The following is a 144,179-nucleotide window of genomic DNA, read 5'->3' on the forward strand; positions in this document are numbered from 1 at the left end:
GCTAACACTGAATAATTTTGAGGGTGGGGGGTCATGTGCAATCCCAGGGAATTAGAAGCGAGGGGCAAGGGTAGCAAAACAGTGAAGGAGGGAGATGCAAGTGCATGGCGCTGTTTCTGATCTGGCCTCACCTCCCAATAGTCAATAGTTGGCATCATAATGGCGGAAGGCAGTCCATGGGACTTCGTCCTTTCTTAATTGTGTTACCTGGCCCTGGCAGGCAAGTGGCTAGGCATGAAGGTCTCTCCTTGTCAGTCACTCTGTGAGTGAGGGCTCTTTGGTGATGGGGGAGGTAGCAGTAACAGTGGTCACACTTCAAGAGAGCGTATGGGACGCCTGCGTAGCTCAGCCAGTTAAGCATCTGCCTTCGACTCAGGTCATGATCCCAGAGTTCTGAGATCCAGACCCATGTGCCTCTCCCTCTCTCTCTGCCTGCTCCTCCTGCTTGTGCTCTTTCTCTCTCTCTTAAAAAGAAAAAAAAAGACAACAGTGTAGTGGGCTTCTCCAGCTGTGAAGCTGGCCCGGCTGCTGAGATAGGTTGCCCCAACCTGGAGGGACGCAGAAACTGGGCCTGATTCACAATTCAAAATGAAACCCACTTGTGATGAGCACTGCATGTTGTAAGTGATGGATCACTAAATCTACATCAGAAACCAATATTACACTACATGTTAACTCACTGGAATGTAAATAAAAATTTGGAGGAAAAATATGAAATCATCTAAATCTTCTGTCCTTACTCAGAAATATTTGATAACAAAATTTGTTTTGGGCAGAGAACTAGAAAACATCTCAAGAAGGCATCTAATATTTTTTCCTTGACTTTAAACAAGACCATAAATTATTTTATTTTTGAAAATTCTGAAGAGGGGACACCTGGGTGGCTCAGTCCATTTAGCATCTGCCTTCAGCTCAGGTCAGGATCCCAGTGTCCTGGGATCGAACCCCACATCGGGCTCCCCGCTTGGTGCGGAGTCTGCTTCTCCCTCTCCTTCTGCCTCTCCCCCAGATTGTGCTCTCTCTATCTCTCTCTCAAAGAAATAAAACAAAATTGTTTTTTAAATCTTTAAAAAAGAAAAGAAAAGAAAATTCTGTAGCGTATTTCACAACTTCCTTGAGTAGCCCATCTAGTATCTAAAAATAGCATTTTAAGCCTAAACATAATATTTTAAGCCTTAAGCATTAGACTATTCTCTTTAAGCAATTTGAGTCTTAGGTGAATAACCTCCTAGCAAATAAAAATGCTAGCCATTTAAAAAATCTGAAACCTATGATGATTGAGACTAATAAAGAAAAACTGTCTCAAACTTGGCCTGGGTATGATACAATTCACAATCTCCTTTTAAGCAAAAATCAGCATTTCTCATAAAATGTATTATAATCAAATTATGATAAATTCTAATGGAAATAAGTATTCTGGGAAATTAACTTATTTCACTCTCTGCCAATTGTTGGTCAAAGATTTAAGAGCCTTTAAACAAATAGTTTCTTTTTGTATAGTTTAACTCATCACTTTTTTAAAAAATTAAATTTCTCTGGGCGCCGGGTGGCTCAGTTGGTTGAGCACTGCCTTGGGCTTAGGTCATGATCCCGGACTTCCACAATCAAGTCCCACATCGGGCTCCCAGCTCCTTGGGGAGTCTGCTTCTCCCTCTGACCTTCTCCTCTCTCATGCTTTCTCTCACTCTCTCTCAAATAAATAAATAAAATCTTAAAAAAAAAATTAAATGTCTCTAATTTGGGGCACCTGGGTGGCTAAGCGTCTGCCTTTGACTCAGGTCATGCATGATCTCAGGTTGTGGGATTGAGCCCCGGTATCAGGTGCCCTGCTCAGTGGGGAGTCTTGCTTCTCCCTCTCCCTTTGCCGCTCCCCCTGTTTGTGCTCTCTCTCTCTCTCTCTCTGTCAAATAAGTAAATAAAATCTTAAAAAGAAAAATCTATAATTTAAGTGAATCTTTAAGTTGGCCTGTTTTACCATCTCTTCTCTTGTGGCAATTTTGAAATAAATCTTCAATCATACTCATCATTAAATTCTCTGAAAGGGTTTTTTTTAACTATTGAGGTTCAGATATCAAACATACATAATTGTTGTATTACTAGACATGATTAAACTTTTTCCCTCAATGATCCTGATTATGTGTGTGTGTGTGTATTCTACATTTTGTCTCACTCTGGTTAGTACATTATAGTGATGATAATATTAGAAGTGTATGAGGAAAAAAAATTTCTGCTCAAAGACTACAAAGTAAATCAAGCTAGTTCCTTGACATGTCATGCTATTTAATACGGTAACCATTAATTTCATTTATGTGGCAGGAAGGGCCAGGGGAGTGGGAAGAAGAGAGGGAGAGAAGAAGATATTTCATGCAAACTCCTCTCTCCCCACCACTGGGGAACAGCATTGTCTGTAGAGTAAAAACAACACAGGTGCTCACCAGATCATTTTCAAATCAATGAATGAATGACTACCCCTGTGGGACTCTTAGATATTGTACACTATTGCTGGAAGCAAAGAGATGAAGATATCTTCCTATTCTGTGATTCTGTGGTTTCTTTGACTACTTAAAGTTGGCTAGGCTGCAAATTTATTTTAGTCTGAGAAGTAAAATGCTTTCAGTTGAAAGGCAGGGAGAAAATACTCTTCGCTTTAGCTCCCAGGAAGCCTAATAAATATCATGATCATTTGCATGGCTAAGCAACGTAAATTCATCAAAGCTGTGTACGGTAACAGCCCTAACTTGCGCCTGGAAGAAGGACTTGGTGCCAAAATTGATTGCAGCCGATATTAGCTGTCCTGTTTCCAGTTGCGCACAGAAGAATGCAGGCGGCCACCTTTCGGATGTATCTTCTTGCCCTGATGGGGAAAAACTGCTGAAGTCATGAGGCTCCTCCACTCAGAGCCCTCATGTGAGTCATATGAAAGCTCCAGCCTTGCTGACCTCTGGCAAAAAGGGAGCGAAGGAGGACGGGAGAGGCAGAGGGGAGAGGTTCAAGTGCGGGTTTTCTCCTTGAACCTGGAAGATCATGGGTCAAGAGCTGTGTACAAAGACTCTCCAGCCTGGAGGCAGCTGCCATCGCTGTTGGGAGGGAGGCGATGCGCACGGCTGCAGGAGGACAGCGCCTGTGCCCGAGCCCGCGGAGGCTGCGATCGAGGTATCTGTCTCCCAGGAGCATCTTCCTCTGTTGATAAATGGAGGAGTTCAAAGACTCCCTTTCTGAAGCAGGGTCGGATTTTTCTGCGGTGGGTCTAAACCAATAAAAGGAAAATCCTATTAAAGCCACAGAGAATTTATGGCTGTTGTTATCAAATTTGTGGATGTTCTTGTAAACCAACAGGGAAAAACAATCGTGTGCTTCGGGCTGCACAAAACTCAGTTGACTTGAAGTTGAGAAAGTAGTCATTCTCTTGTAATCTCTCAAGTATTAAATTACAGCGCTGAGCCTCAGAAAGCAAGCTGCGGTATTGGTAGGCTATGGATTCAAAATCTTGATGATTAACTTATGGTTATTAGCAATGACACACGAGAAAAATCGTCCCCCCCAAAAAAGATAAATTAAGAGGACATGAGGGGGGAAGAAAGGCTGAGTTAAACAGAGAAAAATTGGAAACCGTCCATCAGAGAGATTTAGGTTAACCGAAGTGTTGAAGACATATTTTTAAGTAAGAAAGAATGCAGAGTTTCTGCACTTGCTATCATCATGGTCTTTTTAAAGGATCTGGCTTTCAGGAAAAGACTTGCTTTTGGCGGGGGTGGGGGGGTGGATGGGGGGTGGTAGGAGGCTTAGAAAACATCTGAAGAGTGACAATCAGACAAATGAAGAAAAAATAGGTTTTGTCAGCCACTGAGTCTTGACTGCATACATTTTATTCCTGTACTTTTCTTTTTCTCCAGCTGACAGACCTAAAAGAAGCATCATGTTCCATGACTTCATTTCACCCCCGGGGACTTCAGGCTGTCCGTGCCCGGAAGTTCAAGAGTAAAAGGCCACGGAGTAACAGTGATTCTTTTCAGGAAGAGGATCTGAGGCAGGGTTTTCAGTGGGTGAGTCAACAGCTGATGCAGATGAAGAATTAATATGTGTTTGTCTAGGGAAGTCGGCCCCCCTCCCCGGGCAGTTACGGAGAGGGTCTTTCCAAGTATAGTCTGGCAGTGTTGTCTAATTTCTCTGGGGGGGGGGAAAGTGAACCTTAAAAAAAAAGTGCTCTTTCTTTCTCTCCCACCTCTCACCCCCACCTCCCCATTCCGCCCAAGCAGAGAAAGAGCCTCCCTTTTGGGGCAGCGTCATCTTACCTGAACTTGGAGAAGCTGGGTGAAGGTTCTTACGCTACAGTTTACAAGGGGATTAGCAGGTGAGTGACTCGTGCTGGGATAGACTCTGCAGATGAGCTCCCGCCCCTCTCCTTGGAAATTATAGAGCTGGGGGGACACAGGGCGGAAGTTGGGGACCCGTGCAAGAGACCATAGTGAACAGGGAGAGACATGATGACTTAAGGAGACTTGTAAGAAAAACAAACTTCTCTTGCCCTCATTAAAAAATTGGAAAAAATTTTTTGTTTATCAGCTTCTCCTCTCTTTTACTCAATTCGAAAAAGAGTCTTTCTATTATGCACCCAAGGAACAAGCACTGCTCTTCCCAAGGGCAGTCTTTCAAGGGTTTTCTTATCTCTCCCTAAAGCACCATGACAGAGGTTTGCAATGGCAACCCTGCGTTCGCTCCGTCCTTGCTTTATCTTCCTAGAGGAAACTGAAGTTGGTGTCTACAAAGTATGATATATGCAGAAAAGGATTAGTTCTGGGGTTTGTACCCTTGCAAAATACACAGAATGGCTGCAGAATAAAAATGATGCTAATCCAGAAGGCACAGGCCCATTTTGGTTAACAAAGTTTGTTAAATATACGTGAAGGATATATGAACTTCATTGCTTTTTTAGTCAAGGTGGGTAAGTCAGAGGTCTGATTTTTTTTTTTTAATTTATGTTACTCCAGTGGAGAAAAATAATGACTCAATAATAGTTAAACATTCATCTTAAAAATGTAATATAAATAGTGCAAGACTATTCATTATTCATTCTAGTAATCAGGTTATTATTTTTACACGTTGAAACAGGATTTTAGGAAAATATCATTTAAAATATATTGTTTAATTGAATTCCATAGATTATTTTAGAAACTAAGAATATAAAATATTTCTTTCAAGAGACTCGCCTGAGTAATAGGATAAAAAATACATTAGAAATAATTGTTTAGGGGCACCTGGGTGGCTCAGTCAGTGAAGCCTCTGCCTTTGGCTCAGGTCATGATCTCAGGGTCCTGGGATCGAGCCTCGAATTGGGCTCTCTGCTCAGCAGGGAGCCTGCTTCTCCCTCTCACTCTCCCTGGCGCTCTCCCTCTTTCTCTCTCTCAAACAAATAAATAAAATCTGAAAAATATAGAAATACTTTTTTAAGTGAGAGAGATATGGGTGCAAGTATATTCATGCAGCAAGATTCATCATAGAAACAGTAAAACCTGGTTACCTCCTTCATGGAGGACAGGCTAAATAATCACCAAGCAGTGAGACAGTGTGCGGCCATCTAAAGTAAGAGGTACATGTACTACTATGAAAAGTGTCCAATATTCTAAAAGACAAAAGCAAGTTACAGAATAATATATACCCTATACTCTCAATTAGAAAAAAAAAAAAACCACTCTGATATACTACGCATGTATAAATGTATCTGCACTTGAGTCCGGAAAAATGCACAAGAGATTGTGAAATGTAGTTACTTCTAGTGGTTGAAACTGTGGTGGAGAAAGAGATTACTCAGATTTTTCCCTTTATTCCTTACCACAAAGGCATTACATTTATCACTTAAAAATAGGTTTTAAAATATCATAGCGATAGATGCCAAATAAATTCAACATCAGTTACTAGTTTGTTTGTTTTTTTAAAAGATTTTATTTATTTATCTGACAGAGAGAGATCACAAGTAGGCAGAGAGGCAGGCAGAGAGAGAGAGGAGGAAGCGAGATCCCCCGCGAGCATACAGCCCGATGCGGGGCTCGATCCCAGGACCCTGAGATCATGACCTGAGCGGAAGGCAGAGGCTTTAACCCACTGAGCCACCCAGGTGCCCCCAGTTACTAATTTTTAAAACTCTGAGCAAAATAGGAATAGAATGATAATTCCTCATTTGATATAGAGTATTTTAAATCATCGATCACATACCTTTTTTGTTAAATGCTAAAGACATTCCCATTAAGTTGGAGAGAGGGTGAGACTGCTCATTATTCTTTACTGTTAAAGATTATCATAAGTATTCTATCCAATGCAATGACAGAAAAAAGAAGACTGAATATAATTTTTGTAGAATACAGAACTGTCTACCTAAAAAACCCAAGGGAATCACCCAAGAAACCAGTAGAAGCAGTAAACAAGAACAGTAAGGTGATCAGTTACCAAATCAAAATACACTTATCAAAATCCATCTTATTTATTAGCAATAACCATTAATAGAAAATATAGGAAGGGAAGTGACTCTTAAAATATCAATAAAAGGGGAACCTGGGTGGCTCAGTGGGTTAAACCTCTGCCTTCGGCTCAGGTCATGGTCTCAGGGTCCTGGGATCGAGCCTCGCATTGGGTTCTCTGCTTGGCAGGGAGCCTGCTTCCCCCTTTCTCTCTGCCTGCCTCTCTGCCTGCTTGTGATCTCTTTATCTGTCAAATAAATAAATAAAATCTTAAAAAAATATATCAACAAAAATATCTTTAGTATCAAAAAATAGGCAAAGATCTAGTAAGGGACATTAGACCTGAGAAAGAGCCAGATAGGCATTCATTCATTCATTCTACATTTATTAAGCACCTACTATGTGCCAGGCACTGTTGCAGCCAACAAATGGTCATTGGAGAACAAAGGAGACCAAATACTCTTATGGAGGGTACATACCGGTCAGGGTAAGATAGGCAATAAACAAATTAATGAAAGACTGAGTCTGTCAAAGAGTGAAAAGTGCTTTGGAAAAAAATAAAACAGTGAAGGGTTAGGGGACCCAGAGTGAGGTGGGAGATGAATATTTTATTTTATTTTTTTAATTATTTATTTGACAGACAGAGATCACAAATAGGCAGAGAGGCAGACAGAAAGAGAGGGGGAAGCAGGCTCCCTGCTGAGCAGAGAGCTGGATGTGGGGCTCGATCTCAAGACCCTGAGATCATGACCTGAGCCGAAGGCAGAGGCTTTAACCCACTGAGCCACCCAGGTGCCCCAAGGGAGATGATTATTTTAAATAGCAGTATGAGAAGGGAACACTTGAAAACAGACTCTGACAAAGATGAGGCATGAGCCATGTACATGAGCAGTGGGAGAGAGCCTCAGGCAGAGGGAATAGCAAGCAACAAATTCCAGAGGCAGGAATAGGCAGGACATTGGAGAGGGGGGTGAAAAGAGATGAGGACAAGGAACAGGTGTAATTGTAGTCTACCAGGTGTATAAGGTCTTATGGATTATTCCAAAGACCATAGTAAGTACAGAATATTTGGGTTAGAAAATTTAATACTACAAAGGTATCAGTGATTCTTTAATTTCAAGTTTTAATATAAATATGTTGAAAAGCTACAATAATAGTGGAGTATAAGAAAAGTGTAGTATAAGAAAAGACAGATCAAAGAAATAAATATTTCTAAAGTCCAGAACAGTCACGGACCCAGTATCAGTGAGATCTAATGTATATATGATCATGGTAATTTGTCAAATCATCGGGGGAAAGAAGACAGTCCAATAATGAAGCTCGGATGATCGTTAGTAACTTGGAAAAGTAAATACACAATATGAATTCCTCGTAAATTAAAGAGATAAATGAAAAAGAAAAGATAAGAACTAAGGGAATAGGTAAAGAAATTCTGTGTAATCTTTGAGCTGGAAAGATCTGTCTACACATCATACTGAAGTCAGAGCCCTTAAGAGAAGAGTGGAAGTGTCCATGGTGCCTCAATTACCCATGTATGTCCTAGGGAGCCCTAGTTCTGAGGTTTCATTGAAACACTTACTATTGTCAAATCTTTGCAGGGAAACCTAAAACAAAATAAAAAATGTGATTCTTTATTACAAGTGCTCTCAGCATCTTTAAAATGTTCATGTATACTATGACTGTCTAAGAAAGATTAAGAAAATTTTTAAAGTATAAAGCATTTTCTAAACATGTTTGACAAAAAAATTGGTTTGGAAGGGGATGGGAAGAATGTCACAGAGGTAAGCTCTGAGTAAAACATTTTGGAAAATACTGAACTTCACAAAAGTTAAAGCTCAAAATTTTATTGACGTGTGAAAGCAGACAAAATAAACTGGCGAAAAGTATATGCAAAAAATATCAATAAAAAATGGGCAAATAGGCAAATCACGAAAGAATAGAGAAGACCAATAAACTTAAGAAAACTCAGGTCCACGATTAGTTAAAGAAATAGAAATTAAAAGGTGATAATCCTTTTCAGGCAAATTAAATAGACATTAAAAAATGAAGATAGATGTATGACCCCCCAAAACACAAACCCCATATTTATGGGGATATGTCAAATGGACACAGGAGCCAACTGAAAGGGCTCCCAAAAGATAAAGCTGGAAAAATTTGAGCAACAAAATAAACTAATATTGGATTATAACCCAGGGTATAAAATAAATATCTATGAGTCTACACTGCTATGAATAAATGACTCAGTAAATTAATAAATGGGAGAGAAGAGAAAATGTCCTGTGCAGAAGAATTTCAAATAATTTATGTAAATCACTGAAGTCAAGTGTGGGTTAGTCATAGCGACATTCTTCCAAAAGTACTGTGGATAGGGAGTGGGGGAAGAATAACCAGTGAAGAAACCTGACAGATACTACCTCATTGATTAAGGTCACTGTCAAAAGCCATGAATTCTGATGAAGGTATGTACGCTTAACCATTTTCATGATAGTTTCCTGTGTCTGTCTCAAATTCTGACATGGTAATACGATGTGATGAAAATGGCACTTTACCTTCTCAAAATCCATAACCCCAATCTAATCATAAGAAAAACATCAGAAATATCCCAGTAGAGAGGTAGCCTCCAAAGTTCTTTACCAGTACTCCTCAAGAACGATCAAGGTCATCAAAACAAGGAAAGTCTGGGAATACGTCACAGCCAAGAGGCACCTAAAGAGACATGACAACTGTATGTAATGTGGCATCTTAGATGGGATCCTGAAACAGAGAAAGGACATTAGGTAAAAACTAAAGAAATCCTGATGGTCATACTGCAATATACAAATGTATCAAAACAACACATTGTATACCGTGGACCTCCAAATGCTGTCTGTTGATTATATCTTAACTTCCAAAAAGACTAAGATAAATTAATTGATTTCATAAATGTATACATATTTATTATGACATCTATTTTAAGAGATAAAAAGAAAACATTTTGAAATCAAGTTGGAAAACCATAGCAAACTTATAACTGCTGTAGAAAAGAAAAAAAGGAATATGTAACAGCAAATTCATTTTTTAAAAAATTTTTTTAAGATTTTATTTTTGTTTAGTGAGATTAAGAGTCACTTATGGTTTGTCTCCCTCCCTATCCCATCTTGTTTCATGGATTCTTCTCGTACCCACTTAAGCCCCCATGTTGCATCACCACTTCCTCATATCAGGGAGATCATATGATAGTTGTCTTTCTCCGCTTGGAGTGGGGTTGGGAGAAGGGGGGTAGGGTTATGGACATTGGGGAGGGTATGTGATTTTGGGTAAATTGGAAGGGGAGGTGAACCATGAGAGACTATGGACTCTGAAAAACAATCTGAGGGGTTTGAAGTGGCGGGGGGGTGGGAGGTTGGGGTACCAGGTGGTGGGTATTATAGAGGGCACAGCTTGCATGGAGCACTGGGTGTGGTGAAAAAATAATGAATACTGTTTTTCTGAAAATAAATAAATTGGAAAAAAATTATTAACATAAAAAAAATTTTATTTTTGTTTATATGACAGAAAGAGAGATCACAAGTAGGCAGAGAGGTGGGCAGAAAGAGAAGGGGAAGCAGGCTCCTCACTAAGCAGAGAGCCCGATGTGGGGCTCGATCCCAGGACCCTGAGATCATGACCCGAGCTGAAGGCAGAGGCCCAACCCACTGAGCCACCCAGGCACCCCACAAATTCATTTTTAAAACTTAAGAATCCTCCACAATCCATCACTCTAGTACAGCAATTGCATAGGCACACAAATTATTTAAAGTCATAAACATGGTATGCTTGCTATTTTGTATTCTATTGTTCATTTTATCATGAATATTTTCTCTTTCTACCTGTCTCTGGACTTAAGCTATTGTCATGAATTCAAAGTATTCTATCCTGTTGATGTACCACACATTTTTATGTTGTTCTAACGTTGGATATTTCCGCTACTTCTACTTTGTTCTATTATAACACAGTTGAGAATATCTTACATGCATTTGGAAATTTAAAAATCATTATTAAATAAGTTTATTGGGAAAAATCCTTGAGTCTGGTACTTTTATGACTTTTCCTGTGTTACTATCATGTTGCACTACCCCCCAAATTTTACCAGTGTACAACGCAACCCACAATAAGAAATACAATTTTACTGCAAAACACTAAAGAATTCTTAATAAACTATAAACTTTAGTTAATAATACTGTATCCATATTGGCTCATTAATTATAACAAATGTATCATACTAATATATTAACAGTAGGATAAACTGGATGAGGGATATATGAGAGCTCTCCGTGTGATCATCTCAATTTTTCTGTAAATCTAAGACTGCTCTAAAAAATGAAAAGACACAGGAAAATAAAATGCCTGCCCAGTGTTGGCAAGAAAGTGCTGGAATGGCTACTCACATGACCAGTCAGCGTTGTAATCACTCTGTGGCATAGTTTGGGAACATGTGTTCAAAACAATAAAAACGTACACGCAGCATACTCTGACTTAACAATTTCAACTCTTCCCTAAGGAAAGAATAGGGGCTGTGTGAAAAGATTGAGCTACAAACATGACTGTGACTGTATTTTTATAATGGCCCAAAGAAACAATTTAAAAGCATTTGGAAGCAGCTAAGCATAAACATACTGTAGTAGTATATTTATATGATGAAATATTATCTCATTACATACCATACTTGACAAGAATGAATAAAAGAAAAATTAGATGGTGGAAAAGCAGGTTACTAATAATATGATGTGAATCCCACTGTATTAAAAATCATATATTTAGGGCCGCCTGGGTGGCTCAGTCCGTTGGGGGTCTGCCTTTGGCTCAGGTCATGATCCTAGGGTCTTGGATTCCAGCCCTACGTCGGGCTCTCGGCTCAGCTGGGAGTCTGCTTCTCCCTCTCCTTCTGTGCTCTCTCTCAAAAACAAAAAAAACAAAAAACAAAAAAAAAATCTTTAAGAAAAACAACGTATTGGGTGTCTGGGTGGCTCAGTGGGTTAAGCCGCTGCCTTCAGCTCAGGTCATGGTCTCAGGGTCCTGGGATCGAGCCCCACATCAGGCTCTCTGCTCAGCAGGGGGCCTGCTTCCCTTCCTCTCTCTCTGCCTGACTCTCTGCCTACTTGTGATCTCTCTCTGTCAAATAAATAAATAAAATCTTAAAAACAAAACAAAGCAACAAAAACAACGTATTTATCCTCGTAGGAAAATCTTGGTTCTCCAAGACTTCACTTACATCAGGGAACAAAATGATGAGTAAGAGGAGAAAGGAAGAGAGAGAGAGAGAGAGCTACTGGGGGGGCTGGCAGATCAGGTGCACCTAGGAGATGGTTGTAAGAATTTGGCTTTCCTTCAGAGTGAAACGTGAAGATAACCATGGGTTTTGAGCAGACAAGTGGTTTGTTCTGACTTTTCCTTAAAAAGGATGCCCTGGGCTCCTCTGTTGAGAGTAGACAGTAGAGGTAGAGACATACAAGTAGCGAAACTGTTAGGAAGTCACTAGAACAATTTAGATGGAAAATAAGGGTAGCTTAAAGTGCACAAAGAGAAATGAAATAAACAAGATACATGGAAATACTATGAGGAGGGATTTGGTGGGGGAGGGGGGGCCAGGGTTCTGTGCTTTTCGGTATTTGCCAAAGTTTCTATAATGAGCCTCTACCACTTTGGTAAAAAGAAAAAAAAAATATTTTGGTGTACTTACATATGGCTTTTTAAGACTGTTTATTTTGAGAACATGGTGGACGCACATGCTGGAATGTATCTGGAAGGAAAGGTACTTTTGTTACGCTGTCCTTAGTACAAACCGTTGCTACCAACTGCTTCGAACCATCTCAACAAATGTGTGCCTTTCCCCTCTCACCCCACCCTACTCTTCTAGGATAAATGGACAACTAGTGGCTCTAAAAGTCATCAGTATGAATGAGGAGGAAGGAGTCCCGTTTACAGCTATTCGGGAAGGTAAGAACCAAGAGATCTGTTTTACAAGTCCTCAGTTTGGTTAAAAAAAAAAAAAAAAGTCCACTGAGCCTATCCCTTCAGCATCTGGCTTTTGATATTTCTAGAAGTAATATTATAATTGCAACTGTATTCTTCCTAATTGTTTTTGGAATATATTTATACTCTCATTTTATTATTTACTCTCGAAGAAATTAAGATTCAAAATGATTAAATTAGTTGCCCAAGACTGGGAACTCAATGTGTATTCACTAAACACCCTCTACATGTTGGGTCCCATGCTAAAGTGCCAAGGCAACGTCTATGGAACCCTGACAGGTCCATGTAGAAGAGAAAAAATAATACAAGCACACAAATTCTCATTAAGTGATTAACCTGGAAATCATAAGTTGTTTAGATAGCATTTGAGAAACTCTTAGGGAACGCATGAATTTTTATTGTTGTCTCTATATGTTCTCTGTACCCTGGGCAGTACAGCAAGTAGGTGAGGCATCTGGTATCAGATGGACTTGGGTTTGAATCCTAAATCTACCAGTTACTATGGTGTGAATGTGGGTAGATTGATTGACCTGTTTTAGACCCCATTTATTGCAGAAAGAGGATAATAGTACCTCTTTTATTGAGTTGTAAGGAGAACATGCATCTGAAAGCCCTTATCACATTTTCAGAGTTCCACAAATAGCGGCTATTGCTATTCCATTCTTGTTCCTTTCCTTTAGGGATGTCTTGTTCACTATCAGGATAACTGAAAATTTATAGTATAAAAATCAAGAAGTGGGCACCTGGGTGGCTCAGTCAGTTAAGCATCTGACTTTTGTCTTCGGCTCGGGTCTTAATCTCAGGGTTGTTTGTTCAAGCCCCATGTTTAAAAAAAAAAAAAATCAAGAAGACAATATAGTGAAAATAAATAATTAAAATACAATTTATTAACCTTTTACATGAGCCATTTGAAATAAAATGATGAGGGGTGCCTGGGTGGCTCAGTGGGCTGAAGCCTCTGCCTTTGGCTCAGTTCATGATCCCAGAGTCCCGGGATCGAGCCCCGCGTCTGGCTGTCTGCTCAGTGGGGAGCCTGCTTCCCCTTCTCTCTGTGCCTGCCTCTCTGCTTACTTGTGATCTCTCTCTGTCAAATAAATAAATGAAATCTTATAAATAAATAAATAAATAAATAAATAAATAAATAAAATGATGATAGGAATGCTATCCATTTTAGCAGAAAAAAAAAATCAAATAAACCATCAAAGCCAGAAATGGCTCTTCCCTTTCATTTTCTCCTCTTTTAACTACTTTATCTTCCCCTCTTTTTGGATCACACACTATTTGCACAACATATTGCTGGGCTTTGTGAAGGATGAGAAGAAAAAGCCCTGATCTTTGTGTCATTTTCAGTTTTAACAGAGCAGATGATTCAAGTTACAAGTGTTGTAATGGAGGTTAAAAAAAGACGTAAACGAAGACGAGAACCAGCGAGTCTCGGTGTGGCTAATGGAGTCAGATTCTGAACTGAACGAGGAAGGATGGGTTATGCAAACAGGCATGGAAAAAGCAATTTAGAAAATGAGTTTATAACTGAATTTGATGCCATTTTCAAAAGTCTTTTAGAGCCCCTGGGAAATACATCATCTTGAATTCGAGTAGAGGGACCAAATGGCTGTCAGGTTAGACAGAAATTCATCCTGGTAGGATCAGGGGCATTCTGGAGGAAAGCAAGATTTTAAGTGTTTAATGTAATAGAAGCTGCATTTACTAATGTACTTATTAGTGGTCCCCATGAAAGTAGGATCAGATTTAGAAAGAGATGTGTGGCTAGGTTGAATGGTATTTCTGAACATAATAGAAATCCCCAGGTCACCAATATAATAGGAGAGCCTCTGGCCCAGCTTCCCTGCATTTTCATGGTGTTGCCTTTGTGCGTTCAGGTTTGCCTATTACTTCGGGCCTGCCTCGCTCAGATTGTACCCACGGCCAAGTTTTTCAGGTTGACATTTGACTCAGCAATGAAAATTTTTTGCCAGTTTTGCTAACAGATGGCTCTCAGCGTGGTTCAGAAAAGCTGGATCTGTATTGTTCTGCATGGTAGATATTTCTTTTATCACATATTTACGGAGGAAGTGCCTCTCCCTCCCAGGTGTTTGCAATTACATTTAGTATTTAACGGTGGACTTCCTGTGTTTGTTTTACGGACTTACCTTACTGAACGCTTTGCTTGTAAAATATGAAAAACCGCAAGAGGATTTTTGACACTTTGGAGGCTGTTAGGCATCCATTTCCCAACAACGAGTGTTTCTTTTTCCATCACAGAAAAAGCTGGGAGCCCTTATTGGAGAAGCTCTCTCCCCTCCAGAAGAGAGGAGGCCTCGTTTGAAAACTTTGGCACTGTCCCATTTTTCCTGTAAAAACTTTAAGGATGTGAGACCAGGGAGACAGGAGGTTAAATGAGAAGGGATGGAAGGCAAAGTAAGAACAGCTGGAGTTCATTAGTTAAAATCCAGGGTCACTAGCTAAAAAGGCAACCGAAAGCCACATGCAGAAAAACTGAACAAGTAATGCAGATTTTTTCTTTTTTTTTTTTTTTTTAAAGAAAAGCCTTGAAGCAGGAATTACTTTTCCTGAACAGTTTGGCTGCTCTGATGGGATATCAGCCAAAGATTTACTGAGTAAGATTTTAATACATGGATGGTCTCTCTCTAAGTAGGATACATATGGTGGTTCATTAATCTGGTCATTTGGAGAACTATTTGATCTTAACGTGCAATATGATGAAATTAGCAAAAGTATAAGCAACACTAAGGGGAATATAACTTAATGCACGTGCCAGATTCTTTTCATGTGTTACCTCTTTCACTCCTTTTAATAACCTTTGGACATAGATGCTACTATTATTCCAATGGATAGCCACAATTCAAACCAAATCTCTCCAGTTCAAAAATCTGTCCACTCTCTATGAATAGCTATGAATATTTATTGAGCACCTACTATGGCTAGGCACTCTATGTCTGCTGGATACACTAAGACACATTCCTTGCCCTCATTCTTTTGCTAATTAAAAAGATTAACTGCCTTCATAACAACCTGAAAAAAATCTTCCATAATTGGCTCTAGGACTATATTTTAATTGTTTATTTTTACAATTAGGAAAAAAAATAAACTGTGTATCATTACCTTATCTTAATAATGTGCATTATTTTAAATATCTTTCAAAAAATTGGAAACTTTTGGTTCAAAGCCAGAACTTTCAGGGCCTTAGCAGCATTTATTTAGGAAATAATCATATAACTAAATTTTTTTGAAGACTAGGCATTTGACATAATCTTTTCTCTCCCACCCCCCCATTGTCCTTTTTTTTTTTAATACTTACATCAACTCTAGGAGGTAAAGCATGTTATTTTTGCTGTGCAGATGAAGGAATGAGCCTCAGAGAGGTTGGATAACTTGTCTGAGGCCTCAGAACCAGTAATCAGAATAGTTAGGTATTAGAATCCATTCTGTTCTCATCCTACTTTATTAGAATAAATCTAGAAATCTATAACTCAAGCACTGCTCTTTTAGCAAAAGTAAAAATAACAGTAAAAATCTGTTTTTATGATACACTTTGTATAAAAGGTGAACAAAATGCAGAAGAAATATTTTAAAGAAAACAATGTTGTAGGTTTGTCAATTCTGACTCTGTCATGTACTTTATAGCCCCAGTAATTGCAGTGTTTAAATTAGAAACAGTCTTAGCTGAGGATCTTTTAAGATCATTCTCTAATAGAAAACATTACAAAGTAATTATTCCCAGTCCATATATGAGAAAACTGAGCCAAAAATAGACCTAGAAACCTCCCCAAGGTCATACAATGAGGTAGAGGATACGATAAGAACGCTGACTTGCCTGTTACTACAAATAGACTGCGGGAGGCCTGGTTGACAAGAAGTCCTCCATCGAATGCAGTCAGATCACATCACAGACATAGCACATTTTCGTATGCATCGTTGTATTTTTATAAAACAAACCAATGTCAGGATGACGATATGGGATCTGATGACAAATGTACAGAAATCAGATAACTACTTATCCCCCATTTATCCTAACATTTAACATTATCTAGATTTCTTTTCTTGGAATGAATAACTTGACTCATTTGCTTGATTTGTGACACCCAGGCCAGAAGAAATGTAACATCAGGAACAACACACTCTTTTTAATTCAAGGCCCAGTGGAGGTTGGGGGTGGAAGTTGCCACCATTTTTAACTGCTACATAAACTCAATTACAACAGTTTGGTCTTCAGTCATTTACAAGCACTGGTTGAGTACCACATGCCAGGTCTATGCTAGCTGCTAGAGATACAAAGACAGGGACAGGGTCCAGACTTTCAAAAGCGTACAGCCAGCCCAGCCATTCACTACGTGCAGCTGTGCCATAGGCCTTCCAGAGCCATCCTTGCTCTTTCTTGTCCTCCTCATCCTTTACATAAACTAAAACAGAACACAGTAGAGTAACATTCAAACATCATGACCCATCGCACTTGGAAAGCATCAGTTTTCCTAAAACCTCACTAAGCCACAGACCCCAGTGAAAGGTAACAAAACCAAAAAATGAAATATTCCCAGATCATTGCAAGATGAAAATAATTTTTAAAAATTATTAAGTAACTAACATATTGGAGAAGCAAATTAAATGCCATTTCATGTTCAACCAGTGGATCCTGCTACATTGGGACATTTAAGAAAAAGAAAGAAATACTTTGCATTTTTAAAATGAGCTGAATAATGCTCTGTTGTGAGCTGAGCTTTGGGATTAAGTTGGTTTCTTCAGATTTTTCTCTTTGGCTTTCTGAGTGTTCTCATTCCAAGTTATTACATGCAGAATTCCTACAACAGTGCCTGGCATGTGGTAAATGCCTGATGAGTTTCACCATTCCCATCATCACCGCCATGATCACCAAAGTATTTTGGAAGCACTCAAAGAAATTCCATTGTGATCCCACTTGTCTGGAGCTTTGGAGACTCCCCAGTTTATCTGTGCATCTTTTCTTTGAAGAAAAGCAAAAATAGGTATACTTAGAACATGTGAATTATAAAGACAATAATCTTACAGAAAGCAGAATGTTTTGATTTTAGGGTCTTTCCCCTTCTCAGTTGGCTTTTGTATCCTTCAGCTTGTTAGTCTGCAGAACACACTATAGCCTAGTGTTTATGAGGCAGCCTTGAAATGAGAAGAAAGATCTTTCCGTCTTGGCATCGAGACCCACACATCTGAGGTTGAAAGCATTTGAGATCCCTTTGGTAGATGGACCTGGTGATAAACCATTACCATGAGATAAATGCTTTAAACACCGTCTACTCTTTCATGTAAATTTCCCATTATTACTCACCCCAAGTCACGGTTTCCATATAAGTATTTTGGTAGTTATGGAGTGTTCAAAAAGCACTCTTAGTCTTGGCCATAACACTCACAACGTTTATAACATAATGAGGAAGACAACGAAAAGAAAGTGTCTCTCACAGAAACACCCTATGCCAACCAGTTATAGGTATAGAAATGATATTAGGTGATTAGGGACACTAAAAAATTCTGTGACATATAAAATTCTACATAGTGACATTAAATTCTACATCCCTAGAGACATAGTGACATATAAAATTCTACATCCCTAGAGATATAGCAATAAGCAAAAAAGGCAGAAATCTCTGCTTCCAGTGGAGTTTATGTTCTTAAGGGTGGAGATAGAATATTAACAAATAAATATATATGGTGTTAGAGGTAATAAGTGGTAAGTGCTATGGGGAAGAATAAAAACAGGGCCCAGGGACAGAGAATCATTAGCGTAGGTCAGGGGTGGGGGAGCTTCTATTTCATTGAGAAGGGTCACGGAAGCCCGGACTTCACATGTGTGTGGTTTGAACAGAGACCTGAAGGAAGCAAGGGAGAAAACATGCAGGGAATGAGATAAGAGGGCTATGGGCAGAGACAAAGACAAGTGCAAGACTCGGGGAGGAATTGTGTTTGGAAGTGTCCAAGGAAGAGCTACGGGGCCCTCGTGCTAGAGCCAAGTGAGCAAGGAATGGAGTGTGAGTTGATGAGGGCAAAAGGAGGTAATGTGGACTCGCCAGGCCACTGTGAGTCCTTTGGATCTTACTCTGAGTGAGATGAGAGACCACTGGACAGTTTGGAAGCAAGAGAGACTTCCAGCTGAGGAGATCTCATTGGCTGGCTACTCTGTGCCCAACAGGCCACAGGAAGGGAGGGAGGATGCAGGGAGAGAAACCAGCTAGAAGGGATGTGCGCTAATTCCGTCAAGATAGGATGATGGCTTGGCCCCGGCTGGTAGCAGAGAAATGGCAAGAAAGGAAGGATTCTGGACATGTTTTGAATATATTGCCAACAGATTTGTTGAATTGGATTAAGCGTGAGAAAAAGAGTTGAGAGAAGTTTAAAAAGGTTTCTGCAAAGAAATTGTGAATTGAAGATAAGACTAATAATATAAATATAAATGCACAATAGAGGAATGGTAAAACTGACACTTTGACCCCCATAAAATAGAGATTACCAAGAAAACTATGTAAAATATTTATACCCACTGTTAGCAGACAGCCTCATCCTAAGGAGATGTTGTTCCTTGAGCTTTTTGGCAAACGATAGGATGAAGCCATCATGGTTAAGAAAACATGCCACCAAGATTTTAAAAATAAACATCACAAGGGACGCCTGAGTGGCTCAGTCAGTTAAGGGTCTGACTCAGTTTTGGCTCCCGTCATGATCTCAGGGTGGTGAGATCGAGCCCCACTTCTGGCTATGCGATCAGCAGGGGGTTGTGCTTGAGGTTCTCTCTCTCTCTCTCCCTCTCCTTCTGTTCCTACCCCCCCAACTCTCTCTCAAATACATAAATAAATCTTTAAAAGAAAAAACCTAGGCATCATGAGTTTTAGTAATATCAAATTTAAGTGAGAATAAAATTATATTGGGGTGCCTGGGTGGCTTAATAGGTTAAAGCCTCTGCCTTCAGCTCAGGTCATGATCACAGGGTACTGGGATTGAGCCCCACATTGGGCTCTCTGCTCAACAGGGAGCCTGCTTCCCCACCTCCGCCTGCCTCTCTGTCTACTTGTGATCTCTGTCAAATAAATAAATAAAATCTTTTTTTAAAAAAGAATAAAATTATATTAAAAATAAAACATCTTAATAATATTCTTAGCAATTATAGCTTTACCATATCCTTTAAAATCTAGTTTGGGTGTGTGCTTTGTAATGCATGCTGTGTGTGTGTGTGTCTGTGTGTCTTTGTACAGGGAGAGAAAATGAACGTAATTCATAAATAAAAATATACACAAAACACAGCATTCTCAACTGATGGTCAGATGTCATTGTTATAAATATGGAAGGTGCTGAAAACTCTAGCAGGAACAAAACATAAACAAAATGTAAAGATATTAATCTGGGAGTGGGGGGTTAGTGCAGTTCAAGGTTAAAGGGGAGGGCAAGAAGCTGATGGCTGGGGTATTAATTCTAATTTGCAACCGTGTGAGGCTTTCCATTTTTCAAGGGTTCCTGGCACAATATCTGATTCCATCCTCTCGTTAACCCCGTGAAGTCAAGTCAGAAAAGGCATCATCTCCTTTTCCGAAGGAGTGAATGGAGACCGGTTGAGATACTCTCCCGAGCTCACTTGGATAGGAAGTGGCAGGACCAGGATTCACATGAGGGCCTCTGGCTCCACAGTCCGTTCTCTGTGAAGACATTTAATAAATATATTTGACAAATTAAGTGCTTACTCTTGGCTGAGGATGGTACTAGGTGATGCGGCGGCGTCCAGAAGAGAGGGAAAGTCACTCGCTCTGTTCCCACACAGCCTTCAGTCTGGGGCCAGGGACATTAAACAGATGCCCGTGAAGCCGTTGACTACATTTACCAAGCAACGTATTTGTAAAAGTGGAATAATAAATTGAGCTCATAAGGATTCGGGGGGCAAAACGTCAAGTTAGAATATTAGTCATCAACGTAGTGTGAGCCGGTATGATGGGCTCCTTGGATGATTCGCGGCTCCCGGCTCAAACTGGTGGTAAGCAAAGAAGGAATTCACTGGCTGATAGTTCTGGTACCTCTGGGCTGGCGGGGCGTAGATGACGTCCCCAGCAATCCATGCCTCTCCGTCCTCAGTTTTTCTCTTAGTTTCAGGCCCAGACAGGCTTTCACCAGCTGTTGGTAATGTGGCCAGAGCAGCCCCTGGTGAAATCCTACAAGCTCAACCTTCCTTTCACAATGGAAAAGAAAGCACCTCTTTCTGGACGGCTCCCCACAAAATACGGTCTTGGGCCTAGTCTCTGAACGAGATCGCTGCGGTGACACACTCAGTCTGGGGTGACGGCGGGGTCAGCCGCACCACGATAGGTGTGGACTGAGTGAGTAGAGGGTTGGTTCCCCGCAGGAAAGCGGAGGTGTCCCCACTAGAAAGGAAAATGGCTCTCAGGAGGGCAAAACAGCAGAGGATCCTTACACCAGGGTAAGATTCCTGAAAGAAGTCATTTGTTCCGGAGTTCGAAGGTAGTACTTGAGTTTGGTTTTGATCTTAAGAACTTCTAGCAAAGAGCTGGTATAGGAGACTCACGACACCAAGCCTGCCGGACAGAACCCAGATTGGAGGGCTTCTACTTCACTTTCCCTTTCCGCTAAGTCTTAAGGACACTGTTTACTCATGCAGAGATGTCCTGAGCTGAGACTCGCCATTTCCTTATTATGCCTTTGCTGGCCTCCACCCTTGTGAAGCTGGGGGAGGTCTTCCTATCCCTGAAACCCCCAATGACAGCCTTTCAGACTCCTTCCCAGCCACTCACCGGCCTTTTGCAGTGACTCCTCCCTTTTAAAGCTGCCTTTAGTGACTTGATAATAATCTGTTAATAAAGATGCACGACGGGTGCCTGGGAGGCTCAGTGGGTTAAAGCCTCTGCCTTCAGCTCAGGTCCTGATCCCAGGATCCTGGGATCGAGCCCCTCATCAGGCTCTCTGCTCAGCAAGGAGCCTGCTTCCCTTCCCCTCTCTCTGCCTGCCTCTCCACCTACTTGTGATCCCTGTCAAATAAATAAATAAAATCTTTAAAAAAAAAAAAAAAAAGATGCAAGAGACAGTCCTCAGACCTCCCCACTCACACTCCCCGGGATTCCCCAATTTTTGGCTCTGTCCTCTTTTCCAGTTTGCATTTTCTCCTTTTCCACAGAGATTTGCAATTCTCCTTCTAAGAAATCCTCTCCACTCTCTATCATCTTTCAACAGTTCTGCATCCCATACTCTTATCCCTGCCTTCCACTAATCACATCCACTGGCCCTGCTGACCCTCTGAGACACTTTGAATTTTAGAGAATGGTCACATGTTGCAGAGTCCTCCTCTAGAAGGCGGAACACTCCATTTCCTGCTCCTTCGATAGCCCTTTATCTCTGGGCCTCCTCTCCTGGAACTCTAAAGTGGAGATAAGATTCCCAGAGGGAAGCATTTGCAAAGTGCTCTGAGTGCTTTGATGAAATTGATTAGATAAATGGAAACTTTTTTTTTTTTTTTTGCAACTGCTTTGGCCTGTAAGAAAAATAAGTTATGTAAATGCAGTGACTTACCATTTGACAAATAACGAAGGTCCTTTGCAATTTCAAATATTATTTCACGAAGGGGTTTTTTTCCCCCAAGCAACAAAAAACCAGAATGGTTGATTTGAAGCGTTTAAAAAATAAATACTGCTTGGTATCTTTAAAGCAGTACTTTCATTATCAATGATTGAATTAACGTTTTGTTTAATTTTTCTAGCTTCTCTCTTGAAGGGTCTGAAACATGCCAATATTGTGCTCCTACATGACATCATCCACACGAGAGAGACTCTGACATTCGTTTTTGAATACATGGTGAGTTGCCCCAGCATTTTATAAAGCGTAAGGGAAAAGCCTGGTGCTCGTATAATGAATCTGTTAATATTTTATGGCGTGATAAAACTTTCATTACAATGTGGAAGGTGTCATGGAAATTTTCATTATTATGATTACTAGGCCCTATTGTTCTTACACTCCTTTGGCCCTGCTTCTTTACCCACTCAATTTGCTGACTTTTTCCCCCACTTGCTGGCAATAATAAATAAGCATGGTGAGTTTGCCTCCTAAAGAAAACTTTTGTGCTTATTTTTTATCTATTTTTAATCACCATCTGAGCAGAACCCCGCATTTTTTTCATTGACAACGAAGACATAAATCGCAAGGTTTTTTTAAAAATTGTATACAAGTTTACTAAATAATAACTCACTTTCATATTTTTGAAAGGAAAAAGAAATTCAGATTATTAGCAGGAAGAAATCCTAAGGCAGGTATACTTGACTTGCCTCCAAGGGGAGTGAAAAACGCCTGTATCTCTGTGTTGACTGGCGGCCATTTAAAATGAGCATCTTTTTGTGATGAGAAACAAGCTTCCTTCCTAGGACAGACATTTAGAAAGACACACTGTGTTTGTCCTTGATGGTGAGGTCTCAGGAAAGCTGGTTATGTATCTTTTGTACCTTATTCTCGAAAATTCTGAAGTTTGTATCTGACAGCCACGTCTGTGGTCTGCGTTAGGACACTGTTTAAGCTTCTAACATCATTCTCTCCAACCTCCCTTGTAGCACACAGACCTGGCCCAGTACATGTCTCAGCACCCAGGAGGGCTTCATCCTCACAATGTCAGGGTGAGTACTTTGAGAGGCAGGACTCCTCCCCAGCTTGCCCTCAGCGGAAGAACTTTGAAACAGACTGTCATCACAGAGTAAAATCCCATGATACTAAATAAGATGACTATCATTGATATTCTAGAGAAACGTTTTAGAAAAAAGTTCCCCCTTGGGGCGCCTGGGTGCCTCAGTCAGTTAAGCATCCAACTCTTGATTTTCGCTCAGGTCATGGTCTCACAGTTGTGGTGATGGAGCCCCCTGTCAGGCTCCAGGGTTCCCTGGGGAGTCTGCTTGAGGGAGATTCTCTCTCTCCGCCTCTGCCCCTCCACATCCCACCCCTGGTCACGTGTGCATTCTCGTGACTCTTTCTCTCAAAATAAGTAAATAAAATCTTAAAAAAGAAAAAAAATGTCCCCCTTTAAGATATAGAGCAATGTCTAGCCATTTTCCAAGCAGCCTAAACTTGTAGGTCATCGCCATCAATGCAAATGTGTCTTCAGAAGTACAGATCAATTAAAAAGAATTGCATTCAAAGGAAAGAAGTGGAACTAAGCCATCATAAAATAAATACATTCTTCATGGCAGACTACTGTGGTCTGTGATAAAGTTTGTGCTGTATTTAGAGCTCCCCATCAGAATCAGCAAACAAAGTACCCCCATTAGCTTGAAATTAGTTACCTGTTTGCCTGTTCTATCCACTCGTGTTATAAATGGGACCAAGTTCCATTTCCCAGTCACTGGAATAGAAATAATAATAAACTCTTAACTCTCAATAATTCTATGTCTGCTGTAAATTTTAGAAACCATTTCATTTCATACTTTTCATTCCCTAAGATTTTTATTGGCATTAATTGGTCCTTGATATAATCTATATGAAATTTCTATATGATATACTCATTCATTTAATTAATATTTATGTTCTTTTATTCATTTATTCATTCAAGAATGATTGAGTACTTGGTATTATATTAAGTTCCGAGGCTTCACTAATGAATAAGTTGTGTTTCTTATTTTCAATAAGCTTAAAGCCCAGGAAGATATATGGACTTAAACAGGTAGTAAGAAGCAAAGTGACAATGGCTACAGCCATGTCAACTAGAAATATGGTGGGAACTCAGAGTAAGGGGACCTAATCCAGTCTTGGAAGCAAGGGGAAAAAGAAGGTTTGAGGGTTGAGGAGAGTGAAAACATTTAAAAATAGCTAGTGGAGATGGGATAGAGCCCTAACTAGGCAAACCAAGAGAGAATGTCCAGTAGTGGGTTGAAGACTCTTGGTGAGAATGGAAACCATTAAATTATCTGCATGATCCTGGGATTTCCTTTTTAATGACAGTGCTGACCAATTCAGATAGAGGAATCAAAAAAGTAGACAGCTGGATTGACTCAGTATTGGGATTTTGCCAGACATGTGAAAGAAAAAGACAGTTGGGCAAGAGATTTGAGCAGATTGTCAAGAGAGAGGTTAAAATGATGGTCAGACTTCTGAGCTGAGTCGAACCTGAAGGAAGGAAGTGAGGCTAAGCAGGTTGCTGGTAGCTAGGGAGAGAGCAGAAGAGTCAAGGAACCAGGGGTATTGATCAAGTTGATGGACACTTGGAGAAAGGATTAACCAAGAAAGAACATTTTCAGGCTTGAGTGAATCTCATCCCTGGCACTGTGCTAAAGGCTTAGAAGGATAAAGAGACATAGAAAACATGATTTCTACCCCCTCAAGGGCCTTACAACCAAAATCAAGAGATGGAAAATAGGCACCGATCCTATGACAGGACATTTGTGAATTGTGAATAACACCAAATAAGAAATGAAACCAAAATAGAAATAAGACCTAGTGTAGATAGATGTCTTCACATTTTAAGAGCTTTTATGAAGCCAAATGTTAAAAGATGCATTGCATTTCAAGAGGCTGGGATAGGGGAAGATGTCAGAGGAGGAAGGTACAGGGCAGAGACGCAGAGGCGCCAAGCAAAGCAGTATGGATGTGTTGAAGGATGAGGATCCCAGAGTTGTGGACCATTAGGGTTGGAGGAACCACAGTGCTTTTCAGGCTTCACGTTCTGACCCGTTTGTGGGTTATGAAATCAATTTGGTGATCAGCAACTAGCATTTTAAAAAATTAAATAGAATAGAGGAGAAGAGAATAGAAAATATTAGAGTACATTACACCTAGTAAGAATAAGCACTATTTTGCGTTTCAGCTCCCGCTGAAGCTGTATTTGTACCTCTGTACGAATACAGGATACATATGTGTTTCTTCTTGTAAGTTGCAGCAGGAAAAAAAAAAAAAAACCACCCCAAACCTTAAAAACACTGGGCTGGTCTAATTTCCTTATTTTGCAGAATTGGAATCTAAAGGTTAAGAAGACAAGTATTTTGCCTAGGGTTATAGGAACAGCTTTTGCCATTGCTAACCGTGATTCTTGCTTAAGATCCTTTTCCACTAGTGCCCATACTGCATCTCTGGTGCTGTTGGCCTGACATAGAGAATTTATTAGTGAGATCAGGGTATATAGGCCTGGAAAAATTGATGGGGTAGGTGGCTGAGAGCCTTATTTTCTAAGATGTGGACTCTATTTCTTAGATGGTAGGGTCGTTAAAGGGACTTAAATTTGAGGGAGAATGACATGATCAGAAGGATATTTATGTAACTGGGGTCCAGGAGCTGACTGATGTGGGCCAGCCCATGGCTTCTCGAACTTCAGTGAGCGACGGATGACCTGGGCATCTGATTCAGGTAGTCAAGGGTGAGGCCTCACATTCCAGATCTCTAGCATAATCTCCTTGATTGACCAGAAGAATTACAGATCTAGTAACAGAAATGGAAGAAGTTGATTTGGAGAGGAGTCCTGTTGTAGACAGGGTGAACTAATCAAGGTGGAAATCTAAGGGGAAATGAGCAGTAGACAGTGCCCAGGAGGAAGCTCTACGCTGGAGATGTAGACTTGGGGGAAACTGGCGCTTGGAGTTTGTAGTTCAAGACAAGAGAGTAGATCACCCAAAGAGCAAATACACCAAGATAAAAGAACTGATGAGAGAACTCTTTCCTTTAGGGGTTAAAGGAGGAACAGGACAACAAGAGACAAAAGGAAGCAGCTTTTCAGACTGTAGAGGATCCAGGAAAGTACACTCTCTTGAAAGTCAAGGCAAGAGACAATTTCAGAGAAGGCATGGATGGTCAAGACGGCCACTAGCTCCAAGAATACGGTTGAAAACCGTACTTGACTGCAATCAGACTTGACCACTTTGTGGCTTTGTGAGGGCTACTCTGCTTAAAAGAGGGACTTATCAGGGGTATATGGTTTTCCAATCAAAGCAAGTGGGGCTGCAGATGAATGTCCCCTAGCATGTATCCCACACAGCAGAGAAAATGCTCACTCTGGCCCAGATAGCACTAGCCTGGTGAAATGATTTTGTTCCCAAGAGCCTCACTGTGTTGAAAACAGGACTCTCATCCCTGGGGGCTGGGAAGCCGCTCTGGAAAGCATCACCCACAACCTGGCTTGACATTGACTGAGAACTAACACCATTGGGTTGGGTTGGGTTGGGTTGTGTTATCAGAGAAGCTTGGGCCAGTGTGAAGGAATGATACAGGTTGCGAAGGATTCAAGAGGGAGGTTAATCAGGGCAGACTTTAAGTTTAAGAAGTGCGGCTATAAAATCCCATACATTAATAATAATACCAGGCGTTACCGTGTAGGAATGCTGACGGACATCCATGCGGAGCCGGGGAGGAAAGGGGTCGGAGAGCGAGGAGGTGGGAGGCGCGGATGACTCATTAGTGAGAGCGGTCTGCACTCCAACATGAAAGGCATTGCAGGCTGGCCCACGCACAAGTTCTGCCTCTGACTCAGCCAGCTGATGCTCCCCTTCCCTGTCATCTTTTAATTTGCTTTTCTCTGGTTTCTCAGAATGGTGTAGAGAAGTTAGGCAGGTCTGAGTTTGAGTTTTGGCCCTGACTGTTTCTTGACATGTTTTTAAAGTTTCCTTGAGCCCTATTTTTCTTATCTGCAAATCGAGGACCAGCTTATCTCCCTCACGGGGTTACTTTGAGGATTCTAAAAGGTGCTAAGTGTGCAATAAATGTTGTTTTCCCTTCCTCCCTTCTGTCTCTGTCCCTTTATTGTCTCGACTCCCTCCTTCCTTGGTGTTCTCACATTGAAAGGCATTATCTGTGAGCACACAAGGTAGCATCTTCTCTTTTTCCTGCATTTTTCATTGGTTCTTCATATTGTCTTTTCCAGAAATATTTGTACTTATAACTGATAGGAAGGTTTAAGTGTTGGTATAGGAATTTCGTATTTTGGTAGCTTCGTGGTTTGATGAATGGGAAAATGGATAGTGTATGTGTGCAAAGCACCAATATGGGAAAGCACTGGGGAAACTCACAGAACCAGTGAGCATTTGAAGTAGGAGTTGAAAGAAAACTTTCACGTCCTTAAATGGCTTTTGAGCCCAAGGTGAGACCTGCATGGAAGTCCATGGCCCCCAGGCTCCTGCTCTGGTCAGACCACACTCCCTTCAGCTTGGCTACAATATCTCCTACTCATTGTTAGGGCAGTACAGGTTCCAGCGTCCCTGAAGTTCCTAATTTCCAGGATGTGATGGAAAAAGTGGATCTAATTGCACAGCTTTGCATCGGCTACTTTGTCTGCCTCTCCAGGATGCTGGAGCCAGGCTTTTCTCTTCTAAATTGTCAGAACATGTTCTCAGTTGGCAGAGGTCTTTGTAAACACTAATGTTGGTGTTTCAATTCTCCATTGCCAGTGGCACTGGAAAAGAGCAAAAGACATTGGGATCCTAAGCATTCTTTTTTGTCCTTCAGCTTCCATACTAGGGAAAACCTAGAGATGTTTTCGGTTTCTATGCCTACTTTACCACATGCAACATTTAAAAATTTGGGCCCACATTGTATTTTTCCCTCTTCTTTCTTCTTTCTATTATTTATTCTTTATTATTTTCAGACTTTTTTTTTTGGTCTAATTTTGGGGGGTCTCTCTTCCCTCTTAATCAAATGGCTGTATTATAGCTTGTTTTTAACTTTGGACTTCAGACTTTAAAAATAGGTTTAAAAAGATAATGGTTCCTTTATTTCCTACTACCCTCTAAAGATATATTTCCCAGTCTGGTCTCCTTGTGTTATGTTTTTAAAAGGGTTTCATATCAGAGAGCTTGGAAAACTCAAGCAGTTGTAAACCTTAGAATATCATTTCCAGGTCAACTTTGATCTTATATGCCAAGTTCATCGGTGGGGGGAAAAAAAATTAAATCTTTCACATCTAAATCAATAACTAGTGTTCCAAAGGAAACTTCAAAGTTTCCCTTTAGATTTTAAGGAAGGCTAATTCCTCCAGTATCAAAGAAATGAGATGTCAGGAAAAGGCAGAATCCCTTTGTTTAGGACGTGGTCTGCTTACTTGACTTTCCTTGTCTCCGCGCCCCCCTCCCCTGAATGTAAAATCTTCATATTTTTTTGTTTCTCAAGAGACACTTTTACTATATTCTTTCAGAGGACTGGTTTTGATTTAGAGGGGAAATCAACACATAGTGGCTCAAATCTGCTTAGATAAGGTGTTCATTCCTTCCAGCTTTTCATGTTTCAACTTTTGCGGGGCCTGGCGTACATCCACCACCAACACGTTCTTCACAGGGACCTGAAACCTCAGAACTTACTCATCAGTCACCTGGGAGAGCTCAAACTGGCTGATTTTGGTAAGTCTCCCCTCCAGTCTCCTTCTGGGCTACGAACAATGATGCTTTTGTGTGCACATGTTTAAAGCATTGATGGGGCCTGGCCCTTGAAAAGTGGAGGCCCATGGAATGTGATGCTTTGGGAGGATGTCAAACTACCCTAGAGGAAGTGTGAGGCAAGAAACAGGGCAAGCTGGGTAGCATCTAGTATTCCATCAAGCTCCAGCCTAACCAGATCCCAAAATTTGGGCTCCTCTAGAGCCCCATGGCCATTTTTTATAGAGAGACGTGTGTAAGCGAACTGTTCCTAGAAAGTTTTCCTACATGTGAGTGGAAAGAAACATTCTGTCAGAATAGATCCAGGCTATCCCATGATGACAGGATAAAGATGTCAACCCCAGATTATAGGACGGACTCCTGCTGGAATAAAGACCCCAGGGCATTTGCTCCTGCACACGTATCAATAGAGCTGTCTTTGTAGGATTACCTGAGGTTTTTGCCCCATCAGAGTGATATGGATTTCCCTGGAGTATCACTGTATCTTTCCATTCTAGCACTTACCACAGTTTATAATTATACACATGTATATTTGTGTGGTGATTTTGTCTCTTCCACTGGACTGTAGGCGTTAGGAAGGCAGCTTGAGTCCATCTTGCTTGTCATCGTCTCTCTAGTGCCAGATACCACAGTAGGTGCTCAGGAAATATTTGTTGAAAAGTTGGAGCTGAGGATCCACTCTTCTTTGCTTGGCAGATATCAAATGGTGGTGCTATAGCTGCAAGACTTTTTTCTGACGTAGTAGCTTTCATCTGGACAAGTAAGCATTTAACAGATCCTCATTTCTCAATTCCCCACAATAGAGAACTCATCTACTGAGGTCTTTCCCCAGCTCTAGATCATGTGATTCTGTGAGATGAGTAGCTAACCGACAAAAGTACTAATAGGGGCTGCTGGGTGGCCCTGTCGGTTAAGTGTCCGACTCTTGATTTTGGCTCAGGTCATTATCTCAGGGTCATGAGATCAAGCCCCATGTTGGGCTCCCTGCTGGGCATGGAACCTGCTTAAAATTCTCTTTCTCCCTCTCTCACTGCCCCTCCCCACCTCTTAAAAAAAAAAAGAAGTACTCTGATATTGTAGAAGAAAATTTAAGAGTGATGTGTCCAAGGTCTTACCAAACTAATTTGGAATATAGCAGTCCCCCCTTGCAATTTACTAAACTGGGGATTTCTGGACTGCAAAAATGGAGGGCTATCGTATTACTTGTGAACTGAGTTCTGTTGCTATGACTGAGACACCAAAGTAGAGGTTGTAAACATGTTAGAAGCTTAATTTCTTGGGACGCCTCTGTTGCTCAATCCGTAGGCGTCTGCCTTCGGCTCAGGTCCTGATCCCAGGGTCCTTGCTCAGCAGGGTGTCTGCTTCTCCCTCTGCCTGCCGCTACCCTCTGCTTGTGCTATTTCTCTCTCTCTCAATCTCACTCTGACAAATAAAATATTTTTTTAAATAAAACTTTTTTAAAAAGCAGCTTAACTTTCTCTCATGTAACAGTCTAACCTAAGTAGTCAGAGCTTGTATGGTGGCCCGTGGAGTCTTGATCCATGTCCCTTCTGTCACGAGGCCCCAACATTTTTAGGGTATTCCCCCGATTACGTATTTAAAGATGGCCGCCACCTCCTTCTCATTAAAGCTTGGAGGAGGAGGGAAAGGGAAGAATCCTTAATCCCTCCAAAGGGGGGTGATCCGAAAGCTCACATATCCGTTCTGTTTATAGCATATAGGGAAGGAGTTGGTCACCTCACTATACTTACCTGCCAGGAAGGCTACATCCGGCTGCAATGTAGGCCAAAATTTGAGAAATTCACTTGATAAGGAGGTCCGCGAGGGTCAAGATAGTTGAGTGACTCTATTAAAAGCACCCAGAGTTTTTGTATTATTTTTTAAATGTTGATTATTCTGCCAGTTATTAACTCCTTGGTTGCATACATTGATTCCTGGCTCTCCAGGAAGTCCTACAACAGTGAGTTCTGTGCTTTTCTTCTTTGGTCAGGTCTCGCTCGGGCAAAGTCCATTCCCAGCCAGACATACTCTTCCGAAGTTGTGACCCTCTGGTACCGGCCTCCTGATGCTTTGCTGGGAGCCACTGAATATTCCTCTGAACTGGACATATGGTAAGAGCTAGTGCCAAGAAAATGAAGAAAATGTGAGTCATTTTACCCATGCGGATTCCTTTATCATCTGCATTGCATTTTAAATAATAATGCTAATAATGACAATCACATTTATATGCAGAAACAGAAAGTGTTTTCAAATATATATCTCATTTACCTTTTACAATCATTTTGTGCGTTTTTATGGTTAAAAAAACTGAGACTCGGGGGGCGCCTGGATGGCTCAGTCATTAAGAGTCTGCCTTTGGCTCAGGTCATGATCCCAGGGTCTTGGGATCGAGTCTCACATCAGGCTCCCTGCTCTGCGGGAACCCTGCTTCTCCTCCCACTCCCCCTGCTTGTGTTCCCTCTCTCGCTGTGTCTCTCTGTCAAGTAAATAAATAAAATCTTTAAAAAAAAAAAACAAAACACCAAAACTGATACTCGGAGAGATCTGGCCCAAGGCATATTCCAAACCCAATGTTCTTTCTACTGTGCCTCTCTTCCTAGCTCTTCTCTTTCCCCCTTGTCCTCAGAGTAACACACACCCAACTCTCCGACCACAGATATACACAAACATGTCTACATCCTAATGCTCACACAAGCTCAGTTCCAGCTTGGAGAAAAAGGCACACAGACTACGATTCAATAAACCCAATTTTAGCACCAACTCTATTTATAATTAGTTACTCGAGATTATGTTATCTTGAAAAGCATGTATCTTCTTTGTGTCTGTGTTTCTCCATTTTTTAAAATGAGGGTAATAAACTCTCCATGAGAGGAGCCATAGTGTAAGTCTAAGAGTCAGATAGATGCACCCAAGTAGAACCACATCACTGGGGAGGTTCTTGGATTAATGGGGTGCTACAGTGAGTGTGGGATCACTCATCGTCCTGAGCAGCAAATGTTATGCTATCAGATCTTATTTCTGGAAATACCTCAGTTATCTGGGGACCACAGTGAAATGTGTGGTGACTTTACAATCATAGCCACCCCCTCCAAAGGTAACAAAACATATGGACACCCTCCAGTTCCTTAGGAGGTCTTATATAAACAAAAGTCCTTGTTTTAAAAAAAATTAATAACGGATTTTTAAAAAATTAAATAGTATTCTAAAAGGCTAAATTAAGCTTTTGGATTTGCCAAAGAATTGAGAAAGGTTGCAGAAATATCCCTCCAGTGGATCTGGAGTCATTGATTTCCCAATACCCTGTACCATTTCTAGAAATATCACCAGCTAGTCAAAATCCTCCCGCAACTGTCAGCCCTCACGGCTCTGCACTGTCACTTCAAAGGCCTATGGCGGGCTCTGTTTTTCTGAGCTTAATGATGACTTCCTAGTCGTGCTTCACAGACAGAGTGAAACTTCTGCTCATCACTTTTAAACTTTATTTTATTATGGAGCATTGAAAGCATTCAAAAAATAGACCCTATAGGGGCACCTGGGTGGCTCAGACGGCTAGGTGTCTGCCTCTTGATCTCAGCTCTGGTCTTGATCTCCCCGTCATGAGTTCCAACCCTGCACTGGGCTCCACACTGGGCATGGAGCCTACTTAAAAATAAAACAAAATACACACATGAAAAAATATATACCATATATATATATATATACACACACACATCAGTGATTCTCAACCAGGGCCAATTTTGCTCCCCAGGGACATTTGGCAATGTCTGGAGACATATTTTATTGTCACAGCTAAAAGGGGTGTGTTGCTGGCATCAAGTGTAGAGGTCTAGGATGTCCCTATGATGCACAGGACATTCCCCTACAACAAAGATTCATCTGGCACCAGATGTTAACAGTGTCAAGACTGAGGAAACTGTTGTAGATTAAGAAGCATGATAAGTGAACTTCATGAACCTACTACCCAGTGTCACAACTGGAACACACTGTCATATTTCCATGGGCTCCTCTCCCAAGAACCTGCCCCTCCACCAGACTGGCTTTGAACCTGAATTTTTTTCTTTCTTTGTTTCTTTTTTTTTTTAGGGAATTTTTTTTTTTGAAGATTTTATTTATTTGAGAGAGAGAGAGAGAATGAGAGAGAGCATGATGGGGAGAAGGTCAGAGGGAGAAGCAGACTCCCCGTGGAGCTGGGAGCCTGATGTGGGACTCCATCCTGGAACCAGGATCATGACCTGAGCTGAAGGCAGTCGTTTAACCAATTGAGCCACCTAGGCACCCCGAACCTGAATTTTTTCTTTTTTTTTTTTTTTTAAGATTTTATTTATTTATTTGACAGACAGAGATCACAAGTAGGCAGAGAGGCAGGCAGACAGAGAGAGAGAGGAGGAAGCAGGCTCCCTGCTGAGCAGAGAGCCTGATGCGGGACTCGATCCCAGGACCCTGAGATCATGACCTGAGCCGAAGGCAGCGGCTTAACCCACTGAGCCACCCAGCTGCCCCTGAATTTTTTTCTTATCGTCATTCCTTGACCCCTTCTAAAAATCATATTTTTACATTTTTTTCATGTGTTCTAAAAATACTGTATTTGAGTTTTTATAAAAATGTAAAAATACTGTATTTGAGTTATATTGTTTTTAGCCTTCTGGGCCTTGCTTTTTTCTACTCAAGATGTTTCTAAGATCATTCATGTTGATGTAGCTATGCTTTATTCCCTGTTGATGGACATTGCAGTTAGTTAGCTTGTTTTTTAATTTTGTTTGCTTTTGTTCTAATGAATATACTCGTACTTGTATTTAAGGATTTCTCTAGAGTACCTACTTAGTGGATTTTCAGTGTCACAGGTTATACGAATGTTCAACTGCCTGAAATAGTGCCAAGTTGCTTTCCAAAGTAGTTGTAACAGTTTACACACCAGCCACGAGTTTCAGCCCCTTATCCATATCTGCAACAACTCTATAATCGAGTGGGTAGAATGGTATCATGTCGTGATCTAAATTCACATTTTCCTAATTACTAATGAGCTTGGACACCTTTTCATGGATTATTTGCCATTTGTGTTTCTCTTTTATGAGGGACGTGTGTCTTTTGCTTATTTTCTTTTGGTCTCTCTGTCTCTGTCTCCCTCCATCTCTCCCTTTCCTTCTTTCTTTCTTTCTTGATTGATTGATTAATATATGTTCTTCCATTCTGAACATGAATCTTTTATCAGTTATGTATGTTGCAAGAAGCCTCCCCAGTTCATGGCTTATGCTTTCATATCCTTATGTTGTCTTTTTGAACAGAAGTTCTTAATTTTAATATTATTGACTTTATCAAGTCTTTTCTTTTATGGTTAGTGTTTTTGTTTCTTGTTTAAAAAAGTGCTTCCCTCCTTGAGGTCAGAATGATATTTTCCAATATGTTCTTTTAAAAGTTGTAAAGTTTTTCCTTTCATTTTAAATCTTTCATATACTGGAAATTGATTTTTGTCCGTGCCAACCAATTGTCTCACCCCAGTTTCTTCGGTGATCTGCCATGCCAAATCTCTCATATATCAAGTTTCCAAAATGCAGACGTCTGTGTCTGGGTTCTCTACTCTATTCTGTTCTACTGGGGGGTCAGTTTCTCTGTCCCTGCCCCAGTGTCTTACTATATTAATTTCTATAGCTTTATAATGGTATTTGATATCTGGTAGGACAAGTGTCCCCACCTATTTCATCTCCTTCCCTCAGGAGGGTCTTGGCTACTTTTTCCCTTTGATTTTTCATATACATTCTATTTGTTTGTTTGTTTGTTTTTAAATATTTTATTTTTGTGTAATCTCTACACCTATCATGGGACTTGAACTCAGAACCCTGAGATCAAGATTTGCATACTCTATCAACTGAGCTAGCTGGGTGTCCCATGATTTTTCATATACATTTTAGATACAGTGTTTCCAGTTTCATGAAAAATCCTAGTGGGATTTTCATTAGAAATTACATTGAAATTATAGAACTCTGAGGATAACCAATACCTTTGTAATATTGTTTTCCCATTTTTAAACACAGCATATCTCTCATCTGTTTGGTTAGTCCTTAATGTCTTTTAGTAGTTTTATGATTTTCTCTCTAAGCTTTTACATGTCTAGAGCAAAAGTCCCTGTAAGTCTATTTCTGCTGTTTATTGTTTCTTTTGGTTCCACATATAGTATCTTTTTTTTTCTATGCGTGTTGTTTTTGACAGTTATATGCTAATTTACCTTGAAATTTCATTTGTGGGATTTTTTTTTTTTTTGAGGCCTTGAATGAGGTGGGCTCCCTCAGGGGAGATTTGCATTTGATTTTGCTATGTGCATTATTTCTCTTTAAGATTTTATTTATTTATTTGACAGATAGAGATCACGAGTAGGCAGAGAGGCAGGCAGAGAGACAAGGAAGCAGGCTTCCTGCTGAGCAGAGAGCCCAGTGTGGGGCTTGATCCCAGGACCCTGGGATCATGACCTGAGCCGAAGGCAGAGGCTAAACCACTGAGCCACCCAGGCGCCCCTATGTGCATTATTTCTAAAGAAATTGATTCTTGGGGATGCCTGAATGGCTCAGTTGGTTAAGCAGCTGCCTTCAGCTCAGGTCATGATCCCAGCATCCTGGGATCGAGCCCCACATCGGGCTCCTTGCTTGGCGGGGAGCCTGCTTCTCCCTCTGCCTCTGCCTGCCTCTCTGCCTGCCATTCTGTCTGCCTGTGCTCGCTCTCTCCCTCTCTCTCTCTGATAAATTTTAAAAAAAAATCTTAAAAAAAAAAAAGAAATTGATTCTTGTATTTTATATAAGTGTTGGTCTGCCTCTCAGATCTTGATTTCCTGATACCATTCCCCGCTAAAAATAACTCAGATATTTTAGAAAATTGGCCAATTCTAAGGCTGGGGCAGGGGAAAGTATAAGGAGAGTCAAGAACACCTTGGTGGGCCAGAACATTTTTTTTTATAAAGTAGTCCAAAAATGATGGGAATATATCAAAAGGACAGGGGAAGCAACTTGAAGAAATGTCCAAATGTCAAAGATGTACAATTTGAGTGCAATTTGACTTATAATCAAAGCAAATAATGTGAGTAATGGGTTATAACCTACTGACTAAAATAGGAATGCATGAGCCCATATTAAGGTTAGCTAGCTAACTGGATAAGAAAGGAAACAACTCCTTCCTGTAGCACTCCAATTAATAACAGAAGAAATGATGGACTTAGAAAACCACTCTTTTGCAGTATAGGAGTCGTTGGCTCAAGTAAGAATTAACAATGCCAAACTAGAAAGTTTGAAGAGGAATAAAAAATTTATATAGTCTCGAAATAATTGCCAAGGAATTATTACAATTTCAACTGTATACAATTACAAAGGGAAAAAATAGTTACTTTATAGTAGAGAAACTTGGCAGATACCACATTTACCAAGTAATTAGAGTTAATATTATCAATAATGGGACTGACTGACACTGGGTGCCTTCTAATATGGGGCACTGAGAAGGATACAATATCACTTATGTGGTTTTCCTGCCCCCCCAAAAAAATCCCAAATATCAGGTAAATTAACTCTGTTTGAGTGACATTCTGCAACATAACTGGCCTGTCCTCTTTTTTGTTTTTTTAAGATTTTATTTATTTATTTGACAGATAAAGATCACAAGTAGGCAGAGAGGCAGGCAGAGCTGGGGGCAGGGGAGCAGGATCCCTGCTCAGCAGAGAGCCCGATGCGGGGTTCGATCGCAGGACTCTCAGATCATGACCTGAGCCGAAGCCAGAGGCTTTAACCACTGAGCCACCCAGGTGCCCCTGGCCTGTCCTCATTTAAAGGGTTGTAGGGGAGGGAAAATTTCCCTATCTCCTCTTAGAGTCTATGGACGAGCCTGCAAACTGACAACAGATTAATGGGGGAAAAGCATATAAATTTTATTTGATGTTCAGTTTTATGTGACATGGGGGAAGGGGCTTTGTAGAGAGAAGAGAAAACTCCCAAAGAAGCAGCTAGGCTTGGAGGCTTTTGTATCATTCTGAAAAAGGATGATAAATTTTTAGGGAAGTGATAAGACAAAAGAAAGAGGTTTCTGGACTCTTCAGTGGCGGTAAATTGTGGGCTGGACATCCTCACAAGGGGAATTTATGTCCTACTTTCAGGCATAGAGGGGGAGGCAGAAAGCTCATCATATGTTTGCTCTTTTTCAATTGCCTTCAGCTCAAAATAGTCTTTATACCAGAGGGGCATATTTTGATACCCTACTGGGTCCAAGTTTTAAAAGGCAAAGAAAGACTGAGGAATTATTCCAGAAGAAAGAAACTAAAGAGATATGCCAACATATGCAATGCAGGGTCCTAGATTGGATCCTGGGGGAAGTGGAACTAAAGAACAGTACTGGGAAAAAAGGTAAAATTTAAATATGGACTGTGGATCATAGAGTAGTAATTGATCAATGTTAAATTTCCCGACTTTGATAATTGTGGTGTTGTTATGTAGGAGAATGCTTTTGTTCTTAGAAAATACAAAGTACATAGGGGTAAAGAATTATGATCTGCAACTTACTTACTGCTTCAGGAAAAAGGAAAAATGAAAGAGGCATAATGTTGGAAATTGGTGAATCAGTTTGAAGAGAGTTCTTTCTACTGTGCTTGCAACTTTTCTTTAAGTTTGAAATTATTTACATATTAAAAGTCATCACCAAAATTGAGAAAAATCTGGTGTTTTGCCAAAGATAGTATAAGAAGCACTGACCTAGTACGTGATTGATGTTTGCAAATATTTCACACACGTTTGAGAAGAATTCAGATTTTTGAGTTGTTGGGTACAGGTTTTTACATATATTGAAAAATTCAAGGTTAATTGTGTTATCCAAATATTCTTTTTTTTTTTTAAGATTTTTATTTATTTTTTTTGACAGACACAGATCACAGGTAGGCAGAGAGGCAGGCAGAGAGAGAGGAAGGGAAGCAGGCTCCCTGTTGAGCAGAGAGCCCGATGTGGGGCTCGATCCCAGGACCCTGGGATCATGACCTGAGCCGAAGGCAGAGGCTTTAACCCACTGAGCCACCCAGGTGTCCCCTATCCAAATCTTCTTTACATCATTTTTGCCTATTTAACTTACCAAACAAAGGTGTGTTCAAATTGATTACTACATTGTTGATTTGTCATATTTCTATTCATTTTTGCTTTATATACTTAAAGCTATTTTCATTAAGTGTCAATAAATTTAAAACTGTTTAAAAATTTTAAACTTTAAAACCTCACGCTTTAAATCTTATTTTTGGAATAATTTTCCTTTCTTTTAGAATATTCTTCAGTGTAGGTCTGTCGGTGGCAAACTCTGTTTTTGTGTCTTAGACTCTCATTGCTGAAAGGTAGACTTGCTGGGGATGTAATTCAAGATTGATGCTTATTTTTTTCTCAGAACTTAGAAGATCTCTTCCCCCTGCTTTGTCTTCTGTTGCTGCTGTTGTAAAATTTGCTTTGATCCTTATTGTCTTACTTTTGCAGGTGATCTCTCATTTTAGCTACATGTTTTAAAGAGGTTTTTTTGTTTGTTTGTTTTTTGGGGGGTTTTTTGGCCTTTATTATTATAGCGTTTTCACTTAAGGTATCTGGTGTGGGTTTCTTTTCACTTACCCTGCTTGGTATATACTGTGCTTCTTCTGGTTATGAATCATGTCTTTAGTTGGTCATTTCCTCTTTGAATGTTGCCTCTATTCCCGTCTCTCTTTCTAGAGCTCCAATGAAAGACTGTCAGACCGTGTTTTCCTATTACCCACAGCTCTTATCCTTTCTTTCATATTTCCTGTCTTCTTAACTTTCTGTGCTGCGTTCTGGGTAATTTCTTCAGCTCGCCTACCAGTTCTTCAAGTCTGCCTTAAGCTACATATCACTTACATGTACAAAATGTTATTTCATTGGTAAGTGTTTCATGAATTTAACCATGAATAATGATAACACAAAATAGAAATCCAATTGTAAGTTAAAATTATTGTTATTACCCTTACTCATTCTATTATTATTATTACTATTTTCCCAGTAAAACTCAAAAAGTAATATAAAAATAGAGCAATAGGCACCTTTCATTGAGTTTACTGTTATTCGTTCACTCTTTACATAATTGTTAAGTATCAGAGTGTGTACACTGCAATTCCTCTTCCCCCATTTTTTTTTTCTTTTCAAAGTGGTAAAAGGGCAAGTGAGTAGGGAGAAGATTTCCAATTGACAAAGGAAGGAAAAGGGGGAAAATCCTATTGTGCTAAGCCACAAAACCCCATAGGGTACAAGCTGAGTGTTTTTTATCTATCTATCTATCTATCTATTGGGGCAATGCAGAGGGAGAGGGAGAAGAGAATTTTGAGTAGACTCCAAGCCCGGATCTCATGACTCTGAGATCATGACCTGAGCTGAAATCAAGAGTCAGACACAACCAACTGAGCCACCCTGGCGCCCCAGGCTGAGTGCATATTAGGAGGCAGTTGACCATGGGGGAACATTAGAGCCTTTGTCTAAAAGAAACTAATGATGCCGTAGAGTGCCAGAGCTTCTCATGACAGTGAGCCCAGGGGACACCAGCATCAGTGGGAGCCCAGAACGAACAGTTAGATTCTGGAAAACACACAAGTAGGACATACTGGTTATTCCTAGCACTTAAAACCAACCTCTCTCTTCTGCATCATCATTTCTTCTTTCTTTCTGCCACCTTTTCAGACCTTAAAAGATTCTATTAGTAACTTCAGGGAGAAAACTCAATGTTTTAGGATAACCACACCATTTTGTTATTGTTTTTACTTTTTTGTGTTGTGTTAAAATACACATAACATAAAATTTATCATTTTAGCCATTTTTTAAAAAAATTATTTACTTATTTATTTTAGAGAGAGAGTATGAGTGAGGAAAGGGGGAAAGGGAGACAGTCCTCAAGCAGACTCCCCACTGAGCTCAAAGCCCAACACAGGGTTCCATCCCATGAGCCTGAAATCATGACTTGAGCCAAAAATCAAGAGTCAGATGCTTAATTAACTGAACCACACACACACACACACACCCACTTTACCCATTTTATTTATTTCTTAAGATTTTATTTATTTATTTGTCAAAGAGAAAGAAAGAGCAAGCACAGGCAGACAAAGTGGCAGGCAGAGGCAGAGGGAGAAGCAGGCTCCCCGCTGAACAAGGAGCCCAATGTGGGACTCAATCCCAGGATGCTGGGATCATGACCTGAGCCAAAGACAGCCACTCAACCCACTGAGCCACCCAGGCATCTCACTTTAATCATTTAAAAATGTACAATCCAATGGCATTAAGTACATTCACATTGTAGTGTAACCATCACTATTATCCATCTCCAAAACTTTTCATCATCCCAAGCTAAAACTCTATACCCATTAAACAAAAACTGCCTCTTACTCTCTTCCCCCAGCCCCTGAGATCCATTATTCCATTTGCTGTCTCCATGAATCTAAGTCTTTTTAGGTACTTCATATACGTACAATCATACAATATTTTTCTTCTGCATCTGGTTTATTTCACTTAGCATAATGTTGTCAAGGTTTATCCACGTTGGGGTAAACTAGGTTTTAAAGAAGGATTTATTTTGGCATACAAGGTGCACTATTCAAAACTGATTTCGGGCGGCTGCTGGTTTTAGGACTATGAAAAGTTGTTCCTGCCTGAGAGATTACAAATTTCCTGCTGCAAACTTCCAAATATAAAGAGTGGCCCAGGGAAAAGCAAATGGAAATGTCATGTCACTGTCATATGTTATGTTGTTCTGAATTAATTTCAAATGAAATACTGATTCATTTCTGCCAAAAACATTTTTGTATGTTCTTTACACCTCTCAAAAACCCAGCTCCTGAGATGGCTGATTTCCCCAGAGACTGCCTAAGGAATTTGAAGAATCTTCTCCTCTCTTACAGAAGAATTTGTTCATGCTCAGAATAGAGAAAAGGTTAGGAAGAAAGCCAGAAAAAGCAGAAAACATATAAGCTGTTTCTTCTAACTTGACTGAAGAGCCACAGTTGGAGCAATAATGACCCAGCGCATCTCTCCTTTCTGGAAGGATTAGCTGGTTGACACCATAGGGTCTTTTTACCCTGCGAAGGAAGCTCCCCTTCATTTACATGGATGGCCCCCAAGGATATTGCCAAAGAGCAGAAGTCCTCTGAGCACCTAAAGATAGGAAGGGTAAGAAGGAGAAATAAAAAGAGCCACAGGGTAAAGATTTAAGCACAAAACAGAGGAGTAAAAGGGAATAGGAGCTGGTTTCCTAATTGGACCTAAATATTCAGAATATTTTAAATGTTTGCTTAAAGCTAGGCTGGGGGTGGACAAAATAGACAATAGCCACTGACTAGTTTACAAACCAAATTTAAAAATACAATAGCTCTGAAGAACAAATGAAAATAATAAGAAGATGAGTTGTATAGTTTTTAAAGAACACTGCTTACACCTAGAAAGCATCTTTTGTTCTTCAAACTCAGAGTGCATGGGTTTACTTTCTTACCAATGCATTGATATTTATGGTACTTATGGATATTCCAGGTACTGAAATACGATTGATTTAGGAATTTTGTTTGTCTTGCAAGTGTCCAAGTAAGCACATGGGCACCCATGCATGCCTGTGCACTCACACACAGATACACAGAAACATACTTTCTCTATATATATGTATATAAATATGAAAAATATAAACAAGCAGCCTTAGACTCTATATTTTTTAGCTGAGAAAGGTTCATGTGTTTTTTAGAGATTTTATTTATTTATTTGACAGAGAGAGATCACAAGTAGGCAGAGAGAGAGAGAGAGGAAGAAGCAGGCTCCCCACCGAGCATAGAGCCCAATGTGGGACTCAGTCCCAGGACACTGAGATCATGACCCGAGCTGAAGGCAGAGGCTTAACCCACTGAGCCACCCAGGCGCCCATCAGAGAAAGGTTTTAATCTACCCTTAGGTGAAACTTAAAAATAAAGACTCAAGAGAATGCCACTAAAGCACCAACCACACAAATGCAAACAAAGAATTTCAACCAAATGTTAGCCTATTATTCTGTACCACAAATACCTTGTACTCCTTGCATAATGGCCTGAATGTCCAGATTTCTCCACTATTTTACCTAATTTTGTACACGGTCCTTAGTGGAGTAAAAGACAAAGGACACTAAGAAGTTGCTAACAAAAGGACTTCCTTCTTGGTCTCCTACAGCCACTAGGATGAAAAAGTAACAAGTTTTTCCCAAGTGATAAAAACAGTTTGAAGAGAGGGAAAAAGTAGACTGCAGGTTTAAACCTGGTCATGACCTTGTTTACAAATACCATCAGGTCTCCTAGTGATTTGTGAGCCCCTGGCATTTCTGGTAGGCGTTAGGGTACTGGATGGAGGGTTGGCTCCAGTCTTAGAAAACCAGCACATTTTGATTTTTATTTCATAGCAGTTAATATACAATTGTATGTATGTTTCACACACAGGCACCTTTTTTTCATTTCAAAATGAAATGGTTTGATACCTTTCAAGCACAGACAGAGAGAGCAACAGGGACAGTGGGTGGCGGCCATTCAGGGGTGTTCACGAAGTCGGTTTCCTAGTTGGCTTATCTCATAATCGACCATTGCTAACAATCAGGATGGTTTTTAACCATTCGACAATTTTCTATTACTTTTATTCTTCTTCATATTATTGTTTAACTCACAAGTTTTATATCTGTTGCTTTAAAGACAAGGGGAAGAAACGAATTTTAAAATACAAGCTAATGAGGAGCTTTAATTCTAAAAATTCCCCTCAAGATACCATTTGCCAGGTTCTTAAGTCATATTTGTCTGATCAGAATTCTTGTAGCACATATCAAGATGTCTCTAATACATGAAAAATAATTTAAAAGTAAATATGGTGGCCACTGTTCCCAAACTGACTTTTAAAAAATTGCCAATAATGTCTTACCTTTTATTTACATTTGTACAAAATTCTAAAAATAAGCCAGAGGGCTATTTTATTTTATTTTTAAGATTTTATTTATTTATTTGACACACAGAGATCACAAGTAGGCAGAGGCAGGCAGAGAGAGAGGGAGGAGGATGCAGGCTCCCCGCTGAGCAGAGAGCCCGATGAGAGGCTCGATCCCAGGGCCCTGGGATCATGACCTGAGCCGAAGGCAGAGGCTTTAACCCACTGAGCCACCCAGGCGCCCCCAGAGGGTTATTTTAAATGCAAACCAAATATGAGGTCATGAAAACAGTTTTTTATCTTTTTTTTTACGGGAAAAGATAAAATGGTATTTCGATGTTCATTTTTTCTCTTTTTTTAAAGATTTTATTTATTTGAGAGAGGGCAAGAGAGCACTCATCCTGAGTTGTGGGGAGAGGCAGAGGAAGAGGGAAAAATAGGCCCCCTGCTGAGCAGGAAGCCCAAAGTGGGGCTCAATCCCAGGACCCTGGGATCATGACCTGAGTCAAAAGCAGGCATTTAACTGGCTGAGCCACCCAGGTGCCCCACAATTTTCTTTTTAATATGAATTCTATCCTCAAACCAGACACAAGTAAAAATTACTCTTAAACTTGTTTACCAAGAAATCTGCTTTCTCCTCCACAAGCAATTTAAAGTAAATTATAGGGGCGCCTGGGTGGCTCAGTCGTTAAGCAATCCCAGGGTCCTGGGATCGAACCCCGTGTCGGGCTCCCCGCTCTGTGGAAAGCCTGCTTCTCCCTCTCCCACTCCCCCTGCTTGTGTTTCCTCTCTCGCTGTCTCTGTCTCTGTCAAATAAATAAATAAAATCTTTTAAAAAATAATAAACTGAATTATATAGCCCGTGTCTGCAACTTAAAGGAAAAAAATGAAAAGTTATCATACGCAATAAATGCATATGAATAATATTAAAGACCAGATTTAAAATGAACTTGATAATAAATTTTTAATACCATGATCATCTCTAATAAAATGTTTTACTTAACTATCCTTCTTTATCATGCCACATAAGAAAATGTCAGGATGATTAAGGGAATTTGCGAAATTATGCATTATAAGTGCGAAGCATTTGGAGTCAAAGGATAGGACCACAAGGATAATCACTGTAATCCATCACCTGGACCATTTTTATCTCTCAAAAGACTTATATGAATAAAAATGTGTATTATTAGCAAAATAAGTCTTACCCCTCACTGTCCCTCAGGAATTACCCTCCAGTTTGACTACACAGGAAATAGATTTTCTATTTCACCCTATTTCATCTATTTTGAGAGGCACACTCTCGGCTAAATCAGGATGTACCTTATAATCAGTAGAGTCTTACCAAGGCCGCCAGCCAGGCTGCAGCTGGGACCACAGCTACCATTGCCACGTGTGAACATCAAATGCCAGCATCAGAAGTTGCAGAATGGGTGCCAGTGACTTGGAAGAAAGTCTTGCAGAAAGGAGAACTTTCTATCGTTTTTTTCCTTCTTTTTTAACTAGGAACCAAACGGTTGTGGAGAGGGAGTGCACGAGGAGGCATGTTTAGTAACATTCTTCAAGCAGGAATCAAAAGTAGGTTAGCTCTGTGTAATGGCAAGGTCAGCCTAGGAGCCCAGCACCGAGGACTCTTAGTTTTCTTATGGATTATTTTAAGAAATGCTTCATCATCAAACTCCTGATATAGAGGATGATCCCATGGATAAACATAGACATCAAAGAGTCTGAGTCAAATGCTGAATGTGAAAAACTTATAGGAGAACCCAAACCAATTTATTTCACTTAAATGTTTCATTTGTGGCATGTGCAAGTATGATATGTGATAAAATCATCTGTCTAATTAAATTCATAATAGCCCTTTCACTAGCTGTAAAAGGAACATTCTGATTGTGTCATGGTTTCACTTGCAGTTTTCCTTCTTAGTCCTTACTTACACTAACAGAGCCCCTTATAACGAGAACATCTTAGATTGCATGCAAGACAGCATTCAATTTGGAGACTCAGTACTTCTAATAAAAAGGATAATGAACTTGAAATGAGCTAAACCGTTTGCTGTCTTTACTGGGTTCCTAAATGCTGGCTCCGTATCATTTTAACTAAGAGCTGCTGGCTGTTCTTACTTTTCTTTTTCTTTTTTTTCCCCCCAAGACTTTTAATAGCATGTAGCCCCTTTTAACTCCCCCCAAATATTTGCTGGGTGGAGAAATACTAGTAGTTCAGTTTCGCATGTATGGTTTCCTTGAACTTGCCTGGCTGACTCTTGTTTCCTTTGCTAGGGGTGCGGGCTGCATCTTTATTGAAATGTTCCAGGGTGAACCTTTGTTTCCTGGGGTTTCCAGCATCCTCGAACAGCTGGAGAAGATCTGGGAGGTAAGAAAAGAATTTTCTCTGATGAAGAAGATAAATACCTACAATTCAAACTTTGAGCCAACTTTGCTTTAGAGACCATGAACTAGTCCATCTGCTTTGAGATTTTATGCCGTGTATTAAGGCTATGGAAACTGTGGGATTTGCCGCAGGTGTAGACACCTTGGCAATGGAGGCGCAGTCAGGAAACCGAGGTTGTCTTATAGCAGCCCCTGAATGCACCTGCTCCCTGTTGCGATTTTCTCAGCCTCCCAGGGCAATTTCTGCCGCTGCTGCTCAAGCACATCCCTGCCTCTCCACCTTCAGCTCTGACTCTATCGGGTATCTGGCCTTGGTCCTTGTCAACTGAAGACGCAACACAAAATTTCCGCAGAACTCTGATAAAGGCTTAACCGTGTTAGTGTGAGAGAAGTATTAATCATGCTCTTCCAAAAGCACGTTCCTAAGGTGTGAAGGTGCTTCTCTGTGTGGTTCCATTTCTTGACTCACTATCCCTACCTCATTTGGAGATTTTATTTATTTATTTATCTGACAGAGAGAGAGAGAACAAACAGGAGGGGCAGCAGGCAGAGGGAGAAGCAGGCTCTCTGCTGAGCTGGGAGCCTAATGCGGGACTCGATCTTGGGACCTTGGGATCATGACCTGAGCCGAAGGCAGAGGCTTTAACCCACTGAGCCCCCCAGGTGCCCCATCCCCACCTCTCTTGTACCATGATGTACTTCATTCTTCCTCTCTTGTAGATGCCCCATACTACAGTCATCTGTATATTTTTCCTTTTTTGATTATTTTTTCCCCTGTGGTAAAATATACATAAAATTTGCCTTCTAACCAATTTTAAGACTATGATTCATTACATACCTTTACCTTGTTGTGCAACCATCACCACCAACCAGTTCCAAAACATTTTCATGACCTAAAGCAGAAGTTCTATACCCACGAAACACTGACTGCCCATCTTCCTTCCTTCCAGACCCTAGATAAGCTCGCGTCCATTTTCTGTCTCTGTGAATTTGCCTATCCGGGTATCTCACATTAGTGGAATCCTATAGGATTTGTCTTCTGTGTCTGGCTTATTTCACTTATATTTTAAAGATTCATCCATGCTGTAGTGTATGTCAAAGTGTTTTAAACGAACCGTTGTTATCCTGGATCCTGCTCCCTTTCAAGTTTGCTTGCTTCCAGCGGGCATCTGGAGTGTTCTCTCTAAGAGCTTCTGATAAGGGGTTTCTTGGGAGATATGGCCAGAGTGGGGTTTTTGTGCATAGGTGAGGAAATTCGGCTTCTCTGGAACTGCTTTGCAGTTGTGAGGCAGAAGAGCACCTGGGTGGCTCAGTCATTAAGCCTCTGCCTTCAGCTCAAGTCATGATCCCAGGGTCCTGGGATCGAGCCCCGTGTCGGGCTTCCTGCTCTATGGAAAGCCTGCTTCTCCCTCTCCCATTCACCCTGCTTGTATTCCCTCTCTCTCTGTATCTCTCTCTCTGTCAAATAAACAAATAAAATCTTAAAAAAAAATTTTTTTTTGAGATGGAGACACAGTTTTATTAACACAACCGTAGTTCCAAGCTCTAAGGACAAAGTGAGAGCCAGTCACGTTCAACGGTGTGTTGTCTCTTACACCACTACAGTTCGAGCATGGTAGAAACTTCAACATTACAGACAAATCCGGAATTACTGTTTCATTAAACATGGACTACACAGATGAAAATAGGAATGCTATTTTGGGTTCCACGATATTGGATGTAGGAATCGCCTTTTGGAAAGCAGTGGGTGCATTCTACTCTCCCAGCCTTGAATCACAGCCATTCTTTACGCGCCTCCAGAGACCTCACTCTTAGAAACGAAGACGTAATGACAAACCCTGAATCTTTATTTTACCATCTTTCTAAAATGCCTCCGTGTGTGTGTGTGTGTGTGTGTGTGTGTGTTTTCATCTGAATAACTCTCACCTCTTCCTGATCAAGTTTTTAGAAATCTGATCCTTGTAATAAGTGTTTTTAGCAAATAATCCCATATGCGTTTCTAAAACCAGAATAAAATAAACTATGCAGACTTTGAATTCATTAATCAAAACGCCTTCGGTTTCCATTCCAACAGAGGCGGAAAACAGCCCTGTGCAGCCCACTGTATTTCAAACATCGCACCCCCTCACTGCCTTTTAAAAGCCTTCAGGGAAGGAATAGATGAACAATTTCTGGTTTTCAGTTTCCCAGACAGTGAAGTGGAGATTTGGTAATTTTCTCAAGTGAAAACGAATTCAACAGCTTTCAAATAGAAACTGAGCATCAAATTTCCAAATAAAGGATATTGGATTTTTATTTAAATGTGGAAAATCTCCAGCTGAAAGTTTTCAGTATAATATTTTAAAATGTTTGGTACCCATTTTGTTGGCTTTTATTAAACATAATACAAAGTAACCAATCATTCTAGGAACTATCACGTTAGAGAAAATATGGATGTGGTCGCTATTTATTTCCTTTGTTGCTTTTTCTTCATTACCTTTGCTTTCTTTTCATTGTGCTTCGCCAACCCCCAGGAGACATATGGGTGCATGTGAAACACTTGTTTCCGTGCACATCTGTGCAAATATAGAAGATAGTGGGTTCAAAACGAAGAATCAGCTTCCCATCCTCTGGCCTTCTCCCACAAAAGAAGAATTAATCCAGTTGGTTTTTCCAAATGGATTCCAGGATTCTTAGTGTTGCCTCAGGCTCAGCGTGGTTGATAGGAAAAGCCTATAATCCTCTCAGTAGGTTTTCAGTTTGTTTAGGGAATGGATCAAAGAAAGATTTTCCTAGGTGGCATGATTTTTTTATTGTATGAGAGAAAAATAACACTTCAGTGTCTTTTGTTTGAGGACGATCTTAGTAGGCACCACCAAATGTACCTCTCAATCAGAGTCCTAGTCAGTAAGCTGGTCGACATTAAGATTCCGGATTCGTCATTGATTATTTTTAGTCATGGTTGGGCAATCGACTTCCTGCCATAACAATTGGGCTGGCATCTATACCCAGCATTTTACAATTGAATTTATTAGATTTTTTTCTATGAGAGATGCTTCTAGAAAGAGTTATGTTGAGATACGCTTCTAAGAAGAGTTACTTTGTATAATGGTGTAGTGAAAGCTACCAGTATTTCCCTAATATTTCACAGCAACAATGTTATTCTAGCTCCCAGAGATAACTGACATTGGGCTTTTATGGTTAGAGGAAAAGAATGGTGAAATGATGCCTACAAAACAACTCACGGGAAAAGCACCATTTCACATCTGAAGTGTTTTGACTTTGTACTCCTAAAGACTTTTATTTCATATTAATTGCAAACTGGAGCTTCCATTTGATAATCCAAAGCATAAGTAAGCTCTTTTCCAAGTGATGTTGTTATTTTTACAGTCCACCAGTTAAAAGCCAAATACCATATTCCAAGCTTCCAGGTCACCAAGAGAACAAGATGAGATGAATTTGGTAGGAAGGATTAGGGTTAGGTTTGGGATCATTTTAAGCTAACGTTCCACTGTGTAAGGGTCCGTAATCTGAATCCTTTTTAATTTGAGCACATTGGGGAATAGCTGAATGTTCATGCTGAGGCATAATTCAGGCTACATTCGTGTGTGTGTGTGTGTGTGTGTGTGTTTATTTCATCTAGTGTAAGGCAGAGGGACAGTCACTCCTGCCTCTTTAGATCCCTGACTCCCAAAATAGCACCCTGTTATATGGTGACCATGCCTTAGAGATTTAGTGATGGGACTATGACTTTAAGCAAGGCTATATGATCTGCCTCAGAATAACAAGTAAGTTAATGGAGACACAGGATCGGGACCTATATTTGGGTCCTTTTGAGAGACAGAACCAGTAGGATGTATAGAGATGCGTAAGAGGAGATTTATTATGGGAATTGGTTCTGGTGATTATGGAGGCTGAGGTCTGCTGTCTGTAAGACAGAGGACCAGTGTAATTCAATCTAAGGGGACAATGGTGTCCAGAGTCTGAAGGCCAAAGAACCAGCAGCTCCCATGTCTGAGAGCAGGAGAAGATGGATGTCCCAGCTCAAAGAGACAAGGAATTTGCCTTTCTTCCACATTTTTGTCCTATCTGGGCCCTCAGTCAATTGAATGATGTCCACCCACACTGGAGAGGACATATTTCTCTACTCAGTCTACCAATTCAAATACTAATCTCTTCCAGAAACACCCCCATAAACACACCCCAAAATAATATTTTACTAGCTATCTGGGCATCCCTCTTCCCAGTCAAGTTGGCACTTAAAGCTAACCATCACAGGACTTTAAGAATACACTTCAGTTTTGTCCATGAAGTTATGAATGTAGGAAACATAGAAGTTTCTTTCATATGTGTTTCAGCTGGCATTATGTGATGTATAAAATGAATTCTTCCCTACTCCTCCCAATCTGTCCTTTATGTCTCTCTCCTCATCTTTCGTTGTCTTTCTTTGACTTTACATAGGTGTTGGGAGTCCCTACAGAGGATACCTGGCCTGGAGTTTCCAAACTACCTAACTACAATCCAGGTAATACCAATTTGAGCTTCTGAGTGCTCTGAAAATTAACAATGTGGGAAGCATTTGCTACACAGACACGGTGCCCTTCTTTTATTGTTAACTCAACAGTGAAGATAGGTAGATGAATTTTTAGATTCATATATTCCCTGCTTATCCTTTTATAAGAAGGACACTGAAATAGTAGTTAGGGTTAGATCAGTTCTCCAACTCTGTACGACATCAGTAGCAAGCTGCATAATAATTTGGAATAACTATCACTGTGGATTCTGCCTTGATTTCCAGATATCCACTGGCTCAAAAGAACTCAAAAGATGGTCTCATTTTTGGGTCCCATGACTCTTACTGACCTTATTTGCTTGGTTATTGAACCTCATAAACTCTAAAAAGAAAGCTGATACAACAGAGGGGAAGTCAAGCCTCATTAGATCTAGGACAGGACAGGTAAGAGGTCTCTAGATTACTGAAGAGTTCATCCATTGTTTCTGGACCTAACACTTGGTCATTCTCATCACCCATTTGATCCTGGATCCTGGGAATGGACTTGGAAGTGTTAGAAGTGTTGCCCATGCGGGAAGTCTTTGAGGAATGGTCCCAAGGCCATGTCAGAGAGGCCAGATTACCCAGCAGTGACTTCAAGGATGTTGAGACAGAAGGAAAGAGATAAGCAGTGAGCTGTAGGATGAAGGACTGACTATATGAGATGCTGAGGAGACAAGTGACAACCACACCAAAGATGGAGTCTTGCTGCAGGTTTAAAGGGGAGGTAGATGTGTACAGATAAGGACCAGATTGGGGTGATTATCACTCAAGTCAGATTTTCTAGCCTTTATATTCTCATCCTGACCCATCACTAAATATGGACTTTCCCCAAACTGTTGTCATGACTAACTTTGGTATGAGATTATCTCATGAGAGCAAGAAGTTATAGGGAGATTAAAAAGGCAGTTAAAGAGGATAACAAAAGAGATAAGAGGCCAAGGATTTTTTTTCTTTCTTCTTTCCTCCAGCATGAAAAACTTTCGACCTTGGCTCAAAGAGCTATACATTGAACTCACCAGGATTATGAAAACCCTACAGCAAGCTTAGGTCATTTCAGCTGCCTTATGAATGTTCATACACATTGCTAAAGGGCCTCAGGGTCATTTACAAATAGTTTACCATTTCTAAATATTTTGTTTGAGTGTAGCCCCTGAGAAAAATGCCACTCTGGCCACAAGGCTTGGAATAGTGTCTTTGCCTTTTGGTCTGAAGCAGAAAAAAGAATAGATTTCTTGCGGTCTCTCTGTAATAGTTCTATCTCCAGTTGCCATGGTCTCTAGGAGGACCTGGTTCTATTTTCCCACCTTGCCTGTCTGTACCTCTCCCTACCCACCCTCCTCTCCAGGTGAAAATAGATCCCCTCAGCTTCCTACCAGGATGCAAGCGGAAGTTTAGGGTCACAGATGGGTTGGAAAAAACAATTTAGATGTTGTCAATACAAATCTGCCTTGGGGAGCATATGCTTTTCCTCCAAACTTCAAACGTTTAGGTTTCAGGTTGGTTCAGGCAAATAAGCAGTGATCCTTAACAGAGAATGCCTTGGTGAGAACAATAATGATAGAAACTTGTTCAAAACATTTCCCTGCCAGATTCTGTGCTAAATAAGATAACTGGGTCCCAATAAAACAGCGAGAAATATGTTGCATTTTTCATTTTGCTGTCATTTCAAAGTAATGTGCAATTTTTTATTTATGAAGAGAATTCTCCAGGCCCAACATCAATAGAGTTCACACTTTGCATTGTTTTTCTAGTAGGGATTCAATTTAATTCAAATAAGTCCAAAAAATTTGAAGACCTACTATCTGCCAGGTGCTGTATTACATGTTGGGTCTGCGCAGATGAATCTGGTACGTTCTTGGAGCGCTGAGACTTGGGTTTGTACACATTCACCACACTCTCCTAACTGGGGGCAGAGGGGTGATCATTCATGAGCCTCGCTTCCATGGATTTGGGGCCAAGCTAAGCTTATGAAAGAAAAGGAGTTGTAATCCTTCCTCAACTGCAGTGAAGATGTCTAACTCTGTATCTGTAAATCTTAAAATTCCAGCATATCTTCAGCAGGGGGGTCAGTACCACTGATAAGTCAATCATAAGGACTATGTTTTAAAAAGGGCCATCATCTGTGTTCTGGGACCATCCCCTTATGTCAGTCGCAAATTCCCTTTGAGCGACTCCTCTTTCACCCCCATCACTGAGCTACCGCTGCTGCTTCCACACTTGAACTCCAGGGGTTAAGAGAAAAGAAGAGGGGATGGTAGCCAGAAAAATATCACAGGGGAGAACAGTTAACGCCATTCTAGATGAGACTTCCATTCCTTTCCTTTTCATTCAGTAGCGGTGAGAATTCCCAAACTTCGAATTGAGCCATATTCTAATTTGAGGGAGTCAAGAGCTCAAAACTTGGGAAAACCATTCAATGTCCATCCAGGCCTACTCTACCCTTTCCCAGACCTTGTCTGTACTATGTCTAGGAGGGGAACACAGTTTCTGTTTGTACGGGCTTAAAAAAACACATGGTGCTGACCCTCCTGGACAGGTTCCTCTGGCCAATTACCTGTTTTCTTGGGGCACTGAGGAGCAGGGTGGTGGTTTTTCTGGCCATCAATTCAGATTCTTGTGCCTGATTAAATCTGGGAAAGGGAAAAGAGGTATACAGTTTTGGACACTAGACTATTTTCTTTCTTTCTTTCTTTCTTTCTTTCTTTCTTTCTTTCTTTCTTTCTTTCTTTCCTTCCTTCCTTCCTTCCTTCCTTCCTTCCTTCCCTCCTTCCTCCCTCCCTCCCCCATTTTAAGCAAGCTGCCTGAGAACTCTGTGTCCTCTACTTCAAAGGGCCAGTTGTCTTATTTTGATGTGGGCAGATTGAGAAGTAGGCTTTGAAAAGTAGGCTTTTTTTTGTTTAATCTTTTCTCCTGGGATAGCTTTCAGAGCAATATATCCAAGTGTCAGTAAGGGGGTTCTGACGAGCACAGATTCCCAGACTCTCAGCAGGATCATTCTCTAACAGAAATATAAAAGTGAAATATTAAAAACCCTGGAACGTGAACTCCATCTGCATGGTAGCCAGTGGCTTGCCTGCTCGCACCATGGGAAAAAAAGATCTTGAAAAAAGAGGGAGGAGAAAAAAAGTGCTTTGAGTACGAGGTTTACAGGTTTAGTAGAGCATAGTAACATCCCCTCAAAGAAGTGGGTGTTGTTCTGTGACCCCCCAAAATGCTCTGCCTTTGACTCAGCCGCCAGAACACTCACCCTCCCCCCCACACAAAACACCCCCTTTTCACATGCTAACTGAGGCGCCTGTGATTGGCTGAACAATAAACTGGTCACACTTGCTAAAGGCCTGCCATCTTTCACACAATTAGCCAAGACACATTAATCAAACTGGAGGTGAACAGGGGCTGCGCTGGCCTCCAGCCGGGGGAGGGGTGGCGGCGTGCGTTTTGGTGATCCTTAATAGGAGTCCATAGGAAGCAATAATAAACTGCAACATTGCTGGAGGGGATTCTACTACCAGAAAGTCTGGAAAGGGTAAAGTCCCAGTTGATGCCCTATCGGGGATGTAGTAGGTTTACGGCAGAGAGGATCCCAGAAGCTTAAAGCAAACTGGATATTGGTCTTGGCTGAAATCTGCTCACAAAAGACACTAGTGTGAATTTAAAGGGTGAATCCATATAGACATTTTACAAAGTTCCCTGGCCCTCTTAGCTTTCTCTCCCCCCCACCCGCACCCCACAAAATGCACTCAGGAGCCCCTCCCCTTTTGAGCCTCAAGCACTTTGAATCCCACTAAAAGCAACAGGAATAACACATATATAAGAAATGGAGAACCATTTAGAATCCATTAAGAGAAAGTATTAATCCTCATGGGATTGGACTTAAACTAAGTATTTGGAGGACATAGACAACAGTTCATTTGGAAAGAAGAAAAAAAAAATTAAGCTAACCTTTCTACTTTCAGTGGTAGAATCTTCCTTCTTTTCTTTTCCAAATTCTCTTTAGATTTTCCAATGGCAATATAAAGCTAATAAGATCATACCTTAGAGACTAGTTTGCTACAGAATCATGTAAGGCTTTTCGGAGTAACAGCTAAATATTTAGACGTTTCTCAGTGCAAGTAAACGGAGCCCTTATTCCTCTGGAGGTTGTCCAGTCACCATCTCATTAGATGCAAAGATTCTGTGGATAAAGAAGAACTTTTTTTTTTTTTTTTTTTTTGGTGCCCACATGATTGCAGCCCAGTTGTGGTTTTTAACGTGTCATTGATTGTCTCATCCAACTCCTTCTGCTCCAATGAAAGGGTCTGCCGTGGCTGTTTGCTTCCTTAAACACGGATTTTGAAAGGGCTCATGCTGGGTGAGCTCCAATCCTAGCATTAATGGACTGCTGGGTTCATTTCACTACACTCAAAAGCACGAAGTTTAAATCCCTCTCAATTCCATTTGAGGCACCAGAAGACTTTATCCTTCTCCACTAATGGTTCCAAGTTTACATCTAGATACTGGGGGTCAAGGACAGGAGAGGATTTAGAAATAACAGTGCATGACACTAGTCAATGCATTTGCCAAATTGGCAATTAGGTCCTGATGTGTGAGCAAAGCATTTCGTTCCTGTCTCTTTGATGCTCCTTCCCATTAAAAAGGGAACAGAGTCCGCAGAGGCCTTCAAACTTTTAAAGAAATATCTGCTGAAAATCATGCCTGATTTGTGACATGAGCTCAGCGGCAGGGAAACATCCGGGATTATTCTGGTTCTTTCAGCCCCAGGAAAGAACGATGCACATGGAAAGATTCTCCACCGGAGGAACTTAGTGGAAATCAAAAGGCGGAAAAGCAGCACTAAAAGCTCTGTGGGGACCCAGAATCAGATGTACTAGAAACCAGAGGCAAACGGCTCCTGGGGACGCCCAGTCATCTTGAGGACGCCTGCTTTTTCAAACTCTGACCACCAGGTGGAAGCAAAAAATAAGAGGCTTGGAATACAGACAGAACATTCTAGCCATCTCCCCTTACGCTTGGAATGTTTTATTTTGGCCTGAAATCCAGTGCGAGAGCTTCTCTTCATCTGACACACTGTGGGACAGATGATGACCGCAATCTAAAATGATGCTTGTCTCTAGTGGGAAGGCAAAGAGCTACCACGCTTTGGGCTCCAAGGTTTGTGAGCCGGGCTTTGCGTGGTTGCAGCGAACACGAGGTAAGGCAGTATCCGCTGGGTCCCATGAGCCGTTAGCCAAGGGGGTTATTCAGTGGGCTCACCGGGGGAAACTACTGCTAAGAGAAGTTTTACTTATGGACATCAGCACCTCAGAAAATGGAAGTCCAAGCCCCACCTTTTACTCCCTGGGGCACTTGAAGAAGTTCCCTAATCTGCAAAATGGGAACAATCCTGTCCTTTTCAAAGTGTTCCACGCACCGGGCACAGAACACACGGTAACTGCTGCTTCTCGGTACTGCCTGCCTGGGGCCGTGCCGCTGAGGAGCGCTGTGTTGGGCACAAGGAAGCAGGTTTTCTCGCAGGTCCCCAGAGGCATTTCCTAGCTTGCAGAGGAGCCGGTCCGCATCCAGACTGGTTCTCTTGCCATCAGCCACGCCGCATCCCTCTGTCCCATTTTGCAGGGTCGTTCTGATAAAGAAATGAAATTACTGGACCTTATCTGCCATGGTTCCTAAGTTCTAGTAGGTGCACACAGTAAGTTAGTTCTCATTGTTTTACTCAGTGAGCAAGTTCCTTCCCTGCTTCGGTGACCTGCCAGGGTTCAGACTCAGTGCAGGTGTGTGAGAATTGAAGTTATACCTTCTTCTTCTTCTTCTTTTTTTTAAGATTTATTGATTTATTTGAGAGAGAGCATGAGAAGAGGCAGGGGGAAAGTCAGATGGAGAGAATCTTCCAGCAGACTCCCTGCTGAATGAGGAACTCCATCTCCCCACCCATGAGATCATGACCTGAGCAGAAACCAGTGGGATGTTTAACCGACTGAAGCACCCAGATGCCCCGTGAAGCTATGCCGGTTTTTAATGTTTAGCTCCCTTGGAATTTTTAACTTCCCTCTAGGTGTTAGGCATACGTCTCTGTGCCAGAACTGACCTCTGTGTTTGCTTGCTTGGGCCTCAACCGTGCCTGAATTCTAAGTCCCTAAGAGCTGACCCTCAGTTTCCAAATCTCTACCCAAGCCAGTGTGGGCACCTGTTAAGGCTCTCTCTTCTGGTGAAGGCTCCATTCTGCACCCCCCACACACATTTAAAATGCTGTGAGAAGCCTGCCCACTATGACATGGGCTGTTCCCTGGCAGAACCCTCAGTGTCTGCAAGATGCCTAATGGGTGGCCAGTAAAAGCTACTGCATCACAGAAGACATCAGTGTTCCTTTGTTGACTTCACCCCAAGCCTCTTACGGTAGAAAGAGTGCGAAGGATGTCTGCCGAGCAACCCTGACCACTTGTAGGGTTTCTAGTAATTTATACGTGCCCTCTAAGTGGCACATAGTCATGAGACTTTCACTGAAATCAGTGACCAGGAGTTAGAAAACGTGCAAGTCTACCCTAATCACGCCCTCTAGTCTCTAATAATCCTCGTTCTGCCCACTTGGCCAAGAAAGTATATGTAAGTTATTAGCCACCTTACTTCCGGATAATAATAACTACTGTTTATTGAGCTCTAGCTCTAGTTGGGCACCTGACCTACATTATTTTACTTTGATTCACACAGCCTTATCGGTTAGGGGCAGTGTTGTCATTCCTACTTCACAGATGAGAGCACCGAGGCTCAGGAAGGTCTGTGTCTGGCCCCGGGTCACCTAGCCAGGAAGGAGGGGGAGCTCAGAATGGCTAGAGCTGTTGCAGTTCAAGGTGATGCGCACAGCTGTATTCCACCGTGCTTTCCAGCTACTGAAGGGCAAATATGATGCTATAGTAATGAAACAAAGCCCTAGAGTGGGGGGCAGCTAAAAATGAACACTCCAAGTTCATTTCCAAATGATTCTGTCCTTCTAACTAGACTTGGTTTTAGAGTCTGTAAGCTTGGCGACATGTTTTTGGAATGCAATGTGAGCGGAGTCCCCATCCTGGGACCCAGGCAGCCCGGGCTTACCAGAGCTACCGTGTGAACCCTGATTGGGCTCATTACCACTGCACTTCTGCAAGGCTGCGGAAAGCCCCCCGGGGAGTTACTATTAACATCTTTATTAACCCGTCCCCCTAATCAGTCAGTGAAATTCATTTAGATACACAGCCTACTTTGATCTTCATTAACAGTTTCTTCTAGTTTCTACATTTATTTTTAGTTTTCTCATCTTTAATTTATTTGGTGGCAGTTATTAGTTTTTATTGAGGAGGACTAGATGATCTTAAAGTAGTTAAGATTAGGAAAAATTGCAAATGAGGAAAAAATGCAGGTAAAAAAAGAATTTTTTTTTTAAGTAAAACCCTGCCCTATTCCTTTTCAGCTAAAGAAAAGGAGCCTTAAGATTCCAAACATCATGGAAATGGCTCTACCTGTAGGCCCCTCCCCCACGTTCATGGCCAGGGTCTTGTCCCACCCATCTCTGTAAGGCATAAAGCAAGACCCACAAGTAGGCTTTCTTGTGGTACGTTTACCTTTTAAGGATAAAGTTTAGCAAATTTATTTCACTTTTATTTTGTATCCAAGCATCAATTTTTCATTCATTTAACAAATATTTATGAATGCTAGGTGCTAGGGACTAGGAGATTAAAAAATAAATAAGACATCGAGGGGCACCTGGGTGGCTCAGAAGTTAAGCAACCAGAGTCTGGGATCGAGCCCCGAGTCGGGCTCCCTGCTCAGCAGGAAGTCTGCTTCTCCCTCTCCCGTTCCCCCTACTTGTGTGTTCCCTCTCTCACTGTGTCTCTCTCTGTCAAATGAATAAATAAAATCTTGAAGACAAATAAATAAATAAGACATTGATACCTGCCCTCAAAGAATGCAGTCTGGAGGGGAAAACTATAAATAATACAACTTGGAAAGTATTATTATAGCAGCATCCCTTGGGGGCCTCTGGGAACACAAGAAAAAAGCCCCCTTATTTTGGGGAATCTAGGGACTGTTTGAGAGAGACAGAGCTGAGTCTCAAATATGACTAAGTGGGCTTTCTCCAGGTGAGCAAGAGAGGAAAGACATTCCAGACAAAGGAACTTGACCCAAAGAAACAAGAAAGCAGACTTATTTGACATTATACCAAGCAGGTAAACTGCTCAAGGAAGCTAGAATGTTAGCTTTGTGGTGGTCCATTGCTGGAGATTAACCTGGAAGTGTAGATGGGGACCAGACTGGGAAGTGCTTTGTAGTCAGCCAAGGATTTGGACTTTGACCAATAAGCAAAGAAAAGGCATTGGATAATTTTTAACAGGGAAATGATATGGCAGGATTTAAATTAAAAATTGCTTGAAATACTATATGTAGAATTAAACTGGCGGTGTATCCGAACCCAAGTCCATCTGCCCGATGCACAACACAGTCAATCTCTACACCAGCAGGTACGCAGCAAGGAGATCAGAAGCAATGTGGCCATGATTGAGATTTTAGAAGGCAAATACTAAGTCTCAGCTAGAGCAGTGGTGACGGAGAAGGAACGGAGGGGGCAGCTCTAAAGAACATGTAGGTAGTAGAGTCAAGGGGAGGTTGTTAGTAATGGGATTTGAGTTGTGAGGGAGAAACCAATGGATCTCCAGTGGGTGACTGGGAGGTCCATTCACTGGCACAGGAAAGAAAGGGGGAAGGAACTGTGGGGAAAGTGGTGAGTAGAGATTGGAACATTTTGCGTTCACAATATCTATAGGACAGCTAAATGAACATATCTAAAAAGCAATCAGAAATACAAGCCCATGATTTTAAGAGTCCAGCGTAAAAATACAAAATTGGAAGTAATCTGATTAAAGAGGTATTTGAAACTCCCGTGTGCATTCAGTAATCCAAGGGAGAGTGAGAAGGGAAAGAAGACGAGGCTAGAACCCTGGGGCCCCAGTCCTGAGGGGTCAGGCAGAGGGAAAGGGGGTGTTTGGGGAATGAGAAGGAAGAGCCAGAGGGGCTGGAGAAGACCAGGAGATGACAGTAATCACAATACCATGAAAACCATATGGCCATAAGCTCGTCGGGGACAGGCAATACCATGTCTGCGTCAGCTCAGTGCTGAGCACACCGAATGACCCTTAAATAGCGGTGGCAGCCATAGGGAAGTGGTAAATGATGTCCCCTGATTCATCATGAAACACCATACACACCAAATGACATGATCAGGCTTTAGCTTGGGGCACCTGGCCAGTTCAGTCTGTAGAGTGCCTGACTCTTGATCTCAAGGTTGTAAGTTCAAGCCCTACGTTGGGTGTAGAGATTACTTCATAAAATCTTAAAAAAAAAAAAAAAAAAAAAGCTGTAGCTCAAACATCATTTGTGGGGGTGGACCGGACGTTAAACATGGTACTCCCCCAACCTCCTGCCCTGGGGAGAGGAGTGAGAGACTTCTGATTATGTTCGTTCCCTTTGCTTTCTCCACCCACCAGGAGCAAGACTTGGCCTCCCCTTTCTTTGCAAAGACTATTACCTTAGCCAGAGGCTGCAGAGGCTGGAATCTTTTCTTAGAATCCACAGGAAGTTTTGAGGCAGGGTTAGAAAAGCGATAAGCTACAAATGGGAGTTGGGGCACCAGGTTCAAATGCCGAGGAGCGTACTTCCTCAGCGCACCAGCTTTCTGCATCCTGTTGATGACAGCTAAAAAGTCGACAGCCTCGGTAAGCACCAGAAGGGCCATGCTTAGGCTCCTTGAGTCAAAGACTACGGGAGTCAGTGGCTGTGAGGGCGTGAGTGTGGTTAAGGCGGGGAGGTGGGGTTAGGAAAAGAGCTACAGATTTTTGCAATCTGGTTTTAAAGTTACTGCTTGAGATAGTGAAATAAGGCTAACAACATTATCAACTATTTAAATGTATGGTATCTCAAGAATGCATTGTATTTGGGAAATTCCAGAGGTGTCGTTCAGTAGGCTGCATTATAAGATAACCTTAGGGACTGTGGTAAGATTATAGAAACCAGAAAATGTTTTACCTTGAGCTAAGACTCATCAGGGTTCTGGTGATGGTTTATCAGTCAACCAGCAAATCTCTGTTGACTTGGATCTGTTGTAAATGAGCTTTCTTATTTCACTTGTGAATTAGGACTTGGGGAAAAAGGTGGTGTTTTAGTATGGGAGCAACATTCTGCCCTCATTTTAATTTTATTCCATTTGGTTCGGAAATTACTATGTTCGGCTTTTTAAGTTTCCTTTTGCAACTTACTTCGCCATACTTCAAATTCCAATTGAATTCAAATGAGAACTCCTTTTAAAAGAAAGGCAGTAGGAGGAGATGGAGAAAAATTTGGTCTATGGATTCACCATCATTTTTGGAAAGAGGAGGGAAATAAGCTACCCAGAGCCCCGTTCTTTTAGCGGCTCCTGAAGCCAGAGAAACAAACACCTCTTGAAACGGTGCTGTGCAAAATGCCTATCTGTCGATCATTCTCTCATTGATCGCTTGTAGTTTAACTACCGGGAAAAATCAATGGGAGAGAGGCAAGGTCATCCAGCATGAGGTTATCTGCATGTGAGCGGGAGAGTAGACCACAGTCACGAACAGCGACCTGACTATGCCCTGGGCCCGTCAACCCCTCCATCTGCTCTAATGTAGCTACAAAACACATGGGGGAAGAGAGTCAGGCACAGTCTGGCAAGACCTGGAACCTCAAGTTCAATGTCGTTACATTGCCTCCTGGGATGACTCGTCCAGGTCACACTTTCATTGCAGCATTTTTGAGGACTGATCTTTCCCTTGTCATGCTTCCTCGTTCCCCTCCTTGGAAACAGAAGTCTGCATCAGACGCTACGTTCTGCCATTTTGATATACATTGATTAGTTATATTTTCACAACTAGCTCACTTGAGGCAACGAGCCTCAGAGAAGGGTGGGGAAGTCACTGATGAGGGGTCGACCCCACCCTTCTTGCACACCAGCCCCTTCTGCCTCACTGGGCGCCACACCAGGAACATCTGGAGATTATGAAGAACAGGAATGACAACCGCAATGACAGCAATGCTGGGCTGTCCACAGGCGCACCGGATCACACTCTGTGGGGTGAAGCCTGGGGTTCCTTTCAGGCCAGAACTTCTCCCAGGTGATGCTAACATGCAGCGTGGCTTGAGAAACACGGAGTTAAACCCTCCTACCTCTCCAGGATAAGAGATGAAGAAAGGGAAAAGGACTAAGATGAACCCTCGTCGAGCCCTCCTCTATTGCCAAGTGCCTCATCTTATCTCATCCTCCCAAGCAACTGGAAAGTTATTCCCATTTTACAGATTTGGAAACTTCTGCGTTACTAAACCAGAGACGTTAATTACCCCCGAATCTCAGAGCTCACAAGCGGCAGAAGGGAGATACACAGCTAAAAAAGGACACCTCGGACCTACACTGAAGACTCAGGAGAAATCAGGTGGGGCATGTAAGAACTAGGGCTCAGAGTGCGTTAGAATTTCCATGGGCCATGAAATGGTGAGTTACTGAAGGAGAAGCATCAGGCAGGAACACCTGAGAGGAGAGAGGAAAATGTGGTCCATCAGACCAGAGAAGAGGCAGAAAGAAAAGAGGCAAAGGGTGAGGGAATACTAACGTTACCCTTAGCGTCCTGATTCTAACACGAACTCAATGGAGCAGGAACTATAATCATCCCTCTTCTGTAGACGGGATGTGAGGCACCGAGGCTTCTGAAGGTCAGACAACAACACCCCCAGGTTACACAGCCGGTGAGGGCCATGCTACGTTCTTAAAACCCAGCTCCAGAGTCCTAACCATGGGCTTTCCGTTGCCCACCATTTCTCAAAGGAAGAAAAAGAAGAGTAGGAATGGTTTTGTTTTGTGCTCAGAGGCAGGCCCTTAACATTCATCATCTGACAAATCCCAATGAATTCAACGAATCACTTTGTCCTTGAGAGATGAATATGACCTCAGCTTGGGTTAAGGGAGCCAGCTGGTGATGGTTAAACCACCTTGCTTGAGGGCGCAGCGAAGCAGCTGCTGCAGTTGCAAACCCGAGGTGCTATCTTTGAGTCCGGACTCAGCCAATTCCAAATCCACGTTCTGCAAGAACAATGCAAAAGTTGGAAAGAGTTTTAAAATACCAAAGGCCCCCAAAACACAGAGCAACGGGCTCTAGGAAGGGAAAAACAAAACACGGGAGAGCACGGAAATGGATTTCATTATGTTGACTGGAAATTGGTTTATGACTGAATGAGAAAATATTTTAATTGTGTTTGGCCAGGAAGGAACCATAAACAGGCAGCAGAAAGTGGTTTGGAAATAAACATTCTAAACAGATACCAGATATTCTTACCTATCTTTACTGGTTATTTAAATTTAGGCGCAATCGTCTAGAGGGAGGATGAAGAAGCTGTATATACAAGCTCTTCCCTTCGTGCCTATGTGGGACTAGGAAACCACCAGCAGAGAGGTTCTCATTTGATTACACCTGACCTTGAAAACTCCGCTAAAATCACTTTCTTTGATCACTCATTTCACACTACAAGTCTTGGCACTATAAATTCTAGTTTTCATTGAACTTACTTTCAAAGTTACAAAATAATGTGTTTTTTATTAAAAAATAAATTTAAGAAAATAAGCCTAGAAGTAAAGGGGTAAGCCCCAGAACCACTATCACTATCAGATGGATAGTCTTCCAGCTCTTTTTTTTTTTAAATGCATATACAGACAGAAATACACCAGTATTATCAAAATCATTTTTTTGCCCAACTTCGATTACGTTCTTGGTTGGATAAACCGGATAAATAATCTATCCTATTCCTATTGGAGCTGGAAGAAGACATCTTTTAAAGACAAAACACATAAATTTCAGGCCCAAGAAAAGTGTAAAGCATACATATTATTTTATTTTATTTTATTTTCATGCATATATTTTAAATGCGGGTTAAAATAATCTTTTCTCGATTTAGAGCAGGAAATAGAGGAATCTGATACGGAACATCATCTTATAACCCTAGAGCTCCCCTTATCACCTTTACATAGAATAAGTGTTCAGTTAGTACTTCTTGAATGAATGAGAAATTGTCCCTTTTTATAATAGTTTTATTTTGGGTTAAATAGTGTCAATACCAAGAATAACAGAAACAGACACATTCACATGCAAACGTTGTAAAGAGTGTGGCAAAGGAAATGACAAATCTTTTCATCATCCATTTTGGATTATTCAAGCCAGAATTCACTTCCATTTTTACTGCACGTGACATAAAATTAGCCCCATTCCTTTCTCACCATGTTGAGCCTTTGAGACAACCCCACCGTTCATCACCCGACTTTTCACACGTGTTGTGTGCACACATGCGTGCTTTGTTCTCTAATGAATTGTGGGCTCTGCAAGGGGAGGGGGGTTTCTGTTGGTTTCTTTCGTAGTCTCCCAGGCGCTTGGTACACACTCGGCGCACAGTAGGTGTTCAATAGATGTGTTTTGACTTGAGTGAATCTCGTGACTGTGTGAGTTTGCTAGGGCTGCCGTGACAAAGGACCACACAGTCTGAGGGGCTTAAGCCACAGAAATTTGTTGTTTCACGGTGCTGGAGGCTAGATAGCTCTGAAGTTGAGGAATTGGCAGGATTGTTCCCTTCTGAGAGGGCCCTGAGGGAAGCATCTGTTTGGGGCCTCTCTCCTTGGCTTGTGGATGGCTGTCTTCTCCTCGTGTTGTTTCTCTCATACATGTCTGTCCCTGTGTTCAAATCTTCCCTTTTTTTAAGAAGACACCAGTCACAGTAGATTAGGGCCCACACCTATGACCTCATCTTAACTAATTACAACTGCAATGACCTATTTCCGTATAAGGTCAGATTCTGAGGTACCTTGATGTATCAGTTTTAGGGGGACACAATTCAACCCATAATAGTGACCTTCCACAGAATCATGAAAACTCAGTGTGTTCACTCTGCCCACCTGAAGCCTGAACTCTCTTTGCTCAAGCTGAGAAGAACGAGCAGAATTTTGATAATATTTTGGCAATAGGACTTTAGGGTTGTTTCTGGTTTCTAACGTGTCTGTGTATGCTTTCCAGAATGGTTCCCACTGCCGAAGCCTCGACGCCTTCAGATTGTCTGGGACAGGTAAGCACCACCTGGGAAAGCCTCTCTTTCAAGCAGGGCCTCAGTCTCCAGACCCTCAGTCCACCAAACACGCAGCCCCTGAGCACCTGATCTCCGGAGGCCTACAGGGCCCGGAAGATGTCTCCGGGAGAGCCAGCCACCTGTGAGTGTGTCCGTTTTTCTCTATGAACCATTTTACTTTCAGTGAGTTCAGTCATTAAAATTGTTTTGTGCCCCTCGACCATGTCCGAGGCCCTGAGAATGAGGGAATGTTGGCCTGCAAGAAAACCTAGTGGGTTTATTATTCTCCGACACAGAGAAACCAAATAACATCATTGAGTGGCTATTGGAGGGGGGAGCCAACTTGATTCATGGAGGTCATGCTTTCCCAGGCCCTCTCCACGCAGTCTCGGCTCAGACCAGGGCAGACTTTTATTACCAGCTTTCAACAAATCCCTAGTTTCTTTTACAAAGTAAAACAGATAATAGAGACATTCCCGGAATAGTTAGCTAACTAAGCTGTGCCAGGCAACCTCAGGGCTAAGAAGAACTCAGTGTTTTCGGACAATGACCAATTACAATAACCAGTATTATTTGATCTGAGAGTAATTAGCCGAGGCTCTGTTCTTTTTGCTTCAGTGAAGAGGCAAAAAGGGCAGTGAGGAAAACGTCAGAGACAGGGGAAACAGCTCAAATGTCAAAGAAAAACACGCTCGCGCAGGTGGGGAGAGGGGAAGAGATCCTAACGGAATGTTTGTATGTCGTTCTTCCCTGAAAATGTGGTAGGGTTTAACCCAACTGAATTTTATTTGATTTTTTTCATGCTTACTGTTCTTGTGCTAAAAAAAAAAAAGCCTCCATGTAGAGTGAATATCAGAGCACAGAGAGGTCAGAACATGGAGCTGCAGGCTACCGAGGACCTCTTGTTGGGAGGGACAGGTCTCCTCAGCAGGGCTCTGCTCATGTCTGAGGGCTCACTGTGTCGCCTGAAACCCCTCCTGGTTTCGGAGACAGGTTCCCCGGAACCAGAACCGCTATTTACCCTTTCATGCAAGACGTGCAAACTTTCTCTTGTCGGCACAGTCAGGCTCCCCACCCCCCCCCCCCCGCTAGGGACGTTTGGATTTTAGCACCACTTTAGGACTTTCTTCCATTTCACTCTTGGTTTCCAAGATAAACGGTGACTCCAAACCTGCTAACCACATTACTACCCTGCGCGGCTGCTGTGGGCACTGCTGCATGGGCTGAAGAAAATGCCAGAGCCCCCTGCTATGGCTACACCAGCCCTTCCTCCTGGGCTGAGCAGGACTTGGATTCCCTGAGTATTCATCCTTCTACCTTCTCTGACCACACACAGGACCCACCACCTCTGCCTCATCTCAGCCCAACCTTTGCTTTATCTCAAGCTTCTGGTTTCTCTTTGCTCACATCTTCAAACCAAGGAGAATGTCTAGGGACGTGCCACCTGATGCAGTGGCCACTAGCCACATGCGGCTCTTTAAATTTAAAGTGATTAAAATTAAATTTTGAACTTAGTTGCTTGGCTGCACTAGTCACATTTCAAGGGTCCAAGAGCCACACGTGAGTAGTGGTTAACATATCAGATGGGGCAGAACTAGCGCATTTGCATCGTCACGGAAGGTTCTGTTGGACATCACTGGTCTAGATGACCCCGCGAGAAAATTCTTGGCTCTGAGAAGGACTTGGGGGTTCAACCAAGGCTAGGTGGAATGTTCGTGATGCATTACTTCATTTATTCCTCGCAAATCAAAGTCCTGGTTCCAAGAGGTGGAAACCGAAGTTCTAAGAAGTGACGCAGCCTGGCCACGGTCACCAGACTAAGGAAGGCAGAGCCCAGACCCATCTGGTACACAGGTCTCTGTGACTTTGTCCACCGAGTCGGGTGGCATGTGTGATGGGTAAAGAGGAGCGAAGGTAGCCGCGGCTTTCCTACAGGATTTCTGCAAGGTGCAGAAGCAGCATGTGCAGACCATGACTACAGCCCAGGGCACCGCCTGGGGTTGGATGGTGACCCTACAGACAAGGGCCTAGGGAAACGCACACCCGCTTGTCAGATTGATTGGAAGATAACAGCTTCTTTGATGTTGTTTCTTCCCAGGGTTGGATATAGTTCTCATTGTGGGTGCCTGCTTCACCACGTCCTGAACTGGCAGCATTAAAAAAAGGACCCCCTTTCCTGGAACAACAACAGAAAGGTCATTATTGGAAAACAACAACAACACGATATTTGAATAATGCCTGCAGCTCAGTTAAGAGCGTTGTGCCAATATTAATTGCTTGCCTTTGATCATTTGACTACAGTTCTGTAGAATGCTAACACTAGGGGAAGCTGGTAAACACGTAACTCTGGGGACGACTCGTGCAATTCTTCTGCAAACCTGGAATTACTTCCAAATAAAAACCAATTGAAAAATTGAAGAAAAAAAAAGTGCCCACTCTATCCCTGCCCTTTTCCTCTCTCTATAGATCCAGGGGAAAACAGCAAAGAACCCAGGTGAGCTGACAATGACCGGCTTGCGCTGTAGATAGATAACACCCCTGCCCTGGAAAGGTGAACGGCGGTAACGGCGGTGGAGAATTTTATACTCAGAGCCGGCCTGGGCTGGGAAATCAAGGTCATTGCCTCGGGCCCTGGAGAACCACCAGATTGTCGATGTGCCCTGTGGTGGCCAGTGGATAGAGCGCCACACACCCACAAAGCCTCATCTTCCTTTTGTTTTATTGTTTGTGTTTCTATTCTGGACTTCCAGAAATAAGTGCGGGTGTCCTCACACCCAGCACTTCCTGCCCGATTGATTTACCATTTTAATCCTTTCTGCAACTTTTACAAGCGAGGTCTGGGACAATTCAGGTCTGCTGGAACCAATTTGTTTTCTGGGACACAGAGACAGGAACTCTCCCAGACTGCTGGTGGAAGTGGAAATTGGTACAACTAGCTCATATTCTTAATCAGAAACTTCAATGTGTTGTAGGGCCCTCAACCCGGGGATTTCATTTCTCAGGACTCATACTTGGGAAATCATTGCGCAGCTGCACAAAGATTTCCCATCAAGGATGTCACAGCATGATTTTAATGGTAGCCTCTCACCCCTCGAACCCAACAAAAAGGACACAACTCAGATAAAGGTCTGGCTATGGGGGCGCCTGGGCGGCTCAGTGGGTTGGAGCCTCTGCCTTCAGCTCAGGTCATGGTCTCAGGGTTCTGGGATCGAGCCCCGTGTCAGGCTCTCTGGTCAGGCTCTCTGCTCAGCAGGAGCCTGCTCCCTCCTCTCTCTCTCTCTGCCTGCTTTGCCTGCTTGTGATCTCTCTCTCTCTCTCTCTGTGTATCAAATAAGTAAAAAGTCCTTTAAAAAAAAAAAGGTCCGGCTATGAAAATTATGGAATGCCCACATAACAGAATGCCAGGCAGCTATTAATATAATATCCTAGAAGGCTATTCAAAGGCCTGGGAAGATGATGGAGATCTTCAAGTGGAAAAAGTAGGTTATAACAGCATGTAGAGTATGATCTCCTTTTCTTTGTAAAACAAAAAAATATACCCACTTAAAAATAAAGGACTAAAGAAGAAAAACTGAACATCAAAACAATAGTGATCATCTTTGAGTAAAAGGGGTTATCTCAGAGTGATGGGATGGTTTTAATTCTCTTTCTCTGCATTTTCTAAGTATTCTACAATAAATATGTATTGTGTTGGGAATGGAACCCTTCTTGGTTCTAGAAATGTTATTAGAAGGAGGGCTTCCTCAGAGGATATTTTTGTCTTTAATAACAGACGCTCATTAATTGGGAAATTAATTTCTAATTAATCCTGGAAAGATGTTCCTGGAAAGATGTTCCTGGCGTGTTTGGTATTTAACATCACAAGCCTAACACATAATATTTTTTCATCTTTTTTTTTTCAAAATTTTATTTAAATTCTAGTTAGTCAGCATATAGTGTAATATTGGTTTCAAGAGTAGAATTTAGTGTTTCATCACTTACATACAACACCCAGTGCCAGTCATAACCAGTGCCCTGCTTAATACCCATCACTCCTCTGTCCCATCCCCCATTCACCTCCCTCCATCAACCCTCAGTTTGTCTTCTACCATTAAGAATCTCTTATGGTTTCTTTCCCTCTAACACATAATATTGATTAACATGTAGCCTATGTGGAAAGGCATTGGTGGGCAAATTAACATTTGTTAATGTCATCTTTCATGCCAATTTTCATTTCCAAAGTAATTATAACGAGTGAAGAATCGCCCTAACAAGAGTTAGAGGAGGTGGCAAATTATAGAAATGTGATGATAAAGGCAGTGGGCTGTAAGAAAGAGTGTAGATGGCAGAAAGAAGCAGAACTATACAAACATGGAAGTCAATTAGCATCTGTGCTCAAAGAAGCAACATTTGTATTCCCAGGGCTCTTGTCTCAGCTCCCAAATGAGAGTGCAATGTGCCAGTCACAAGGTAGAGAGCATCAGGACTCTTGGCCAGAATGGGTGGTCCCACTGTAAGCACTGCTCATAAAGGCTCGTATTCAGGAGGGCACAGACTTGGTTTATACAGGGAAGACCAACATGCACTTGGCCCACAGGAGGAAGGAGCTGAAGAAATGGGTGGTAACCGTCATAGTGTAGGGGCCATGAACCTGGAACAGAATGCGGGCACCACTAAAAACCTTGACCCACTCTGGAAGGGTTGGGTTAGTTGAAAAGGAAAGTCCTAAAAATGAAGCCTTCATATTGCTGATCAGTATCTGCTCGCCTTTCTTTCGTTTGGTGGCGATGGCCAGTTCTTTATATATGAGTCCCCACTACCCATGTAAGAAGTTCCATCAGCCCTTCCTGGCTTCTCCAGCCACCCAACACAACCACAGTCTAAATACAAAGAGTATACATGCCCTGCTAACTCAAGTTCAAAATAGGTCTCCTGGCCTTCCTTATTCAATGAGATTGCAGCTCCTAAGCCCTGCCTACAGAGCAATTCTGTAATGATTCCATTATTATGGGCCAATGGGTAGGAGTATGTGGAGAGAACCAACCATTGATTGGGGTGGGATTGTGGAGGCTGCTGGATGCATCGCTACCCCCCACCATCAACACCTACCCACCCATCCACCCCTTGGAGTTTCATGGAATGGGTTCAGGGCATGATTTTGGCACACATTTCACCCCACCCCCTATAGCGACGATGTGCTAGATAAAATTTTTTTTGCAAGATTTTCCTTGAATGTCCCTCCAGATTGGTACTAGGTAGTGATCTATAACACGTTCCCCACTCCAAAGCCCCCTTCATTGGCCCTGAAAACCTGCATCTGGGGAGGGCACCCTGGAGGGACCAAATGCCTGCTGACCTTTTCTCAGGCCGCAAGCTAATGAGCAGGCCTCCACCCCATGTTCCCTTCTCTTTTAACTAGCCTGGAAATTGGCAAGGACTGGGCATTTGCAAATTTTCCTCCATCTTAAGTCTATGAAGCAATGACTGCCGAGTTTGAAGGTAAAGTTATCTGTTTGTACAAAGAGTTGTATGTCATGGGAATCAGATACCCGAAATTCTCTTAGGTAAATCTTATGCAAATATTAGGCCACTTACATCTCTGGGCCAGGATTTGCAGCTTCACCATGTCATGGCACCCGGGCAAGGAAAGGATATCAGTTCTTTGTCCATTTAAGTTGGTATGCACATTCGACATTAAATAAGCCCATTTATTTTTGCTTAATTGGAAATTTGCATGGCCATGCAACCTAATTCTGAATGTCAGACATCAGTCCTGCAGTTAATTGCCTCCTGCATAGTTTTGGGTCTTGTGGATCAACAAAGACTTACAAACATTATAAGTAAATAGGAAAATTAAGGCTCACAAATCCTGCAGGATCAGCCCCTGCTACCCTCCCAGCTTCATACCTGTCCCCTCTCTCCCTTGGTCCCAGGCCAGTCAACTGGCCTTTCTTCGTCTTCTTAAACTCACTCTTCTCCCCTCATCCCCTGGGTCTCTATTGGGCTCATACATGCCTCTCCCCTGCCCTAATTCCTCAGCTCTCAGCTCAAATGCTTCTTCCTCAGGGAAGCCTTCCCTGACCAGCTCTTCCCAGTCTAAGTCAGATATCTGGGCCTTTTCTGCACAGGTGTTCATGCATCTCTATGATAACTTGCTTAGTGTCTGACTCCTCCCCTAGACTAAGCTGCCAGAAGACAGAGTCTTTCCTGTATCTTCCAGAGCCAGCCACCTACTAGCACATAGTATATGCTCAACTAATAGATTTGCTTGTCTCCAAATTTACAATGCAACACAGGTCCACTTGAGGATTTGTCCTTACTATAATCTGGGCACTTGAAGAGCTATCTCTGGGCATAAAAAGAGTTACCTCTTTCTATGCTCCATTGCAGGGGGAACCAAGAGAGCATCTTAGATAATACCCTGGGGGTTGAGCTCCAGAAACACTGGGAGTAAGTGTGTTTTACACCCAAGATTCACCCTCCAAAATTACCTCTAATCTTCCCTCCCCTCCGGGAAGCTATGCTTGCAGTCCTTGCAATATACCCAACTGGGCTTTTCTGCTTGGGGGGAGGCACCATCCCACAAAGCAGCATCCTTAATTACACATTTCTGCTTCTAAAATTCTACTTCTGGGTCCTTTATGTATATATGCATGGTACCCGGACCCCATGGCGGGGGCAGGGGGTGACGGTGGAGGCTGAATGAGAGAAAGCACACCAAGGATGGGTAAACCTTCCAGTGGGTCGGTCATTTTTCCACGTGCCATCAACTTGGCTGATCTCAGGAAAACGCTACTTGAAATGTTCTCCTAGCCATCTCCTTTTCTCTCCCTTTCTTCTTCCCTACCTTTGTTTTTCAGAAGGGAGGCCTTTAGAGAAACTCTTTTTCTCTTCCACTTTTCCAGGTTGGGCAGGGTTCCAGAAGCTGAGGACCTGGCCTCCCAAATGCTGAGAGGCTTTCCTAGAGACCGCGTCTCGGCCCAGGAGGCCCTGGTTCACGAGTATTTCAGTTCCCTGCCATCTCAGCTGCACCAGCTTCCCGATGGTGAGTGACAGAGCTGCCACGTGCCTCTGTGTGTGTGTGTGTGTGTGTGTGTGTGTGTACACGCACACATGTAAGTCTCAGCGTCTAAATGTTTTCTCCAAGTACTGGGGAATCACAATATTTGCAACCGGAAATGAGCTTAGGGATTGAGTTGCCAGGGAGAGAAGCAACAGGGGACCCAATCTTGCCTGAGTTTTCTACGAGAGTCTCTCAAACTCAAAAGCCCTGGTGGGCTGAGGTGACACAGACCTCCTTGTAATGATCCAAACATTTCACATACACGCTCTTAGAAATTGGATGAGATGAAAGTTGCCACTGACTTGTTTCTTTTCCATAGCATCTGCCAGAAGAAGCAAAACCAAAGTTTGCTGCTACCCGCTTCTCTCCGTAGAGAGTAAGATGATCGGTGACATGGAGATGTCACAAGAGGAGAGCTGGCCTGTCTTGATTGGTAATTTGATGCTGCTGAAGGAAGTGCCCGGTGGGGCGCTGGTGGGGAAGGGTGCTGGAGGAGGGGCACATCCTTCCAGGCCAGACGCCCACAGAGGGAAACACAAGTTACCCTGAAATCTGCCCTGCTGCCCGGGCCTGAAGTCATCCTCTAAATCTGAAATCTGCTGAGGGATCATGTGGCTGGAGCTCTCCTCATGTTTCTCGGAATGTGGCCAGGAAGGGCAAGGCAAAGGATGTGGGCAGTGTGGTCATGGCCCGGCTGTTTTGGGGGAGACCATCTTTAGGTGGGGTTTCTTTGGAAACAATCATCATGCAACTGAAAACAATCTTTAGAAGCCCTAAGCAGGAGGGGGAAAAAGCTAATAAGGAAGGTGTAGGGGCTCGGCCTGGGAAGAGGGACCTGGCGTGGTATGTGGGGTGACAATGAGGACAGAGGACAGAGTTGCTGCCCCAGAGGCGTAGACATTCAGTCTAGCCAAAGCCTCCAGGGTCTGTGAATGTGGCTCCGCTGTATCTAGGACATTGTCCTGCCCCAGCCCAAAGCTCTGAGTTTGGGACTTCTTAAGGCATTTTATTATTAAAATGAGTTACTTCGGATCTCCAAAAATAACCATAATCATACAACGGGGGTTAATGTCTTACTTAACCCTGTAGGAAGAGTGAGTCATCAGGATTTATGAAGTTGCCGTTAAGTGTCAAGAACATATTAAGTGCTATGAAGATTGAGGGAAAAAAGAGGCTTGTCCTTGACCTCAAGGATCCTATGGTGTGGGAGGAAAAGGGGGTGAGGAAGAGGAAACAGGGCACCCTTGTACACATATTAGCACAAATCATATCTAAACAGCTGAAGTCTGTGCATAATCAGCCACAGATGCCGAGAGAATATGTGTGTGCTAAAGGCAGCTCCTTGGGGGAACTAGAATCACGCAAATGAGAGAGTCTGGACTGGAGGTGAATCTGGAGTGGAATTTGGAAGCAGGGGAGGGGCACTGTGTGGCATGTGGTGGAACAGAAAACACTCCAGGCCACCTCCACTACGCACTCCCTTTCCAATACCCAGCTCCCTCTGTACCCCCATCCTCTCGCCTGTTCCCACTCTAAGCCCCCAGATCCCCCTTCAGCTTTCTTCTCTTGGGCCTGGGACTTGGAACTAGCCCTTCAGGCAAAAACACACGTTCAGGAGCGTGCACGTGTGCACACACTCACGCTCTTGCACTCTGCACACTCACGCTCCCTTCTCTCCACTTAATGAAACTTCCGTCATGGGCCCTCCTCCGGCATCTATTTTTCGTTGTACTGAGAACCCCCGGGGCCCTTCAAGGCTCGAGCTTTTACGTGATGGAAAGGGATTAGCCAGAAACAGCCACTGTCCAAACTGGTGTGTTGTTAGAAACTTGGGTTTTGATTCTTCCTGGCCATCTGAAGCAGAGCCACCAACAGACGGGCGCCTGCGTGTGTGTGTGTGTGTGTGTGTGTGTGTGTGTGTGTGAGAGAGAGAGAGAGAGAGAGAGAGAACACGCACGTGCGGGGCTAAGAGAGAGACCCATCTGTATTTCTTCTCTGTTCACCCAGCCACAGAGCCCAAATCTACTTTGACACTTTTAGAAAAATGAAAAGATGGAATCTTGCAGGAGCCTGCCTGTGCTGGGGGGAGCCGAGGAGTGCTCACAGCAGGAGGGAAGTTGACTTTTCTTTATACATATAGGGGTTTTTCCATGCAGAGTTTAAATTATGCCTGATAAAAGGAGTTTCGTGGATGTTTCAGTTCTTTCAAATTCTCCTGGCTTCCTCCCAATTAAATGAGGTTTGTCAAAGCCACGGGGCTCTGCCGCTGCTGCCTCCGCCGACAAGCACTTCCTGCAGCGACATCTCGAGTCCCCGAGGGAGAAGATGAAAGGGCCGGCGCCAAGAGACGGGGAAGGGGGTGGCGGACTGGGTGTGTGCGGGTGTGTGCGTCTGTGTATTTGTGTGTGCCTGCGGGGGCGGGGGCAAAACGGGCTTAGAGACAGACCGACAGGACGTGGGACAAGCAGACAGGGGAAGCAAAGCTATCAGGAAAATCGGAGAGAGAGGCAGGGGAGCCCTGCGGGGGGCCGGATGGCACCTTGCACCTTGACACGGTGGGCTCTGGGCTCTCACCGAGGACCATCTACAGAGGGCCGCACTCCCTTGGCCCAGCGGTGCCGGCCTGCTCTGTCATTGTCTGCGGCAATTAGCCTTTATGAAGAGCCTCCTTTGCAGGGACCCGGAGCCAGCCTGCAGGGACCCAGAATCCCCGTCTCGGTGGTGGGCTGCCCTGGGCGTAAGAATCGCACAAAAATAAGACCTACTCTTGTGCGTGGTTTGTCAAGAGAGTCTCCCTGCCGCAATTATGCAGGAAATTTTGCTCTCTGGTGGTGTTTCAGTATGGAAGCATTTAGGGGCTTCTATCTATATCATTTCATTATTCTGGCTTTATTAGGTTGCAGGAGAACAGAGTTGTCACTTTAAAGTATATTCTGTTTCCCCTTTGATCTGGGAGATGCCAGCTCTTATTGTCTACCCTCTGAAGAAGACAATCTAAGCATGAAACCTGTGGCTGCAAAATACGTGTGGATTGGAGGGCCGGCCTCCTTCCCAGTGGAAGAGTGGCAGAACGTGCAAGAACCCATCCCATCGACCCGTGTCTGTTTCGCCAAAGCTGAGACTTTCCCCGGGTTGTGGCCCTAAGCGCATGGCCAGAGGAAAGCGGGGGTTACTCGCCACGAAAATTCAAAATTCGGGGTTTCCAAGATTGGTTCCCTTTTGGAGCACACTCTCAAGTGGAGAAGCATGACTATTAGAAAGCAAGCATGTGGGAACTTCTGCCAAGCGCTGACATGTTCCCTTACTGACTCTCTTCGAACACCTGAAGAAACATTTGTCAATGGAGAAATTATTGGTCGTCTCTCTCAAAACACACCCAACAGCAAGCTAATTGCTTCCGCAGATGGCCAGGGGGATGGTTTCCACTCTCGGTCACCGGCCCGCAGCCACACTTCTGGTCCTCGTGGCTGAACCGGCAGCGCAGAATGTCAGCTGGGGCAGCAAGGACCTAAAATTAGGTCCTTGGCTGCTCTCTAATCTTAGCTGCAGGTTCAGCTTCTTCGTTTAATTCCCTTTGCCCTCAGCATGAACTTGGGCTCTGGGAAAGGAACACCGTTTAATGATTTGGGGGAGGGGGGAGTAGAAAATTATTAAGCTGCCCTTTCTAGAAACTGGCTCCACTCTGTTCCTGCAAGGAGGCTTCCAAATGTTACCCTTGGAAAGTTAAGACTGATTTTGGAAGCTAGCCAGTTTGAACCATAGACACTGATCCACAAAAGTTTTTTTTTTTTTTTAAATCTGGGGTAGTAAATGCCACGTGATTTAAGGGTCTGGTCCTTAAGCCCTGGTCCTTGATCGTCAGGACATCAAAGGCTGTCTCTCTCTGTGGGTTGGTCCCATTTTGCTTTCCAAATCCCAGACTTGAGTCTCTCCCATTCTTTCCTGGACTAAATCCCCCTTCTCCTTTAAAACAGGTTTCAGCATCTTAGGGGGGAAAAAAAATTCCTAAGACTTGAAAGCTTACAATTGTTTCACAAGTAATTTTGCAAAAACAACTTACCAGAGTCTTTCTTATCATGAAATGCTTTCTTACTGCAGGCATGGAAGGCATGGCAATGACCTCTCCCACATCTCACACTACCCTAGTGTCTATACTCTGGAAGTTCTTCAGCATGCCTTGTCCATATTGCCCCCATTAACATCTGAGTAATTTTTTGGTTTGCTCCAATAAAAGAATTTCAGGCCTTCTTTTAATTATCTCTTTACTATATTTGAAGTTCCCTTGATATCACTTTCCAAAGCTCACTTCTGGAGGCTGAATTCCTTTGACTTTGCTTCCCCCTAATATAGATTCTGTTTCTCTCCCTCTTTAATCCTGTTTGTTTCATTATTCTATTCTGAACCTGCTCCAATTATTTTGCTTATGTCTGAGGCTCTGGATCCACATAGACTCAGATGTCTAGCACAGTGGGAGAATTCTGTTCCAGTTCATTCATTAAATATTGACTAAGGGTCATTAGTATGATATTGAGTGATACAAAAATGAATTAGTCATAGAATCTGTCCTCAAAGAGCTTATAGTCCTTAAGGAAATGAGGCAAGTATATAAAGAGCCACAGTTCAAGTGTGAAGTGCTTTGGGCATCCGAGGGAGGTGAGATTAAATTCAGCTCTGGGGAACCAGATGGCCTCGTGAGTGGGCCTTCAAAGATTATGGGGTCTGGATGGTTAGGGAAGAAGGACATTCAGGGAGAGGAATGTCGTCTTCTTCTTAATACCATCTAACATCATAGTGAGGTTGTCCTCTTTTTAATAATAGTGGCACAATCCTGACTCATATCATGGTTTTTACTCCTTATTGTACAGCTTCTTGAATAATTTAAACTTTTTTTTTTTTAAGTAACCTTTACCCCCAACGTGGGGCTCAAACACACAACCCCAAGACTGATGGTCATGCTTCACAGACTAAGCCAGCCATGTGACCCAATTTAAACATTCTTTACCATATATTAGTGACATTTAGTTTCATTCTTTGTATGCTAATGATTTCAAATCTATCCTGTTCTCGCCTTTATCGTCTAGTCTATTCAAAATTTAACTAGAATATTTTGTCATTCTAGAGGCCAAGTTTCAGGGGATGGGAGGGAAGGGAGATTCTGAGGCAGGCCTCTCTATTCTGCCTTTAGGCCTTTGTAACCTAATTCAGACCACCGTCTCTAACCTTTTAAATCCTCCATTATTCAGTACTTAAGCAGCACAGTAAGAAACAAGAAGTTGAGATGAGTCCTCCATAACACACTTCCTTACCTTAACACACTTCCTTACCTTCCACGAAGATATCCTCAAGGGATTCCAGGACTTTAGAGAAGATCCTGGAAAGTGTTAGAGGGAAAAGTTAGAGACCCTTTGAGTGGGAGAGGATCTCAGAGACTTGCTATTCCATACCTTCGTTATATAGTTTGTGTCCCTGCAACCCCGGGAAGAGTAGTGGCTGCCATTTATGGGGCATCTATGTGATTTACACAAATTCTCATTCCCTTTATAGGCTAACTGGTAAGGCTGGAGTCATTATCTTCACATTACTTATTAGAAAACCAGGACTGAGAGAGGCTATGGAAATTGCTCAGAATCACACAGCTAGTAAGTGGGAGAGCCCAGGTTTGATTTCAAGTCAGACTCCTAAGCCACTCTTTCCACTCCTCATTGCCACTTACTAAGGATCACATGGGAACTTAGTAACAAAACAAGGATTAGAACCAAGTTCTAGACCCCCAGTCTGACCCTTCTACTGTCTTCTGCTCTAGGTTTATAGGGTAATTTCAGGAATCCAACAGAAAACTGGGCAAAGGTATAAAATAGCAATTTACATAAGGAAAACAAAAAAAGTGTACCAACACATGGAATAAAAAGATAGCCTTACCAGTGATTAAATAAATACAAGTAACTGATAAGTAGTTACTTTTCCCCTCAACCTAACAGCTCCCAGTGTTAATGAGATTGTGGTAAAATGATTTTCCACCAATGGTGGTGTAAATGGAGGAAGCTTTGCAAAGCCTTGTGACATGCGTATCAGGGGCCCTAAAAAGGGTCACAACCTTCAACCCTATACTTCGGTTTCTGGAAATTATTCAAAGAAGCAATCGAACAGGAAAAAGAAAAAAGGACCCTAGATGCACAAACATGTTCATTGCAGTGTTGTCTATAATTGTATTTTAAAATTATAAAATAAAAATAAACAATATAAATATTCTTTATTTTGAGCCATAGAGAACCAATTAGATATTATTTTGATTATTTTGAACCATAGAGAAGCAATTAGATAATGTTATATGGACTCAGCATATGGTATTGTGGAACCATTTAGAAGAATTCGTGGGAGTGTGAGGTAGTATGGAAATATTTATGCTATTATGATGTGAGCCAGAAGATAGTAGGATACAGGCATACTATAATCTATCTGTGAAAATGTATTTTGCATATCGACAAAACTGAAAGGTAGCATACAAAAAAAATGCTCTTGCCATTTAGGGGCATTATGGGTAACTTTTTTCTTATTCAAAGGTTTTTTGTTTTTATTTTTGTTTTTGTTTTTAATGTTGATGTCATGTTCCTTCTATTGTTTAGAAGAATGAGGTACAGCAACCCGTACAGGGAGTCCAGGCTCTGACTGAGACTTAAAGGACCTAAGTTTGCTTCTTTTTTTCCCAACGTGGCATGCATTATTGGCCTTCAAAAGCCTCAACCTCTCAGTCTATACAATGGGTTATCGTTAGTTTCCTTTATGCCAGATGGACGGAATGTTTATTTTATACATCTTTGGACTCACTGAATGCAAGGGCTCCCATAAACGTGGTCGTAGGAGGGAGAGGAAGAGAGATATAGGCACCAACTAATTTCAAAAGGAAAGATCACCAGCTTTAATCGGAAACGTGGATAGGCTGGCGTGCCCCCAGCCGGAGTTTTAGGTGCGCTCCATGCTAGTTAGCAACTTCAGCTGAAAGTGGTACCGTGGGATCCTCCAGGCCTTGAAGATACGGAGCCTACACACGCATGCACGCACGCTAAAATTACCACGTAGTCACGAGGCTGTGTGCGCTGCGAATCATTAAATGCACGAAGGAGCCCCAGCTGATGGGTTGACGATCGTAAGGGTAGCGTGGAAACCACGTGACGGGGAAATGACAGGACGTTTGGAAATGATGGTTTCATTTCCCAGCTTTCTTTTCAGCTGGTGCTTTCTCTTTCAGCCATTACAGGCGAGCTAAAGAGGTTTGATTATCTTGTTTCCCGTGAAAGGTTATTTAGCTCCTCAATCCCATTAAGTCACTTTCTGCCCTCCAGTGCACCCAGCCTTCACCAGGTTATCAGCCCAGGAAGAGTAAATGGAGACACCAGGATCAGATTTCTAAGAGAAGGAAAGTTAAAGCAAAGTTTGAAAGGGGTGACAGCCAACAGCCAGGAGCTTAGGAACTCAATTAGACTGAAAGACAACTATCTCATTATCTCGTTCTGAAATGATCTAAATACATAAGAATCTAAAAGTTTTAAATAAACTTGTCCTCTTGACTGTCTAGATGACTGAATTTCCCTTCTCAAAAAAATTTTAAACACCCACTTTCGTATTTATTTATTCTAAGTGCGGAGCAGCTGTGATAATTATGCTGTCAGATTCAGTAAGCTAATGAGGAGTCAGTCGAATGGAAGGTTTTGCATCTGTGAGATTGCTGCGGGAGAAAAGCTCTGCCTTTCCCCTTCTCTCTTTTTCTTTCTTTCTTCCTTTTTTTTTTTTTCTTCTTGTTTTTGTTTCTTTTTCTATGAGTCGGAAGGAGAGTCGGGCCTTCCGGGCCAAACTGGAATCCCTTTGATTAACTAGTTGCTTTCCCAACACTGTTCCACCAGAGAATTTCTCCCTTTTTTTCCCTCTCCCTTTCTCTCTATCTCCCCTACTCCCTCTCCCCACCCCCCACCCCCGTCTCTCGTCCTGTCCCCAGCACCCAAATTCCCTTCTTTCTCTCTTTTCTTTCTTCCCCTTCTCTCTTCTCTTTTTCTCTACCTTCAGTTGCTCCTCCTCCTCCTTCCTCTTCCTCTCCCCTTCTTCACCACGCCCCCCCACACCCTTTTTCCCTCCTTCCCTCTCCCCCTCTCCCTCCTCCCTGGCTTTTGAGGTGCTGCTGCTTTTGAGGGACAAGGAAGCCTGAGGGAAATCTTCCTGCCACTGCCCCCCCAGACAAGAAGACCCCTCTCCCTGAGGGAAATTCCCAAACTGGTTTGTGTTGAGTTGGTCTGAGAGTGGTCTGTGAAGTTTACACACTATTTACTTTAGCTGTTTATTTATGCTATGACATGAGCGAGAAAAAAGTAGAATACAAAATTATGGTGTACCTGTGAAAATGTATTATGCACACCAACAAAACTTGATGCCTCCCCTTTAAAGCCCAGTAAATGTGTAATTCCAAACCCAAGGACTCCAGGCCCCAGACTCCTTGTGGCGTCCAAGGCAGATGTCCAGGTCAAGGAAGGCAGAGATGGCCCTGCTGGTTTGTTTCTTCTCTTCAGGTTTTGGGCAGCCTCCAGCTAACAATATTATGAAGGCATCTTCTGCTTTTGGTGTGCCAAAGCTGGACGCTTCTCTTCCTGTCCTGTTGTGCAATTTGTAGAGCGCTCCCGGTTCATGCAGATTGTGAGCCTTGGAAAAGCAATGCCCAAATGAAAAGAAACCCTCAGTAGGTCTGCAGATGAGCTTTGGTGACAATGTGGCTGGTTTTCCCAGATGGCATCAATGCAGATGGCTTGGAACAAAGGCTACAGTTAACTAAAATATATTGTGTGTCAAGAGCAACCCAAGATATTTTGAATATATTATCTTCTTTAAACTTACAGCAGTCTGCGGGAAGTTCTACTATCCCCATTTTGCAGATGAGCTCCTTAAAATATTAACTTTGGGAGAACTTGACCTATAATTTTAGTGTAGTAAGCACCCAGGAACAACACACACTTAAACACAGGCATCTATAAAAATACAAACTGCCAGCATACTGAGCCTAAATACATAATTCAGAGGGCAAAGGTAGTGTGTTATGTATATGTGTGTGTGTGTGTGTGTATTTCAAAAATGCTTTTTAATTTACAAAAGTTGCACTATAGTGTCTATTTAGATAGATTGCCTAATGTAAATAATGCACCAGGATTTAACATTTTCCAAAACACATCTAGCCCCAGAATAATGCTCAGGGTCTGCCCTCACTGGGACTCAGGTCCAGACTCCTGGGCTTAACATTTAACTCCCTTCACCATCTGGTTCCAACTCATTTTTCCAACTGCATCTACTAGTCTGTCTTGCTCTAACCATGCAAGATGACTTTCCAGTTCCCTCAGACACTTTTCTTCCCCCTTGCCTTTGCTCAAGCCAACCCCCCCTCCCCCGACCCTGCCAGCAATATCCTCCTTGGAATTTCTGGACCATTGAAGGTATAGTCTTCCTTCCCAGCTGAAATGGCACTTGTCCATGCTCTTCTGGTGCTCCATGGAAACACTGGGACAGAGTCTGTCATAAGTCTTTACTTGTACCTCACTTTCAGCCCCTGTTTGTTCGTGTGCATGTTCCCAATCCTATTCCTGTTTTTGGATCCTCAACACCTAGCGTAACACTCTACCAAAGTGCTCGTTTGGTAAATATGTGTTGAACTGAATTGAGTAAGAGGCACTTGACAAGTATTAGTAGATTCAGTAAAGCGAATTATCCATGAGTCAGTATAAATTGTTGCTGGGTAAGTCTGCTTCATGTTATGATGTCTCTTCAGGTGACAAATATCACAACAGACAGAAAAAAACACGACACGAAACGTTCCAAGAAATAATATGTTGGTGCTTTTCTCTTTTCCTCGCTACAGAGGAGTCTTTGTTTACAGTTTCGGGAGTGAGGCTAAAGCCAGAAATGTGTGACCTTTTGGTCTCCTGCCGGAAGGGCCACCACCCAGCGCAGTTCAGCAAATGCTGGTGAAGAGAGGGAGTGACATCACCGACATCCTTTTCAGGTAAGCAGTCCCAGCAGTGAGTCTTCTTACGGACAGAACTGAAAATCCATTACGGCCAGGTGGAGAGGACATGGCTCATAGATTCTGAGCGCCTCTGTTCTGGGTCTGGCCCTTTCTTCCCCCTCTAGGGACAGGTGGCCTCGCCTCTTCAGGCTGCGAAGGGGGGATGGTAATGTGCCTCACCTGTCTCTCTCACTCGCAGAGGCCTATTAAGGTTCCTAAGACAAAACTTAGTACATGTGCAATAAAGTACCACAAGGCATGTTGCCTTCCCTTAACTCTGTAGCTCTCTCCAGCAGCTGATAGGACAAACCAGAGGTCAAGTCCATCCCCGTTTGCTCAAGACGGAGGAGTGTCCTGGGATATGGGACATTCAGGGCTAAAATCGGCACAGCCTGGGGCAAACCAGGACACTTGGTCACCGCAGTGGTGCAGATGACTACCCAGTCTCCCTCAAATACCAGAGAAGGCCTGCTTCAGGGCCTGGCCCCGTTCAGGAGATGGCTTTTGATGCCTGTGAGCATCTAAGTCATCACTGCGCCAAGCTTCTTAGGCTACCCCTGCACAGCTGGTCACAGGGAGTTCTCTCATTCCGGGTGAGTTCGGGGAACAACAAGGACCCAATGGGGAGCCATCCGCAATGTCTTAGACACAGCTACTCTCCTCGGTCAGCCCACGATGACCAGCCTTCCAAGGTAGTCTTAAGGAGGAAGGGTGCTATGGAGAATTTTTCTGAAACTAGCATACCCTAAAAGAAGTTCTGGTTGGCCCCAGAAGCCAGGTAGGACAACCCAAAAAGCCATTGTAAGTATAGACACCCCCAGATATCACAAGAGCACTTCCCAAACTTGGCCTTCCCAGTGGGGAAAGGGGACAGTAATCCAGACAGAGGAATCATGGTGGTTCCCACACACAAAGCCAGCCAGCCAGTGGGCCCTGTAAGTGGCCCAGGCCCTATCCCAAGCCACGAAATTTGACCACCCCTTAGGCAACCACAGCCATGCTTCCTGACAGAACTTTTGAGGCCTTGATGGTAACCAAGGACATGCCCCCCCCCACACCTGCCCCCTTATAACCTCATTTACATGGCAGGATTCAGCTCTTTGACACCTTCCCTTGGAGCTCTCTTTGACTGTTGATATTTCAAGGTGTGTACCTATCAGAGATGTTCATCTTCTGGATTTCCTAAGATCATTTTATTTAGAAATCTGGAGAGGCCCGGGAAGTTTAGAATTTTATAGCTGCTCCTTGGAGCATTGTATGCAATACCCAGGTTTGTATTTTGATAATACGTATTGGAATCACAACAGGCAACACAATAATATGGTATTTCCCAAGCACTGTATTTTCTAAAGAATAGATTTTGCTGGGTAATGATGTCATTTTAAACCATCTAGTTATGAGACTACGATGTGCCTTCACCACATTCCATAAAGGAGGATTTGCCCTTCATAAAATTATCAAAAGGGCGCCTGGGTGTCTCAGTGGGTTAAAGCCTCTGCCTTTGGCTCAGGTTATGATCCCAGGGAGCCCCGAATCAGGCTCTCTGCTCAGCAGGGAACCTGCTTCCCCCTCTCTCTCTGCCTGCCTCTCTGCCTACTTGTGATCTCTGTCTCTCTTTAAATAAATAAAATCTTAAAAAAAAATTATTGAAGACATTGATGGACGTGGCCTCAGTTGGTGGTGTTCCATTAGCATTACTATTACTTCTAGTATTGTTATTACTTTATTTTACTAAGCAATCCAGAGATAGGGCGGTAATACTGTGTCTCTGATCTTCAGTGACTTTCCACAAAGAATTATTACCTGTAGATATAAAGTGGTCCCCATAGAAGGTAAATTAAATGCAGCAAGTCAAACTTGGCACCTGTGCCAGCAACTGAGAAAGGGAGGAGGCAGATTTTGCCTCTGTTGGAGTCACCTCGTGATGTTCCTGGGCCCTTGGTATTAATGTAAGGAGATAAAACCCGTAGGAGAGGAACCACAATAGGGAAAATCTAGAGCAATTAAACTGTTTAATAAATGGCTTGGATCAGCCAAATCTGGGTGTGCTGGAATTAAGCAGACTAAAGGTAATCACATGGACACTTGGGGCCTGTAAATCTTTTCCACTAAATTGAATTTATGTTAAAATATTCACTTTTCAAGAGATTCAAAATGTAAATTGGGATATTAGGACTTGTAACTGACAGCAATGCTTCAAAACTAAAACTCTTATAAGATCCTCAAAATGTCAGCTTCAGGAATGGAAAAAGAAATGTATACTGATGTCCATTATGGAGAAATAGAGGGGAACTAAACTTTACTGGGGACATATTGGGCGCCGGGCACTTTACACATGTTATTTCAAAGCTTGGCATGTTTTGAACAATGGGGATGGTAAGGTACAAATGCAGTTTGTATATGTGGAGATCGCTTTTTATTATTTTTTTAAAGCCCTTTTGGTTCTTATTGCCAGGGACAAGATGTAGTCTCTGTTATAATTTATTATTACCTTTTCCATCTCTCTATATAATCCCATCAATAAATTTGCATTAAATGTTTAGCAGGTTTTCCTTACTCAGTCTGACTCATGTATTTTGATTTTATTTGTTCTTCATTTGCTTTCAGGGCTACAATACTGCTACTTCCGTTTTAATTTGCTCGGCCTTACTAAGAAGCTTCAAATCTAACTGCAGAATGGACCAGGGTTTTCATACCATCACCTGTGACCTGGAATATTGTGAACATGAGGTCTAAGGCCATGGACATGATACTTGAAGAAAAACCGATGAATGATTATTGCTCTTGTCATTTGCCAAAATTGGCCATTGATTGGCTCAGAAATTAGACAACAGCCTGAAATAGTCTGAGAAGAGGATTTCTGAATGATTTCATCTATTTTGTGATTTGAAAGAGAGATCACTGGGCCAGAAGGACCACAGGCCAGATAAAAGGCTAATTGATTAAAAGAATCTGGAGACAGAGCTGGGGCTTAAAAGGGCCTGTCCCTTCTGTGTTCTCTTACAATTTCCCCCAACAAAAGGACTTCTGTAGCAAGGAGAGGATTAGTCTAAAGTTCAGAAAAGTCTCAGGGAAGATGGTTTCTTGGATAAAGTTGTCAACAAAAGGACCTGCTGAAAACTCTTTGTTAAAATTTCCTAGAGGGCGCTTCTAGATTATCAAACTGGATTATCAAACCACATTACTACCCCAGTCCTGCTAGATTTTAGAAGTTTGGATTGAACCCCTGGTTAGATTTCAATTTTTGGCTCTCTCCTGCTGAATCCCAGTTATCAGTGATGATAGCAGAAGCGAGGAGGAACCTAAGCTCTGATTCGATGGTGGAGAGACACTGAATAGATATATCAGAACAAAGAGTTCCAAAGATGTAATTCAAGCCCCGCTGCACCATCAGACACACATGCGCGTGCGCACACACAACCCTCAAATAAAATGAGAGAGCGGTCTCAGCTAACACATGAATCATTTTCCCCAACGACTCCTTCTAAAAGAAGCCAGGGAAACTCAAATTACTCACCTAGGGATCGGATCATCTACTCAGGAAATGTAGTAGCCTAGAAACCAGACATTTCTCTATATCCTTTAGAAGAACAAGGAAGAGCTAATTAAGAAAGAATTAAAAAGTAATACCAACGCACCCAAAGTCTGAGATAGGAAGAGGAAAAATGCATACAAATAGCCCAAAGAAATCTACCTTAGTATTGGATTTTAGTAAGGTGTTTGGCTAAACTTTTTCAAACACACCTGAAAGATGGAACTGTGTGGGCTGGATTATGGAGCAAAGATATGTGTGCAGTGAATGTGCTTTTTCAACCTAGAGAAAAGCCAACTGTGGAAAAGTCTTAAGCCCCATTCTACAAAGATTAATACATATTTGTATTAATCACTTGAATAAAATTAGAGAAAGTACCCAGTTTATTCATACAATTCTTTGAAGTATTAGTTATTTATTACTTCCATTTTATAAAAGAGGAAGCTGAGACTCAAAGAAGTTACATAACTCGTCCAAGATGGTAAATCTGGGTTGAGGTGCAGACCTCTTGTCTGACTGTCTCCAATGTGTATGATCTTTCCAGAAATCATATACCTATCAGATCTGTAGAATACGCAGTTCTTGAAGATGCAGCTGATATTTAACATTGGATCATGATTTGGAAGACTGAGACCTTGTTAAAACCTAACACCTAAAGGCACCTGGGTGGCTCAGTTGGAGCTTGTCTCTCTCCCTCTACCCCTCCCCCTGCTCATGCTGTGTGTCTCTCTCAAATAAATGAATAAAGTCTTTTTAAAATATTTTTAAATTTTATTTTATTTAATTATTTGACAGAGAGAGATCACAAGTAGGAAGAGAAGCAGGAAGAGAGAGAGATGGAAGCAGGCTCCCCAGTGAGCAGAGAGCCCTATGCAGGACTTGATCCCAGGACCCTGAGATCCTGACCCAAACCAAAGGCAGTGGCTTAACCCACTGAGTCACCCAGGCACCCAATAAAATCGTTTTTAAATTAATTTTTTTTTAAAAAAAGCTAATGCGTATGTATTACTCTATACCTATTAGGATGGCCAAGTTCCAGAACACTAACAAAACCAAATGCTGACAGGGATGTGGAGCAACAGGAACTCTCACTCATTGCTGGTAAGAAGGCAAAATGTTACAACCGCATTGGAAGATGGGTTAGCAGTTTCTTACAAAACTAAACATACTCTATCCATATGATCCTGCCATCATGCTCCTTGGTATTTACACAAAGGAATTGAAAACATGTCCGCACAAAAAACACACACACACAGGTGTTTATTCATAATTGCCAAAACTGGAACACAACCACAATGTTCTCCAGTGACAGAGTAGATAAATAAACTGTAATACATCCACACAATAGATTATTCCGGGGGGAAAAAAAAAAGAAAGCTATCAAGCTATGAAAAGACATGAAGGAGACTTAAATAAATATTACTAAGTGAAAGAAGTCAATTGAAATGATTACATATTACATATTAGAGGCACCTGGGGTGGCTTAGTCAGTTAAGCATCTGCCTTCAGCTCAGGTCATGATCTCAGGGTCCTGGAATGAAGCCCCACATCAGGCTCCCTGCTCAGTGGAGAGTCTATTTCTCCCTCTCCTTCTGCCCTTCCAACCACTTGTGCTCTCTCTCTCTCTCTCTCAAATAAAATCTTCAAAAAAAAAAAGAGAGAGAGAGATAAAGGAAAAGAAAAGACAACATACTATACAATTACAACTATATGACATTCTGGAAAAGTCAAAACTATGAATATAGTAAAAACATCACGGGTTAAGGAGTCCAGGATGGCACAGGAGTAGGTGAACTTAATTTTGTTCGGTTCCAGGAATCCAGCTAGATAAGATGTCAAATCATTCTGAACACCTGCCAACAGAACCCTAGATTTGAGAAAAGAATCACTACAATTCTACATAGAAAAGTGACCACTTTCTGGAAGGTAGGATGTGTGGAGAAGTGAATCCAAGGCAATATTTGGGAAGATAGACTATGGGGGGAGGGAGCCTCCATCAGCCAGCTTCCAACAAGTGATAGAGCAGCAGAACACAAAATTGGAACTTACAGAAGTCTGGTCTGATAAGAGACATCACTCAGGTGGCTAAGCAGGAGTGGAGCCCTCCCTGGGACAGTGTGGTCTCAGGACCCTCGGGGTCACAGGAAGACCAAGGGTGCCTGACTGCAGCAGAGCTCCCAAGTATCAGAGCAGGGAAGCCAGTGGCAAAGAGTGAGCCAGGGAGTGACCTCTCAGCTCTGGGTTGCCATAAACCGTGAGCTACTACACAACTGGGCCACTACACTTCAGGCAGGGACCCAACAAGTGGCCCATCCGGGGAAGCGCCCCTTCCTCCCCAGGGAGGAGTGGCATAGTAGTGCACCACAGGGATCTGCTGAGTTTGAAGATTCAAGAATTATAAGAACATATTATAAGAAACTATATGCCAAAAAAAAAATTAGGCAATCTAGAAGAAATGGATGCATTCCTAGAGATGTATAAACTACCAAAACTGAACCAGGAAGAAATAGAAAACCTGAACAGACCCATAGCCAGCAAGGAAATTTAAGCAGTCATCAAAAATCTCCCAACAAACAAGAGCCCAGGGCCAGATGGCTTCCCAGGGGAATTCTACCAAACATTTAAAGAATTAATACCTATTTTTCTGAAACTGTTTCCAAAAAATATAAAAGGAAGGAAAACTTCCAAACTCTTTCTCTGAGGCCAGCATTACCTTGATCTCAAAACCTAAAAAAGACCCCACCAAAAAGGAGAACTAAAGACCAATAGCCGTGAAGAACATGGATGTAAAAATTCTCACCAAGATACTAACCAATAGAATCCAATGGTATAGTAAAAGGATTATTCACCATGACCAACTGGGATTTATTCCTGGCCTCCAAAGTTGGTTCAACATTCACAAATCAATCAATGTGATATATCATGTAAATAAAAGAAAAGACAAGAACAATATGATACTCTCAATAGATGCAGAAAAAAAACTTGAGAAAGTAGAGCATGCTTTCTTGATTAAAACTCTTCAAAATATAGGGATAGAAGAAACATACCTCTATATCATAAAAGACATCTCTGAGAAGCACACAGCAAATATCATTCTCAAAACAAAAAGCTTTTCCTCTAAGGTCAAGAACACTGAAGAGATGTCCACTATCACCACTGCTATTCAACATAGTACTAGAAGTTCCTACCGTCGACAATCAGGCAACAAAAATAAATAAATAGTATTGGAATTGGCAAAGAAGAAGTCAAACTCTCACTCTTTGCAGATGACAGGATACTCTATGTGGAAAACCCAAAAGACTCCACTCTAAAACTCCTAGAACTCATACATGAATTCAGTAAAGTGGCAGGGTATAAAATCAATGCACAGAAATCAATCTGCATTTCTATACACCAACAACAAGAGAGAAGAAAGAGAAATTAAGGAGTCAATCCCATTTACAATTAACCAAAGAGGCAAAGAATCTGTACTCAGAAAACTATAAAGTACTGATGAAAAAATTAAAGAAGACACAAAGAAATGGAAAAATGCTCCATGCTCATGGACTGGAAGTACAAATATTGTGAAAATGTCTATGCTACCTAAAGCAATTTACACATTTAATGCAATCCCTATCAAAATACCATTAACTTTTTTCAAAGAAATGGAACAAATAATCCTAAAATTTATATGGAACTGGAAAAGAGCCTGAAGAGCCAGAGAATATTGGGGAAAAAAAAAAGTTTGTGGCATCACAATTCCAGACTTCAAGCTCTATTACAAACCTGTAATCATCAAGACAGTATGGTACTGACACAATAACAGACACATAGATCAATGAACAGAATAGAGAGCCCAGAAATGGACCCTCAACTCTGTGGTCAAGTAATCTTCAAGAAAGCAGGAAAGAATGCCCAATGGAAAAAAATTAGTATCTTGAACAAATGGTGTTGGGAAAATTGGACACCCACGCAGAAGAATGAAATTGGATTATTTCTTTACATGACACACAAAAATAGACTCATAGTGGATGAAAGACCTCAATGTGAGACAAGAATCCATCAAAATCTTTGAGGGGAACACAGGCAACAACCTCTTCTACCTCAGCCACAGCAACTTCTTTCTAGGAATATCGCCAAAGGCAAGGGAAGCAAGGGCAAAAATGAACTACTGGGACTTCATCAAGATCAAAATCTTTTGCACAGCCAAGGAAACAGTCAACAAAACCAAAAGCCAACTGACAGAATGGGAGAAGATATTCACAAATGACATATCAGATAAAGGGCTAGTATCCAAAATCTATGAAGAACTTATCAAAGTCAACACCCAAAGAATAAATAATCCAATCAAGAAATGGGCTGAAGACATGAACAGACATTTCTGCAAAGAAGACATCCAGATGGCCAACAAACACATGAAAAGTGCTCAACATCCCTCGGCATCAGGGAAATACAAATCAAAACCACAGTGAGACACCGCCTCACACCAGTCAGAATGGCTAAAATTAACAACTCAGGAAATGACAGATGTTGGCAAGGATCAGAGAAAGGGAGCCCTCGTATGCTGTTGGTGGGAATGCAAGCGGTACAGCCACTCTAGGATACAGTATGGAGGTTCCTCAAAAAGTTGAAAAGAGAGCTACCCTACAACCCAGCAATCACACTACTGGGTATTTAAGATACAAATGTGGTGATCCAAAGGGGCACGTGCACTTGAATGTTTATAGCATTGTCCACAGTAGCCAAAGTATGGAAAGAACCTAAATGTCCATCAATACATGAAAGGACAAAGAAGATGTTGTATACATATATACAATGGAATACTATGCAGACATCAAAAAATGAAATCTTGCCATTTGCAATGCAGTGAATGGAATTAGAGAGAATTATGCTAAGCAAAATAAATCCGATAATCAGAGAAAGACAATTATGATGTGATCTCTTTGATATGAGGAACTTGAGAGACAGGGCAGGGAGTCGTGGGGGGTAGAGAGGGAAAAAAATAAAACAAGACGGGATCAGAAGGGAGACAAACTGTAAGAGACTCTTAATCTCATGCAACAAACTGAGGGTTGCTGAGGGGTGGGGGGGTAGGGATAGGGTAGCTGGAGTATGGACACTGGGGAGGGTATGTGCTATGGTGAGTGCCATGAAATGTGTAAGCCTGATGATTCACAGACCTGTACCCCTGGAGCAAATAATGCATTATATGTTAATTTAAAAAAAGAAAAGAAAGGAAAACATTATTCCAGTCTTCCTCCTTGATTTTATAAAAGGAGCATTCCTGGTATTTATGCATATTTTTTCTTCCCATGTTTTTGTTGATTCTTTTGTATAGATATACACCTGACTTTTAAGTACGTAATTTATAATTCATTTGGTGTATTAGTTATTTTAAGGATGCTTACTCAGTCACTAATGCTGCTCACCTAATATTTCTGTCTCCCAAGCTCCATAACTGGAAGGCACTTCCTGGCCATCTGGTGAGTGGATAAGGCTGTCTGATTAGTGCTGGTCAATGAATTATGAGTGGAAGGGATATGTGTCACTTCTGAACCAGACATTCATTTAACTGCCAGTGCAAGACCCTCCAGGTCTCTTTTTTTTCCTTCTGTTACAGTGACGAGCAGTATTCAGGGTGGTCCCAGAACGGGGAGATGTAGAAGAGTCCCCAGATGACATATGATGAATATACAATGGGAAAGAAAAATAAAATTATTTGGGGGTTATTTGTTATTACAGTATAACCTAGCCTAACCTGACTAGTCAGGCATCACATGAAGTACAACAATGTCCAGTTGAAGAAGAAGACATTTCTCCCTGTGTGCTTCCTCTTTTTTCTTTCTTTCTTTTTTTTTTTTTTTTTTTTTTTTAGATTTTATTTATTTATTTGAGAGAGAGATAGAGAGAGCACAGCAGGGGGAAGGGGCAGAAGGAAAGGGAGAGACAGGCTCCCCACTAAGCAGGGAGCCAAATGCTATGGGCTCTGTCCCAGGACCCTGGGATCATGACCTGAGCCAAAGGCAGACGCTTAACTGACTGAGCCACCCAGGCGAAGAAAGCACAATTGTCTTCACATCTTAGTGATCAGACTGTCACATCTCCATTCTTAAATTGCTAGCAAGGGTAATGAGATGACTGCTTTAAAACAGTCAGGAATGACTCCTGATCTGAGGTTAGGATCACCTTTCCTGAGAGACGAATTCCTGAATAGTCATGACTTTCTTATAACTGAGGAAGAAGTGGGAATGATTGTTGAACAGACAAGCAACAATTGATCGTGGGGTCTAAGAATGCAGGGAGCAGGAGGTAGGGGGTGGGGGGTGGCTATTAGCTTTCAAGTCTGGGGCCAGGATAACTTATTACATAATTTATAGTCAGGTAATTAGTTTGAGAGAGAAGGCTAGGAGCTCATTTTGGAGATCTTGAGTTTGAGATACAGACAATTAAATAAATCAGACAATTATAACTGCTGACCTGAGACCAGGAACTTTGAACTGTGGGCATCACCCACATGATGATGTCCTCGAAGTCTCAAAGATGCAATGGCCCAAGAGAACAAATATAAAGAGAAGAAGTGCACGGGTGAAAGAAGAAGCACCAAAGGAGACAAAGCATTAGTAGCTAGATGTTGGTGGTTCGGAGGGATGAAACAAGAAATGAGAATTATTCTGGGTAACAAAAGTTAAGAAGAATGTTCTAAGACTGCATGGCCTACAAAGAAGAATGTCAGGGTGCTATAAACCAAGACAGGCCATAGATCGTGGTACGTACCGGTCATCAGTGACCTATAAGGGAGCTAGGGTTTCTACGGTATGGTGGTCATGGAAAAAATACAGTGGGTTAAAGAGTGAGTGGCAAGAAAGTAGAAGCAGAGATTATCTTTCAGAGACTGTCATGGAAGGATGGAAAAGATGGAGTGCTAGCTAACGTGTCAAAGGGCTGAAGGAAAAAGAAGTTGGAAGCATCCGTGGATAGTCTAGACACATGAGGCATGCTTTTTCCTTGGACTTCTGCCTCACTCCCCCTCTTCTCCCAAACATCCACATAGCCACTTCCCTTGCCTGTGTCAAAACTATGCTCCATTGTTGCCTATCTCCTAGGCAAATGGGGATAATAATAGTATCTGCCTCATAGAGTTACTTGTGAGGCTTAAGTGAGTGAATACACTTTTAAAGTATTTTAAACAGTGCCTGGCAGATAGCAAGCACTATAAACATTAGCTGGAGTAGTACTGGTGGTGGTAGCGATGGTGAACAGAAGTAGTGGTGGTGACCATGGCAGTGGTGGTCACGGCGGTGGTGGTCATGGCGATGGTGATCACGGCGGTGGTGGTCATGGTGATGGTAGTAATGGCAGTAGGAGTCATAGCGAAATGGAAGGAAAAGGCACCATGGAAATTAAAAGTGCCAAGACCATGAGATTCTAGTTAGCAAGGCAAGGCAGGAGTCTAGGAGGGCAAAAAGAAATCAAGTTAAAGAATAAATGAGTTAATTGGGGTTTAGAGAGATGTTGGGAGGTGGGGCAAAGGTGACCATACCTGGTTCTGGTTGGTTGTGACTGTGGTTCACTGTGGTGAGCCTGGCTAGTTAGGGTTGCAGGCACTTTAATAATGAAGCATACTTGGGTTTTATTAGCCCCCTGCTCTGATAAGCATTCAAAAATAAAGATAGGTGTTTTAAAATATAAATTTTTTTCTTTCCAGACAATTCAAGTCCTGCAAACTTGTGTGAAATAATGGCACTGATTTTTCTTTTCTTGTCCTCTGAGATTTTTTTTAATCTTTTTTTTAGTTTTGTGGGCATTTTGTAATTTATTATGTTTAAACAATATTTGAGGAGAGATCTAGGGGATTCGAGGCAGGAAATGCAAAAGGCCAGGCTAATTGTACTAACGGAGCCCACTACAATGGCTGCAAAGGGCCACGCGTTGCTAGAAAAGACAATTCCCCAAAAGGGTGGCTGGGGAAGGCAGATAAAAGACCGAAGTTGGGTCATGTGACAGGTGTCACTTGAGTAACGGTACTGGGCCAGAGATAAAAGCCCACTCCTTTTGGTCACATGACACAGCTTCATTACGCTCCCAGTGGGGGGTTAGAGAGTCTGGATGCCATTTTTACTTATTTATTTATTTGTGTGTTTTTTTCCCTTATTCTGTGATAATGAGAAAATGTTTAAACTCCCATCTCTGTGTTTAAACATTTCTCCCTGCTGACAGCAGCGGGATACCCCTTGATCAACTGTCAGATTGGAAAGTGCAATTTTTCTGGAAAGTAAACAGCATGTTAGCTGGTTGGAAATGATTTTCTGTTTATTGGTAGCTGTTAGTCCAGGAGTGATGGAGCCCTGTGACAGCACTTGTCAAGTGAGGAATAAGAAACAAGTTTGGAAATACCTTTAAGACAGAGTTTTGACAATAGGGCCTTACTACTTTTTGATAGAAATGTACTCTAAAAAAGTGAAGTTAAAATGGGCGAAAAAAAAACTTTCCAAGTGTTAGCAGCTCCTGGAGATCCTTCTGGCAAAACTGACAGAGTCAAAGGCAAACTCATGGAACACCAAGGGTCGTGGCAGGACTAAATCCCACCCCCCTTGCTACCACTGGGGAAACTGAGGCTCAGCCAGACACGCTGGACTCTTCTCACAAATAAGAAGAAAACATAGCAACTTTCAATATAAAAAAGAAATAAAGGTTCTATTAGCTTTTCAAATTCATGTGTGAAAATAAATGGAAAACACTGGTGGGAGCTTTTGAAACATTTGGAACTACATATACTTAACTACCAAGCTTAAGGCCTTGTGGATAATGTGGGTCTTTTTTCTTGTGGAGGGGCCAAAAAAACACCGTCACATTCCCTCACGGATTAAACATATTGTCATCAGGAAAAAAAATGGCTCAGATAGAAGATATGTATATATATATATATATATATATATATAGAGAGAGAGAGAGAGAGAGAGAGAGATCTCAAGCTATACAGAGTAATCAGTCCATATCTACTTGAATTAGGCTAAATCTGAGGCCCTGATTTGTCCCACAATCTACCTCACTTCTTCCTGATAGAAAAGTATTGCCAGGCGCCAACTAGGAGCTTTCACCTAGACACGTCCAACAAATAGGTCAAGTCCTATCAGTGCAATTATCTTCTGCCCCATGTCATACACAAAGCAAACACGTCTTCTCCATTCCCATTTCGGTTCACAGCATCACCATCCACCCAGTTGCCCAATCGCCCTCCTCCCTACCTCCAAAACACCTTCGGATCTGTTTTCTCCTCTCCATCTCCATTGCCAGGGACCTGTGGCTCTCAAAGTAAGGTGCCCGCGTCAGTAGCATCGGCTTCACCAGGGAAATGGTTAGAAATGCAGTTTCATGCCCCACCCTGGATCGTCACAATTGGAAGCTGGGGGCTGGGGCCCAGAAAGTCTGCATTTTAACAAGCCCCATGGGTGATTCTGACACACAAGTTTGAGAACAACCACTCAGGTGGTCTTCTCCAGATCTCGCCCAGTAGCCCCCTAACTGGCCTCTCCGCCACCGACTCTTTCCTCTCTGGAGACCTCTCCACACCAGAGGTTCTCGACTTTGGCTGAATTGGAGTCACCTGGAGAGGTGTTTCTGTTTGTTTGTTTCTTTGTTTGTTTTGTTTTTTGTCTTGTTTTTTGGGGTTTTTTTTTTTTTTAAATACCAATGCCTGGGTCCCAGTGCTGGGAATTCTTGTTTAATCTGGTGTGTAGCATTAGGCATCCAGATTTTTGAAAGCTCCCCGTGTTATTCCAATGTGCGGCCAGGGCTGACGGTCACCGCTCCACATGGAGCTGGGGTTCTCCCATTAAACTGTCACTATTCCTCTGGAGAAATCTCCATCAGTCACGGGACAGTTCTTTTTTTTTTTTTAATTTAATTTAATTTTATTTATTTTTTTTCCCAATTTATTTATTTTCAGAAAAACAGTATTCATTATTTTTTCACCACATCCAGTGCTCCATGCAAGCTGTGCCCTCTATAATACCCACCACCTGGTACCCCAACCTCCCACCCCCCCCACCACTTCAAACCCCTCAGATTGTTTTTCAGAGTCCATAGTCTCTCATGGTTCATCTCCCCTTCCAATTTACCCAAAAGCACATACCCTCCCCAATGTCCATAACCCTACCCCCCTTCTCCCAATCCCCCTCCCCCCAGCAACCCACAGTTTGTTTCGTGAGATTAAGAGTCACTTATGGTTTGTCTCCCTCCCTATCCCATCTTGTTTCATGGATTCTTCTCCTACCCACTTAAGCCCCCATGTTGCATCACCACTTCCTCATATCAGGGAGATCATATGATATTTGTCTTTCTCCGCTTGACTTATTTCGCTAAGCATGATACGCTCTAGTTCCATCCATGTTGTCGCAAATGGCAAGATTTCGTTTCTTTTGATGGCTGCATAGTATTCCATTGTGTATATATACCACATCTTCTTGATCCATTCATCTGTTGATGGACATCTAGGTTCTTTCCATAGTTTGGCTATTGTGGACATTGCTGCTATAAACATTCGGGTGCACGTGCCCCTTTGGATCACTACGTTTGTATCTTTAGGGTAAATTCCCAGTAGTGCTATTGCTGGGTCATAGGGCAGTTCTATTTTCAACATTTTGAGGAACCTCCATGCTGTTTTCCAGAGTGGTTGCACCAGCTTGCATTCCCACCAACAGTGTAGGAGGGTTCAGTCACGGGACAGTTCTTAACAGGACACTTCACTGTCTCTAGCTGGTTCCATCATCCTCCAGTCTCTACACTCAGCCACCCAGAATCTCTCATCACTCCCCAAAGACAGTGTTCTATTCATAGCCCTAGGCTTTTGCACATTCTGTTCCCTCTGCCTGGAACATCCTTCTTTCTTCTGCTTGGTAGGTTTCTAGTTGTCCTCACTGAGCTCAAAAGTCTCCCTCCCTGACTTCTCCAGCCCACAGAAAGTTGCTCTCCCCCTGGGATCCCAGAGTACCCCTTTGCTGTTACATCTGAGTATTCGTCCCATAAGATTGTAATTATGAGTTGACACTTCTTCCTCCCTTACTAAAACTGACTGTAGCAGGAGCAGATCAGAAGAATGCTTCACTTTCCAATTTTATCGTATAGTGTCTTGTGTAGACATTGAGAAGATGTTCAATAAATGATGGTTAAATGCACAAATTGAAAACATCATCAACAACACACTTGCTATCTTTCTTTGAGATCAAATCATAACATCATTCTGCTTTTCATTCCAGAGACAGTAAAGCTCGAATAGCTTGATTTACACATAAGCAGGGCATCAGTCACACCTAGGCTCTGTCACTTGCTGGCCTTCATTTCTTCATCTTTAAGACACGTCAATAATCCTGCTTTGAGGGCGCCTGGTTGGCTCAGATGGTTCAGTGTCTGCCTTTGGCTCTGGTCCTGATCCCAGGGTCCTAGGATCGAGCCCCGCGTTGGGCTCCCTGCTTGGCAGAGAGCCTGCTTCTCCCTCTCCCTCTGCGTGCTGTTCCCCCTGCTTGTGTGCTCTCTCTCCCCACCCCTCTCTCTGTCCAATAAATAAATAAAATCTAAGAAAGTAAAAAATAAAAAAATAATCATACCTGCTTTGCAGAATGAGCACGTGACACCCAGCAGCACGCTTGACACAGAGTAGGCGCTAAATAAATTAGAATTTTTATTATCATAATAAGTAAAACTAACTGAAAACAAAGTTGAACTAAGCAGCCCATGTGTTTATTCATCTGTCTCCACCTTCAGAGCGTGAGCCCCTGAGAGGCAGGAGCTGTCGTATTTATCTGTGTGCTCTCTGGGGCTGGAACACAGTAGGCATTCATTAATTAATTCAGTCACTTTCTCAACTGCATTTATTAAGCTAATGAATAACATAACAGGATTTGGGTGAGAAGGAAGGGGGCTGTATGGGGGAGCACAGGCTCACGTATTTGCCCAACTCACCAAACAGAACCCACGATCTTGGCAGTTGCAAGATATTTACAGATCTTCTATAAAATTGCTTATTTACCGGTGAGGAAATGGAGATACCCAACTAGGAAAGCTATTTTAATTTCAGGATTTATTACAGAATTTCTGGGTTAGGAGTCGATGATGACCAAGTAGGAATTCAAGTCCGCGTTTGTAAAAGTTGGTCCTAACAGTGACTTGCTGAGTGAACAATGACTAGGACAGCACCTGATTTTCTACACAATGAGAGACTGGAAGGTTGAGAAAAATTTCAGGGGAAAAATAAAATCACAGGTGACATCTTTGAGTATTATTGATTCCAGACTATATATAAAATAAATGAAATAAAATAAAATAAAGCATCTCTTACGCAAAATATATTTAAATTTATGTTAGTCTGTCCTTTCAAAAGACAGACAGAAAACACAATTTGGGTCATTTAACAAGTGTTTATTTAAGCAACAACAAAGCAGATAAAAGTGCTAAGCAGATGTAATTGCAGGAATAGGCTTCTTTTTAAAAATCACCTCAATAGATGAGTCCCCCAAATCTGAGTCCTTCCTAAGCAGTCCGAAAGCTACTTCCAGCTTCCAGGGCAATCTAGCGTGAAGTTTCCTGGGTGAGCCAGAGGCACTGGCCTTGGAAGTCAAGAAGGCTGCTCCAGGGGTACAATGGTGACAGCCAGGAGCATTGGTCACGGATGTGTGGCAGGAAAATCCAGGGAGCTCTTTGGGACAAATGTCTCACACCACTCGACCGCGGTGCCCTGATCTGCAGGAAGAATCTCCATTAACACCCACCTCTCCTCTAAACCTTGTGCACAAGCCCAGATATGAAACTTGGGCCCTATATTAGGTTGTTAGGGTTGCCATAACAAAATACCACACATTGGTTGGCTTTATTTATTTTCTCATGGTTCTGGGGACAGGCAGTCCAAGATCAAGTTGTGTGCAGGGCTGATTTCTTCTGAGGCCGCTCCTGTGCTTACCGTGTCCTCACATGGTCATGTGATCTGTGCTCTCATATCCTCTTATTAAAACGATGCTAGGGTCTACCCTCATTTAACTTAATCATCTATTTAAAATCCTTATCTCCAAATATAGTCACATTCTAAAGTATTGGGAATAGGACTTTAATATATATACATTTCGTAGGGGACACAATTCGGCCCATAACAGTTCTCTTAGCTGTAAGACTGGCTGCTGACTTCTCTCATGAAGAATAAAGAGGAAGGAAGGAAGGAAGGAAGGAAAGAAGGAATGGAGGATGAATGATGAATGAATGAATGGATGGACGATGAATGAATGATGGATGAATGAATGATGAATGGATGAATGAATGATGCATGAATGAATGATGGATGGATGAATGAATAATGAATGAATGCTCTAAATCAGCCAGATACTACACTATAAACAATGTTATGTTTTTTTCCTGGCTACTCTGGTTTTCCTTAATGTGGTTATGTATAAAAACACTATTGGAGGGTGGCCCCAGGCGGGAGTGAGGGTCAGCAGGCAGCCCCCAGCCCCAGATAACAGGGCTGCTCTCCAGGAACACGTGTTAGAAAGAGTGCTTGATCAGAGTGTCAACTTATGGGCCGTGTAGAACACTAAGTGGTTTTGTCTGTCACCTCCTCCACCCCCACTGGAATTTGGCCGTAATCTGATGGAAACACTTTGCCTATTTTCAGGAGAATTTTCCATTATCAGTAAAGCTGTTTTTCGTACTTAGGTTATCACCAAAGGCTTTCAGAACAGCAGCACCGCTCTCCCCCTGGGAGGCGTGTATATCTCAAGGGTCGTGGGATGTGGGACCAAAAGCCACTCTGTGCAGAATGTTCTAGTAATTGAGCATTTCCTTCACATTGAATTACAGCCCGTTTCCCCAAAAGTGACTCTGGGCTAGGCGCTCCTCCTGTAGCAATTCTTCATTAGCCCTACTTTATAGCATGGGGGAGGGGGGAGGCAGGGGGAACAGCGGGGGGAGGAGGAGGGGGAAACTTGTGGGGGGCAGCGTGACAGATAAGGGATAAGCAGGCAAGCTGTTTGCAAACTCAAATCCAGCCCACGTGGTCGCAGAGTCCATGCCTGAACTCATGCTGTTCTCATGTTCCTGTGAAGCGGTCCGACTTGACCTTCATAAGCGGCTATGTGCGAAGGGGTTACATGGGCGGGTATGAGAGTCCAAATGCCTGACTTCACAGCGCCGTGCCCAAATAATTTGGGATCAGTCCTTTAATCTCATTGGGCTTCAATTTCCTCACCTGTAAAAATAGGTCCAATAGTAGTAGTTACCTCTAAGGGGGTTATAGTGAGGCTTGAAGGGGCCTGACCCATCAAGGGTATTCAGTAAATGAGGGTTACTAGTATTATTACCTCACCCCAAATAGAATCAAAATTACAGATTGGTTCCCACCTAGGGGTGAAGAAGCATGTGCATTTGTATGTATACCGTGTGTCCACGAAAAACTACAATAACCACTATTTTTTTTTTAAGATTATTTATTTATTTGACAGAGAAAGAGACAGCGAGAGAGGGAACACAAGTAGGGGGAGTCAGAGATGGGGAAGCAGGCTTCCCACCAAGCAGGGAGCCAGATGCGGGGATCGATCCCAGAACCCTGGGACCATGACCTGAGCCAAGGGCAGATGCTTAACGACTGAGCCACCCAGGCGCCCCCATAACCACTATTTATTGAGCACATCTATGTCTATGTTTATGTCTGTCTATGTCTTTATATGTATCACTTGGTGTTTTTTTATATGACCTTATCTATTTCCTGTAGCCATCCTCCAAGGTAGTTAATACTGTGATCATCCTACACAGATGAAGAAAATGAAGCCCAAAGAGGCCGAGGGTCTTGCCTGAGATTGCACAGCTCAAAAATGATGGAGGTGAACTTCGGTTCTAAGACAGTCTCCAGAACCTATGCTTCTGGTCACTAAGATACACAATGTCTCTCTGAAAATAAACTTAAAAAAAAAAAATCCCCAAAGTTGCTACCCTCCACTGTATATAATCTTTTAAAGAAATTGCTTTGAAAGGTGCCAGTTTGTCCCACCAATGCTGCCATTCATGGTTCCTACTCTCTGGCCCTTGGAAGCATCCACAGTCCTCACGAGAAAACTAGGCTTCCTCAATTATATAAGCCTCATCTTTTAATCGAACATGGTATTACTTAACTCAATTATTCACCTTATTCCCCAGACTTTGATCGAAATGAATTTTGGCTGTTGTTAAAAATCAAATTCACCTTTAAAGCATAAATATTTGCCCCCATCTAGACACTCCAAAGAATGCACTTAAGTGTTTAAAAATGAAATGAACCGGAGTGTTTTTAACAGTATTTTTGGAATCAGTGATTCGTCTTCCAAGGAAACTGCTTTGAAGGGGAGACTCATGTGGGATGCATAAGCTCTGGTATGTTTATTTAAAACATACCTTAAATTTCCTCATATACATTCGCAAGTAACTTGCCTAGAAGCCCCAGACACTCGAAGCTGCTAAGGCAGGGGATGTTCGTCAGGTCCCTGAGTCCTTTTCAGTCATGTCTCTCCTGGACTTCTAAACATTTATTCAGTGGGTTATAAACATAAGTGAAAGAGTTTATTGAGGAAAGCCTCCCCCCACCGCCCAAACAGGGGTTCTCCCGCACATACACCTGGGAACCAGGACTCTGTTCTGCGAAGCTGAGCCCTAAGCCAGAAATGGCAGTTGGTAACTAGAGAACGAGAGAGAGTCTTGGGCTGTGAAGGGACAAATGAAAGTATCAGGACAGTTGTTTTCTGTTGGGGGTAGGAAGTCAGCAATTCTCTCATTCATGGGGCTACTCCGAACTTAAATGCCTGTCAGGTGCTAGAAACCAGGTGTGGCCTCCAAGTCGGGCAGTGCTGGGTCACTTCTGACAAAATTTCTCCACATGATTTTCACATGGCGTCCCATGTGAGAGTCAGTCCGATGTCAGACGTGTGGGACGGTCCTTCCACAGCCTTTCTCAGGCGTCAACCCTTGATGAGTCAGTGGTGACCCCAGCCCAGACATCCCACTGCGTTTAGTCATTTTATCAGACCCTACTTCAATCCCTACTTTCAACTTGACTCAAAGCACAGACCTTCTACTTTCTGCACTAATCTAGCTTTGGTTTCCGTAAACTCTTGTCATTTTCGTTTGGCCTACACTGCCGCCTGGTTTCTACAAAGCTTCCTCCCCCAGCCATACTGGGCTTCCCAGAGGCTCACAACCCTGAACTATCCCAGATGAGAAACTTTATACTCGTCCAAGTAAATCCATCTTCCCTCACTTTGGTCTAGCCCCCATTTGTCTTACCAGTTAGATGGTAAAACTCTGATTCAGGTATCGAGCAAAACAGTGTGCCCCCTGCAAAGAGGGCCACATCCTAATCTGGGAATCTGTGACAATATCATATTATAAGGCAAAGAGGAATTAAAGTTATGGGTGGAACTAAGGGTGCTGATTAGCTGACCTTAAAACAGGGAGATGATCCAGGATTATCCAGGTGGACCTAATGTGATCTCAGGGTCTTCACAAGTGTGCAACAGAAGAGCTTAGAGCAACGTGACATACAGCTGGAGGCTGAAGAGGAGGTCAGAGCGCCGTGACCGAGAGCCCGACACACTCTGGCTGGCTCCGAAGACAGAGAAGTGGGCCGTGAGCCAAGGAGAACGGGAAGCTTCTTTGAAGCCGGAAAGAGCAAGGAGCTAGGTTCTTCCCTAAAGCCTCCAAAATGGAATGCCGTTCTGCTGAAACCTTGATTTTAGCGCACTGAGACCCATTTTAGACTTACAAACTACAGAACTTAAGATAACATATTTGTGTTGTCTTGAGCCATTACATTTAGGATCCTGTGATTTGCTACAGCAGCGACAGAAAATGTAGTTAGCTAGGACCTAAATACCCAGAAAATACAGTTCATTGACAGGGCTTCTGCTGATCGCTGCCAAGAGAAAAATCGAAATCTCAAGAAAAGTTTAAAGTAACAATTTACTTTTAAGCAAGATCCTAGATGGGGTTCTCTTGAAACAGACCCTGACGTGGAAAGCTGGGGGCCACTGGGTTCTTAGGAAGAGCTCTCAGGGGGTGGGCCTGGGAAGGGTGAGGACCCAGTGGAGGGAGCCGCTGGCCTCCAGGGCAGCTGGATCTGAGCGCCTAGCAGATCCCACAGGCAACTCTGGAGCTGGGGCAGCCCTTCAGAACTGTCCCAGATGGAGGCAATGGAGCTGAACTTGTGTGTCTGCATTATCCAGTCTGGGAGGGATCATGACCTTGAGCCAGGGCGTTCTTAGTGACTGAGGGCAATGCCCTGCTGACAACACAACTGAGTTCTCCGGTGCTGATCCTCCCAGCGGCTGGGGGACTTGGGAGATCAGCCCCAAGGAAGGGATCTGCGTAGGCACTCTGGATTCAAGGCACACAAGCAGTATTTCCAGGATCTGTGAGATCTGCGATCCATCTACACTCCATCTTGTCTTGATACGATGGAGACATACGATGTCTTGATTTGTTTACTGCTTCTTTCGTGACAGATACTATGAGTCAGGAATTACACTCCTCCTCTCCAGTCCTAGCCAAGTAACCACTATTCGTTGCATTTTACAGATGAGAACACTGAGGCTCAGGAACTCATTCTGGTGAAGCAGCGGGTCCCAGACCACCCAGCTCATCGAGGGGCAGAGCCGGGGCTGGACATCAAAGCCCAGCCCCTTCATCTCCAGCCCACCACGGACCACACGGAGCAAGGACTCAGGAAGCGAATTCACGTTTACAAACAGCGATCTGACACCGCAAAGATTCTTGGCCCTCAGAGAAAGATAAGATTACGTTCTGTAAACGCTGCTTCCTAAATAGGAAAAGGGGCCTGCGACCAAATGATAAGCTGTTAAACAAGGGTCGAAATGAGAAAGGACTTCTGGTGGCCCAGAGGGTTGAACAGATCAAGGTTTGTACTACACCCTATAAATCAAAGTTAATTACATGTTTGTTGCACATTGTACATGGCGCATTGGGTGATCGTTCTGACAGAGGCCTTAGTGTTCTCTTTCCGAATGGAAGCTCCTAGGGGAAAAGCATCAGGTCGGTCTACCTTCCCTCATCCGGCCCCTAGCACCGCATCGACACGGGACAGCACATCATAAACACCATCCAATGACTTTCTTCCCTCGCTGTCGTGAGCCAGACCCCGTCCAAGAGCCGATAAGGCGGTATCAGTCACAACAGCACTCTCCCTGCAGGCTAGATCCAGAAAATTGGGTGCTCTGAAAAACGCCGTAAAAGCGCTCCTCTTTACTAAGAATCCTCGTGTCCCGTGATGGCTGCCATAAGGTCGAGGGCTGGCTGGGGTGTTCCAGCCGCATGGACCCATTAACAACGTCTGGGTCTGTGGTAACATATTTCATATCCTGGAAAGGAGAAGGTGGTCACCGGAGTGCAAAAGCGAAAGCATTTATTATAAATGACACTAGGTGACCCCAGAGTAAACACAGCTGTGCCCCCGTGGTGTCTTGTCAGAGACACTCCCTCAGTAGATTAAAGAAATCCATGTTTTATGGGTCCATTACTTATTCTTTATACATACCATGGAAGGCTGCTTTTCCATCCAACCTTGCTGCCTGCATATAAAGTTTCAGGCCCTGGGGTTGTGGGAAGTGGAGATGATTCGCCAGAACACTGGCACTAGCGTCTTCTAATATTTTTCAAAGGGGGAATGAGCATTGGTTCTTATTCGTTGCTAAATGATTTACACAACGTTCCTGGCTCTGCACAACTTGTAGCCGTCCTACTGATCTCCTAAGGACTCTGCTCACCCACCCCAGACCCCCTCCCCTGCAGCCGGAGTAGGGGGATGAGCATGAGACATCATTTAGGAAGGTGAGGGGGCCCGGTTCTGTCATCTACTCACTGTGGGGACTCGGGGCTGTTCCTTTAAACCACTGAACCTTATTTTTGTCATCCTTTAGTGGTGAGAATGAGCTCTGCTTCTTGGAATCCTGCTAAGCTATACCGATGGTCCCCAAATTGGGCGGCAGCGTGGGAGACTCAGTTGCTGGGAAAAAATTAGAATATATATGAATACCATCATATTTACATGATATTACAATACCATCATATACATGTTAGTAAACAGAAATATTTATTAAATATATACATATTAGATAACACAATTATAGATATCATATATATGTATATGTGTATGTATATATAAAACCTTTGTGGGACTGTTTCTACTTTGATGAACAATGCTAATATGAATATTCATGTATAAGTTTTATGTGGACATGTGTTTCTATTTCTCTTGGGTATACGCTTAAGAGAATTGCTGGCTCATATGGTATTTCTGTGTTTAACACTTTGAGAAACTGTCAGATTGTTTTCCAAAGCAGTGGCACCATTTCTCAGTCCCACCGGCAGTGTACGAGGGGGACCTATTCATTTTAACTCCAGATTCTCATTAACTCCTATAGGAATTCCCCTTTGGATGGAAGGACTGGCTCCCGGCCCTTCCTCCTGAGGGAAGGAGTAGGAAGCGTTTGTTGTGGCTGCCTTTGCTTTCAGCCCTGCTTGGAGGAGTCTTCGGGGATCCAGGCCAACCCCTTTGTTTCAGGCTGATTCAGTCTCTGGGATGGCTGGAATCAAATGTTTATTTTCCTGTTTCTTTGGCGTGTTTTGAGGAGGGAAGTTGTGTGTGATCCTTGGAATGGAATAGCACAATTTTATGGAGTCTGTTGGCGGTGGTTGCCCCAACAAAATGAATAGCTGTAATTCTTAAAATTATTGTACTCTCCTTGGAAGGGTCGGTAAAGTGACCTTCTTGTCCCAGTGCCTTGTCCCGGGGTGGTAAGTGACTCCCAAGGCAGTCTAATCAATTACAGGTGTGTCAGATTAGGGAGCTCTGTCCAGGCTCAGGATGGGAGCTGGGATTGATTAGTAATGTCTGCCCTAGTGACAGGATGGCATCCATGAGGGCACTTAACGCTACTGCTTGCTTTCCCTGATTAAAGCCAGCCATGCTACGGCTGAGACCATGGCCAGGGCCACACAGCTGGTTAATGATAGAGTTGGAGCAAGAATCGGTTCAATGTTTTTTTTCCTCTGCACCATACTGTCCCCAGTTCTGTAAAGGGCCTCATAAATCATCGGTTTAGAGACCGGAATAGGGTGACCAAGTCAGCAGGTCAGTTTCTATCCTGCTATGTTCAGACAATTCCCATCAATGCCTGTGGGAATTACTTCATCAGGGTTAACTAGTTAATGATTATAAAGTCTTGGTAAATGCTAGCTAATAAAGAGGGGGCCATTCCCACCTCCTGAACCCCCATATCTGCAGCTATCATGTGGAACGCCCTTTGAAGTCCACAAACTTCATGCATTTGTACACAGGGAGTGTAGAGGGGGATGGGTTGGGACCAAAGGAAAGAAGTTAAGCTCCTTCTGATTTGAAGGGAATGACTGTGGGTGTGCTTTCCACTTAAACAAAGAGCAAAGGAGCTCCATATTCAGTCCTCAGATCAGTCAAAGCCCAAAGTCATTCTGGGGGAGAAATATGATTTTTCCATAGGTGAGAAATGAATATTGACTGTGAAAGAGAACCATTTCTTACATTCTCAAATCTACTTGAATTTCATTAGAATGTAAAATAGGTCTGAATTTCTCCTTTTCTACTTCAGTAATGAATTAAATTATATACCAGCAAAAAATTGCACTGAAGAACTCAGAGACCTTTTGTAATTAATTCCTTTTCCTTCTTTTTAAGTGTTCTTGTCTGAAAAGAGAAAGAACAGGAAAACAATTTTCTTTTCCTTCTGTCCCTCTACTTTCTTTTTCCTTTTCTCTTCCCATAATCTCTCGAACACCTGTAGTCAATGACCTGAGTTATGTCAGGTCATTCCAGTGAGTGACCCAGTCCCTGTGCCCAAAGAACTCCATCCAGCAGGCTTAAGATCACAAGCTGCCCTACTCTGCAAGAGGGAGGCAGGAGATCAACTACCTCTGGGGAAGGGAAAGGTCAGGAAGGCTCTGGAAGGCAAGCGGGTAGTCAACGGGCATAGAAACAGGAGAAAGGCGATCCATGGTCAGGACGCACAAAGGCACAGAAGGCTTCCAGAACTGCAAAGCTGGTGCTGAAGCATGAGCTGGGTAGGGAGGAGGGTCATCAGAGGAACAGCCAGAAGGGAAGCCGAGAGAAGGGACCTCTCTTTCCAGGCGTCTAGAGGGAGCCTGGCTCCAGACCCCTTCTGTGGAGAGGACCCCTGGGTCTTTTCATCAAACTACTAAAACTAACCCATGAATGCAGGCAGGGATGTTTATATGTTTTATTTATCCATATATTCTTTGAGAGACATTTGGGTTGTTTTCACATTTTAGTTCTTATGAATAATGTTTCTATGAACATTTATATACAAGCTTTTATGTGGCCCTACGTTTCCATTTCTTCAGGGTAGGGACATAGAGGTAGAATTGCTGGGTTATATGCTCACTCTGTTTAACATTTTGAGGAACTGCCAAACGGTTTTTCCAGATCCCTTTTAAAATCTGAGTTTAAAGGTAACTTTAAACCATCAAAACATAGGACATTCCTCTAACAACTGCACACAGGGATCTGTGCTCCTCGAGGATTAGGTGTTTATCATTGCCAAACAGCAAAACCAAAACAATTTAGTAATGAGTTTGATGTCCTTTATTGAAGGGAAAAGAATCCATGGGTTGGGGGAGCACAGCGCCTCACAAGCATCGGGGTGCTCTTCCCAAGGGATTCTGGGAGAAAGCGAGATGCTTGTTACAGGCCACAGAGGCATCGTGGAAATAGGGCATGATTGCGGAGGAGGTCGGGAATTTCCTTATAAGGCTAGCAGGTCCTATTTGCTAGGGTAGGGTAAGCTAGCTGAAGATGAGCTGGAGGCTGTGCTTGGTGTCGGTTTCCTTGACAGGGAAGCGTTCTCTGTAAGAGCAGGCTGATTCGGGGTTAGATTCGTGAGGTGGGCTGAGCCCTGGGCAGGCCTCCTTTCTGAAGATTCCGATATAAAAATGAGCTTTATCTTCATAGTGGCAGGACATCTTTCATTCCTGCAGTTGAAGGTCGGAACTCGGTGGGACTGAGATTAAAGGGATCTCCATCCTCCTGGGGGAAATCCCAGGTCAGTGCCTCAGACTCATGGAGAAGTCATTTCCTTCCTGCCTGGCCGAAATCTTTTCTTGGTTTTATGTAGAGGTACTGGCTTCGATCAACAGACACATCCCTTGGGTCCTCCCTCCCTCTAACATGGGGCCAGTGTCTATGGGATCGGTTAGCTAATTCGGGCTTCCGAATTCCCAAAGCAATACAGGAAAGGAAACACCAAGGGAAACCTTCATCATGAGCAAAAGACCCCGGGCGGTACTCCCTTGATGGCTGGGTCCCCGAAGCCCATGTTGGAGTGGGCAATGGGAAAAAGAAAAGTGTCCTCAAACCAGGCAGCAGCTCTGGAGTGGGAAGGGGGCCTGCAGAGCTGACTGCCCACTGCCCATATGCCCACTGCTCTAGGTCCAGTACCCTCTTTATCCCCATTTTTACCAAGGAGGAAACCAAGAGCTCAGTGAGAGGAAATCAAGGCTGACGCTCCACAGCAGAAGGCAGAACCGAACTGAAGAGAGAGGAGGTCTAAGTCTCCAGACTGGCCTCAGAACTGAGCCACCGCCCCTGCCATCTGGAACACCGCGGCTGGAACGGGCATCCAGTCCACACCACGCGGTGGCCCTCCGGCACCAGCATCTGGCCCTGCCCGGCACAGCGGCTGTCACACTGCTATTTTGGAGTCAATCATATATTTTTAATGACCTGCAAAATCTCCCTGTGAGAAGGGAGGGAAGAGTTGAAATTAGGGCCAAGCAATTTGCATTGCGAATCAAGTTATCCTCCCTCCTGCTCTCCAAGAATATGCAGAAATAAATGCCTCCTAATGAACCCTGGGGGGCTGAGGCTTTGATATGAATTCTGCTGGAGGGGTAAAGAGTTCTAGCCAGACTGAGCCCCAGCGTGAAGCTGAAGCAGGAGGGCCCCAGCAGTCCCATTCAGAGTGAGGGGGGAAGGAAATTGGATTATCTAGCTGGCAGTTGGTGTTTTTCTGTCTCTTAGAACCACAGACAGAGAGCTCCTCACCTTCCGATGGAGGGAATTCGATTTAGCCCTATTTAACCTGCCAGCTCTGCACGCCACGACAGCCTCCCCTCCCCGGCTGCCCTCACCCTTAAGCTCCTTCCATACTCCCTGGGCCTGCAGGGACGGGAAGCTCCAAAGCCTTTGCGTTTTCCAAAACTAAAGATCTTATGAAGATGATGGGTAGAGGGGGCACCTGGTTGGCTCAGTTGGAAGATCTTGATCTTGGGGTTGTGAGTTCAAGCTTCACACTGAGGTTAGAGATTACTAAATAAATAAATAAATAAATAAACTTTTAAAAATTAAGATAGATAGATAGATAGATAGATAGATAGATGATAGAAAATGGATAAGCAACCTTTCTATCTAAAGTCAGGTAGCCTTTTGGTTCTGGCTGCCTCTCAGAAAGCACCAGCCCTCCTCCCCTCCCGCACCACCCCCTCTGGGCCTGTGTTTACTCAACAAAAGGAGGTGTGTGCGAAGGCAAGTGTGTGCTTGTAGGAATGAGCCGTGGGGGCTGGCCAGGGAGGTGAGTGGTGTGGGTCTGAGGGCATGTGGATGTGGTATTTGTGTGGGCTTGAGAGTGTGTGGTCAGGAGAGTTTGTGTGGACTTGTGAAAGAGAGGAGGTGGGGAGACCTGTTCAGAGCCTCCCTCCGGGCATTCAGGGCGATGAGCACAAACCCAGCTTGGACAAAGGGAGCCACAGAGGGTCCTGAGCTCTGCATCGGCTCTGCTTCTCCCTCTCTGCTGCCTCCTTGCCCCAACGCCTTTCCCAGAACTGCAGACACATCTTACCCATAGAGACTCTCATCTTTCCCAGCTCTGCCCAGAGGAGCCTGAAAGCCCCCCACCCCCAACAGCCCCTGGGGGGTGGGGGGGAGGAATAAAACCTTGCACCTCCGCACAAGGGCTCTCCACGGTCAGACAAGTGACTGCATCCTTCAGACAGACTCATCAAAGCCCAAACCATGGATCAGAAAGAATAAACAGATTCTTCCATCCCTTTATCCTTATTTGGGAAAGAGGGAGCGTAAAGGCCCAATCCTAGTGGGCTGCAGTCAACAATTACGTGAGTTATTATCGGGGTGAATGGGTTGGTAACCGCTGGGCACTGGGGGTTCCCATGATTACAAGCAGGATTGGGATAAGATGATTAACCTTTTGAAGATGTTCTGGGGACAGTGAACAGAGGCCTGGGGGTTAGGGTCACACCCAGGGGAATGAATAACTTACCCCAGGGTCTAAGAAGGTCTCTGCTTTCAGGATTTCCTTACTGGGGATGGCACAGTGGGCACAGATTTGGCGAACTTGTCTACTGCAGGATGCCTCGAGGGAAAAAAAAAAAGAGAGGGGAAAGGAACTGTTAGAGATCCAAAAGAAACAGGACAGTCACATTAATCAAATGCAACTGGGAACGTTGAGGAGACCCTGACTTAAATGATGAAGTATTTAAAAATTATGGGCCAATCAGAGAAAATTTGAAGGCCGAATGGCTATTAGATAATACTACGGGCTTATTGTTAATATTTTTAGATAGGATGGTATTGCCGTTACCTAAAAAGAGCAGATCGTCTTTATCTCTTAAAAAATATACAGAGATGGGTGAAATGATAAAATGTGTTGGATTTAATTTAAAAGAATCTAGCTGGTAGGGGCAGTTGGGGAAACAGAGAGGAGATACAACAAGCTTGGCAAGGAGAGGGCTCAACAGACTCCATTATACGATTTTCTCAAATTTTTGTGTTCAAACATTTCCAAAGTTAAAATACTCAGAAAGAAGCCTCTTCTGGAGCTGTCCCTTGGAGAGCAGCCTCTACTGTCCCACGGTGTCCCCAGGACAAGCCGGGCCCTTAGACCCACGGGGAGGGGCACCGTGGAGCCGTGCTTTCTGAGCCTATAAATCAACAAGCACAGCTGAAGCCATTTAGTAGGAAGCTTGCTAATAAGAAAAATCTGGTTTAAATGGGTCATTTTATTAGGGAGTGGGAGTGGGGAATGATGGAGAACAGGGCTGCCCTGGCAAGGAGGGGGTTCATAGCTAGTGCCAAGCTCTCCCTCACAGGCAAGGATTGGATCGCATTAACTCCATCGCCCCCTCAAACTTTTTTCAGGAGGGTGGTGAGCTCAAGGTGCCAGCAACGGGAGTAGGGGACAGGCCAGAGCCTGTGCAAGAGAGAATGCCATTGGCTTAGTGACGTCCCCGGAGGGGTGTGTCTTCGCAGGGGTGGGGTGTGTGGGTTGGGGGAGCTTCTGTGGTGTAGGGGGGCCACACCCAGGGTGCAGCACAGACTCTTGTGCAGGACTGAGGGCAAAAAAGTGAAGGGGGAAACAGCTAATTCCGTAAGACAGTTTCAAGTAGAGGAATCTGAGCCAGAAAGAAGGTCTCCAGGAGGAGTGGGACTTTGAAGGGAAATCTTAATGGAGAAGGACCAAAGAGAGACCCTAAAAAATAAATAACAGAGCCAAACCCAGGTTAATGCTTGTGATGAAATCACACTGGCGCGTGGGTTTTGAGGATAGGTGCCTTCGAGGGTCATGTGACTTTGCTTGCCCAGCTGGAGGACTAAGAAGGCCCAGGTGTCTGAGTTCAGGTCATAAATAGTGACAGGCCAAGGCAAGGGTCTCTGCAGAATTACGAACTCCCTTTTCTCTCCTTTCTCACTTTGCCACTGACCCAGGGCTGCTGCAAGGGTCAGTGGGAGAGCACTGAATTTGGAGTCAAAAAAACCCAAGTTCCAGTTCCAGCTCTGCCCTTTCCTAGTGGTCAAACTTCGGACAATCAATCCTTTAGACTCTCTCGGCCTCAGTTTCCCCATTGGCTAACAGGATGAACAATACTCGTTTCACCAAGTTGCTCAAGTCGGGGATTTGCGCAGTGAAAAGTGCATAGGATTTAGAGAACAGGTGCCGTGGAGGAGTGAGCCTGGGTCCCCCCAGCCTACAAGCCCTCGAGCCAGTCAGCTGGTGCCTCTGAGCCTCTCTTTCCTCATCTGAAAAATGGGAGAGGCATACTAGCTTCACATGACAAAAATGTAAGCAATCGGTTTAGTGTGGTACCTAGCACAGGTGAACAAACACTTGATAATGTTAGCAACAAGCATTAATGTTATAAAACACAAGAACCTAAATGAGGCTGAAGGTAGGGAGTCACTAAGGATGCCACAGAGAAAACACCTGAGGGGCAGAGAGAGAAGAGAGCTTAGAGCTTGCCGGACTTTGGGTCATCTTCGCATTTACCTCGTATACTTCGCTTTTATCTCATCTCATGGAGCACACACATTGCTTGGTTTTAGGGCAGGAATCCTCCGCTTTGACATGCAAAAGGCTTGGAGGTGTCTATTAGACCCATAAAGACTGTTGCATGACTGAGGTCTTCACTTGGGGAAAACGTACGGACACTAGAGCATCGGCATGATCTGAGCTTTAGGAGAAGACAAAGGGAGCGTGGAAGCTGGGAAAATAAAGGCAGAATATTACTGTTTCTCATCTTGAGTTCAACTGGGTAGCTTCAGAAAGATCTTGAACCTGAAAGTGATTTTTAGGCCAAAGACTTGGCACCAAAATAAACAAGCAAATAAGTCCTGTCTGCATTATCAATACTTTAATACTCCCAGGTACACACAGATCTTTAAATAAGGGCCTGCAGACAGTTGTCTTTCCCAGAGTTTGTACCTTGTGGTTACTGAAGAGACGGTTATGGCACTTCCTTTACTGAATTAAACCTCATCCAATTCACCCACACTTGTTCTTGGCTCTTGCCACACAGTGAGAGCCCTCCCCGCCCTGGCTGGCCCCCAACCCTCCCACAAGCAGGAGGCAACCCCAGCCAGAGAGCGGGATGTTTTCCTTCCAGTCTGCCCCATCCGTCCCCTGACGGTAGACGCCCGGCGTGTGAAAGTGCACACCTTCAGAGCTGGCCTTCTGGTTCAGGGAGCCCCACGAGGAAACCAACAGCCCCTTCATTTCCTGTGAATGAGGAATTACGTGATTAAAACAAAACGTACCCTCCTTCCTCTTCCCAGGTGACACGGCCCAGCCCAGCAGCTGAGAGTTAAGGAAGCAGTGGCAGCAAATCAAGGCTGGGCTGAGACCCCACGATGTGCAAATAGGGGTGTGGGCTCCCAGACGTTGGTCTCCACTTCTCACCCCCCCACCACCCCATGCTTACACCTTCTCAGTAAGGGAAGTCCTGAGCTGGAGCCACACCAGCTGAGACCTGCATGCATAAGGGTTAATGCCCTCTGTGTGGGGGGGAGGAGGGTCTGCCACCACCACCCCTTGCGGGCTGATGCCAAACGCTGTGGGTCTGAAGGGGTTTGTGCCACAGCACCTCTGCAGCCACTTGGGCTCCAGGCAGGGAATATGCACCCTGTTGACAGGAGACAGCACCCGCCCCCCGGCTGCCCCAATGTCCCCCAGTGGCCCCCAGCGCTCTCTACACGACTGTGAGCAGCCACTAGGCTCCTTCCGTAACTGATCACCCCTGTTGTGGAAATATTACTACTTCCGTTACAACCACTCATGCCCCCAGTGCGGAACTGGAACCGGTGTTTTGGGGTAACTTCAGACACGGGCTGGTTCCTTCTCATTTGCAATACCCCAGCCCTGTCCGGGAACATCTGGGGAAGACCAGTCTGATGGCGGCATCAGGCTGCTGCCTCTGTTGGCAGGGCTGGGACCGGGCTGGGATCTGCCCCCTCCTGTCTGTTTTTGAGGGTTTCAACTGTACTTTATGTCTTCAAGCACACCGTATTTTAATGGGTACCCAGGGCTTTTACTTGGCATCGGTTAAGAGCTGGTTTTGAAGAAATTCGGCGTTACACCAGCTGGGACGTTAGCGAGCTCTCCATTGTTTCTGGGGGGACTCCAGACAGGGGACAGTTACCATTTTATGCCAAGTCCTGTCACCATCTCTGTCCGTTCAGCAACACAGGAAGTGCTCCCCTAGCTACTAGGACATTCTGCTACTTGTGGAAATCAGATGTCCAGGTCTATGGCTCTGACCTTCCTTTGTTTGCTGAGTGCTTTGAGTTTGAAGGCGATTTCGTGCGTTTTTGGCCAGAGGAAACCCCATCACGCTAAAGCCATGCAGCCCCACAGGGGCTGGTTTGAGGCAACTTCACATCAAGCACACTGGCAAAGAGCCCTTAAAAACTGTCTCCTGTTTTTGGGGCGCCTGGGTGGCTCAGTAGGTTAAAGCCTCTGCCTTCAGCTCGGGTCATGATCTCGGGGTCCTGGGATCAAGCCCCGCATCAGGCTCTCTGCTGGGGTGGGGGGGAGCCTGTTTCCTTCTCTCTCTTTCTTTCTCTCTCTCTCTCTCTGCCTGCCTCTCTGCCTACTTGTGATCTCTGTCAAATAAATAAATAAAATCTTTAAAAAAGAACAAAAAACTGTCTCCTGTTTAAATCCGGGCTGCTTCCCTGATGGAGGTTTTGGGGTACAGGATTTGAAAAGACATGCAGGGGAATGAGTACAAAGCGCACGGGCCTTGGAGTCACCCAGCCCTGGTCTGAGTCTTATCGTCACACCTCACTAGCTGTGTGAACTTGGACCATGGCTTGCCCTCTCTGAGCTCCTTTCCTTATCAAAAAGACACAAATACTAATAATATCCGATAGTTAGGAGGGCTCAGAGAAATGTGGACAGATGGCTAGCACCGGGCTCTGCAATGAAAGCTATCACAGTCATGTTGATCTTGGTGTCTGGCGCCTTTCAGACTCCTTTTCCTGGGCGCGCACACACACACACACACACACACACACACACACACACACACACACACACCATGCCCCCCTTCGCCCCCCCGCCCCAGCATCGCTCATCAAAGTAACTAGCTTATGATTTACACTTGTATCTCATTGGCCCTGGATCCTGGGAAACCAGGTGGAGGTCACAGTAATGACAACAACCAACGTTTGCATTTCCCTTGCTGGTTTACAAAGCACAAACACCCACACCCTATTGAATCCTCAGAACCACCTTGTGGGGTCTAGGTGTATCTGTGTTTTTGTTTTTTGTTTGTTTTTCTGTTTTCAGAAGAGAAAGCTAAGGCCCTTAAGGTTTAAGCGAGGTTAAGGGACCCCAAGGTCACACAATTTCCAAATGACAGATCTGGGACTGAAGTTCAATGTTCATTCTCCGGCTCCAAACTTCCAGCCACCCAGCACTGCCCACGCAGAGAGATAAACACCCTTCCTCCCTCTAAACATTTACCATGCCCCATGTCCCAGAGCTATCTGCTAGGGAATTCGCTTACTTACCCCGGACAATGTAGAAACAGCTGTCAGTGGGTTACCTGCCCCAGATTAAATATTTGTATTTGGACGGGGAAGTCTTCTGTTGACTAGCCTTGACCCAAAGGAGTTACTATAATGGGGACCTCTAGGTATTGTGTGGTGAATTACACTAACACCTGGATGACTGCCTTTCCCTACTTTGCAGAAGACTTGTCACACACTGGGCCGTGGCTTCATGAAATAAAGGGGAGGCATCACACAGTAGTAGAGTCATCCATGATCTTTATCTTAGTAGACCATAGCCCAATGGTTGAGCCCAATGGTAACGCCATCTTTTTCTCCAACTAGCTCAGCCACTGAGATCTGGCCACAGGGAGCCAGTTTAACCTTTCTGGTCTGAGTTAAAGGAACCATAAGCTTTTCAATAACAACCATATCACGTCTCCTTTGTTCCTAATGACACCCGGTGAGGCTATATGTTGTAGGTGCCATTTTCCCTTACACAGATGAGGATGCTGAGCAATCCAAAAGACTTACCTAAGTTGCCCAGGATCCCAGGCCAGCATGCAGTGGTATCTGGACCAGTTTTGTCCTTTTAGAATGGTGGCTCTTCTACTCTTTCCTGCAGACTCTGACTTCCTGGGTGTGTATGGAATGAAGCAACCAGAAGTTCATCCTCGTGCTCGCTTCGGCAGCACATATACAGAAGTTCATCCTCACAGGAGGCGAGGCACTGGCAACCCTTGACTCTGCAGATGGAACAGTAAATCATGGAGACTGCTGGAACCCACAGAGACGACCCTGTCCACCACCACGTTGCATTCAGGTGTGGACCCAGGAACTCCACTATGATGTGGGTTTGGAGAGAACCCAGAGACAACTCCCTCCCAAAGGGAAGCCAGGAGAATCAAGCTCTAGCTCTTCTCAAAGAAGCTGTAGCTCTCTTTGTAGGTGGGGGGAGAGGTCAGGGATTGACCTAGTTATACTCTGCCAGGATGTGAAGGGTTAACTGTGTCTGTCATTTCCCCTAGGACTAGCAAGAAATTGTGTGTTTAAATCATAGCAGGAAAATTCAGGATTAGTATTAGAAGGAGCTTTCTGACCACAAAGGCCACGAAGAGCGGAAGCAGACTCATATGAAGAGGAGAGGAAGTTACTTCTTTGGAGGAGAGCTGGAGGAAACAGGTTAGCCGCTGCGTAGTGTAGCGTACCCATCGTGGAGGTGAGAAGATCGAGGTGTAGGATTACTAGATTTCCCTTTGAGCCTAGTGGCTGAAAAGTGCGAGAAGACACCATTTAAACAGAAAGTATAACTACATTTACTTTTAATTGAATAATCATCGCTTCCAATTTGGGATGATTTCAACAACGCTACTTCTTGTACTTCTTGTACTTCTTCTATTTTAGCTCTCTAGGGGAAATTTGCAGTTTCCTGGTAATTTATAATTTTAACCACAGTTTCCCCGAGGCAGTAAGTTTATATGGGAAAACCGTTCACTTCGAATCTTAAAATTTTTTCTATGTTATAATTTGCCATCACACTAAACACACATGTCATTATCTCATAAGCTCATAATTGCTGCCTCCTCTAACGCTGACATCTCCAGAACAGGTTGTTCCTCTTCAAAGAACTTCTTCTTCACTGCAATATCAGTACAAAATTCGGGTGCCCCTATGTGACAAGAGGAGAAGTTAAAAAAAAAGAAAAAAGAAAAAAAGAAATGACACTGGAGAAATAGAGAACTAAGGGCATTCTGTGACCCTCAACTTTGAAACTTTCTCCTCCTTGGATGAGAAGATCCTGTCCCCCCGGTGGATGCCAATGAGGGTGCTGACTTGTACCCAGAGGGCATGTGTTCCCCAGCCTTTCTGGGAGGCAATGGGTTGACACAGATACAGACTTACTCTTTCTTGGGTTCATACTCTTTCTTGGGTTCTTGTTCAGCCACAAGGTCTTGTGGCTGGAGGGACAGATTGCCAGCTGCACAGTGAACCCTGTGACCTTATTTCATCCTGAACTAGCCAGACAGCATGAACAACAAGTGATTAAATCATCCGAGACTGTATTACAGAACAGAGCAGCACCTCCCAACATGTCACCCTGTGGCACACAGATACGATACAATATAATGATAACACGAAGATAATAATCTGCAGTAAACAGATGAGCTTATTTGCAACCAGCCACTCCAGACCTTCTCTAGACACCCAGTGACTGAAGGGCCAATATGTTGTACCACAGATTGGGAGACTGTAGAATAGAACAAAATGGTTAGGGTAGAACATTGCCAGGTGGATGAGAGAGGGCTCTGAAGTCAGATGGCTTATATTGGAGTCCTGGCTTAGTCTCTTATGACTTTGACTGAGTTATTTCATCTCTTGGTGCCTTGGTTCGCTCATAGATGTAATGGGGCTAATAATAGTACTTCATGGGACTGTTTTTTGTTTGTTTGTTTTTTAAGATTTATTTATTTGTTTGTCAGAGAGAGAGAATGAACATGCACAAGCAGGGGGAGAAACAGAGGGAGTGGGAGAAACAGACCTCCCCAGCCTCCGCCAAGCAGGGAGCCCGATGCGGGACTCGATCCCAAGTCCCTGGGATCATGACCTGAGCTGAAGGAAGACACTTTGCCAGCTGAGCCACCCAGGCATTTCTGTTCTTTTTTCTTCTTTTCTTTTTTTAAGATTTTATTTTTTTAGGTAATCTCTACACCCAACCTGGGGCTCAAACTCACAACCCTGAAATCAAGAGTCACTCACTCCACCACCCCAGCCAGCCAGGCACCCTTTCATGGGGCTGTTCTAAAGATCTAATGAGTCAATCCATGTAAAGTGTTTAGAAATGTCCAGCACAGAGCAAGCACGGAACAAATGGCAACCACTGCTGTTCAGGTTGTATTATCTCCAGAGTCCCAGGACCTGCTTCCCAGCGGAGAGGAGCAGACGTAGATGGCACTATGGTCCAAATCCAGTTAGAATTTACAGTCAAGGATCCATCATCTTATCAGAATCTGTGCCTCTTCTCTTCTCTCTCACCCTTTCCTTTTCCCCCTTCCCTAATGTGGGTGTGGATGCGAATGAGGGAGCAGTCAGAGAGGGAAAAGAATTGACCTGGGAGCAGGAAATGGACATCCCACTTCTGGTTCTTCCACCCACTCCAGGAGGACTCCTGCTGGATGGGTGACCTCACCTCTCTGGCCTTCAAGCTCCTCACGGATGGAGAGATGAAGGTTGACCAGATGGCCGCAGAAGTCATTTCTGCTCTAATATGTCATGGTGGCTCTGCAGTGCAGAATTACATGGTATGGTACGTGTGTGCCCGGTGCCTAGGGCCTCAATGTGCAGCACCAGTGTCTAACACAAAACAAGTTCATGTTTACTGTGAATCAAAACACACCAACACATCCCACCTGCAGTAAGGACTTCAGTTTGCCCATGTTTTCCTCCCAACAGCTGAATTTTAAATTGGAGCCTTTTTTACCTCAAGAATAAATCTGTAAATATGTCTCCTAGGTAACATCTTGTTAGCTTCGTTACTCAAAGCTCTTGAAAATAATAAAACTGCATCTCTGTTTAAAAACAGTCGGTAATTCAGACATCTCACTCATCCTCCCACCCAATTAATCTGAATTAGTAAAGCATGTTCATTTCTGCTCAGATGAGGACATTGGATAAAACACATAGGCTTATATTCATCCATGAGAAATACAATTTTTTTTTAAATGCCATTTTCCAGCATCTGGCGTTATTCTTTCCTAAGTCTGTTTTATTTCGATGTGATTACAACAGTATATCCTTCTTGCTATTAAAACTTAATATTTTAACCCAAATAGTCATGCAGAAAGAAGAGCCAGAGCAACATCTCAATTTAATCCTGATGGTGATAAGAACTCTCTCCCACCTTCAGGGTTGAGGAGAATTGGCTCTCCATCTACCCTGTCCTCTAGAGAGCACGGTCCTCTGGAGACATTCCTCGGACCTCCTGGAAACCAGCTGTATTGTTCCTGCAAAGCCACACCAGAATGTCCTAGCAGAGGGGAGTTAGGGCAGAGACGTGTGGCTTGAAGGATTTGGCAGAACAAAGTCCCACCAAGCAGGGCCTGCGGCTTCACTTTGTTTTCATTGACATACATGCCCTTCCTCCATGAAGCCCGGCCCAGGCCTGTGTAAGAAAGACTTTCCTCGAGTCTGGATACCTACCACAGGCTCAAACGCTGCCAGTCCCACCCAATGAGAAGAACAGAGTTCTCGAAGGCTTGGCGAGACTGCTGACCTGCCCCTCAGGGGCAGATGGGCTGGCAGCCTGGAGCATCCAACAACTGGTTATCCTCAGAGGCATCTTGCGGGGCTGTGGGGGGACAGTGGCATTCGTGGACCTGCATCCTGGAGGGGGGAGGGGAGGGGAAAGATGAATGCGCCTGAGAGACTTTTATTGCCTGTTGCCTGTGACAAATGACGATGGTTAGCAGAATGAGTTCACCAGCAAAGAAAACACAAGAAAGCAGCCGTAGAGCCCTTTGAGAAGTGTGTTTTGTCTCTCCCAGTAGCGCAGCCATCAACACCAAGGCAGAAAGAAGCAAGCCCCGGAGTGTGGCCTGGACCAACCATGCTCTCCCAGAGCTTGCTTCCGGAGGGAGGCTGAATAATGGCCCCCAAAGATATCCAGATCCTAATCCCGGGAGCCTGTGAATGGTACCTCCTACGGCAAGAAGGACTTGGCAGGTGTGAGTCAATCAAGGATCTTGATTGAGAGATGGAGAGATTATCCTGGATTATCTGGGTGGGCCCCCAAATGTAATCACAGGTGTCCTTATCAGAGGGAGGCAGGGGGAGATTTGACTGCAGAAGGGGAGAAGGTGGTACGAGGACCAAACAGATTGGAGGCGGGGGCCACAGGCCGAACAACGAAGCAGCCAAGGGAAACTGAAAAAGGCAAAGAAACAGATTCTCCTCTAGAGTGTCCTAAAGGAACAGGTCCTGCTAGCACCTTGACTTCTGCCTAGTGAAACTGATCTCAGATTTCTGGCCTCCAGAAAGTGTCATAAGAGTATAAATATTGCTGTTTCAGGCCACTAAGTGTGGAGTTATTTGTGTCAGTAGTAATAGAAACTCGAAAAGTTCCTGTGGAGGTGGTGGGGTCGGGGGGTGGGGGAGAAAACTCCAGGTGCAAGGTCACCCTTTAAAGCAGAGGGACTCCTGAATGACAAAAAAGAGCATCAGTGCACGTCTGGGCAGAGGTTCTCTGAGACCAAGCACTGAATCTTTGGCCAACACTGGGAGCGTTCAGGGCAGGGATGGTGGAAGGAAACTGTCATCTACTGACCATCTGTATGTTTCACTGTTCATGTATTTCTTTAACCCTCACAGCAAGGATGCCAGCACTTCATTTTCTGGTGAAGACACTGAGCTCAGAGACTTCAGGTCACTTGCCCAAGGTCACACAGTTGGTCAGCAGTTCCCCAGGGATTTTAGTTGCACACCCTGCCTTGTGTACCCCTTCCTTAGGAATCCTCCAAAGTAAGAGACTGGATGAGGCTGTAGTTCCAAGGAGTTCATTAATTTATTCACCCATTCATTCATTCATTTATGCACCCATTCATTCATTTACCAGTGTTAGGTCCTATGCGGTAGGAAAAGAGTGACCTTCTGCCTTGGTTACTTACAAGCCAGGAACAGACATTCACAAGACAAGCTGTGTGGGCATTTCCCTCTAAAAAGTCCACTACCCATGTCAGACAAGGACAATTGGCACAGAGGATCATGCAGAGCCACATGAGAATTATTTTATTTTACCAAGGAGGAACTAAAGCTTAGCCTTGCTGGTGACTTGTCAGAACAGAGGGAAGAGGAACCAGGATTCTTCATGCCGAGGGGAAACCACTGTTTTCCAATCTGAGAGTTTTCCTGGGAGTGTAAATAAGTTCGCATTGGGTCCCAACACACCCTGCGCACCAAGGGTGGGTGTTGGTTAATGTTTGGCCGGTTTAGGGATACAGGCTATGGCTGGGAATGGTTCCAACAAACCTGATCCAAAGTTTAGCGTGGATGGACCTCTGTCACATCAGGCTCTGTGAGAAGCAAGGAAGGACAGGACCTAAAACTTGCACCTGCATCAGCGGCTCGGTACCTGGGGTATAAGACACAAGCACCGATGAGTTCTTAACTGGTGTTCCTCCCTTCACCTCCTTGCCCAGCAATGATGCCGACTTCGTGTCCCATTTGGTCTGCCGTTGTTTCAGATAGGACGGTTTCAGTTGCAAACAACAGAAAATCCAATCCAAATTAGCTCAAATAAGCAAGGAACTTTATTGGTTCCATTGAACTGAAAAGACTAGGAGAAGGGTTGGATTCTAGGGAGGCTCGTTCTAGTACCTCCAACAAGGCAACCAGACCTTTTTCACCTCTCATTTCTCAACTTCATTTCCTCATCAGACTCTCCCCACATGAGGTTTTCATCTCCTGACCCCCAAGATGGCTTCCAGTTCGCCAAACTGAGTCTTGCTGGCCTCAAGGTGCTAACTAGGACGATGTTCCCAACTGGGCGCCAATCAAGAAGACCAGGAGAAACATAGTGCTCTGAGGGTTGAAGGCAGATCACAGGCTCCCTGCCTCGGACGAGGTAGGGTCCTAGGTAGACTGGGTACTCTACCATAGGTAGAGTCACCTATGGTGCACACAGCTGAGAAGGGGAGGAAGGGTGATTCCCCACAAGAAGCTGGAGATGTTATTAAGAAGAGAAGGGGAGAATGGACAGATCCTGGGGAGCCAAGTAATATGTCTATGAAATGTCTAAAATGGATAGAGTTTTGTTGTTGTTGTTTTTATCTTAAATGAGCAAATTTTCTACCCTTCTTAATACTTCCTTGAAATGAATAATCTTGCCAGGGCTTCCTTAATTGGGTACTTAGAATATCACATACTCCTTAACACTCCAATGAACAGATTTCTTCTTCATTAAGACAACGAGGCTCTTAGATGTCAGCTCTTCCCTCTCTCTGTTCCCTCTCCATGCTTCCCCTAAAAGCCGCAGCGTTGAAATATTGCCCTTGATTAATCACGGGCCAATTATCTAGTTTGCGGATTATCAGGACTCCTCCTTTTTCTTCCCTGCCTTTTAGCCATCCCCCTGCTCATTAACAAGCCTGCCTGAAAAGATACGGTAAAAAAAAAAAAAAAAGAAAGAAAGAAAGAAAGAAAAGAAAACAGAACTCCAAATCAGCCATTTTAACAATTTACCAACCCTGGAAAAATTTTTGAGGAAGAAATTGAAAAGAAACGATGGCAGGAGATTATCTTGAATTTCTATGATCTGTGATAATTTTATTGACTCCTTCCCGAAGCCCCTTCCACCTCTACCCCCATCCTCCTTAGACATAGTGAAAGCAGCTGAATTCTCCAGAAAAGGCACATTCCTTACACACCCAAACTTCTCAAATAGCTCTACTCCTATTCTCTCATTTTCCCAGTAACTCAGTAACTTTAAATAAACTTTATTTTTTAAATATTTTATTTATTTATTTGAGAGAGAGAGAGAATGAGAGGGGGAAGGTCAAAGGGAGAAGCAGACTCCCCGCTGAGAGGGGAGCCCCATACAGGACTACATCACTTGACTCCAGGATCATGACCTGAGCAGAAGGCAATCGCTGAACCAACTGAGCCACCCAGGCTCCCTAAACAAACTTCTTCTTTTTTTTTTTTTAATCAAGACAATTGCTTTTGAGATCCACTGGAAGGATAACACTCAATCCTACTGCCCAAATTGAGAATTCAGACCCCATGTCTGTTTTCTAGTGAATAGGAATCAGATAAGCATCGCAGCCCTTGCTAAATCAGGTGAACAAAGTGAAGGGGGTCGCGGGCGAGATGGGGCCACTGGGCAGCCCTCCCAGCAAGCCAGAGCACCTCCATCACCTTCACCAAGCACCTGGCCACCATTTGCGCTCACCACTCACATCCAACTAACCCCTTCCAACTCTGGTAGGCCGGACTAAAATGGAATGACCTCCTAAGGCTTCAACCTCCTCAGCAGAATTTTTTTTTTTTTTAAGATTTTATTTATTTATTTGACAGAGAGAAATCACAAGTAGGACAAGTAGGCAGAGAGGCAGGCAGAGAGAGAGGAAGGAAAGCAGGCCCCCTGTTGAGCAGAGAGCCCGATGTGGGACTTGATCCCAGGACCCTGAGATCATGACCTGAGCCGAAGGCAGCGGCTTAACCCACTGAGCCACCCAGGCGCCCCTCCTCAGCAGAATTTAAACAAAAGGGAAAAGGATATCCTTTCTATTTTTCAAAGAACATTTTCCCAGCATCTAAAAACACCCCATTTCCCTTTGGGATTTGTCTTTCTCCTAACCACACCTGGAGGAACAGAGACTTCGGATTTGGCTACTGGATGAGAACAGTTATTAGAAGGTTCCATCTCTGGGGCACCGGGGGTGGCTCTGTTGGTTGAGCATCCAACTCTTGGTTTCCGCTCAGGTCATGACCTCATGGGTTCTGTCCTCAGTTGGGCTCCCTGCTCAGCAGAGAGTCGGCTTGAGGACTGTCTCCTTCCGCCCCTCCCACTGTGTGCACACTCACACTCACGCGCGCTCTCTCCCCCTCTGTCTATATAAAGTCAATAAATAAATCTTAAAAAACAAAAACAGGTTATTTTTTTAAAAAGAAGAGGATCCAGCTCCTTCAGGCCATTATGGGAGGGTAACCCAAAGTAGGTTCAGTAATGAAACCGGGGGGAAGTATTTTCAAATCCAAACGGCTAGTCCCACAGTCAGCTTGTAAGTCTTGGTGGAAGGTCAGAGACTTGCCTTAGTCAGTTCCAGCTGCTGTAACAAAATAGGCTGGTGGCTTGTAAACACCAGAGATTTATTTCTCATAATTCTGGAGGTTTGGAAGTCCAAGAGCAAGGCACCAGCGGATCTGGCGTTTAGCAACGGCCCACCTCCTGGTTCATAGAGGGTCATCTGTTTGGCTTTTCATTCTGTCCTCAGGGGGTAGAGGAGCGAGGGCGTTCTCTGGGGTCTCTTTTATGTGGCCACTAATCCCATCATGAGAACTCCACCCCCGTGACCTAATCATCTCCCAAAGGCCCCACCTCCGAACACCATCACACTGGGAAGAGTCACCACAGTGTGGCTTGGCCCTAGTGAGTGGCACCTTCACAGGCAGAGTCAAGTCACGCATTGACGAGCTCTCCCAGCAGCCCGTGCCCTTGGCAAGGTTGTGGTGACTATTATCATGGCAGCGGAATGCCGTGCTGGGCTCAGAAACAGAAAAAAACTGGACCCCAGATCCACTTTGCACCCAGCCCTGTGGCCGACAGAGGCAAGGGACAACCTCCCTGAGCCTTAGTTTTCTCACATGGAAATGTGAACCTCCATAAACCTCACAGGGTTGATCAGAGGATCAAATGCATGACCGCACAGAAACGTGTGCCGGCTGCACTCCACACGCGGGTAACCGTGACAACAGTCCACGCCTGCCTTCTGATGGCCACACACAGGAGGTGAGCGAGTGTGGGAGGAGGGCGTATCCCTCCCTGGGGCACCCGTGGATGCCTTCCCTCACATGGGTGATTGGCCCCATAAAAATCCAAGTTCCAGCTCTGCTTGGACTCGGATGACTTCCCAGCGGCCTCTTGTCCCCACTGCGGGCCCTGTCATCTTCCCGTTACCGGGCATTTCTGGTTCCCTCTGCCAGTTGAGGATTGAGAACATCTGTCCCGGCTGTATGATTTCATCTGCTTCTCCAGTCTCATCACGGCCCTCATGATCAGCACCGGGCACCATGCTGAACGCTTTACATGGACAACATTATGTAATCCTTATTTGTGGGCGGTAGCAGAACAGCCCTTGTCATTATCCCATTTTTGCATGGAAAGACTCCGGGGCCCAGGGAAGAGTAGCAACTATAACTTTCCCAAGATCCCATGGCTAATAAGACACAGAGCTGGGTTTCCAACGGATGGTGCCATCCGCTGGACTTTACTGCCTCTCTGTCCCCTTTGCCCAGATGGCAGGGAGGTCCCCAGCAGGTTAAGAGGGACAGTCGGGCCTGCCTTTTCTGAGCCCTAAAGAAAGGCTAGAGCTTCCTTCCTGGGTCCCGGCACCTCCTGAGCTGACTGGGCCTCTGGACCCCACTAAGTTTCCTGCAGGACCTCTGGATGAGAACCTGTTCCCCTCCCCCGCGCCCAACAAGTTCACAGACAAATGGATGCCCAGGAAGGCAATGGCTCCTTACATCGCCGGGTCTCGGAACCCGAGGATTAATTGCCTTGCGAGCAAGCTTGTTAGAGGCTGTGTTGGCAGATGAGGAGAGCAGCAATTGAACCAGCCAATTAAGCAGCCAATGTTGCTGAACTAAATGTGACCTCGTACTTAATTGTGGATGTTGTTTCTCAGCAGTTTCTCACCGGTCTGGGTTTGGGAGAAAGAATGGGACGGTGAGGGGAGGGTGAGTGGCAGGAGGAGACTCCCATCTCTTTCTTTCCTAAGGCGACAGCAGCATAGAGGATCCGGTGATTTCCAGCACAGGACAGTTGGGGAGGGGGAGTCTGTCTCTTGGCCATAGCCCAGGGGCAGCAGGGAGACGACGAAGGGGACAAGGCTGTGTCAGTCGAATGCAACACTTCCAAACAGGCCTGAGTGCTAGACTCGCGGCCATGTCTCTCACAGGGAACATGGGAGATGGTACAGGAGGCAGGAGCCAGCTGCACGGAGCGGGGGTCTGCCTACACTTCACAGACTGCTCACACGTGATTTGAAAACCTCTTTCCTCTCTACTCAAGCCACCAGCATGGTGATGCGGGAGCCCCTGGGTCCCCTCCACACTTTCTTCATGAAGTACCAGGAGCGCCATATTCAGAAGACATGGGAGCCCAGAAAACAGAGGAAGAGGGAGGTCGGGTGGCGGAGGAGATGAAAAGGCCTCCACACCTAGTTGGGACCGGCCAGTCTGACTACCTCGCCAACGAGGTAGTTAGGGCGTTAGGTCGCCTTCCAGATTTCCCCCTCAAGAAACAACTTGCCTTTGAGCTGCAGGGAGTGCAGTGAGCTGACTGCCTCCCCATGCTAGAACCTTCTGCCCCCACCTCAGCTCTGAGGCCAGCTCTTCCTTGGAAGGCCCCAGGCCGTGACTGAACACCCAAGAGTATCAGGGTTGGCTGCCTCTGCTAGGGTGGGACTCCTCTCATGAGCAGACTTGGCTCTAGAGCTCTCTGTTGGCTGGCTGAGACTCCGTCAGATCTACGTCAGATCTACGTTATGTTCTGAGGCTCTCCCTACCCAACTCTGCTTATTCACTGTCTAATCTCTCACAGGGATTACCCCCTGAGTTAGTCTGTCCAGTCCGGGCCGTCATTAAAAAAAAAAAAAAAAATGCAGACTGGGTGGCTTAGACCACAGATATATCTGGAAGCTAGAAATTCAAGATCAAGGTGCCACTAGAGTTGGTTTTTGGTAAGGACCCTCGTCCTGGTTGGTAGATGGTCACCTTCTTACTTGGTGCTCACATGGCCTTTCCTCGTGTAAGTAGGGAGAGAGAGAGGCTGTCTTTCTCTTCTTGTCAGGACACTAGTCCTTTTGGATCAAGGCCCCACCTGTGTGATCTCACTTGACCTTAATTACTTCCTTAAAGTCTCTACCTTCAAACAGAGTTAAAGTGGGGTATTGGGCTTCAAGATATGAATTTGGAAGGGGACACAATGCCGTGCACAACACTCCGCAATAAATTTAGATTCTGGTTCTGTCTTAGCATCTGCTTCCCAGAAGAACTAACCAACACAACCTTCTACCTAGGAGCATGTCTCATACCTAAAGGCCTATTCCTTTCTCCCCATTTCCTCCTGGCCCTAGTCTGATTCTCCAACAGATGTCTCCTCCCTGCTTGCTCTTGTCCCAGTCCCACAGAATACGGCAAACTGGTGCTTTCCCAACTAGTGCCTACAGTGGCTTCTCCCAAATCCCAGGATTCCAGAAAAGCAAATCTCATCTCCAAACTTGAGATGTTCTAATCAACAAGGGAAGGTTGGAGAAAGATTTTACCTCTTAAATGTAGATTCTAAGCTTGTAGGGGTTTCTGACAAAGCCTACGCATAGACAGAATGCCTCCACAAGGTGTGAGGTGCCAAAGGAGGAGACTGCTTCAGGAGCAGTCGGTTAAGGTGGGTTTGCTGGTGGAGAAACAGAAAATAGAAGCACCGGAGATACAACCGGACAAGGGAACCCGAAGAGGGAGAGAGTAACTCAGCTTGGGAGGACCCCAGAGTACTTTTTAGTACAGGCAGCACTGGGTTTTGGCCTTGGGATGATAGGAAGATGGTGTTATAAGCAGAGGGAGGGGCAAAGGGGATTCAAGGCACAGTGCCCAGACCACCAGCGTGGAGTGTATGGTGCTTTAAGATAAGGTTGGAATGATAGGGTGTATTGAAATAATGAAGAACTTTGAATGCTAAGATATTTGGATTTTATTTTGTTGGTATTGGAAAGCCATGAAGGGACGCCTCCATAGGAGTGATCTGATCAGAGTTTTAAAAATACAGGTTCTTGGCAGGACAAAAATGTAGGGATAAGAGGTGAGTAGGATAGTTAAAGGCTGTTCTAATAGTGAAAGCAGGAACGATAAAGGCCTGACTAGGTCAGAGAAGTAGGTATGAAAAAGAAGGGTAAGATTGGAAATTTACTGCAAAGGAGAATGTCCAACAAGATTGGACACGGGGCCAGGGGCCAGAAGACGCAGACAAGAATTTGGGGTCATGAGTCCAAATGATCTACAAACTGACCTTAGAATGGGATTGGGTCAAAGAGGAAGACTGAGATGGGCTGAGATGAAGAGGTCAAAGAGGAAGACTTCATGGGCTGAGATGAAGGCAGTTGGACATGGAATTCTTCGAGTCTGAGAGAACGGGAAGATTAAACATACAATTCTGGAAGTCATTCCCACCACTGCCATCTTCACAATTCTGGCTCAGGGGTTGAAAAAGAAGAGACAGAAAGGGAAAAGAGAAGCGAAACCCCAAACTGAATCTTGGGACAGCCTCCATTTACTGAAACTGGGACCAGGGAACAATTGAGAGGACGTCCTCAGAGCATGGTGGGTCAAAAGCTCTGGAAAGAGTTCTAGGTAGACAGGGATGGTCGGCAATGACAGTGCTGTGGAGAGGTCACTTGACAAAGCATAAGGATCTGGATTATTGAGAGACTACCAAGTGGAAAACACTGGGGGCTGTGGAACCGGGGTACAACAGCGAAGCGAGACGTTGTGGGCAGAGCACAGTCCTGCTGGGTTGCAGTAGGAAGTGAAGGCAGGGAGATGAGGTAGCGAGTGTTGACCCCTCTTTCAACATGTTTGTTGAAGATCAAAAGGAGAGAAGACAGCCTAGGTTTAAGTAACAAGACCCTAAGAGTTGTTCATCTAAGAGCATAAAATGTTTTTTAAAAATGTATTTGAAAATGATTTCAATATACAGAAAAGTTGCAAGAATCTGAGCTGGACACAGAATACCTACTTTTTGCCCAGATCCGCCCATTGTTAGCATTTTGCCCATTTATTTCATCATATATTCTCTCTCCCTCTCTTTTTTAAATTTTTAATTTTTTTAAATTAAATTTTATTTTTTAAATTTATTTTATTATTTTAATTTTTATTTATTTTATTATTTCTAATCCCTCTTTTATCAATATGTACATATATGTGTAAATCTATGTGTTTCCATAAATGTACATATGTTATGTAAAACATTTTTCTGAATCTTTTGATTCAAATCTTTTGATTGATGTACATCATGGCCCTTTACCCCTAAACACATCAGTGTGTATGTACTAAGAACAAAAATATTCCCCTACATAACCACAGGATATGATCAAACTTCAGTGAATTTAGTATTGATACAATCCTTTCTTCAGCTGACCTAATAATGTTCTTTATCACCTTCCCCCCTAAACTGAGGTGAGTGTGTACGCTGGCCTTTCTTCAGAGATTCTCAGCGGCCCTAGCCCCTGAGGTGGGGGTAAGGTCTGGGTGGATAGGGGTGGTCTCCTCCATCAGCAGGCACTTAAGCCATGTATCAATGGCCAGTGGCCGTGGTTCCTGAGAACATGGGCAGGATACAGGTCTACCTGGGAGCTGAGCAGAGGTCGAAAGAATTGTGTAGAGGTGAGTCCGGCAGACCTCCAGATCTGCTACACTCCCAGCCTGTGCGTTAGAAGAATTCCTTTTGCTATCCCTTCTCAGTTTATGAAAGAAAAACATGTGTCGGCCTTCTAAGGCTTGTTCAGCTGAGTGAACAAGTACTTTACACTGGCTCTGTGTTCCCTTTGGGCAAAGGATGCATTTCTGAGCAAACTTTCTCTCATCCATGCCAAGATATCCGTGCCATTGGAAATGGATCCCTCTCAGAATCCAAAGCCCATCTCCAGGACTTTATGATTTGCTTAAATTAGTAAATTGCTGAAGCTGTTCTAGGGTGATGCTATATTTCTGCTCATTTCTCCACAGTCTTCAGCCTGTGAGGGATGCCTTCATGTTTTTATCCTTCTTAAGGCTATTTGCTTCCTGCGTTGGCCACTTCTATCTCTGAGACAGAATATACCTGGGACTTTGTCAGCTCTACACACGAAAACCAGCGCAACAAGGAGGCACAAACAGAGGTGTTTCTGACCTGAATACTTTTAGTAGGACTATTCGGCAATACAGAAAATTTGTTCTCCTCAACACCTCTGTGTGGATCTTGGCAATGCCAGTATTTCACACATATTCTTCTTTTTCCCAGATGAAAATTACATATCCTATTGTAGTTCCTACTTTGTGTTGGCTGCCAGAAATTCCAGAGCCATATTGAGTACTCAGTCACAACAAATGTACTAGTATAGTTCTTTTGTTTTATCTCCATTTATCGTGTATAAGTGTATATTTGACTTTTCTTCTATTTATATATATCCCCATTCCCTATATCTCTATAGGTATCTGTGTGTATAACTATCTTTCTAGTATGATTTTTATAGTATGTGTGTTTTTAACATTAAACATCCTAAAGTCATTTTTGGAAGCAAATGGGTGCCTCATAAAATATCACTCCTTACAGGACACTCATCTTATTTTGGTCACTTATTCTACTCCTTCAGCATATAAAAGCAAGTCCAAGACATTTTCTTTCATGCCTGTTAACTACCCCTCCTGGTCCCAACTATAAATGGCCTCGCCACAGAAGGCAATTTAGTTGGGGGCAGGAGCTCTTGGTTAAAATAGAAACTTCTTCTCCTTGGATTACATCCTGGGTCCCTGTGTTTATTTAATTTCCTCCGGGGAATTCAAGTCTGATGCTGACATAAACCAAAGGGAAGGCGGGTCCAGAGGGCCACAACCTTTCCAAGCTGACTTTTGGAAGAGAGAAGGAGAGAAAACCTGGCCTTGGGGAGGGGGATGCTTCCCCAGCCACAGCAGAGAAAGATGAGAGAATCAGAGCACGGAGTTTCCTCACAGGTGATCCTTCTCCTTACCTATGCGGACTCCTAATTGATTACCGGCTCAGGTCTGAAGAGTGGGACCAAGAACACCCACAGATAGGTCTGTGAGGAACTTTCAAGCTGTTTTTTCCCTGTGACATAGAAGACCTCCAGAGTCAGGGAAGACTCTGATGGCCCCTTGCCCATGCGATCCAGAGGAAACAGAAGACTCTGATGGCCCCCTCCCCCATGTCCCAAGCAGGGTACCATGTTGCTCTCAAGTCCCTAAGAATTCCAGAGAAAACTCGTTCACTAGAACTCTGTCAGGCCATTTGCTTACCCATGGGGCAGAGATGGTATGAAGTATGCTGATTTGGGGTGTAGTTATAAGTCTCTTGAAGAATTTCAGAAACATCACTCTTCAAACTTCTAGAAGAAGGTAAGAATTTAGATCACATATTCATTTAAAACCCATTGATAGGAGTCTTCTGCATGCCACACACTTTGCTGGGTCCTAGAGAGATGGTAACTCAGACTCAGTGGTCCCTGCCTCTGGACACTGCCAGTCCCAGAGCACGACGTAAGGGGGTAAAAAGGGAAGGATGCTTCACCAGGTTAGTAGGACCCCAACCTGCTGTCCTACTAGTAATCTGCTGGGTGAATTCACGTAAGCCCTCTGGCCCTCGGCTTCCACAGTAGTAAAGAACAGAAGTGGTTCTGGACAGTATCTCAAGACGGCTCCTAGCACTCAAGTTGGATTCTAACGGCAGTTGCTGTTAATGCCTCTCACTAAAATTAACAAACATTTTCTGAACCAACCACTGAGACAGGTTCTGTTGCATACATCTCCAGTTTTTGAAAGAGGCATCAAAAAAAATGCAGTGAACAATTAAGAAGACGATTTTAAAACTAATGAAGTACTATACAGTGGCTAACTGAACATAATTTTTTTTAAAAGATGATTTTAGTCAGGCAATTGAAACAGGGAGAACATTTACTAATGAGGACTATATCAAAGAAAAGGAAGAGGGGCGCCTGGGTGGCTCGGTTGGTTCAACGCCTGCCTTCGGCTCAGGTCATGATCTCCGAGTCCTGGGATGGAGCCCCACATTGGGCTCCCTGCTCATGCGGGGTCTGCTTCTCCCTCTCCCTCTGCCTCTCCCCCTGCTCATGCTCTGTCTCTCTCTCTCAAATGAATAAATAAAATCTTTTTTAAAAAGTCAGAAATTTGGGGCACCTGGGTGGCTCAGTGGGTTAAAGCCTCTGCCTTCAGCTCAGGTCATGATCTCAGGGTCCTGGAATCGAGCCCCACATCCGGCTCTCTGCTCAGCAGGGAGCCTGCTTCCCCCTCTCTCTCTGCCTGCCTCTCTGCCTACTTTGATCTCTGTCTGTCAAATAAATAAATAAATAAAAGTCAGAAATTTGACATTTCTTTAAAAAAATTAAATTTCACCTGTTTTTCCACTGGTGTCCTTTTACTGTTCCAGTATCCAGTCCGTGATTCCACACTGTGCTAAACATATATGCCTGGGTTTTTTTGGAATTTATTTATTTTTAAGTAATTTCTACACCCAATGTGGGGCTCAAACTCATAACCCTAGGATCAAGAGCCCTGTGCTCTTCCAACTAAGCCAGCCAGGCGCCCCAACATACATGCCTTTTTTTTTTTAAGATTTTATTTATTATTTGTTTGACAGACAAAGATCACAAGTAGGCAGAGAGAGAGGAGGAAGCAGTCTCCCTGAGGAGCAGAGAGCCCGATGCGGGGCTCGATCCCAATCATGACCTTAGCCAAAGGCAGAGGTTTAACCCACTGAGCCACCCAGGGGCCCCAACATATGTGCCTTTTGACTGATTGAAAGAACCTTTCATGAAGCCTACTCAGTGCCAGGCATCACCCTATATGTTGGAGAGCCAGTGAAACCCAAAGTCCTGGTTTATGGGCATAGAAAGGACGCTATGGGGACAAGTGGCGTATTGTCTGCTCTGTGCTGCATAGATACGAGGAGTCTTTATGACCAAGGACTATGTGTCTGACTCCTACTGCAAACAGGCGTGCCAGTTCCTCTGCATCCCCTCCTGTGCATCAGTGAGGGGCCTCAGTATCAGGGTACTTGGGCTGCCCAGTCCCTGTCCCCCAACTCCTGGCAGCATTTCTGAGCTCATGATGGGAACTCTCTTCATCTCCACATTGGGCTGTCCCCCTGGAAGCCTGTGCTGAAAGGTTAGCACCTTTGAAATCAGATAAAGGGCGTCCAGACACAGCTGTGTTTGTTTTATAAATTAAACATTAAAATTAAAATTAAACATTAAAATGATTGTTTTCCTAAAAATAAAGCGATTAAATAGGTCTCCCTTCTCCCCTGCACCTCACTCCTCTTTTCCCAACTTGTCTCCAAAGGACCACAGCTTCCCGTTCAAGGGCACAGAATTATCTCTGTTTCAATCTTGGGTACTAGGCTGGTACCATAACGATCATAATCTCTCATCTGAACTGGCCTGGAGGCAAGGAGGCCACTGAAGCCAAATTCTTTCCAGTATTAACTGCCATTCAAATGGAGAATAATCCAGCCCAGCCTGGTCCTTTAATGTTGGGATGGGGGTGGGGGTGGCGCAAGGTGGTTCCCAAACTTCCCCTTTAGAACTTTTCCCTTAACCCTCTTCTGTGGAAAGTTGGGTGCATGTTGGAAATTTAAGATTGTAATACAGAAAGAGGGGGAAAGAGGATAAAATAAGCATGTGAAAGTGCTTAGAAAATCACCTGACACCCAGTAAGGACTCAGTAAATGTTATTGTTACTATATTTAAAAGGTCTGTGAGGGACATTTGTACCTAATTTGGAAGGCAAAGGGTTTTTTTTGGAAGGATGAGTGGTTGAACGGGATCGGTGGTCTTCAGGGAGCTTACAGACTAGTAAGGTCTTAAATCATGCGGGCAGAACCAAACAGCGGGTGGTAAATACGGTAGGTAGCTACTAATAATACAGTCACTTCCAAGCATGACATCATTTCCTCTTCCTCTCAAGCCCTTCTGGTAGCCATTATTTCGGCCCCAGTCTACAGATGGAGAAACAGAGATGGAAAAAACTAGTAAAAGCAGAGCTCCAAGCCCAAGTGGTATCACACCTCCCCTGCTCCCAGACCGGTGTCGGGGAAGGGGGTCCTATCTCCCAGCCACACCACACTCCACTCCATTGGCATCACGCACCTGTTGGTGTCTCTCTTCCTTCTAGACTGGGAACAACTTCAGTGCAGAGTCCACGTCCTCTCACCTGTGAACCTCGAGGGCTAACCCAGGGACTGACTTGCATAGAAACTCAACCAAAACTGTGTTAAATAAATAGGCAGGGTTGCCCGGCCGGCTCAGTCAGAACCCATGAGACTCCACCTCAAGGTCGTGAGTTCAAGCCCCACGTTGGGTGTAAGGATTACTAAATATAATAACATAAAATAAATAAGCGAGCCAACAAACAAATACACAAAGGAATGTGAATTCCAGGCATCCCTGCCTAAGAACGCCTTGTGTCCCTGTTCTGTTGACTAATCTCATGCTTCTATTTCTTTTTCTGGGACAAAGGGGTGAACCTGTGGCCTATTTTACCGAAACATCATGGACAATTAGCCATGGGAACTCTAAAATGCTCAGGGAATGCAAAAATGCAGCCAGTGTAATGAATTGTGGTCTGTTCCCAGACCTCCATAATGAAAGAAGATCCTTAATTTTTTTTAAATGGGAAAATAAAGAGCTTTTCCCCTTTGAGCCAGCATGGATGAACTACCCCGCGAGCCAATGCTGACGCAGCCTGGGATGTCAAGACAGAAAAAGGTCTTTAGGCCTGGGGATTTCTAGGGTCAATCTATAAAGATAAGTGCTCTGTGGGAGTTACTGTGCCCATGGGAGACTTTGAGAACTGGGGTAAACCTCGCGCTCTGCTTGCAGCACAGGCAGGGGACCAAAGGCAATGAACTCTCCCCATCAACACTAACAAAACAGACTCTTCCAGGAGACAGCAGAAACTCTTATGTGAGGACCCAATGTTGAGTTCTTGCTCTGTTTTTGGAGCTCCCTCCAGGCCTCCAAATTATCCACCAAAAACTACCTAAGGAGAAATCAGAGAATGAGGAAAATAAGGAAGGTTCAACGGCCACAAAGCCCCACATTTTAAAAGTACTAAATGGCTCGGGGAGCCTCGGTGGCACCACCGGTTAAGTGTCCCACTCTTGCTTCCAGCTCGGGTCATGACCCCGGGGTGCAAGGATCCAGGCCTACGTGGAATCTACTTGAGATTCTCTCTCTCCTTCTGCCCCTCCTGTCTCTGTCTCGCTGTCTCTCTTTTTCTCTCTTATAAATAAATAAAATCTTAAAAAAAAAAAAAAAGTACTAAATGGCTCGAAACACTAAGCAGCCCTCAGAAAAGTCCTGAAAACCAGCCTGAGCCCAGCCAGCATTCCCTGGGGAGGAGGCAGCCCCAGCTACCAGCCACTGGGTGAGGAGCTGGGTGGGAGCTGGGAGACGGGTCCCCTTTCCTTTCCTTCCTCAACACCTGATCCCGTCCCTAGGGCCTGTGTTACCTAATGAGGCAGAACTTCTCTCTCTCCTAATGTTGAGCTCCAGTGAGGCCCTTTCTGGCTCCTGCAGGCACAAGCAGGTTCGCGGTTCTCTGTACAGCTGTGACAGCTTCAGGTGGGGACTGGGACACGGGCCACACAGGGGGCCCTTCGGTTTAAGAGGCTGGGTGGGCCACAGAAGCTGAGGCTTTGCTACCTCTGTCTCGGGCCCCAACCCGAAGGCAGGAGCCCCCTGAGGAAAACGAGGTTGATGTCAGCTGGGCATTTAACAGTTGTTTGCTTCTCTCTGTATTTCATGTTTTTATTTTTTTTTTAAGATTTTATTTATTTATTTGACAGACAGAGATCACAAGTAGGCAGAGAAGCAGGCAGAGAGAGAGAGGAGGAAGCAGGGTACCTGCTGAGCAGAGAGCCCGATAAGGGGCTCCATCCCAGGACCCTGAGATCATGACCTGAGCCGAAGGCAAAGGCCCTAACCCACTGAGCCACCCAGGTGCCCCGTATTTCATGTTTTTATAAGAAATAACTTTCAGCTTTACTGGGGTAGAATTGACAAAATGGCAAGATATTTAGAGGGTACGCTGTGGTGATTTGATATACATAGACACTCTGAAAAGATTTCTCCCAGTTAGTTAACTTACATATCCATCACCTCACATATTTCTCTTTTTTAAAATATTCTATTTATTTATTTATTGGCAAGAGACGCGCACCAGGGGGAAAGGGTGCAGGGTGGGGGGTGCTGGGGAGGGAGAGAGAGGAAATCTCATGCAGACTCCCAACCAAAAGTGGAGCTCCACGGGGCTCTTGATCTCACAACCCTGAGATCATGATCCGAACTGAAATCAAGAGTTGGACGCTTAACCAGACAGTTAAACGCCGGGGCCACCAGGTGCCCCATCACATATTTATCTTTTTTTAATGAGAACATGTAAGTTCTACTCTTTTCCCAAATTTCAATCACACAACACAGTGTTATCAAGTATCACATTTTACATTAGATCCTCATGCTTTTCTATTTTTTAATTTTTATTATTATTTTTAAGATCTTATTTATTTATTTGACAAGGAGAGAGAGATCACAAGTAGGCAGAGAGGAAGGCAAAAAGAGAGGGGGAGGCAGGCTCCCCGCCAAGCAGAGAGTCCGATGCGGGGCTCGATCCCAGGACCCTGAGATCACAACCTGAGCCAAAGGCAGAGGCTTTAACCCACTGAGCCACCCAGGTGCCCCCCTCATGCTTTTTTAAAATGAAAATTATCAAATATGGGAAGAACTACCGATAGTAATAGAATCAACCCCCACGTATACCTCCCCCTGGATTCCACAATTATCAGGATTTTGCCACATTTGCTCTTTCCTTTTGCACCTTTGCTGAAATGTTTTATTTCAAGCAAATCCAAGGGGCGCTTTGGCTCAGGTCATGATCCCGGAGTCCTGGGATCGAGCCCAGCATCAGGCTCCCTGGTCAGTGGGGAGCCTACTTCTCCCTCTCCCTTTGCTGCTTCCCCTGCTTGTACTCTCTCACTCTTTCTCTCCAATTAAAAAAAAAAAAGAATCTTAAAAAAAAAAAAATAGCCCCAATCCTACTTCACAAGTCATTTCAGTTCTAGACATTTCAATACGCATCCGCAAAAGAAAATAAAGACATTTCTTATACACCACTATACTATTATCATGCCCAACAAAATAAACGATAATTATTTGGTATCCTTTAATACTAAGCCTCTCCCTACGACTATGAGAAATGATACCTCAGGCTTGGACTCAGAGCTAAGGAAAAGCTCCCCTTGAAGGCGGAAGAAATACTCACCACAGGTCTATTCTTCAAGCCTCAATCCGGAATCCTTGCCTCGGTTTTGCAGCGTGGACTCTTCCCATAAACATCTGCTTTACTGGTCTTGCACAGACATGGTGTCCCTCCAGCCCCCAGCGCCTAAAACAGGAGCTTGGACTTCTCAGCGAAAGCAGAATTCTCCAAGAATGTACCAGCATCAGCTGTGAGTTCTGTAGAATGTGAGACTCTGGGCAGGCCTGGGGCAGACTTGGGACTCTGCGTTGCTAACAAGTTCCCAGATGAGGAGGATTCTGCTAACCCTGGTGCGGCACCTGCAGAGTCACCAGCTGCTGTAAACCGCGCAAATGGATCTTTGCGGGACAAACCCGGCAGCCAGCATGGCCGCCCCTATTACTGCCCGCCTGTGCTGACACACTTGGGCCTTGACCTGTCGGGTCCCACTAATTGGGTTTCTGCTGACTTTTTACCTGGTAGCTGGGCCCAGCCTCGCTCTATCATAACGGGCTCCCTGCCTGGGGTTCTGTTCCCTGAGGGACCAGAATTTTCCATCCCCCAATCTCCGTGTCCTCCAGTCAGGTCCCCTCACACCTGGTCGTTGTCTTGTCCCACTTAGCTTAGCTGACTTTCTCCTGTCCCTCCCAGAGTCCCTCCGACAGCTGTGAGGAGACATCCTTTCCTGTCGTCTTTTTCTACTTCACACAAAGGTGCTGTGCCAGGCCCAAGTCTGGTTCTCTGTCACTTGCTCACTCCCCCCGGGCCCCCAGATTCAGCCTGAACTGTTGAATAACGAGTCCCCCCATCTGGCTGCCACCGGCAGCCATACTTGTCCTCCGTCCCTCCCAGCCCTAACCCTTGCCCGAGCCTGCGGTACACACACTTGCCAGATGGTTCCTTCTCTGCCTGCCCTGCACGGGCACTGGTTCCACAAAGGTCCAGGCCTGAGCCAGGTGGGTTTCCGGGGCCTACCTCTGCATTAGCCGGTACAGAGCTCAGAAGGAGCTGAACCGAGCTCTCGCCATCTTCTCTGCCCTCGAAATGAAAGTCTGTTTAAGATGTGGACCCTGGACATTTTAAAAATTAAAGCCAACACGCCTGGCTCAGGTCAACATCTCAGGTCATGAGGCTGAGCCCCATGTGGGCCTCCCTGCTCAGTGCGGAGTCTGCTTCAGATTCCCTCTCTCCCTTTCCCTCTGCTCCTCCTCTGGGGCACATGCGTACTCTTTCTCTCTCATTCTCTCTCAAATAAGTAAATCTTTAAAAAAAAATTAAAGCCAACACATGACAGTTCATGAACAAAAGGCCCCTCCCAGACAAGCTGATGGCTCTCCTTCGGTGAGGAAACTTGTCCTAGGACACAGCCTCAACCAGCAGCAGACACACTGAGAGGTGTGTCTGTCAGAGAAGCAGTTGTCCTAAAGTAATTAATGTTGGGCCTGGTTTTCCTCATCTCTCAGAGCGGTTGCTCTTGGCGCTCAGACCCCTTTCTACACCAAATCGCCAGTTGGCCAGTTAGTGAGTCAAGTTTACAAACCCATGAACCCCCAAAGAGCCCCCATGGATAACAGTTAAGCAAGCGGGTGTCGGGGCCCCTGGAAGAGGGGACAGGTGGGTCCATCCATCCATCCATCCATCCAGTAAACTCAGTAAACCTTTGCTGAGAGCCTACAAGGACCAGGGACTCTTCTAGAGGCTGGAAGTGCCACAGAGAACCAAACAGACAAAATCTCCGTCCTCATGGACCTTGTATTCCAATGGCAGAGACAGGTAATAAACAAGACAATAAGTGAAAATACGTGGTAAAATGAGAGCCTAGCACGACACTAGGGTCCAAACGGCGCAGCTGTGAGACGAACGACACGTCAGGGGTGAATCTGCAACCAAGGACAGGAACCAGTCGCCCAATTTTCCCTTTTGCTCAAGTTAAAGCCAAGTGGGCTGTGTGGCTAAGGGGCCTCACTGTGTATTAACAACGCAAGAAGAAAGCGCTAACAAAAAAATAATGAAGCAGAGCAGGAAGATACAAACATGTTGGGGGGGGGCAGTTAAAATTTTAAACGGCTTGATTTCTGTAATAAGTAGAATGTCTCACTAGGATGGTGACCTGGAGGCAAGGGCGTCACTCGCCACCGACAGATCCAGAGAAACCCAGAAACACCGAGGAGCTGGAACGTGCGAACAATGAAGGGGAGAGAGGCAGGTCTCCGAAGAGACAGCAGCGAAGACAGGCGAGGATTCGGTTTGGAAGGGAGCCCAGAGACAGGCTAGCGACAGACGACGCGCCTTCCGGCTCCCCGGCCGAGGGAGAAGGCAGGGCGGTTCCCGACAGGTGGAACAGGACGGGCGGTGACTCAGAGGCAGAGAGAGCAGCGCGGATTCCGAGCTCGGGCTTTCCCCGCCGGGTCTCAGAAGTGCGAGAGTTCAACGGAGCCAGAGGGAAATGAAAAGCGTGAAAATCAAGATCAGGAAGGACAATCTTCTCTTTGGCGAAGGGCCCTTGGAAGCCATCGCAGATGCAGACCCAGATGCTCCAGAAAGACTGGCAGGGCGGCTCCCGGCTGGTGCTCGCGGGGAAGCCCCGGCCCAGAGCTGGCTGGAGACACGGAAGGCTGCGGTGGGGGGGAGCTTCGAACCGTGGGCGGGCCTGGCCGCTTGGCCTCTCCGAAGACGCGTGGGAAGCAGCCAGTGCCAGAGCTTTGCTCGGCTCCCCTCTTCCTGTTCTTCCTGACTGTAGATACTATTCTATTCTAAGAACTTCATGTGGATTGTCTCACTTAATCTTCACAACCCATGAGTTAAGTACAATTATTACCCCAACTTTATATATAAGTAATAGCAAAGGAAAAGAAAAGGAAAGGAACTTGCCCAAGGTCATGCAGTTAGAGGCAAGATTTAAACAAAATCCATTATGTCTTAGTGCTACAACCCACTCTCACCCGTCAAGTCATATGGAGTAGATGTTGGTTTTACTACAATTTCAGTGGCAGTACTCTTGTACCTAGAAAGTTCTCATTATTCATTCTAACCTGCTGAGTGCTTCACAAAGTGGAGGAAAACAATAAAGATATGGTGAAAGTCCTTAAATTACCAAAATCTGATTTGTTCATAAAATTTAAGACATTCAGGTCCGTGAAATGAGATAGCTGGAAAGAGGGAAGCTTGGATGAAAGGCATAAGCGTGTATATTTGAAAAACAAAATTTTTGTTCTTGAATTAACAAACTGTAAAATGTTGACAACCCTGTAATATAGGCTCATGTTAGGATGTAAATTTCCAGCAGCTGGTGCATTTACCTTCATTAAAACAACAACAACAAAATGCTTGGAATAAACAACCTTGCGAATATTGCCAGAAATTTCTTAAATTCAGATTCTTAATGTGATCCCAGAGAATGTGATGTTTTCTGTCTCAGAGCTGATCACTGGAACAGGAACACCAGGGAAAGAGAAACCCTCTGTTAACTTAAGCATCCACATATGGGCTGTGGTGTTGAGGCAAAGGATATCTGAGGATTGCGTTAGGATCTTGAACGACCTGTGGTTTACCAGGCAGTTGTCCTTGCTACTCTCCATGTTAAACAATGGCATAATGACATGTAGAAACTGTGTCATCATGCTGAAAAAGACCCTCAACCATGGCCTGCAAGATAGGCTTCAAAATGGCAACATAAATGCGTGTCTAAACTTCGGTCTTCTCTCTTACGCTAATTCCTCCGACACTGATGTAGCTGTTGACGTCAGCTGCTCCTGGCCAGAGAGGTGCGATCAGCGTGGCAGAGTCCTGGCATATTAAACTGGTCCAAGGCAAAAAACAAAAACCTTCCCAAGATCCTCTAAGGGCAAACACAAGAAAAATGGGGAATGTTTTAAGAAGTGGCTTCAGGCCATCGATAAGCCACATTAGAGGGTGAACACCAGTAAAAGAGAACGAACCACCCCAACGGTCCATCAAGAATCAAAACTCAAGTTCCAGAGACCGTGGCTGTTGCAGCTTTGGGAAAAGCTGTCAACTCCAGACCAGCTTCATTTGCTGTTTAAGAACAGATGTCTTTAGATATAGAGAAAAAGGAACCTTTGTGCACCATTGGTGAGAATGCAAACTGGTGCAGCCACTGTGGAAAACAGTATGGAGGCTCCTCAGAAAATTAAAAAGGGAATGACCATATGATTCGGTAATTGCAGCTTTGCGCAGTGGCGGTATCGTAGCCAATGAGGTTTATCCGAGGCGCGATTATTGCTAATTGATTCGGTAATTGCTCTACTGGGTATTTACCCAAAGAATACAAGGACACTAATTCAAAAAGATGTGTGTACCCCTGTGTTTATTGCAGCCTTATTTACAATAGCCAAGATAGAAGCTGCCCAAGCGTCCATCCGTAGATGAATGGATAAAGGTGTGGCATATATACGCAATGGAATATTATCAGCCATAAAAAATGAAATCTTGCCATTTGCAACATGGATGGATCTACAGAGTAGAATGCTGAGTGAAATCAGTCAGTCAGAAAAAGACAAATACCCTATGATTTCATTCATATGTAGAATTTAAGAAACAAAACAAACAAACAAAGAAAAAAAAAAAAGAGTCAGACCCAAAACCAGACTCTTCACTGTAGAGAACATGGATGGTTACCAGAGGGGATGTGGGGAAGAGGGTGAAATAGGTAAAGGAGATTAAGAGCACATTTATCATGATGAGCATTGAGTAATGTGTAGAATTATTGAATAACTATATTGTACATCTAAACTAATGTAACACTATATGTTAACTATACTGGAATTTAAAAAATTTTTAATAATAAATAGTAAAATAAGTTACAATCCGGGGCACCTGGGTGGCTCAGTGGGTTAAGCCTCTGCCTTCAGCTCAGGTCATGGTCTCAGGGTCCTGGGATCAACCCCACGTTGGGCTCTCCGGTCAGCGAGGAGCCTGCTTCTGCCTCTCTTTCTGCCTGCCTCTCTGCCTGCTTGTGCTCTCTGCCTGTCAAATAAATAAATAAAATCTTAAAAAAAAAAAAAAAGTTACAATCCATTAAAAAAATTCTTAAAAGAAGAGGCGTCTTTTAGAAGTCAGGTATGGGAAAGTAATAAACTAATAATAACTCAGTGGACCACTATATGCATGTCTGATTGGCCATCAGCAAAGTCTTCCCAAAAAGGTGGCAGCAGAGTATGATGGAAGATAAGCTTAAAGCTGGAGAAGATGCGGGGACATTGGCTTTCCCGCTCGAGGCTGGATAGTGCGAATGCCCCCGTCGTTTTCGGCAAGAATCAGGCAGTGCATAATGAAACTTAAAACGTACATGCCCTTGGTCCGGCTGTCCCACGCCAAGACATCTAACCCACAGAAATGAGAGCACCTGAGGGTAAGAATATGTGTGCTAGACTATTTATTGTAGTGTTGTGCGCAAGCAAAACACGAGTAACAACCTGACGATCTCTCAGTATACGACTGATCAAGTGTGGGCGGGGATCTGTCGGCTGACAGCTGGTCACCATCTGTCCCTTTCTTCTAAGCGAACAGAAACTCAATTTCCTTTAGGTATCCATTTGCTGGAAGAGGAGGCCTGTAGCTCCAGCTCCACAGGGAAAACCTGTATTTATCTGAAGTCAAACAGAGTTGATATCTCCAGTTCCTGGGATGCCTGGGTGGCTCAGTCAGTTAAGCGGCCGCCTTTGGCTCAGGTCATGATCCCAATGTCCTGGGGTCGAGCCGCGCATTGGGCTCCCTGCTCAGAGGGGAGCCCACTTCTGCCCCTCCCCCTGCTTGTGTGCTCTCTCTTTCTCTCTCTCTCTTTTGCTCTCTCTCTCAAATAATAAATAAAATCTTAAAAAAAAAAAAAAAGAAAGAAAGAAAGAAAAAAAGAAAGAAAGAAATCTCCAGTTCCACGATGGTCCCCGCCTCTCCCAATCTGTGGGAGGAGCTCGGTGTCACTCTATCCACCTGACCCCCATTTCCTCAATTGCGAAATGCTCATTCCCACACTTGCCCTGCCTGCACGGGAAGGTTTTCAAGTGAAACGGAATACAAGTATTTTGCAAACTTCTAAGCATGCCACCCATTTAAACGACGACAGATTTGAAAAAGTCGGCCTCTGTGTGTACGTGCGACACTTGGTTTGTCTGCTCACCTCCAGGCCCAGAGTCACATTGTCCCTCCTCAACCCCGTGGTCTTCCTACATACAGACCGAGGACAGCCAGCAGGGCCCTGCGCTCCGCCGGCTCGCGGCCAGGCTCTCTCCCCGTGGGGCTCCGGCCAACGCTTCGATTAACTCCTAACCAAAAATGATGCCGGCTGTAGGAAGGACCCAGCTGTGCTCTTGCCTTAGAAGGGATTTCTCTCCAATTTTTCTTGCTCGTGACTCATTACCAAGATATTTCATCCGTAATCATCATCTTTCTTTCCAAAGAGGAACGTTTAAGATTTGCTTTCCAGTTACCCGTCATCTTGTCCACACTCACAATCACAGATGCTGATTTAACCTGAGGAGACATAAACATTCATTGGCTTTTCTCCCTTGATTGCCATCCTTCTAACGCTCTCTCTCCCCTTCACACCTCTAGGATTTTCTCCTTTTCTTGACACGAACTCTCTTGTTCACCCTGCCCTGTGCTCCTCCCTTGGTTTTCTTTGAGCCCCCGGTTTCTCTGAAATGCAGTTTCCCATTCACTGCATGTAGAAAACATCTCGCATCTTCTCTGATGGGGTAGGAATGAGCAAAATTTGCTCCCAAAGCTGCTATTTTGTCGGGGTTTTTGTTTTGTTTTGTTTTGTTTTGTTTTTTTGTCTTTTCCAAGTGGAGAGGCCATTCTGGGGAGTGTGTGTATGTGTGTGTGTGTGTGTGAATGTGCATTTGTGTATTTTTAAAGACCCAGGAGTTGGGTCACTTGGGGATGAGCTTGTATAAGGAACAGACAGAACCAAACTTAACCCATTTGTTTTCTCCCAAGAGTAGCTTTGAGGCCTAGACAGAGAAATAACATATGGGAGGACAAGTCGAGATGAGAAGGGGCCCCAGGGGACCCAGAAGAAACACGGGGCATGGCTCAGACAGAGGGAAGCGGGGGGCACACAGCAGGGACCCCCCAGGTTGCCATCTGGCACTGGTATGTGGGACCTCCAGGCCTCCTTCCCTCAGCTTCCTCGTTTCACAATCCCCCCAGAGCCCAAGGCAGAGGCACCACAAAGAAATGTCCCAGAGAACACGTAGGTGGTGGAGTCTGACAGAGCCCGATTTTTTTTTTTTTAAAGATTTTATTTATTTATTTGACAGAGAGAGATCACAAGTAAGCAGAGAGGCAGGCAGAGAAAGAGGAGGAAGCAGACTCCCTGCTGAGCAGAGAGCCCGATGTGGGACTCGATCCCAGGACCCTGAGATCATGACCTGAGCCGAAGGCAGCGGCTTAACCCACTGAGTCACCCAGGCGCCCTGACAGAGCCCGATTTGAATTTTGCTGCAACTTCTTGCTAGGACCTTGGGAAAGTCACCTCTCTGGGCCCTGGTGGCCTCTTCTGGGGCGAGGGAATGATCATGAGAAAGAAAAATGGATATGGACGCCTGGGAAGAAAAGGTTTGTGGTAGAATAGGAGAACCTGATTCTGCTCTCGGGGAGAAAACTAGTTCCATTAAGGGTGAAAGGAAGGTGTTGGCTACAGCCACGCTATATGAGCTCGCCGGGAAACCTACCTACCCTTTGACAAGTTTGCTCTGCTTTAAACTTCTGAAGCGAGGTCTATAATTCTCCTTGGGAGGACAGTTATTTCTTTAAAAAGAAAAGAAAAGAAAAAAGAGAAATTTATTGGGGCACCTGGGTGGCTCAGTAGGTGAAGCATCTGCCTTTGGCTCAGGTCATGATCCTGGGGTCCGGGGCTCAAGCCCCACATCGGGCTCCTTGGTCAGCGAGGAGCCTGCTTCTCCCTCTCCCTCTTCCTGCTGCTCCCCTGCTTGTGCTCCCTCCCTCTCTCAAAATAAAATAACTAAAATCTTAAAAAAGAAAAAAAAAAGAAAAGAAAAGGCATTTGTCCGTGTACACGCACATAAGCCAGAGTCAACCACTTGTCTCCATCTCCCCATCGTAGACAGGGTACAGCTTGGTGCCAGCCTCCTGGACAACTGCCCCATCACGTGAGGATTTATGTGTTCCCTGGAAGGGACACGAGCGCCCTCATCCAGATTCTGACACCCCTCGTATGACCATGGCCCCACCGCTCACCCTCCTCTCGGGGCCTCATTTTTCTGTATTAAATAAGATGTTGGAATCAGGAGATATCTGTAGTTTCTTCCGTCTCAGACCCCCAGTGATTCTGGCCAAAAATGGTTGGAGACACTTGACCGTGTCTCTACGGAACGCCTGTCCCGGACCCAAGTCTTCCCAGGGAGTTAGCATCAACTACAGAACAAGAGTGTCAAGGCCACAGCCACCACAGGCTGGGCTCACTGTCCAGCTACTGCCCGTGGGCAGCAGGGCCAATCCCGTGGTGGTAGGGAGAGGATACTCCAAACCCTGCGGCTCCTCCGCTTCCCCGCAAGAGGACGGAGTCTCATCGGCTTCCCGGTGTAAGGCACTCCTTCCTGAACATCCCTACGGAAGTGTCCCCACAGAATGACTTCTGTGAATGTGCCCCAAGAGCAAGGCGATCATGTATTCTAGAGAGAAACACCCTCAA

General features: G+C 43.9%; 1 protein-coding gene and 1 pseudogene across 1 annotated transcript; both read left to right on the plus strand.

Annotated features, from left to right (window-relative positions):
• Nucleotides 1–2,981: 2,981 nt before the first annotated feature.
• Nucleotides 2,982–84,687, plus strand: CDK15 (cyclin dependent kinase 15). Its single transcript, XM_044241323.1, has 14 exons — nt 2,982–3,153; nt 3,894–4,043; nt 4,257–4,351; nt 12,328–12,407; nt 22,180–22,274; nt 23,021–23,083; nt 28,648–28,771; nt 30,798–30,918; nt 44,994–45,087; nt 49,545–49,608; nt 63,723–63,771; nt 70,656–70,795; nt 80,703–80,846; nt 83,457–84,687. The coding sequence occupies exons 1-13, from the start codon at nt 3,025–3,027 to the stop codon at nt 80,810–80,812; spliced, it is 1,314 nt and encodes a 437-aa protein (XP_044097258.1). The 5' UTR covers nt 2,982–3,024; the 3' UTR covers nt 80,813–80,846; nt 83,457–84,687.
• A 55,003-nt stretch (nt 84,688–139,690) lies between these two features.
• LOC122903749 lies at nt 139,691–139,854 on the plus strand (annotated as a pseudogene).
• Nucleotides 139,855–144,179: the final 4,325 nt, after the last annotated feature.

Source organism: Neovison vison, chromosome 3 (assembly GCF_020171115.1).
Source record: "Neovison vison isolate M4711 chromosome 3, ASM_NN_V1, whole genome shotgun sequence".
Lineage (NCBI taxonomy): Eukaryota > Metazoa > Chordata > Mammalia > Carnivora > Mustelidae > Neogale > Neogale vison.

Coding starts and splice junctions, on each gene's coding strand:
- CDK15 (XM_044241323.1), top strand. CDS start 3,025: ATGGGTCAAGAGCTGTGTACAAAGACTCTCCAGCCTGGAGGCAGCTGC. Junction 4,352..12,327: donor GTTTACAAGGGGATTAGCAG/GTGAGTGACTCG, acceptor CTACTCTTCTAG/GATAAATGGACAACTAGTGG. Junction 63,772..70,655: donor CTTCAGATTGTCTGGGACAG/GTAAGCACCACC, acceptor CCACTTTTCCAG/GTTGGGCAGGGTTCCAGAAG.